The sequence below is a fragment of the Sylvia atricapilla genome, chromosome 27 (assembly GCF_009819655.1).
Source record: "Sylvia atricapilla isolate bSylAtr1 chromosome 27, bSylAtr1.pri, whole genome shotgun sequence".
NCBI lineage: Eukaryota > Metazoa > Chordata > Aves > Passeriformes > Sylviidae > Sylvia > Sylvia atricapilla.
Genome location: NC_089166.1, coordinates 4,218,959 through 4,359,258, shown reverse-complemented (window position 1 = coordinate 4,359,258; position 140,300 = coordinate 4,218,959). Strand labels below are relative to the sequence as shown.

Below are 140,300 nucleotides of genomic sequence, written 5' to 3'. Positions count from 1 at the left end.
TAAGTTTTATCGGCAGTGCTGAAGTTACTGAGCTGGAAGCTGAATCTCATCACATGCCTTGGAGTCTTGAAACTTTCATAAAAATAGAGCTTAACTCCCAGTGCCACCTGCAGAGGTGAGCTCAGACTGCAGCAATTGGCTCAGGAAGGCCCCTCCTCAATTCCTAAAAGTTCTTTTTCTGCCAGCATTAAGCATCCCTGAATACCAGAGATGATCAATTAATATCAAGCTGTCAGTGTTGTTTGTTGGTCATTGAATCCATTCTTTTTCTAAGGAATATAAAGTGGATAAGGGGTGTAATGCTGTCATTGTCCCCCTCTGGATATGAGGAGTATGGGATAAATCCATGTCCTGGGATGCTCCTGTGACCCTTGAAGTGATGAGAGGAGGGGAGATCTGGTCTGAGCCACAGCCCGTGGGATCTGGAGCTCTCCAGGGTTTTCTGGTTTGGAAAATCCTCCCAGTCCAAGGCTGGAACTGGATCTTGTCTGTGTGTTCTGGCTCTCATGGCTGAGCTGAGCCCCTGAGGAGCTGAGGAGCCAGGAGGAGGCAGAGCAGGGCCTGAGTTGGGAGAGGGGCAGCCCTGGTGTCACCGCCAGTGTCCCTGAGGGACACAGGGCCAGCCCTGCCCTGCTCGTGGCCTGACGTGGCCTCTGGAGCTGCTGGCAGCCCCGTGTCACCCCGGCCATCCCTGTTCCCCTGGCACACAGCACGGCTGGGACTTGGGGGGCTGCTCCAAATTCCTCAGGAGCTCGGAAAAGCAGTGCAGAGAAACACCAGGAAGAAGGAAGGAGAGAAGCAGGAGGGAGAGAAGATGAAAGCTGGCACTTCTCTCTTGAGGCAAGGCAAGAAATAAACCTGAGTCCTCCTCCTTCCCTACCCCCTTTTTTTACAAATTACCATATTTGTTTTCTTTCTTGGCCTAGGAAATGGGTTTGTGCCCAAAATGGATCATGTGCTCCTTCCTTTCTGGCTGACAGCTCCTGAAGGGAGCATGGAGCTTTTCCTTTCTGCTCCAGCACGTCCATCATTGATGCCTGGCTGAAACTCAAGCCCAGGCTCAGGCAGGGCTCCTTCACTGTCCCAGGAATTTCATGGAGCTGCTTCAGGCACTTCAGAACACAGCTGGGAAAAATGCAGTGGTAACTTTAGTGGAGAGACCTGGATTTACGAGAACTGGATTTATCCAGGTCCTGAAAACACCAGATTGGGGATTATTTCTAAAAGGGGATGGTGCTGCTTGCTCTTCTCAGGTGTCAGAGAAAGAGTTGTGGCAAAAAGGATGTGGAGCTGCTGGAGTGACTCCAGAGGAAGCCATGGAGCTGCTTCAAGGGCTGGAGCCCCTCTGGAGCCAGGCTGGGAGTGCTGGGGGTATTCACCTGGAGAAGAGAATATCCAGGGTGAGCTACGAGCCCTTCCAGGGCCTAAAGGGGCTCCAGGAGAGCGGGAGAGGGGCTGGGGCAAGGGCTGGAGGGACAGGACACAGGGAATGGCTTCCCAGTGCCAGAGGGCAGGGCTGGATGGGAGATTGGGCAGGAATTGTTCCCTGGCAGGGTGGGCAGGGCTGGCACAGGGTGCCCAGAGCAGCTGTGGCTGCCCCTGGATCCCTGGCAGTGCCCAAGGCCAGGTTGGATGGGGCTTGGAGCAGCCTGGGACAGTGGAAGGTGTCCCTGCCCATGGCAGGGGTGGCATTGGGTGACTGAAGGTCCCTTCTCCCTTCCCACCTAAACCATTCTAGGAGTCTGTCAAAGTGTCTCTGAACCATCTGGGGAAGTCTGGGGCTCTGCCAGTGACCGAGTGTCCCAGGCCAGCCCTGAGGGTGACAGAGTTTGTTCCTTGTGTTTAAATTCTCTGCCGAAGCCCTGCCTCACCTGTAGCAGTGGCTCTTCAGGTCTGATGCTGGAGGACAAGGAGAGCTTCAGGAAATCAGGATAGAATGGGAAAAGCAACAAGATCATGGAGAGAAACTACTCTGAAGGGAGGAGCTGCTGGAGCTCAGGCAGCTCCTGAGATGCCTCTTTGATGTCCTGACCACAAATTCAGCCACTTAAATTTCAGAGCCTCCATTTCCTTTCTTGACTGGATGTAAATGTGAGCTCTTGCTTTGGGATGCTGAGGCCAAGGTTCCCAGAGCCAGGAGTGGGGAAGAACCCAGCCTCATGAGTTCCAGACCATGACGTGTCCTCCATGGACTATTCCAAGAGAAAGAGTCCTGGACACTGCCAAATCCCCCTGCCCTGGCACTGTCTCTGCCAGCGCTGGTCCTGCTGGCTCCATCCGAATTCCCTGGCAGCAAACTCAGAACTCTGGGACTAAAAATAGCAGAGCCTTGGAGCCTCTTCCCAGAGAAGGCAGAGAACAAAACAAACACGGGCATGGAATGAGTGAAGGGCTGAGCATTCCCCAAAGTCTCCATTTCCCATGTTCTGAAATAGAGACAACATTTCTGAGCCTGATCCCAAATCTGATGTATGCAGAGACATTTGTTCAGTGCTTGCAGTTAACACCTTCCAATCAATATAAGGAAATACAGCTGGGGTTTTATTGTGCTCAGGGTTTGTATTTGGAGAAGAATTGGAATTTTCTATTCCTTGCCTCAGAAAGTGTAAGAGAGTGACTCTTGAATGGAGCACGGCAGGGGCAGGTGAAGGATGAGACAAAGGCAGGAACCATCATTGGCAAAAGTTTTATTGAACATCCTGGGGTTTATCTTTTTTTCCTGCTCTTCCCCCACCCCCATCTCCCAGTTTGTCTCCACAGAGAGTTAAACCCATAATAGGGAAAATACAGGTTGGGAATTGAGAATTATTGCAAGAAAGAAAAAGGGGAAAATCCCTGAGTTTGGCTGAAAAAGGTCTGCATGAGGTGGTCCCATTCCTCCAAGTTCTGATTCTGTGAATATTCCCTGATTCCGCTCAGGGAATGGACAGGAAACCAACCCAGAAATAAAATAAAATACAAGAATGGGAATATAAAAATAAATCCACAGAATCCCAGCCTGGTCCGGGTCAGAACAGACCTTAAAGATCACCCCGTTCCAACCCTGGAGCCAGGGCTGGGAACAATCCTGGCAGCTCTGGCTTAGCCTTGGAGTGAAGCCTTGGTTTAACAGTGCCATCAGCAGCAGTGCTGTCAATTCCTGCTGCAAATCCCTCCAAAGGAACCTCTGGGCTCAGGGGGTTGCCTGACAAATTCCATACCTGTCCATTGATTCCCTGTAGTTCCAGCAGCTCAGCCATGAGCTCCTGCCTCTGGAGTTCTCCAAAGCCCAGCTGCTGAACCTGAGCTGCAGCTGCCCCTGGGCTGGAGTTCCTGGCCCGGGGAATGGTGCTGGAGGGAGCCCAAGTGGGAGCTTGGGCAGAGCAGGGTCTGCTTCTCTCATCAAGTGGCAGCAGAGCCTCCCCAGGGCGCTGTCGAGGCTGACAGGGCCTCATTTTTCAAACTCTCCCTAAAAAAGCCCTGGAAATAAAACTGGACTTTGTTGCTAACTCATCAAAAAGCTGAGCCTGGTTCTGCTGACTTTGGGATCAGCTCTCCAAGAGCTGAGGTTTGTGTTCAGACTGCTAAAATCGGTTCTTCAGCTCAGTTTTAAGCTGGAATTCAAGTTGTGCTAAGAGAAGGGGACTGGCTGACTCCAGCCTGAGCTCAGCCTTACCCCAGTCCATTCATCATCCAGGCAGGGAGACTTCAGTGCCAGGGAGTCCTGGAATGAGAATGGGATCCAGGCTATTTCATATGCAGTTCTTGTTTGCCAAAAATTGCTTTTCCATGCCCAGAATATTTGTAGGAAAGATAAGGAAAGGTCATCACAGCCCCAGTGTCCCTTCCTTGGCCTGAGCCTGGTTCCCATCGGAGGCAGACAGTGCTGGGAATGGCCCAGCCAGGATCAGGGGATTTGGGATCCATCCCTGGCGACTGAGAACACAGCAAAGCAACAATGTTTGCACAGCCCATTGTACTTCCTTATTAGTGGAAATGTAACAAGTGGGGGGAAAATCCATAGATTTCAGAGCCGGGTCTTTCCAGGCAGAGAGAAGCAGCAATTCCAACCTTTGAATTTATAATGTCAGGATGAATCAGATGCCTGAGCCTGGCTGCTCCCTTTGTCTGGCCGTTTCAATGTCTGCCCATTGGACAGGGCCTGACTTTGGGAAGGCAGAAGAAAGGGACTGGGAAGGGCTCTTTGATCCCCAAAGTCTCGGAGCAGTGGGAGCTGCTCAGCTCCTCCTGGCAAGGGATCCCAGCTTTGCTTTTGATTTTCCTTTTCCCCTCAGTGAAGAGAAACCTTTTCCAGGTGCCCTGTGCTGGGCTGATGTTCAGGGCCAGGCTGGGGGGACACTGACCTTGTCCCCAGAGCAGCAGCAGGTCCCTCCCTGCAGCCCAAGCCAGGGTCCTGCATTTCCACTCCTGCAGGGCTCCTGTCCTGGCACAGCCTGACCCAGGAGCTGCCTGGAGCCTTTGCTGTGTGTGGGGCCTGCAGGCAGCTTGGTCAGACCTCCTGCTCCAGCCCATCCTTTGGTTTAGGAGCCAGGAAGGATCCCAGGGATTATCCTGGAGCGTTCCTGTTGGGGCAATCGGAGCTCTCCCTCTCTGCTGTTCGCAGCCTCGTAGCCATAGAAACTGCGGGAATTTATAGGCACCACACGGTGCCTTTGGCTGAGGCTGCCGTGGAACAGCAGAGCCAGGGCCCCAAACGTGCCCGTCCTCACAGGCTGGCACAGGCCTGTCCCCTGGGCTCTGCTGGGCATCACAGGAGTCAGGCTTGGGGACAGCAGCAGCTCCTGCGGGAATTCAGCTGGCTGGATTTGGAGGTCTTTGGAGGGGGAGATGGGGTCTGCTCCCAGCTGGAGCTGAGGGGGCACCGTGGTGACATCCAAAACCCAGCACAATTGTCACAATGCAGCAATCTCTGATGGACGGGCACCATCACTGCTGGGACAGGAACATCTGCTCCTCACCACGTGGCCCTAGGAGAGACAGGATGGGGTTTGGAGCATCCTGCTCCAGTGGAAAATGTCCCTTCCCATGGCAGGGGGTGCTGCAGGGTGGGCTTTGGGGTCTTTTTCCACCCAAACTATCCTGGGATTCTGTGATTCCATGGAAGTCTACTCAATTTGGGGCCCTCAGTCCATTTGTACAGCACCCCACTCCAAAGGTCTGGTTCCAGATATCTCCACATGCAAATGGGCTCTCTGTGATCCAGCTGGAATCTTCCTTCTGGAGAAGGAACAGGGATTTGGAACCAATCTATAGCATAAGACTCTAAATTTAAACTTGTCTGTGAAGTGAGTGCAGTTCAAAGCCAGGACAGACCAAAGAACCCCAAGTGAACCTGAAACTTTGGAAATAGAAAATAAGCTTTGGATTTTCCCATGTTTTTCCAGGAAGGCATCAGCTCCTCCTGTGTTCTTCAGTCTCCATAAAAAAAAACCCTGAAGTCAAAACCCAAATAACTCTGAACAAAAAGACAAAACTGCACAGTGAGAGAAGGGTGGGAGGGAACATTTCACCAGCAGCTCTGCTCAAAACAAAGAGGGTTTTCAGCTCCTTGATCACAGGGAGGATGTGAATAAAGGAATTAAAGCTGTGGATATTTTCTGTGATCACACAACTCCAGGAGAGCTGATGAAGTTCTTGGGAGATGCAGAAAGCAGCTGAGAAATGTCAAAGCAATGAAGGCATTTCAGGAGTGGCTGTTCCAAGGAAGTGACAACAAAGGCTTAGTCCAGAAACACCGACTCTGTGCTGAGCTGGATCAAGAGTGACAAGGAAAGGGGAAATTAAAAGATAATAATGAGTCACCTGTTTTTTCCAGTGGCTGGGAATCGATTGGACATCGTTGGAATCACAGTGCAGGAGCCAAACCTGAGTTCACAGGAATCCCTTCAGAGGGACCTCAAAGCCCAGCCAGTGCCACTTCTGCCATGGCAGAGACACTATCCCAGGGAGCTCCAAGTGCCATCCAGCCTGGCCTGGGACACTGCCAGGAACGTGCCCTCAGAGTCACAAGAAAAAGAGAGTTTGAGTGCACGCTTTGGGCACTTCCTGAGCTGCTCTGGAGAAGGGGATGATCCCTTTTTATTTATCATTGGTTTATTCCTTGAATTAAAACTAAACAATCCTTAAAAAAGTGGTAACATGCCATCTCCAGCTGGTTTTCCTGGGAATTTTCTGCCCTGAGCCACTGCTGTCCCTCCATCCCCCCACACCATTTCCACCCTCAGGCACAAATCCCCTCACCCTACAGCAGACAATTACCTCGGAAAAGGTGACCTTGAAAGGGACTTCTTTTCTGGATAAGGAGTTTCTCCCCATCCTCCAATTCCAAAGCAGTCCTGACATGGAGCTGGGATGGAGAGAGATCCATACATTAACTTATCCAAGATCAGAGGCTGTTGGAATCACTGCATGGCGGGGTTTAAGTCTTTTCCAAGGGAATTGCTTTTCCCTTTCAGACCCAGCTCTGTCCCATTGCACTCTCTGGTTTTTGGGATCAGCTCTCTGTGTTCGGTGATTTGCTTCCTGCACAGGGAGAAGAGGTGGGGATTAAACTTTGTTTGGGGATAACAAAGCAGGCTGGAGAGCAGGGCTGGGGGCTGGAGAGCTCAGCCACCAGAGGCCACTTTTGCATCTCAGGGCTGAATTACGGATTTTGACTCCTGAATTTCAGTCTGGGCTCTGGAGAGGGCAGCAGCTTAGACAGGAATGCATTTTCCAGCAGCTCAGTGCTTCCAAGAGAGGCTGGAAACAGCCAAGGCTGTCTGGCACTCACAGCTCCCATGGATGTCTGGGACACAAAGATTTGTCCCAAAGTATCTGCTCAGAGTGTGGCCAGCTCTGCTCCTCCATGGAATGACATGGGCAGCAGGCTCAGAGGTGATGCTGCCCCTTTGCCCTCTCTGGATCCCACCTGGGCTCCTGCATCCAGCTCAGGAGGGACATGGAGCTGTGGGAGAGAGTCCACAGGAGGCTCCAGGATGATCAGAGGATGGAGCAGCTCTGCTGGGGGGAAGGCTGGGAAAGATGGGATTGTTCACCTGGAGAGGAGGATCCAAGGGAGAGCTCAGAGCCCTTCCAGGGCCCAAAGGGGCTCCAGGAGAGCTGGAGAGGGACTGAGGATGGGATGGAGGGACAGGACACAGGGAATGGCTTCCCACTGCCAGAGGGCAGGGCTGGATGGGATATTGGGCAGGAATTGTTCCCTGGCAGGGTGGGCAGGGCTGGCACAGGGTGCCCAGAGCAGCTGTGGCTGCCCCTGGATCCCTGGCAGTGCCCAAGGCCAGGTTGGACATTGGGGCTTGGAGCAGCCTGGGACAGTGGAAGGTGTCCCTGCCCATGGCACAGGGGTGGCACTGGGTGGGCTTTGAGGTCCCTCCCCAGCCAAATCATTCCCTGATTCCATGACAGGATCTCTGTTGTTCTTTCCAAGCTTCTCTGCTCAGACCCAGCCACAGAAGCTTTTCCAAGCTATTAAAAAAATCAAGGTCAGTCCCTTCCAGGCCATGCTGATGTCAGGATCTGCAGGTTCCCAGTCCTTGGGGATCTCTTTTCCTTCACTCACTATTCGGCTGTGGCTGAATCCAGATGTTCAGCAATCTCCAAATTTCTCAGCTCATTAACTAACATCAAATCTGACCTGGCAATTTCTGCTGCAACCTCATTTCTCTGCCCCAAGATCAGGGACAGGCATTTGAAAATCATCAAGTTTCTTCTTGCAGTGCTTGAGTGTGAATTATTATCATCATCATCATCATCATCATCATCAGTGCTGTGCTGAGGGATGAATCCCCTCCCGAGGCTGTGGAGCAGATTATGGAGCATCCCCATATGGGAGCACAAAGGAGAGTGGGCAGGAGGGATTATTTTAGCAAAAAATAAGAAGATGGTAATTGTACTGCTTGGTGGGTTTGCTTCTGCCCCAAAACATCCAGGGACAGGGCAGGGATTGGGACTGAGATTTTTCACTGAAGACTGAATTTAGGGAAGCAGGACATGGGAACAGACAAGGATCTGCTGAATAAATTGTGAGCACATAGCAAAAATGTGAAGTTTGTGGTGTTCTGCTAGATAGGGAAAGGCTCTAGGAAGCCTGACTCAGGCAGGCCTGGCCTAGTGTTGGCAAGTCAGGGGCAGGGTCAAGGATTAAGGACATCCCTGGATATCTCATCCCCATAACAGATATCCCTGGATGTCACATCCTAATAAAGGACATCCCCACTGGTTCATCACAATAGGCATTAAAATAACAAAATCTTGGTTGGGAGGGGTGTCAGTGGTCTTTGCTCATGCAGGTTGCTCTGTCCTGAGGGATGCCCATCCCAATCCATCCTGCACAACTCCAGGGATGCTGTTGATGCTGTTGCTGCCCCATTCCCAGGCAATTTATTCCAGTATTTCACCGGCCCCATCACAAAACAGTTTTCCCCAATGTCCAACCAAACCCTCTTTTGTTATGAATTAATCCAGCTGCTCCTGGTTTAATCCAAAAGCTCATTTATAAGGATAGGCCACAGGAAAAGGCAATTCCCAGGAGCAGGAGCTCTCTGCGCAGCACCTTCTCCTCCCACCGTGAACAAAAGAGGGATTGAATCCCAAGGCATTCCTGGAGCAGCTGTGATGAGGAACTGGGTAACACCTTCCTTTTGTTGCTTTTGCTGGTGGGAATAACTCAGAGCAGGGGAAGGAGAAGGTTTGGCAGCTCCAGGAGGATCCAGGTGCACACTGAGGTGACTTGGAGACCGCCACAATAAGCAGCAGATTTTTTGGCTCAGAAATGAGGAAACGTCCCTTTTTTCTATCAAGGAAAATCACAGAAATTGCCCTCAAGCAGGTCCTGCCTTCAGGCATGAAAAGAGAGGGATTGTTTTCCCCTCCTGCACCTTTCTTGGGCGTCTGAACAGCTGAAATCCCAAATCTGTGACTGAGCTATTTTCCCTTCCTTCATGTTTCTCATTTGCTTGCCAAACTTCAAGATACAAAGGGAAATCCAGGAATATAAAATGCTCCAAAATCGCACAAAACACCCAGCAAATGGATAAACACAAATGAGCTCTCCCTTCCAGCAGGACTGGGATCTCCATTAGCTCCTCAATGCCAGGGGCCATTCCCATTATTCCCATTCCCAGCAAACAGCACATCCATTCCCTGCTCCATTGTATTTTATGTGTTTTCTCCCAAGCTCACTAATTCAGTTTGGTGCTTGTGAAAAAAGGGAATCAGAGATTTGCCTGAGGTGAATCAGGGTAAAGGACTGATTTACAAAAAGCGTTCCCCTCTGAAATCCTGAGCTGGGTTTTATGGAACCCAGAGAGTAATTCCTGCAAACAGATGACATTCCAATCATGGAAGTAACCTGGAATTCAGATATCCCATCTATTCTAGAGGAATTGTAAAGCATCTCAGAGCAGCCTGAGTTACAGCCCAGCCACCTCCACCAGTGCATCCCACATCCAGCTCATTCCTGTTATTTCTTCCACATAAATAGATCCAGAAGAGGAATTAATATGTCCCAGGGACTGGTGACAGCTCTGGCTCCGGTTGAGGAGAGCAGGGAAAGGAATGGTGGGGGGGAGGGGTGTCTGTGGAAGAGGAAACAAAGCAAAGGAGGCCTGAGGGAGCTGGGATCCTTTGGGAGGGGATTTAGGCATGGAATGGGCTCTGTGGGGAGCCATCCCCAATCCCTGATCCCTCAAGGGATGAGGTGCCAGCTCCTGTGAACACCCAGCCCCAAAGCCATGGCACTGCTGCTGGCTTTGAGGTGCAGGATTTCCCCTCCTTCAAACGCCAAACTCCCCCAGGCTGCCAGGCAGCAGTGAGGTGCAGCCCTGGTGTGAGCGGGAGGTGACCCCTGGGCAGCTGCAGCCTGGCCGAGCCATCCCGGCTCCCGCAGAGGTTTGGGAGGGGAGGACGCCCTGCCCTGCCCTGCCCTGCCCCTGCCCTGCCCTGCCCTGCCCTGCCCCTGCCCTGCCCCTGCCCTGCCCTGCCCTGCCCTGCCCTGCCCTGCCCATCCCATCCCTGCCCATCCCATCCCTGCCCAGCCCTGCCCTGCCCCTGCCCTGCCCTGCCCTGCCCTGCCCTGCCCTGCCCCTGCCCTGCCCTGCCCCTTCCCCTGCCCTGCCCTGCCCTGCCCCTGCCCTGCCCTGCCCTGCCCTGCCCTGCCCCTTCCCCTGCCCTGCCCTGCCCCTTCCCCTGCCCTGCCCCTGCCCTGCCCTGCCCTGCCCTGCCCCTTTCCCTGCCCTGCCCTGCCCTGCCCCTGCCCTGCCCATCCCTGCCCATCCCTGCCCTGCCCTGCCCTGCCCTGCCCTGCCCTGCCCTGCCCTGCCCATCCCATCCCTGCCCTGCCCATCCCTGCCCATCCCTGCCCATCCCTGCCCATCCCTGCCCATCCCTGCCCTGCCCTGCCCCTTCCCCTGCCCTGCCCTGCCCCTTCCCCTGCCCTGCCCATCCCTGCCCCTGCCCTGCCCTGCCCTTCCCCTGCCCTGCCCATCCCATCCCTGCCCATCCCTGCCCTGCCCTGCCCTGCCCCTGCCCTGCCCTGCCCCTTCCCCTGCCCTGCCCTGCCCTGCCCCTGCCCTGCCCTGCCCTGCCCTGCCCTGCCCCTTCCCCTGCCCTGCCCTGCCCCTTCCCCTGCCCTGCCCCTGCCCTGCCCTGCCCTGCCCTGCCCCTTCCCTGCCCTGCCCTGCCCTGCCCCTGCCCTGCCCATCCCTGCCCATCCCTGCCCTGCCCTGCCCTGCCCTGCCCTGCCCTGCCCTGCCCTGCCCTGCCCATCCCATCCCTGCCCTGCCCATCCCTGCCCATCCCTGCCCATCCCTGCCCATCCCTGCCCATCCCTGCCCATCCCTGCCCATCCCTGCCCTGCCCTGCCCCTTCCCCTGCCCTGCCCTGCCCCTTCCCCTGCCCTGCCCATCCCTGCCCCTGCCCTGCCCTGCCCCTTCCCCTGCCCTGCCCATCCCATCCCTGCCCATCCCTGCCCTGCCCTGCCCTGCCCCTGCCCTGCCCTGCCCTGCCCTGCCCTGCCCCTTCCCCTGCCCTGCCCTGCCCCTTCCCCTGCCCTGCCCCTGCCCTGCCCTGCCCTGCCCTGCCCCTTTCCCTGCCCTGCCCTGCCCTGCCCTGCCCTGCCCATCCCTGCCCATCCCTGCCCTGCCCTGCCCTGCCCTGCCCTGCCCTGCCCTGCCCTGCCCTGCCCATCCCATCCCTGCCCTGCCCATCCCTGCCCATCCCTGCCCATCCCTGCCCATCCCTGCCCATCCCTGCCCATCCCTGCCCATCCCTGCCCTGCCCTGCCCCTTCCCCTGCCCTGCCCTGCCCCTTCCCCTGCCCTGCCCATCCCTGCCCCTGCCCTGCCCTGCCCCTTCCCCTGCCCTGCCCATCCCATCCCTGCCCATCCCTGCCCTGCCCTGCCCTGCCCATCCCTGCCCTGCCCTGCCCTGCCCTGCCCTGCCCATCCCTGCCCTGCCCATCCCTGCCCTGCCCATCCCTGCCCAGCCCTGCCCCGCTCCCCGGCAGAGGCTGGCATTGCTCTGTGGCCGCAGCCGGAGGTTCTGATCCCATCCCGATCCCAGCAGCAGCAGGACAAGTTTGCGCTGTCCTCATTGTCCTCTGCACGCCCAGGCCGCAGTGTCACTGGAATCCTGGAGCGAGTCTGGCTGGGCAGGGATGTGGAGAGCCGGGATGGACCCCTGGAGCCCCTCTGGAAGGTGGGAGTGAGCACCCAGAGGTGTCCAGGCTGCTCTTTTCCACAGAGATCCATGAAATTCAGTGTAAACATCCCCCACGGCTCCAGGTTATCTCCCCAAAGTTCTCCTCCAAGCCGTGCCCACACCTCCCCCAGAGCTTATGGAACAGAGCAGAGGCACAAAAGGAAAGGCAAAACACAATTCCTGTCCTTTGGGAGCCTCAGCCTTTTGGAATTCATTTCCCTTCCGCATCAGAATGAACAGAGAAGTTCAGAAATCCTTCCCCAAGCGGAAATTTCATTTTGGAAATGTCAGAACCCTCGCCTGGAAACAGAGATCAGTTCTCCAACACTGAAGCAGGAGGATTTGAAAAAGCAAATGTAATCTGTAAATATAAAAATACCCCTAAAACATAGATTCTATTCCATATTATTGAAATTCCTATTACACTTCACTGTGTTCCATTAAAACAACGGCACAAACTCTGAGCTAAATCCAACAAAAGCTGGAATTTAAGTGCCCCATTTGAAGCATAGATTATTTCCACTTCCAAGGGTTACTCTTCCCTCATTAGAGTTTCCCATTTTGGACAAAGGACTTTTTTTCCCCCCCAAATCCAGTTCCATTACAGGTTGTAGCAATAGCTCCAATTCCTCTCAGTGCTCCTGGCAAGACCCCCTCAGGAACATTCCCCCAGGGTGGGAGAGTGGCTGATTTGGGCTGGGGGGGATGAAGGAAATGAGGAGAGGAGCAGAGAGGTTTCAGTGTCTCCTAAATCCAGTAATTCCCTTTTAGACTTCCTGGCTGGAAATCCTCCATGGACCACACACCTTTCTGGAGGAGCCTTCCCCAAATCCAGGAGCCCTGGGATTGTTGTTTAAAGGGGGCACCAAACCACCATAAAGGGACAAATTAAAGGGACAAACTCTGCCTGGAAAGGCCCCAGGCTGAGGGTTCTGAGCTGCTGGATGAGGAATTGGCTCAGGTTGGACAGGGCTTGGAGCACTCTGGGATAGTGGGAGGTGTCCCTGCCCATGGCACTGGGAGGGCTTTAGGGTCCCTTCCAATCCAAACCATTCTGTGATTCCATGCAAGGCATTCCTGGGGCTGAGTGCCCGCAGAAACTCCAGTTGGGTGGGATAATCCACCAGGATGCCCTCCAGGATTTCATCCGAGCCCAGCCAGGCCTGTGAAAGCTCAGCCAGGATTAAACCCCCACTGCCAATCCATGCGGGGAGTCTGTGAGGGAAACTGAGCCTGAGCTCCCCGATTCAGCTGCCAGATCCCACAGGATCCGAGTTCCCCTGCTCTGGGGAGTTTGGGGACAGTCTGGCTGAGGGAAGGGAGAATCACTCACCTGTAAATCCCAAAATGGTGTTTCAGATCCTCGCTCAGTCTCGCTGCTGCTCCAGCCCTGAGAGGCATTTACATCTTTTCCAAACCAGTGTTTGAGCTGTGTTTATGTGGAAAACACAGAAACAATTGAAATATAAGGGTCTGAGTGTTCCTGAGCTCATTTCTGCTGGCTGGGGCCGATGTCTGTGTGTGTTCAGGCCATTAAATCAGCCCTGGGCTCCCATGTTTGCCTTCCTCCTCCAGCACCGTTCCTTTATGGCAGCCCCAGGCTCTGGGTGGGAGATTAGATTTACAGTGATGCCTCAATACAATTTCACGTTACTGCTGCCTGTGCTGCAGAATTCCATCCCCACACGGAACAACTCCATGCCAGGGAGCGCTGACAGTGCTCAGGAGTGTCACAAAGCAGCCCCAGCTCCCCAAGGCTGCACTGCAGCTCCATGGACCAAAGGCGCCCAGCAGAACCTGGGGTTGGAGCAGGAATTTGGGCAAGGGGGAAACAGGGAAGGGCTCAGAACTCCTTTAATCCACATTTAGCCTTTCTTTAATGGAAATGAAAGCTGTGGCCACCAGGATTTTTTAAGGGAATTTTCTTTTTGTTGTTTTTGTCAGCACCAAAAAATTCCAGCTGGTGACTCCAATAAGAGGCAGAGCTGAAGCCCTGCTTGGCTCAAAATTTGTTTCAATAAAAATGTTGCCACAGTCCAGGCATTTAAGATTTTAAAATAAGATTCTCTGAATCAGGGGCTCGCTGGTCAAAAACGTGAATTTATTTGGATTAAGAAAAAGAAATTAAGAAGCTGAAACCAAAGCCAAGTGCAGCTTTGGATTGATCCCTGCTCAGATCCCTCCCTGGCACTGCAGGAGCAGGAATTGTGTGGAGTTTGTTGAATTCACACCAGTTTTGCCCCAGGTTCCTATGGCAGAGCTGTCCCTGGGACAGAGCTCGGCTTCTCCTTGGGCTCAGTGCCAGCTCTGCCCTTTCCCAGGCCCTGCAGGATGGATTAGGAGAGGCTCAGGAGCCTCAGGAATGGGGCCAGGCAAACACGGATTATTGTGGCCCCCTGCGACCTGAGGAGGTTTTAGGGACATCCCACCCTCCAGACAGCTCGAGATCACTCCCTGATCCCTGTTCCCTGTCTCTCCTCATTCTCAGCTCATCACTCACCAGGCAGCTCCTCCAGCACCCCCTGGGAATACAAAAGCACTGAAGGAAATCCGTTTATCCCTAATGATGCTCACGCACTTTGGGGCTGGATCCACAGGATTTAAGTAGCACAGGAATTTTGGGGAGGAGGAGGTGGACACTTCCCGGGGCTCCTCCAGGAGGGGCTGGTTCTGGCTCTGGTGACTCCACAAGGTACAGGTGACCTGAAGGAAAAGTCCTGCCTAGTCCAAATCGAGCTTGGGAATGACCAGAGAGTATCAGAGAATTATTCAGGACTGGTGGGAGGGGGGAGCCTCAAGGGGAATCTGGAGAAGGCAGAGAGGGCCCAGGTTTCCTTTCCAGATGCTGCAAAATCCCTGCAGCTGCAAGTGCAGCTTAAACCAGGCCAGTTAAGGAATCTATCCCAAAATCTTTAATTGGGAAGGCATCAGGAAGAGCTGCTGGAGCAGTAATCCCTTCTCTGCCCCCAGTCTGGCACAGGAGGAGGGCACTGCCACACTCCTGGGGTGCTCCAAGAGCAGGAAGTGCTGCCTGGTATTTGTCCATCCCCCCCAGAGCTGATCATTAGTGGCTGCCTGCCCCCATTCCTTTTCTCTTCCTGGATGTCCTCAGCATCCAGAATGAAGCAGGATCTGAAGCATCCACTGAATCCACCTCCTTTTCTGTGTTCCCAGAGCCTTCAGGCACTGATCTGCTCTGGTGACCAGGAACAGCACCTGAGGGAATCCTTTCTAATCCCCAAAACTGTGTCAGGGAGTTTCTTTCTGGCTGATTTCAGTATCACTTTTCTGCGGAGTTTTTCCTACAGCTCTCACAGGGGATGTGTCCAACATTTCACAACCATAAGGAAATTCTCTATAATGAGGTGACATCCTTGTCCTTGTGAGCAGGGAGAGGACAAGGGAACAGCTGGAGCTGTGCCATGGGACAGGGAAAGGTCCTTCCCCCAGAGGGTGCTGGGCACTGCCCAGGCTCCCCAGGGAATGGTCCCAGCCCGAGGCTGCCAGAGCTGCAGGAGCCTTTGGACAGCACTGCCAGACAACTCTGTGCACTATTCCTACAGACACTCTGTGCCTTATTCCCAAAACCCAAACCAGGGATGCCCAGGGTGGGGTTGTTGGAGTGTCTCTGCAGGGCCAGGGGTGCACAGGGTGGTCCTTGGGGTCCCTCCCAGCTCAGGATATTCTCTGATTCTCCAGCAGCCTTTCAGTGCCACTCACAGCCTTTCCCACCCCCATCCTCAGGGAATGGTTTCTTGGGAGCAGCTGCAAAGCCGGGGGAGTTTTTACTCAGGGATAAATTTAAAAAGATGCTGCTGGTTTCAGTCCAATTTGGATGAAAATCAACAAGCAAAAGGGAAAAAAAGGGAGGAATTTCTTACAAATTCACTTTTTGGCCACCTCCGGCTCCTCAGGGATGGGATGAGTTTGGGGATGTTGCTTTTCAATTTCTGCTGGAGCACAATTCTTAAAGGCAAGATAAATGTGCATGGAAAGGACCTGAAATATTTGCTCTTCTGTGTGTGGTTTGTGCCCTCAGGACCCTGCTTGGATGGGTTCTCAGTAATCCCTGAGGCTGCTGGGTTTTCCTGAGCAGAGCCAAGGTGTGTCCCTGTCCCTTCCCTGGGGCACAAGGGCCAAGGTGAGAGCTGTGGGGGGACTCTGGCAGTATCCAGAGCCTGGATGGGAAGAGCCCTGAGGCCATGGAGAGCCCAGGTTGGTGCTGTTTCTCCCCAGGGAAACACTTTACTGTCCCCAGGGAAGCACTTGGCTGTCCCCCAGGGCCCTGAGGGTGGGGTAGTCACCCCTAAGACACAACTGGGCTGGTTTGGAAGCTCCAAGCCATAGGATGAGCTGTTTCCCAGGAGCTGGGAGGGGCAGGGAGCATGGAGAGCCCTGTGCTGGGCAGCAGGAGGGGTCTGATCGCTGTGTGTTCATCGGGACACAGAGAGGGAATCTGATGGATGACAGAGCAGTGAATTAGTTCAAGCTCTGTTGAGAACAGGGAGGGAAAGGAGAGAGGGGATCGATTCCTGCCAAAGGAATAAAATCCAGGGGCAGGAAGATCTCATTTCCTGGTTGCTCAGGGTGTTCAGGATGCACCTGAGGTTGATCCAGAGGCTCCCTGTTTGAGCTGAATGGCCAGAGGCATCTGGGAAAAATGGGAGTTTCTATAGGAAAACAAGGATGGAGAGTAGTGATGAGCTGAGTGTGAGATCAGGCTGTGGTCTGGGAGGGATTCAGGTGGAGCCAGTGGAGTCAGACCCCAGCGATGTGGAGAGGCTGAGGGTTGTGGGATGCTTTCCTGGGACATGGGAAGATTCAGGGAGCAGGTTCTTCACTTGGAGCTGCCTTAAGCCCCAAGTTTCCATCAAAGAAGTTTTTCCCTCAGTATCCAGATGAAAATGAACAACAGAAAGGAAAATGAATATTTGGTTTAGGGAGCCTTAAACTCCCCAAGAAATTCATCAACATCAATAAAAGCTTCTTGGAGCAGGTGGAAATTTTATTTACACTCCATTTTCCAGCAGAAGAAAAGGATTATGAACATTCCCCGGGAGGTTTGGTCCTTAGGGACAGGGGGGATGCTGAAAACAAGGATTCACCTCCATGCTTTGTACAGTGCCTGTGCAGGTGACAGCCACAGCTGAGGCCAAGGTCACTCCCCACATCCCCACAGTGTTTAACTCCCTGCCCAGGCACGGGAGCAAGAAATGGAGAGGACACAGGAACTGAGGGAGGTCATTCCCATGGCCAAGCTCTGCAAATCTGCTTTGCCACAGCTTTTGATCCCAACCCTGCAATCTCTCTTTATCTCTTTAGGTTAAAAATGAATTCCTTTCTCCCCATCTCCGAAAACAAAACCTGCCAGATAAAAGTGAACCAATCAGGCCATTATTTCCCCATCCATTCGGAACAGAAAGGACATTTATAATGTAGGAAGCAGGGGAGAATTGTCTGCCACTGCTCAACAATATCTCCTCCATTTCAAACATGACTTTATTGTTTCTTTTCTTGTTGTTTCTTTCTTTTTTTCCCCCTAATGCAAGAGAATCCTGCAGGCAGCAGTCTCATCCTGCCCAGGGCAGCTCCATCCCGAGCTGTGAGTCAGAGAGCATGGGGCAAAAATAGCCTTGATGATGTAATTAATGAGTATTTTCAGGAGCAGGGACAAAGGGCTGCGGATGAAGTCACTGGGCCTGATGGCACTTCCTGGCTCCTGCTTTGCCTAATGCAGGGTTTGGGTTTAATTCAGTGTTTTGTGCTGGTGGAGATTCAGAATCTCTGCTGTTCTTTCCTCCCCAAACTTGGGCTGCTGAGCTGCAGGGAGAGAACTCTGAGCAGGGACTTCTGAAGAGGTCTGAAATATTGAGAGGGCTTTGCAATAGCGAAGGAATGATCCTGGAAGGGAAAGAAAGGATTGGAGCAGAGCTGAGGGAGCTGGAAAGGGGCTCAGCCTGGAGAAAAGGAGGCTCAGGGGGGATCCTGTGGCTCTGCACAACTCCCTGACAGGAGGGGACAGCCGGGGGGGTCGGGCTCTGCTCCCAGGGAACAGGGACAGGAGGAGAGGGAACAGCCTCAGGCTGGGCCAGGGGAGGCTCAGGGTGGATTTGGGGAAAATTTCTTTAGGGAAAGGAGTGTCCAGCCCTGGCACAGCTGCCCAGGGCAGGGGTGGAGTCCCCATCCCTGCAGGGATTTAAAACACTGTGGATGTGGCACTTGGTGGCCCTGACAGTGCTGAGGGATGTTGACTCCATGATCTTAAAGGTCTTTTTCAACCTGAATGATTCCATGACTCCATGGTTTTATCAATGTAATTTTTGGAGTTCTGGTGGCTCAGACAAAGTTCAAGGACTTAGGGCTGAAGCTCAGTCCCAGAAGCCACCTTGTCTGTTACCAAACAGCTCCCAATTAACAGCTGGGGACATTTACCTGAAAATACCCCAAAGAGCCCCTTTTCTGTGCTGGATCCTTGGTGCTCTGTAATAGAAAAGCTCTTCCCTCCTTCCTGAGACAGGTTCAGCCAGAGAAGAAATCCCAGTCAGCCCCAGGCAGCTGTGGGAAGTTTCTCTGGGAACAAATGTCCGGCCTGCTCCAAGTGACCCTGGGAAGCTGCTATGGGGGACTTTGCTGAGGGAGGCAAAAATTCCCATTTAGGGATGACAGTGGAGCTTTTTCATCCATTCCAAAGCCTCCTCCAGGGGGAAATTTTCTGGTGCCAATCCCTACAAAGAGTTCTGCATTTGCTCCAGGTGGGGCAAAGTACTTTTCATGTCTAAAAGGAGCCAGTTTGATCCTCTCACTGCCTCACTCAGCATTTTGGAGGATTCTCTGGAAGACTTTTCAGCGCTGGCTGTAAAACGCCCCCGGGCTGAAGAGGCTCCTGTGTCCTGTTCCTCAAACCAGAAGCCAGATCAGCAACAGAAGTCTGATGGGCACAGGAGAAGCTTGTACTGCACAATTCTGGTATTTGGAGCAGCTTTTAGGGAACCTCTTGAGTTTCAGGTGGTTTCTTCCCTCAGGAAATCCCAACCAGCCCCTGCCCTGGCCCCTGGCTTGCTACCTCAGTTCTTCCTCCTCTGCAGTTAACTTTCTATCCCAAGTTAACTGAGTTTCCATAATGTCTCGGATTTTTTTCCAAATTAAAATGATCCTATAAGACTTGTTCACCTGGAAGGCGCTGATGTGAAATCTCAGCTCAACTTCGAGTTTAAGACAGCCTTTTGTGGGAGCAGTGAACTCAGAGCAGCTGAGCAGAACCCAGGAAGGCAGCAGAGCCTCCCTCAGCTACAGCTGAGCCCAAAGGCACAGAGAGGGGGAAGGTTGCACTGATTTCAGAGAATCATGGAATGGTTTGGGTTGGAAATGACCTCAAAGCCCACCCAGTGCCACCCCTGCCACGGGCAGGAACACCTCCCACTGTCCCAGGCTGCTCCAAGCCACAGTGTCCAGCCTGGCCTTGGACACTGCCAGGGATGCAGGGGCAGCCACAGCTGCTCTGGGCACCCTGTGCCAGGGCCTGCCCACCCTGCCAGGGAACAATTCCTGCCCAATGTCCCAGCCAGCCCTGCCCTCGGGCAGTTTGAAGCCATTTCCCGTGTCCTGTCACTCCAGGCTCTTGTAGTCACTCTCCGTGTTTGCTGTTGGCTCCCTCAGGCCCTGCAAGGCCACACTGAAGTCACCCCTGGTCTCTCCAGGCTGAACAACCCCAGCTCTCCCAGCCTTTCCTCCCAGCAGAGCTGCTCCACCCCTGGGATCATCCTGGAGCCTCCTCTGGGCTCTCTGCAGCAGCCCCAGCTCACCTGTGCTGTGCTCTGCAGGTGGGGTGTCACCTGAGTGGGGCACAGGGGACAGTCCCTGTCAGGGCTGTGGCAGAGGCAGCCCGGGGGGTGCAGGGACAATGGAACAAAGCTCTCTTAAGTTTTCCCCCTTGATCCATTGTCCCTCATGGAAAGGCCAGGACAGGCTTTGGACACCCCCTGGGTTTGTCCCCCAGCTGCTCCTCAGCCCTAAGGCCACCAGCCAGGGCTCAGCAGCTCCAGGCAGCAGCACACCCATCCCTTCTCCAGGATCTGCCTGCCCCAGCTCCTGCTGCTTTCCCAGCTCCTGTCCTCCCTCAGCCAGGTGGGAAGGAAGGGTGAACTCACCCCGCTGTGCTGCCAGAAAAGGTTTCCCACAAAACCAGGGAGCTCCTCAGCCCAGCTCAGACAGATCCTCTGCTTTGGCTTTATATTGAAAGGAGATTTCAATTAATTCCCTCAGCTCCTTTCAAGAGATCTGTAATTGCTGCTGTGGCAACAGCACGGGAGAAGCTGCTTTCCACCCCATGCTTCATTAACTTGCCCCTAAATGGCCAAGTAAACAAAACCAAATTAGTCCTGGCTTGGGCTGAATTCCTTCAAGGAATCTGGAGAGGACATGGAGAAGACTCAGTGCTTGAGACAGAGGCTGCACAATGAGCAGGAAATCCTTCAGGTCAAAAATACTCCTGCACTTACTGAGAATAATCAACAGCTGTTGTCCTGGCATGCCCAGAAAGATTAACAAACGGCAGCTTCATTTGTATGAGGGCATTTTTCTCTCCTTCCTTCTATTAATGATGATTGGGAGTGAATTAAGTGCTGTGGCTGCTCATTTTTCATCCTTTGTGCTCTCAGCTGCCTCTGAGAATAGAACAGCACGGGGAAGATTCCAAATGTGCACACACACAGGAGCTGCTGAGGGCTGGAAAGCCTCAAAATCCTGGGAAAGGGGGAAGCAACAGCATCATCTTCTATCCAGGGTTAAATTCCACGTGGTGGCTTCTGGCCAAGCCCAAAAACTGCTTTTCCAAGTAGTTGGTTGGATGATCACTGCCACAAGCCCTTCATCTGTAGGTGGCTCAAGAGGGAAAGGGAGTGACAAATTCAACACACACTCTCTACTGAACATCAGGTTTGTTTCTCTCCCCTCCAAGGGTCAGAGTCACCTCAGAGTCCCCCACTGCAGCTGTGTCAGGTGATCTCAGCTGCTCAGCGGCCTTTGGAGGTGATGGAATTTTGGAGGTGATGGCAGGAGCCACCTGCTTTGGGCCGAGCTGAATCCCAGCCGACCCTGCTGATTGCCACCGTCACCTCCCAGCAGCCCTGCTCAGGCAGGACCTGGCCCCTGCAAACCCTTCCCAGCCCCATCAGAACCTGCTGCTCCTGTCCTTGACAACTTTTGGAGGACAGAACGGCTGGGAAATTAAATCTCCCAGCTGGGCAGGGTGTGAGGGCAGGGTGAGGGTCTGGGGTGACAGCAGGGGCTCTGGCTGATAACTGTTCTCTCTCTGGCCTTGTTGCCTCCCTCATCCCTTATCCCCAGATGTCCCTGGAATGACAAAATCCTACTGATTCCAGCAGGGCTGGGATCCTGCCCCTGCACTCCATAAAAGCTTCTCTGACAGCTGCTGAGGTTTGTTGGGCAAGGGTTAAAGCTGTGCTTGGCTTTGGGGCCAGGGAATAAAATGTTTACATCTTGGATCATCAGCTCTTCCCTGGCTGAGTGCATGGCAGGGAATTCAAGGGCAATATTGAGCAGAGGACAAAAAGGATTGGAGGGGCTGGATTTGTCTCCTTGTTCATTGAAACTCTCCCAAATCCCAGCTCTCGAGTCCCCCGTGAGCCCCTCCCTGCTCAGGAAAATCAGGCACAGAACCCTGCAGAGCCATTGTGATCCAGATTCCCAGCAAATCTACTCTGGCACTTGGGAATTCTCAGCTGGAACTGACATTTTTTCTTTATTATTGTTTCTGAGACGGGCAGTAAAGGCAATAAAGAAATTATGAGGAAAATGGGGCTGTTCCCAGCATGTTCCAGTTCTCCAGCACTGGGATCCTGCTTCTCCTGCTCCATCTCCTCCAGCCTGAGGCTGTCAAAAACTTTCCTGCTCAGTGCCAGGATTTGAGCCAAGAGAAGAGGTGGGAAAACATCCTCTGGATTTCAGCAGGAAATTCAGCAGGAACTGCCCTGAGCAGGGCATGGTCCTGGACTGGGTTCTGCTGGAGTTAGTAGCAAAAGGCGCTCTGGAAAAAGGTCTCTGTCCCTCCTGCTTGGTTTTCCTGCCAAAAAGGGCTGAAGGGAGCTCAGAATTAGGACTGGGACCACAGGGATGTGATTCCTGAGGATGCCCTGGTGGGTCTCTTCCAGCTCAGGATATTCCGTTTCCATGGGGTACGGCTGGACATGCCCAGGGAACAGCAGGGATCGAGCCCTGACACTTCCCAGCTGTGCTTCTGCGTTTGTTTTAGAGGCTGAATTTCACTGAGCTCCATTTCCACCCCCAGTTCCTGACTCCAAGAGGTCTCAGCCTGGCAGGAGCCACCCTGGGGGTTGGTGTTGGATCATGACCATGCTGAGGCGAGGGAGGGCAGTGAGATTTGGGGAAAATGCTGGTTTTATGAGCCTCATTAAATCCTTCAGAGCCTGGCCAGGGGAGCAGGGGGAGGGGAGAGGCTCGCTCTGCCTGGTCACTGCTTTATCTCCACCGAGCTGCAGATTGCCATCAATTATCCACAAATTCCAGGCTGGAATGGTGATTAAAGCCCTGAATTCCCCCAGCACTGCCACAGGATCAGGGTTTAGTGGCCCGGAGCTGCTCATCACTTCTTGTGTGGTTTGTGGGAAGGTGGGATGGGAGCAGGAGGGGTGGGAGAGGGGCAGGGAGCAAAGGAGGCTTTAAATGCCCTTATTGCTCCCAAACTTTCCAGAGAGAGAAAATACCCAGAGAAATCAGGCAGGAACAGCTTGGAAAGTGCCCCAGTGAAAGGGCTGCAGATGCCTGTGTTTTTCCAAGTTGGAGGGGGAAAAACATCCAACAAAATATCTGTGAGTTTATTTGGTAAGGCTCTGAAAGCCCCTGGTAAAGCTGAGACTGCTGGGATCTAAAATAAATATTTGATTGCTGTTTCATTCTCCCTCTGCAAGAAAAGGTGAAAAATCTTAAGGATGACCTCGTGCACCAGCTGTATTGGAGTATTGACTCAAAGGATTCAGAATAAATAAATCCAGAGTGCTGGGAACAGCTCTTTTTATGGAAAAGAGGCACCTCATTGGGGAAAACACCAAATCCCAGAGCAGAAGAATGTAAAAAAACCACCCCAAACACCCCCCTGGCACAAACAAACAACAAACAGCCCCCAGGTCTTGGAGCTGGAAATCACAAAATAAAGAAAAAAGCAAAACAGGAGGAGATTGTGGCCATCAAACCACAAGTGCCCAGTGCAGGCATTACCCCAAACCTGAGCTGCAGATGAGAACCACTGCTAGGAGCTGCAGGAGTTCCTGGGAGCTCCCAGGCTGCAGTTCCCATTTGTAGCCCTGCCAGAGCCTCTGGGGAAGGGTTCTCATCTGCTTTGGCTGAAAGCAAGATTAAAGGAATCACAACAAAAACATGTCTGAGTGACTCCCAGCTAGGAGAGGAGAGGGAATGGGGATGAGCCCTGGATTGGTGCTCCCAGGGCTCTGCTGGCCAGGAATTTCTGCTTGAGAGGCTCCCAGGATGGGCTGTGCTGCAGAAAATGTGAGAGATTAGACAGAGATGCAGAAATTCTTTTTTTTTTTCATAGGAAAAAAAGAAAAGCAAAACGACATTTTCTGTTTCACTATAAGACAGAAAGGCCATCAGCAGGCCTGGAACGACCAGAATTACCCAAGGAGATTTCCTGGGGTGAGCCCAGGAGAGCCCTGGCTGCAGTCCTGGGCTGGAGGCTCCTCTCCCTCGGGGTTCATTGTTATTCCTGTGTCTGATGAAAAGGGAAAATCTGTCAGCCTTGGGCAAATCCGTGTGTGGGGGAAACCTGCTAAAACACTTAAACTTCAGCCACATATTCCTGATGTTCCTCCTCATTGTAATTTCTGCTGCCAGACGGGGCCCACAGGGGCTCCAGGCCCTGGGGATGCAGCCCCTGGATTGTTCTGCTGAGCTCAGGCATCTCCAGCTCGCTGGGTATTCACTGGAATTTGGGTTTAAATCCTCTGCAGGGGGTTTTAAATCATGAAAGTGGGGATTTATGGAATGGATTGCAAAGGATCTTACAGCCCATCCAGTGCCACCCCTGCCATGGACAGCGACACCTTCCACTGTCCCAGGTGGCTCCAAGCCCCATCCAGCCTGGCCTTGGACACTGCCAGGGATCCAGGGGCAGCCACAGCTGCTCTGGGCACCCTGTGCCAGCCCTGCCCACCCTGCCAGGGAACAATTCTTGCCCAATCTCCCATCCAGCTCTGCCCTCTGGCCGTGGGAAGCCGTTCCCTGTGTCCCTCCACCCCTTGTCCCCAGTCCCTCTCCAGCTCTCCTGGAGCCTCTTTAGGCCCTGGCAGGGGCTATGAGCTCTCCCTTGGATCCTTCTCCTCTCCACATAGACATCCTCAGCATCCCCAGCCCTATTTTTGGGCAGATCCTGAGGAAAAAGCTGCCATGGGCTCCCAGCTGGGTTTCTGGCCCAGGATGGATCGTTTGATGTTGCACTGGAGCCTCTCCTGCAGCATTCCTGCCCCAGGAAGCCTTGGCAGCAGCAGGGCAGGAGGAGGTGAAGCCCTTTAGCATCTCAGGATGTAAAACCAGGCTCTGAGGATTCTTTTTGTTCCAGGTGGAGAAGCTCTGGCTCCTGGGTGAGAGCACAGAGTGGGATTTGTTCTCCTTCCCTGAGCTCCCTTTGCAGGGGGAGCCGGGGGAGCTCGGCTGCAGTAGGATGGAAAGTCCCTAGAGCTGGGAAATGGAGGATCCAGCTGCTGCCCAGGGATTCATGCCCTTGGCAGCCTCAGCACAAATGCCACAACTCCTCGTGCCAGGAGAGAAAGGCTCTGCTGGAAACTCCTTGCAGGAACAGGGATTTCACTCCTGGCCATCCATCCGAGGCTGCAGGGAATGAGTTCCAGCTGGATCAGATCCTGTCCCACACGGCAGAGCCGGGCTGGGGCACCCTGCCAGCCCCAGCAGATCCAGAGCCTTCCCCTGCCCTCCCTTCCCTGCCGTCCCTGCTTCTGCTCCGAGACACAGCCCTGGCTTTGCTCAGGAGAGTGCAGCAAACACGAGGCGCCTTTTCCCATCCCCTGTTTTCTTCCATCTTTTCCTCTTTTGCCTCCAGCAGCCCCTGACTGGAATCTTTGGGCTGGATTTTCAAAGCCTCGTGGAGCTGAAATGGCTTTGAAGGTCAGGGTTGGAAGGTTGGGAAGGAAAATGTTCCCCTCCAAAGGATGCAAAGGCATAAAAGGAGCCCCAAACAGAGCCAGGGGGTGCAAATGTCACTCCCTTCATCTCTGGTGCAGATGAACGGGCTGTGCCCCATTGTGCTTGGGTACAGGGAGGGAAGGAAATCCCTTCTCCAGCCTCTGCCTCCTGCTTTGCATTCCCTCTGCACCCCGGGACACGGCCCTGGGGCAGCTGCCTGCTCCTTTCCTGGAAAATGCTCCTAAAAACTGCTGTGCCTCAGCAGGAGTTTCACTGCAAACCTTCCACAGGCTCTGCAGGTCCACAAAATCCTCAAATCCAGGTCCCAAATTCCATCCCTTGCAGAGCCCTGTACTGTAAACCTGATTATCTGAAGTGCAGAGAAATTTATTTTCAGCTGCATCCTGGGATTTCTTTGTGATTGGAGGCTTGGAGAGAAGAGGGAGAAACATTTCCCCAAAGTTTTGAGCTGATCTATGGACATAATAATCTGATTTTGCAGCTGCAGGACCCAAAGCCCATCTCATTCCCTTTGGGATATGAATTCCTGCCCGCTCTGGGTGCCCCAGAGCCACCTTGGTGCTGTCACTCAGGGTCACATCGCCACCTCCTCCTCCTCTGCAAGCCAGGACCAGCCCCTGGAGCCCCTGGAGCCCCAGCCTCATCCCCTCCCTACCTCCTGGCCCCCCAGCATCCCAGACGTTCCGGCTGCCAAGGCAAGAAGCTCTTTTCCAATATCCTGACACTTCTTCCAAGCCTGTCCTTTTTACCCACCTAAATCCCTCCGTTCCCCTTGGATTTGCACCAGGATGGCTTTGGCCTTGGCTTTGTTGGGACCAGGAAAAACTTCTGTTCCCGCGTGGAGCTGATGCCAAAGCAATCATGGGAGTTGCAGGAATAGCAATAGACTGGGCTTCAAACGCTGCCAGTCCCCCGGTAAAAGCCTCCCTGGACCTCACACTGGGGCTACCAGAGGCAATGAAAGCAGCCAGGCCGCAGGGCAGCCGCTCTGACCTGAGGGGCTCGGGCCGGGCTGGGCCGGGCCTGGGCAGCATTTATCCTTCCCCGGGAGATCTGCCACTAAACCAGACCCTCAGCCCATGTCTGCCCGACCCCAGCTGCTTTTCCAGGGAGTCTGTGTGCATGGAGAGCCCTGCGTGAGTTCTGGGAGGGCCCAGGGCCCCGTGGCTGCCGCAGGGAGAGAGAGGAGGGGGAGAGGAGGAGAAGCCGCCCTGTTCATCCCCAGGAGAGGACCCAGAGCCAGGGAGACACCCTGTTCATCCCCAGGAGAGGACCCAGAGCCAGGGAGACACCCTGTTCATCCCCAGGAGAGGACCCAGAGCCAGGGAGACACCCTGTTCATCCCCAGGAGAGGACCCAGAGCCAGGGAGACACCCTGTTCATCCCCAGGAGAGGACCCAGAGCCAGGGAGACACCCTGTTCATCCCCAGGAGAGGACCCAGAGCCAGGGAGACACCCTGTTCATCCCCAGGAGAGGACCCAGAGCCAGGGAGACACCCTGTTCATCCCCAGGAGAGGACACAGAGCCAGGGAGACACCCTGTTCATCCCCAGGAGAGGACACAGAGCCAGGGAAGCGCCGCGGAGAGCACCGCTCCCTCTGGAGCTCTCTGTGCTGCCCAAAGCCCCGGAGTTCCATCCCAGGGTCACCAGCACCGCACTGACCTGGGACCTGAGGGATATTTATCATTCCTCCATCTCCAAACCCACCCAGATACACAGCCATCGGTGTTACCCCTTTCCTTGTGCTGTGGGAAGGATGATGAGTGTCTTTAGGGCAGAGCCAGCAGGGAACAGGGGGGATCTGTGACTTCTTCCAGCCCTGGGAGCCCCCAGATCCCCCCAGACCCCTGTGTGGGGCTGTGAGCTGAGCAGGGCCCCCAGAGCCTGTTGGCACCTGCAACTCCAGCACCAAGGAGAGGTGGAAATCCGTGATTTATTCCAGGTGACCAGGGAGAGGTGAAAATTCATTATTTATTCCAGAAGACCTCTCTTTCCACAGGAATCTTCCCTGCTCCCTGCAGCCCCCTGGGTGTCTCTTCAGAGCCAGTGCTGGTGTCACCTGAAGGATTCTTGCAGGGAACGCTGACCTTTGACTTTTCTCTCTTGTTTTTCCTTTGTCTGTTACCCATTGAGACATTTTTGGTGTCCATGGGCTAGAATCAAACTTTCCTTGAGGGTTTTTGGCCCTGACTGATCACACAGGGGAGGCTCCAAAACCTGACATGCTGTGAATTCCTGGATGGACCTGGAGGAGATGGGAGTTGGGAAGCCTGGGTGGCAGGAACAGCTCTGAGAGAGGCTAGAGATGGGATGAGGCTAAATCCAAGGACACCAATTCCTTCCCTGACAAGGAAGAAGCTGCTGTGACCTGGCAGGAGGTGCTTGTGAATGTTTAGGGTTAGATGAAATGGCCTTAGGTTGCCATTTCCAGGGGAGGTTTAGGTTGGATGTTGTGAAAATGCCTTCATGGGGTAGTGGCAGAATGGCCAAAATGCAGATTTTCAGCACCAGTGTGACAGCAACAGCTCAGCCTTGGTTAGGTCTGAGCTTCAGGGAGGGGCTGAATTCCTGATGGGAATGTGGAGCCAGGAGATTCTGGCTCTGCTCCCAGGGAACAGGGACAGAACAAGAGGGAACGACTTCAGGCTGGGCCAGGCGAGGCTCAGGGTGGACAGCAGCAGGAATTTCCCCATGGAAAGGGGGCTCAGGCCTTGGAACTGCCCAGTGAGGTTTGGAGTGCCCATCCCTGGAGGTGTCCGAGGAAGGCCTGGATGTGGCACTCAGAGCCCTGGGCTGGGGACAAGGTGGGGATCAGACACAGGCTGATGATCCTGGAGGGATTTTCCAGCCTCAGGGATCCCTGGATTCTGTGAATGTGTGCAGTGCCTGGGGGAGTTGTGTGGACAGAGGAAACAAACATTTCCACCATTTTTATAGGATTTTTTTGAGTTTTCCCAGAAAAATCCTGCTCCCGTCAGACCCAAAGTTGGAGGTCCAGCTCTCCAAACCCAGCACCAGGATAAAATCCTTGTCCACCTTCTCCCCTGCCAGCTCCAGTGGGTCAGGAGCTCTACCCCAGGAGCTCTTCCACAATCCTTTCCTCCAAAAGCTCTGAAATTGCTGAAGGCTTCAAACCCAGATTCCCACTCAGTTTAATAGACTCCTAAGTAAATTTGCTCAGGCCCACCCTCCTGGAAAGCAAATTTGCCCAGCCCTGAGCAGGTGTGAGCAGAGCTGCCAGCCCAGCTGCATCCATCATCTCCTAGCAGAATCCTCAAACACCACTCTCATGTGGGGAAAAGGGGGAAAAAGGGAATTTATTTAACCTTTATATCTTCTCTTTATTGCAGCAAATGCGTTTTATGTCCCAGAGATGAAATATGGAGCACAAGGCCCATTCCGTGCTTGGAGTTACATCCGTGAGGAAGCCAGCCCCAGTTTTGTTTAGTAAATCATTGCTGATGGCTTCGGAGAGGATCCATAAATCTTTCCTGAATTGCTCCTTTCAGATCCTCAGCTTTTGCAGGAACCTTCATCTGCATATTCAGACCTTGGTTAGCTCAACAGGGGAGAAAATTCCCAAAATTCCATTCTTTGGGAGGCTATTCTGGGGTGACCAGGCCAGGGGTGACTCTGGCTTTTCAGTATCCACAAAAGGGCACCAGCTTTGAGCCTCAGTGGAATATTCAGGAAATATTCCCTAACTTTGAGTTAAACCCAGGGTTTTGAGGGAATTCTCTTCACTTGCACAGCAGCAATCAAACGGAGTTGTGAGAAAAGCTGGAGGTGGAAAAGCTGGAGGCAGCAAAATTCCCTTAGGCTGGGTTTGGAGTGATTTGGAGGGAATTCACAAAGATCTCCTGATCCACTGGGACGTGTTTGAGGTGACCCTGGGGACAGTCAGGCTGGACAGGGCTGGGAGCACCCTGAGACAGTGGAAAGTGGCACTGGATGGGCTTTAAGGTCCCTTCAGCCCAAACCATTCCATGATTCCATATTTTACATTAACATTTCCCATCAGAGACTGTTTGAGGTCTCTGTGGATTAATCCCAGAGTTAGAGTCTCCCGTTCTTGGAGACATCAGATGGGAAAGGGATCAGGCAGGAACAGGGAGATGGGGTTGGTTTAAATCCGGTGACCACTGACACAGCTTTTCATGGGACTGAGGGGACAAAAACTTGCCCAGTTTTAATCGAAATGAGATTGGCTTGGATGGAAAAGTTTATTTCCATAAGTCTGCAAAACGAAAAAGTTCTATTTGGAAGCCATGGGCTCCTTACTTTGATTTCTTCTCAGGGAAAGTGACACCAGTTATCCCAAAGATTGGAAAAAAGTTTTGGCATTCAGTTCCTGAGGATTTGGGATCTGGTTTTGGAGGAACTTGAATCTCAGAGCTGGTCTCAGGAAGAAAAAGGTCTGGGAAGGAGGGGCAGATCAGGAGGCAGTGACTTGAACCACTGGGAGTTGGATCATGGCAGAAATGATCCAGTGGGATTCTCATGACATCTGATCCAAGGGAGAGAGGGAACAGCCCCGATTCCTGACCTCTGTCCCATTGCTGATTCCTCAGCTCCCCCTCATTCCTCAGTTTTGTCCTATTCCTGATTCCCAGAGCTCTGTCCTGTTCTTGATTCCCAGAGCTCTGTCCAAGTCCTGATTCCCAGAGCTCTGTCCCGTTCCTGAATTCCAGAGCTCTGTCCCGTTCCTGAATTCCAGAGCTCTGTCCCGTTCCCGAGCTCTGTCTCATTCCTGATTTACAGGGCTCTGCCCTATTCCCACTACCAGACTCTACCCCAGCCCTCAGCTCATAGTTTTGCCTTTGGAGATGAGCAAAGGCCTCTGGACAGAGCTCAGCCTCTGGACAGGGCTCAGCCTCTGGACAGGGCTCAGCCTCTGGACAGGGCTCAGCCTCCGGACAGGGCTCAGCCTTTGGACAGGGCTCAGCCTCTGGACAGAACTCAGCCTCCGGACAGGGCTCAGCCTTTGGACAGGGCTCAGCCTCCGGACAGGGCTCAGCCTCTGGACAGGGCTCAGCCTTTGGACAGGGCTCAGCCTCCGGACAGGGCTCAGCCTCTGGACAGGGCTCAGCCTCTGGACAGGGCTCAGCCTTTGGACAGGGCTCAGCCTTTGGACAGGGCTCAGCCTTTGGACAGGGCTCAGCCTCCGGACAGGGCTCAGCCTCTGGACAGGGCTCAGCCTTTGGACAGGGCTCAGCCTTTGGACAGGGCTCAGCCTCTGGACAGGGCTCAGCCTCTGGACAGGGCTCAGCCTCGGGACAGAACTCAGCCTTTGGACAGGGCTCAGCCTTTGGACAGAGCTCAGCCTCCGGACAGGGCTCAGCCTCCGGACAGGGCTCAGCCTCCTGACAGGGCTCACCCTCCAGCTCTTCCCGCAGTGCCAAAGAGAAGGAGGGACCAGAGCAAGTCCTGGAGCTCCTCCTGCTGCCCCACCCCAGGAAAAGGAAACACCAGGCAGAGGCGTCACTGAGGGATTGATGGAAGTGGCTCTTGGGGTGAGGTCCGGGCATGAGGAAAAGTAGGAGAAAGAGCCTAGGGCTGTGTTTCCTCAGCTGGAATTACAACAGGATCCTCTGCCTTGGGAGAAGGGGAAACAAGGAGAGGGCAGGAAGAACCAATTTTTTGGTTCACTGCCTCTTCTGGATGGGAAAGAAAAATCAAAAGTCATTTCAGGCTGAATGAAGAGCTGCATTTCCCTGGAATGAAACAATTCTTGTGAGTGGCATGGGGAGATTTTGTGTTCCCAAATAAATAAAACAGGGGGAGATTGTGAATTAATTTTTTCCACACATCTTGAAGTTAAAGAGGGATTAGAAGTCAGTGGGAATGACCAAGAGGCCTCCAGGACTGTGGGAATTCCTTCCAGGGGGTTCCTGAGCCCAGGTCCAAGTGCCCAAGCCCATGATGGTGAGGAAGCTGCCCTGGGAGCAGGGAATGATGGACTTCAAATCTTCAGGTGCTGTAAAAATGAGGATACAGCACAAATATTTCCCAGCAGGACAAACCAGAGCCTCTCACAAACACCTGGGACAGGTCACAGACCCAGCACTGAGCCCTCAAAGACACAACCACAACTGGAATTCATTTAATGGCATTAAATTTGGGGGATTCATTGGGATGGAGTGGATTTGGGGAATATCACTGTAGTTTCCAGTTCCTCCCCGGGCTCATTTTTCCATCGGTGTTTCAGGCTGATCTGAGCTGCTCAGGGCTCACCTGAGGAGTGGGATCCGTGAGCACTTCCAGCATTTCTGCCTCGTCTAAGGCCCCAGCTCTGCCCTGCACTGGGGAGAGGAAATGGTTATTGGAAACGTTTACTGGAAACGGTTATTTAATATGTTTATTAAAAATGCTGTGCCAAATTTAGGGAATTTTTAGTGAATCTGTCCCAGTGAAACAAAGCCGGACCTGGGAAGATGAACACACATTTCATGGTCATTGCTTAGGATTTTCAACTTTTGAACTTCTGACAGGCTTGAGGATTGTTGGGGTTTAGAGATTCCTGCTTGTCTGTGGTGATGACACATAATAAATTATTTGGCTTAATGAGGGTGGGAGGAAATGGCAGCGTTGGATGTTTCTGTTGGGTTTGGATTTGTCTTAACGGGAATTTTGTAGAAATCCACTCGGGATGGGTCAGGATGTGCTCGGGCACCCTTTGGGAATCTCAGCACTGGGGTGAGGCTGGCATTGCTCATCAAGGCAAATTCCAGCTTTGTGGGAACAGCCTTAATCAGGACATGTTGAGAACACCCTCAGGAAGGACTAAATCCATGGAAAACCAAAGATCCACTGTGAGGAATTCATTTCCCATGGATAAATCCCTCTCTTTGTGCCTTTCCTCCTGCCTGGGGGCCCAGATCCCCTTGTTGCCTGGTCCAGGCAGGTCCAGGGAGAGCCAAGCCCAGGCCAAGGGGATGGAATGTCCTCCCCAGGAACTACCCTCCAAAGCTTCAGTCCAGCATCTCTGGAGATCATCCCAGAGACCCTGAGCTCTGTTTGTCAGGGAATTTTACACTTCCAAGGGCATTGGAGTTCAGTAATGGCAGCAGTTATTTGGATTCTGGTCCCTGTGACCAACCCTGTGACGTTGGGGTTTTTCTGGATGACTGAGCCTTTCCAGGCTCTGGAGAAAGCAACACTTCCACTGCAGGATGCTTCCCCCTCTCCCAGCAGCCTGAATGGATTGTTTGCCAGAGGGAGGGATTGGTTACCTGCCGAGTTTCCCAGAAAGTAGGCCAGGATTTGTGTTTTCTCCAACGGCTGCAGGTGCAAGGAAAGCAGCCATTGTTTATTTCTGTCCCTGTGACTTCTCTGTGGAGCTTTTCCAGCCTCTTTTCCATGTGCAGATGGACAAGGCCTCCAGTTAATCCCTAACTGAGCCATTGACACCAGGAATGGGGCCATTAAATAAGAATTAAGGATGTGCTCTCTACCTTTGGGGGAGTTTGGGATAGATTCCCTCATTTCTAATCTCCTTCCCTGCAATGTTCTCTCCAAAATCCTTCTCCCTGCATCTCAATTGAGCTTTGGATGACTCATAAAATTAATCCTTTCTGAGCAGCAAATCCCTTCCCTTCCAAGCCAGCATGTGAGGAGCTGTTCACACATTCCTGCCTCAGTCCTGGGTGTAACTGGAGCAGGAATCTGTGTCCTAGAGGAGCCTTGGGGACAGATCTCATTCCCTGGGCACCTTGAGCTGCTAGGCAGGGCTTTGATTCCTTATTTGAGTTTGCTTTGTTGGGGTAAGAAGTCAGGAATGGGGTCACTGTCATGAGGGACATCACTGCAAGTCCTTGAGGTGACATTTCCCATGGTCCAGAAGGATGTGGAGCTGTTAGGATGAGTCCAGACGAGGCCACGGAGCAGCTCCAAGGGCTGGAGCCCCTCTGGAGCCAGGCTGGGAGAGCTCAGGGTGTTCACCTGGAGAGGAGAAGCTCCAGGGAAAGCTCAGAGTCCTTCCAGGGCCTGAAGGGGCTCCAGGAGAGCTGGAGAGGGACTGGGGACAGAGGGACAGGACGCAGGGAATGGCTTCCCACTGCCAGAGGGCAGGGCTGGATGGGATATTGGGCAGGAATTGTTCCCTGGGAGGGTGGGCAGGGCTGGCACAGGGTGCCCAGAGCAGCTGTGGCTGCCCCTGGATCCCTGGCAGTGTCCAAGGCCGGGTTGGACACTGGGGCTTGGAGCAGCCTGGGACAGTGGAAGGTGTCCCTGCCCATGGCAGGGGTGGCACTGGGTGGGCTTTAAGGTCCTTTCCAACCCAAACCATTTCATGACTCCATGATCATTTTTCCAGATAGATTTAAGACAGACCAGAGGGAAGATGCTCTCTGGCTGTGAATTTACATTTGTGGTGGAAAAATTGGTCGTAAAAATTAACTGAAATGGAGAAAAGCAGGAACCTCTTTGTGGACATTTCCCTTTCAAAATAACAGTTCCCTGGGAAAAACAAAAATTCTTCATCCAAAAAAAACCTCCCTTGAACAGACTCTTTAAATGTATCCTGGATGTGAGATTAAAACATGAGAAAGGGAAATTTCTGCAGCTAAAAATCCCCAGTTTTGGAAGCTGGAAAGCTCTTGGGAGGGTCTTGATCCCTCCCCTGGTGTAGAGGAAGAGAGGGTGACACTGCAGGATGGGGGATTAGTCCCAAATGCAGATTAAGAAAAGAAAAGTTGATTTAATTATTCCTCTTCTGTGCACCTCAGTGACAGTTCCATCTGAAACCTTCAGAAATAACTCCTGGAATGCTGTTCTAAGCCCCAGGAATCTCTCTGAAGCCTTTTCCAAGGAAGCTGTTCTGGCATCTTCCCAGGCATCCACAGCTTCCCTGGGCTGGAGCAGCCCTGGCATGAAAGAGTCTCCCCAACCTTGTGCAAGGAGCATAAGAGAAGAAATGAATTCTCATTAAAAGAAATCTCCTTTTTGCAGTGCTAATTAGGCACATCCGTGGAGCATTCCCAGACATTTGGGATGGGCTGGGAATGATCCTTGTCCTGTGCTGGGCATGTTCTGTTTGCTGTAAATCCCTTCAGCACTTCCAGAGGAGCCTTTTCAAGTGCTGTGGGAGCAAAGGCTTTTCCAACATCCCTCATTCCAGGGGACACTGTGAACAGAGGGAATCTGGGGTTGGATACATCCACAGCCACTGATTTCATTAGGATTTCATCAGGATTTCTTTGGTAAAATTCTGGAGACAAGGAACATCCTGGGTTTACTTTTTACATTTGTTTCCTTCCTTTGTTTTGTTGTCTTCCATCCTTCTATAAAACAATTCTTTGGTTTATTGGGAATGTCCGTTCCAGGGAGTCCCTGGGGACTGACCACCTTTGGTACCAGAATTGTTCCGTTTCCTTCAGAATTCTCTCTGATCCCAGTCAGAGAGATCAGAATGAGGCTCCTCCTGCTGTGTGAGAGATTCCTGGGAGTCTCAAATGACTCTGGAGAGGAGCAGCTGCCTCTGGAGCAATTCCTGCCCGGAGGATGCGTGTCCTGAGCCAAGGTCACCAATATCCAAGTCCTTCCCTAACAAACCCAGGTTTCCCAAACTTTCCCATCCTGATCTGCCCCACCACTGCCCCTTCCTGGACCTGAGGAGGAGGTTTCCAAGGTTTCCCAATCCCTGATGGTGTCCCTTAGGGCTCACGATGGGGGGTTCAGCCACAGGATTGCTCCAGCCGCAGGAACCTTTCCTTGCTGGGATGCTGTGGAACAAGAGTCACTCCCGAGGACCGGAAACATTTCTGCCGTTGATTCTTGAACTGGCTGGGAAAACTTTCTAATTAGCACCTCATTCATTAGTGACCGACTTCCTTCAAATGCAATAGAAGCAAAGGCTGGGCTAGCTGGGGGTGTTCAGCTGGAAAATATCCAGGGAGAGCTCAGAGCCCTTTCCAGGGCCTAAAGGAGCTCCAGGAGAGCTGGAGAAGGACTGGGGACAAGGGATGGAGGGACAGGACACAGGGAATGGCTTCCCACTGTCCAGGGCAGGGCTGGCTGGGATATTGGGCAGGAATTGTTCCCTGGGAGGGTGGGCAGGGCTGGCACAGGGTGCCCAGAGCAGCTGTGGCTGCCCCTGGATCCCTGGCAGTGCCCAAGGCCAGGTTGGACATTGGGGCTTGGAGCAGCCTGGGACAGTGGGAGGTGTCTCTTGGCACAGGGGTGGGCACTGGGTGAGCTTTAAGGTCCTTCCTACCCAAACCATTCCAGGATTCTCTGAACCTATCTCTTTTCTCCGGTGGGATTTTATACCTCTGGATTTGGTCATACCCCAAAGGTTTTAGGTTTGTTAGAAAACACACAAAGGTGTTTGTGGCTGAGGAACTTCCCAGGATAAATCTGTTATTCCTATGATTAAATGAAGAAATCTGAGCTGAAGGTCCCTCCCAGATCCTGTTCCTCTTAAACTGTTATGTTGCCTCTTCTCTCACAAAATCAGATCAACTCCTGTTTCCTGATGCTCCTGGAAAGGGCTGGAGCCCCAGGAAGGGCTGAGGGAGCTGGGAAAGGGGCTCAGCCTGGAGAAGAGGAGGCTCAGGGGGGACCCTGTGGCTCTGCACAACTCCCTGCCAGGAGGGGACAGCCGGGGGGGTCGGGCTCTGCTCCCAGGGAACAGGGACAGGAGGAGAGGGAACGGCCTCAGGCTGGGCCCGGGGAGGTTTGGATTGGAGATTAGGGAAAATTTGCTCCTGGAAAGGCTGGTCAGGGCAGTGTGGAGTCTCCGTCCCTGCAGGGATTTAAAGCCCTGTGGATGTGGCACTTGGGGTGTGTGGCCTTGGCAGTGCTGGGAAATGTTGAACTCAGTGATCCTGGAGCTCTTTTCCATCCTGAACAATTCCAAGGTTCTGGAACTCACACTCAGTTCAGGTAACCAGGATGCAGCAGCCAAAGTCTCAAGTCTGCAATTTCTTCTCAACCCAAAATAGTCAAACATATGCAGGGAGAAAGAGCTCCAAATAAACAAACCCACAATCTGCTCCTACAAAAATATCTTGGAATGTGCACAACAGACTGGAATCCCTCAGGGCCTTCCCAGCACTGCTCAGGGTTCCAGTGGTGACAGCTCCGAGCTGGGACAGATTTGCAGCCCTAAAAAACCTGGAGCTGTAGTAATTACTGACTCTGTGCTTGAAGTGGGAATATCTTTGCATGGAATTCTATTTTCCATTATTTCCAAATGACAGCAGACACAGTGACAGCTCCAGCTGTTAATTTTGGGAAGACAGGAGATTTTAAAGATGGTTGCAGAAGCAGGGATGCAGGGATGGGGGAAAGTGACTTCACCTCTATGTAAAACCAAACCAAGCCAAACCATACTAAAATAAACCAAACTGAACCAAGCCAAACCAAACCAAACCAAACCAAACCAAACCAAACCAAACCAAAGCACTCCCTGCTCTTTAACTTCCAATGACATCCAGCCAGAGCAGCAAAATCTTTGGAATTAACCTCCACGGTGTTCCCTGGAAATGCTGTTTGCAGGATCAGAGAGGCTCCACCTTTCAACTCTGAAAACCACAGGGAGTGTTTGAGTCACTGAAACAAAGCCAGAGAAATGGAGCCTGGGTCTCCAGGGCCACATCCAGGAAGGACCAAATTCCAACAGGAAATTACCAGTGAGTGTGAAAAGTGTATGCAGTGTGAAGGGGAGCTGGTCCTGGGATCCATCTATAATGCAATAATCTGGGAAAGGAGTGACACCAAGACCAGGGAGGATTGCTGCCAGTGAGCTGTGCTTCCCAAAATTGATTTTTCCCAGGAAACTGCAACTCAATTGCTTGAGTTTTCCGAGGCCAGGAATGTGGTCCTAGAGATTGTTGCCCTGGCCTGGATGATTCAGGCAACTCCGTCTCCATCAGGAAATGCTGATTTAACAAATGCACAACTTTTGATTTTTCAGTAAGTTGGGTTTGCTAAATGATATCTTTATGTCCTGCACATGGTTTAGAGAGGAAGTCTCCGAGCAGGAATGCGCTCTTGGGCTGGGGTTTTTGCTGGGAATGCCACAGTTCCTGGGACTCCTGGGCATGGAATCCCACTCTGGATTCCAGGCTTGGTAACAACAGCACCAACCTCAAAATGTTCATTTTCCCCCTGAGCTCCATCCCCAGATTCTTCCTGCCACCCTCAGGATTTGATTTCCAGGTTTTTAGCAAAAGAGAAGAGCTACATTCAAATAATGCATTAATGGTGTTTCCACACCCATTTTTTATTTTGCAAGATGAAGCTGCTGTCAGGGTACAGAGTGAGGGAATATGAAGAAATCACTTTTCTCTGGCAGGAACTAGATTCCTTTTCCTCTCCTCTGGCTGCCCAGAGCAGTGAGAAGAGGCTTTGGGAATTACCAGGCTCAGAATATGCCTGGAGTCTCAGGAGGAGCAAAGTCAGGTGGGGAACATCACTAATCCCCCCTGGAAATTACAACCACTTCAGGCTGCCTTTTACTCCTGGAAATTTTTGCCAGATGTGAGGAGGTGGAAGGGAATTCAGGGCTGAGTTTCCAACAGTTTTCCTCAGGCTTTGGGGGTCAGGACAGTCCCGGGGCCCTCAGGATCCTGCAGAGCCTTTAGATGAACCTATTCCAGTCTTCAAAAAGGACATCAGCAGCAACATAAACCATAAAATTAGGGAATCATTGAATGGCTTAGGTTGAAAGGCATCTTAAAAATCCAGTGCCACCACCTGCCATGGGCAGGGACACCTTCCACTCTCCCAGGTTGCTCCAAGCACTGTCCAACCTGGCCTTGGACACTTCCAGGGGCAGCCACGGCTTCTCTGGGAATTCCATCCCAGCTCCTCACCACCCTTGAAGGCAGGAATTCCTTCCCAGTATCCCATGTAACCCTACTTCCTTTAAATCCTGAACCTTGCAGGGTTCCTGGAACAGTTCCTGAGGCTGGGCATGGACTGTCCCAAATCAACCCTCACATGGAAAAATTAACTAACAAATCCAGCTCTTCCTGCATCCCAATCCCTTCCTGATGTTTTCCAAAGCAGCAAGGAGAAATCAGAGGTTCAGGGAAGGAACGTCCCCCATCATCCCCAGTCCCAGTGACACAAATTCCAGCAGAGAAGGAGCAGACCTGAAGCCAGGAGAAAGGTCATTTTTCAGAGGAATCCTGGTTGGGATGTTGGGAAGTCAGAGCTGGGAAGGAGGACAGAGGGGGTTTGCTGGGCAGCCCAGGGACAGATGGAGCCAAGGCAGGAGGAGGAAGTGTGGAGGAAGGCAAGCTCCAAGGGGGAGGGGTTGAGCAGAGACAAGCAGGGACATTGTTTGCAGCCTTTTGAGCTGGCCAGAAGCTGCAAGACCCCCGCTGCAATTCTCAGATCTCACCGTTTCTCGGCTCAGTGGGTTTGCTTCCCATTTCCCGGGATGCAGGGACGTGCCAGCCTAGCCAATCCAGGGAATTGTCAGGAAAACCTACTCCACATTTAGCAGATCCTTTATTTACTGAAGAAAACAATGTTTTCTGACAGCAATTCCTGTTTTGTAGAAACTGGGCTGAGTTTTTGGATGGCTGGAAATGAAGCTTTTTGGGAAAAAGTCTCCAAACTGCCAAAGCTTCCCATTTCCCACTTCTGGAGGAAAGGATGATTTTGTCAACTACCAAGTCTCTTTTAGGAAAGAGTTTTTTGGAAGGGAAATGAGAATGCCAGCATTTCATCCTGACAGAGCCAGGCTGGGCCTGGACCAGGGTTTACTGCTCCCAGAACTGGATTTCAGGATAAATGTCCTTTGCTGATTCAAGCTGTCTCAGGGACAGCTGCACCTGGATTCCAGGCTCTTCCCAGAATCCCAGACTGGTTTGGGGGGAAGGGACCTCGAAGGCCACCCAGTCCTACCCAGGACAGCTCCCACAGTCCCAGGGTGCCCCCAGCCTGGCCTCAGGTTGTGCTGGTCCACCCAGAGATCCTGGCTCAGCCATGGATCTATCCCGGGATTTTGCAGCTTGAATTCCCAGCAAGGCTCCTCCTGCAGGGGACAGCTCAGGACAGAGCTGGAGAGAACCCTGGGCTGTCCTGGGGATCCATCCCAGAGGAGCCCACCTGGAGCTGCCCCAGGATCACTGAACTCAGGGAATGCTCAATCCATGGCTTACAGGGATCACCCTGGGCTGTCACGTCTGATCTGAGCACTCCAGAAATCAAATGGAGAGGAAAGAACCCTGAGCCCCCAGAGCCATTTCAGGCAGTGTTTGATCCCTGAACTCGGAGTTACAGCTTGATTGGAGCAGGGATTAATTACAGGATTATCTTCCCTGGCTTTTCCCTGCACTTCCTCATTAACATTTACAGCAGGTCCATGACCAGGCTCCAACTGCTGGAAAAATACCTGTGGTTATTAAAACGGAGCCGAATTGTGCTGGAGCCTCTCATGTGAGTTCACAGCTGCTGCTGAAGCTGAGAAAGGATCCTCCTCCTGCAGCAGATTTGCTGGGAGCAGGCACAAAATGGGAATTTTGCCAATTCCAAGCCCACAACAACTTCTTACGAGATTTCAGTCATGGTTGCAGTTCTGAGCAACCCCAGGTGGCTCATCCCCAGCTGCTCTGGGGCCATCAGGGACCTGCAAAGCTGAGACCAAACCAGGTTTAAATCACAGAGCTCAAATTCTTCCCAGGTTCAGGGGGACAGAGCACTGGATACTGGATAAGTCACTGGATACTGAACAAACTGTTGGATACTGGACAGACCACTGCATACAGCTGACAGCTGACTGCAAAATTATCTCAGTTATGATGGTGATGAAAGCGTTTTCCTCCTTGATGTGCTTAGTAAAAATGTGTTACCATTGTCCACACACAGAGAGATTTTGTCCCTAAAACTTTGTCCTGAATTCCTTGTCCTGGGCTCTGTAAGAGCCTGTTTCCAGAGGGGCTGTGAGTGCTGGGATTGGTCCTGAGCATAAAACCCTGGAATCGTGGAATGGTTTGGGTTGGATGAGCCTTAAAGATGAGCCAGTGCCACCCCTGCCACGGGCAGGGACATCTCCCAGTCTCCCAATTTCCCAGGAACCATCCAAGGCTCTGTAATGTAGAAAAGTCTGAATTTTCCCTCAGATTCTGTGCTTATTCCTGGATTCCATTCCCAAAGGCTGTTGTGTGTGTGAGGGGCAGCACCTCAGACATTCCCTGTCTTTCCTGCACAATTCCATGTTTTATTCTCTCACCTGGAGCTGCTTCCCTTCAGCTGCAGCAAAGGCTGTGCAGGCTTGAATGGGAAAACCTGGCACTAAATCCAGGAAAACACAGGGCTTTCCCAAGAAAACTGCTGCAAGAAATGTCACTTCTGGATTTGGGGCGGAATAGCCAAACTTGGAACGCTGCAAGTGGGCAGAATTCATTCAAAAAAGTGCTGAGGGATGAAGTGTGAGCAGTGTGGGATCCCACTGGTGTCCCCCGATTGCTGCTTTTCCTCTGGAATAGCAATCCCTCCCACCCAGGAATCCAGGAGTCAGTTTCCCCAAGGTGCTAGGAAAAGCTGGGATGGAGCCAGGCAGTCCCAAGGAGCTGTGAGTGATGGCTCTGTGCTTTGAGGGTCTAAAGGCTCTCTGCAGGATGCATTTGTTGTTCTTCAGAGCCATAAAGTCCTTCCTGAATGAAGATGGATTTGATCCGGAGAGTTCTTCCCACAAAGCAAACAAAACACAGAATTTCAGCTGAAATTCAAAGGTTGGAGATTTGTCTCGAGCTTTACTAAGTCAAAAACACCTCCCCTGGGATGTCAGTGCCAAGCTCTGTCTGAAAAGGATAAAGGAGAGGTTTGATCCTTTGTAATCCGTGCTAGGGAGGAGGAATCCCCTTTTGGGACAGAGGGAGAGGCAGAAGCCACAAAAGGCTCTTGCAGCGCTGGGTTTGGATCCCTGGTGCCAAAATCCCGGCAAAGGGCTGAGCAGTTTGACCCCAGCTGCAGAACAATCCCTCCCTTCCAACCCTGTGGGAAAGAGGCAGGAGGAGGCCCAGCATCCAAATCCAAAGGCAAACACAACCCCTGAGGGGAAAAAAGGAACTTCCCAGAGTTTGGGCAGGAATGGATCCCTGAAGTGTTTGCTCACCTTGGAGTTCCTGAGCAGCTTTTCCCTTTTCCTCGTCACTGGTTCTGCTCAGACAGGGGAGAGGAAACTTCATTAGGCTGGGCTGGAAAATCTAATTAAGAGTTCTCTGAGCACTTGGAACGGTGATTTTTGATCCAAATGTTTCTGTTAAAGATCGTGGAATGGTTTGGCTTGGAAGGGACCTTAAAGCTCCTTCAGTGCCAGCCCAGGGACACCTCCCCCTGTCCCAGGCTGCTCCAAGCCCCAGTGTCCAGCCCGGCCCTGGGCACTGCCGGGGGTCCGGGGGCAGCCCCGGGGATGGGGCAGGGTCTCACCCTCCGGCAGGGAGCAGCCCCAGGGCTCGGAGCCGTGCTCCGGTCCCGGCGAGTCCTGGGCAGCTCTGAGCCTGTTCCCGGTGCCAGCTGAGCCGCACGGGGATGTGCGGGATCGGAGCCGCCGGAGCAGAACCAAAGGCTCCGGTGGGGAAAGTGAAAGAGCCACTCGTGAGTGAAGCACCGTTAATTACCGCATGCAAATGACCCCGCCCGGGCTCCTCAGCGCCCGCCTCATTTGGAAGCAGCTCAGGAAGTAAAAATGAACTCTCAGCTTCTCCTCGTGCAATTAGGGCTGTGTGAGAGACTCATTAATCAGCGCAATTAGCGGGGCTGCTGCGGCCCAGGAATCAAAGGGATTTGGGAGGGGTGGTGACTTCGCTGCTCGAGAGCGTTGGATGAGAGATCTCCAAAGCTTTGCTGGGGTCTCCCGTCCCGGGCTCCTCTGGAATGCCACAGGGAGAAGCTTTGGCCCATCTGCATCCTCTGAATCGCTCTCTCCCCTCTGAATCGCTGCTCCCTCTGATCCCCGCCGTCCGGCCCCGCGGGAAGGTCCCACGGAGCGCTGGGGACCCGGGGCTGCTGTGCGATGGGCCAGCGTGGGAATGTCCCTCCTTGGGAACGCGCGGCCGTCAGGGCTCGGGGTTTGGGATTAAATCCACCAGGGGATCTTTGTCAAGCCTTCAACAGCAGCAGCCCGCCTTACCGGGGCATCAGAAATTAAGGGAATGAGTGGAAAATCAGCACAAGGTCTACAAAACGCACCTCATAAGTGTAGGGAATGAGTGGGAAGATCAGGACGATGTCTTCAAAACCTTTTCTCCCCCAAAACCTAAGTTACAGAGGTCACAGAGATCACAAGGATCAGGGGGTTATCTCCACTTTTACAGCACTGTTGGAGGAAATCTCCCAATCCAGCTCCTTCAGGAGTCCTTTGGTGACGCTGAAGCAGCACAAAATCTCAGTATTGCTCTCTCAGGCCTTTCCTGCAGCAGGAGAAGGTTTCCCATGACTTTGTCCTGCTTTGTCCACAAATAACTCGGGCCTGGCGCCCTGCCCGGGGCAGGGGTCACCTGCTGTGCTCACAGGTCGGGCAGGCTCCGCACCACCGCCCCAGGAGTGAGCGGTGAAGGGGATTTGGGAACAGCAGAGAAAAGCCCCTTGCAGAGCTTCACCTGAGCGAAATATTTCACCAAACCTTATTGTCTCAATTCTTTTGGTCTCAAAAAAAAAATGAGAGATTTAACAGCACCAAATTCTTCCTGTATGAATTCCTGCTTTGCACATGCAAACAAAATATCAGGAAAAACATGTAACAAATAAAACACTCTTTGGATAGAGAATGCCTCAAGCTGTGGTTACACTGCGATTATAGAAAACACTTGGCATGAAAATGGGATATTTCATAGTAGGACAAATAAAATGCTCCCTTTAACCCAAAGTGGGGGAGTTGCACTTTCTGACTTGAAAAAAAAAATAATCAAAGATTTGAATTTCAAGTTGACCTGAAACAATTTTTTGTTTGCTTGCTTGTTTGAAATTGTCAGTGAGGCAAAAAAAAAATTAATTATTTCCAGAGTTCTACCTGGGCTGTGCCTGCCCAGAGGATGGGATAAACAACCTGCCTGGCTGAACCCTGCCAGGAAACAGGAATGGTGCTCCAGGTGGGAATCTAGGGAGGGGTACAAGCTGGAGCTGTTCAGGATAAGCCTCATCTGGAAGTCATCATCCCCTGCTTCAAAGAATCAGGGAATATCCTGAGCTGGAACAGACCCTCAGGGATCACCCAGTCCCACCCCTGGCCCTGCACAGACCCCCAACAGCCCCACCCTGGGCATCCCTGTCCAAACCCTCCTGCAGCTCTGGCAGCCTCGGGCTGGGACCATTCCCTGGGGAGCCTGGGCAGTGCCCAGCACCCTCTGGGGGAAGAACCTTTCCCAATATCCATCCCACATCCATCCCATATCCCTCCCCATCCCCACTGTCTGCAGGCTCTGCCCAAGGCCCCGATGTGTTCAGACTGGACTGGCCAATCCTTTCCCCTCAGCCCAAGGCCATCCCCTGGGACAGTCTCTGTCCCACTCTCCTGTTCCCTGCAGCTGCAGCAGGGCCAGCAGGAGCTGGAATTCCCTGTCGCGGTTTTTCCATGGCCCCTCGGAACTCTGAAAGGATTGAAATCCTTCTGTTCCCTCTCCAAATGTCACAATGGCAGCTCACACATGTGGGGTGCCATGACCTGCCTGCCCCTGGCTCTGCAGGGAAAGCGGCCGGGATGAAAAGGTCAGCCCAGGGCTGGAAGTGCTGAGTGCAGCCCACACGGCCACAGCTGGGGCTGGGGGCAGGCAGAATTTATTCCTGGAATCCTGGAGCTGCTCAATGGGATGGGTTTAGGATTCATTCCCAGAGTCCCAGAGCCGACAGCAGGGAGTGGAATGGGATTCCAAAACATGGAGCTGCAGAGGAGGGGGCACAGTGGGAAGGACAGGACCCTTCTCCTCGGGATAGCCCTGGGCTACCTCTGAACAGCCTTGGGAAACCTTGGGGACACACCTGGGCAATCTCGGGGATACCTGAAGACACCTCTGAGATATCTCTGGGATGCCCTGGAAAACCCCTGACATCCCCCTGGGAGACTTCAGGCTGTGGAGCCACATGGGCAGGGACAGGGCTGGGATTTCAGCCTCCCTCCGAGCTCCCCCTGCCTGGGGGTCTCCCAGTGCCGCAGGAGTTGTGCAGAGAGGGGAGCAGGTCCTGCTGTGCTGCAGGAATTGCAGGAAAGCTGAGTCAGCTTTGGTCATCTCTAGGACAAGGAGCTGCAAGGAGCAGAGAAGCAGCAAAGGAGGCATCCCCAAACACTTCTGTTCTTCCATCTCTGGAATTCTGTCAGTGCTGTCCATCCCTGCCTGCTGGGGCTGTGCTGGGAGAGGACCTCCTGCTTCTCTCTCTTCTTCTGTCCTGAGCTCCTGACCCTCAGCATTGGGCAGGGGTGACCTCAAAGCTTCTTCGAGGCTCAGAAATGAAAAGGAATCGGAGGTTTGCTCATATTTATTCCCACCTAAGGGTGGTTCTGTAATGTTTGGCCACTGCCCAGGGCAGAGGGAGCTGATTTCTGGTGTTCTCAGTGAGATGATCCCAGAATCCCAGATGAGGCTGAGCTGGAAGGGCCCCAGAAGGCTCCTGAAGCCCATGCAGGGATCTGGTGTTTGGCTCCACCACACCTGGATGGTTTGCAGATATTTGGGGGGTGGGGGAATCATCCCTAACTGAGCATTCCTCACCTCCTCATTAAACAATTTTCCCGTTCCCTGCTCCTCCCAAACGCCCAGCTCTGGGTGAGCTCCAGTTTTCCCTGGAGATGCTTTGCCCTTTACAAATGGCAGCTTCACTCCTGCTCTTCAAAACCAACCTCATTTCTGCTTTCCAAAGACCCTTTTTCCTCTATTGCCCCCCTCCCTTTCCCTTCCCCACTGTGGGGACACCCAACCTGTCCCTGATCCCTGGAAACTCGGGGACCAGGAGTTCTGTCCTGCTGAGGCCAACCCGGAATTCCCCACCGTCACCCCTTGGCAGGAGTAACCAGAAAGGAATCCTGTCCCTTGGGAGAGAGGTGTGGGATGGAGACATCTCACAGTGCCATTCCATGTTTCCCTCCACACGACAGGAGCAGTGGGATCCAGCGTTTGGGATGGATCCCTATGGGATCCAGCAGCATTTTCCAGGCATTTCCCTGGCTGTGGAGAGGTCCATGGTGTCTGAGCGTCTCCATGGGGCACTCAGAGCCATGTATTGGACTTGAACTTCCAGGTCTTTTCCCACCTAAGTGATCCAAAGCTTCTCTGTCTCAGGACAATGTTGGTGTCCAAATACACCCTGAAAATTCCCATTCCTGCCCCGTTGGAGGCCATTCCGTTCTTTCCAGGAGTTCAGCTCTCCCTGAAGGAGCTGCTGGTGCAACTCCTGCCTGATGCTGGGACAAACAACTTCTCCCAAGAGGAACAGCCTCTCCTGATGGGATTCCACAGCCCCCCTTCCCAGACGGAATGGGGTCAGGGCCCTGGAGCATGGGGAGAGTTCAGCTGCCCCTCAGCAGCCTCCAGAAATTCCATTTCCTGCCAAGGCCCTGAGCTAAACCCTTCCTGTAAACGCTCTGTGTTTATTGATGGATAAAGCATGGATGAGGGATGAGGGAGCCGAGAGTGCACCTGGGGGGATCCCTGGAGAACGAACTGCCCCCTGCTGCACTCCCTTCACTCCCAGGGCTGAGGGAAGGGATAAAGGGAGCCCAGGAAAGATTTGGGCTGCAGTGATTAAGTGATGCCTTTTCATTTCAGCCCTCAGGGAGTGAAGGATAATAGACAGAAATTCCCAAGGAAATACTCCTTTTCCCTCTTTTTCTCGATTTGAGCTTGAAAGGTTTGACTTCAGTCATCAGAGGAGCAGGGGAGTACCAGCAGCTCATCCTGGGCTTCCAGCAGCAAACTGAAGCTGATCCCTTCCCTGCCAGAGTCAGAGTTTGCTCGGCCTGCACCCCAATCACCAGGAGCCAAAAACTCCCTGGTTTTTTTCCACCACTGACTTTATTTCCCACCTTTTTTCCAGGGCTTTGTCCAGCTCCTGTCCCTGGAGCTTTGTCCTGGGTGGGAATTTCCCCAAAAATTCACACATTTTTCCAGGGCTTTAATATGACAGTAAAAAAATGTGAAGGACAAAGGACAAGGGAGAATGGCTTTGAGCTGAAGGAGGGAAGGCTTGGTTGGGATATTGGGCAGGAATTGTTCCCTGGCAGGGTGGGCAGGGCTGGCACAGGGTGCCCAGAGCAGCTGTGGCTGCCCCTGGATCCCTGGCAGTGTCCAAGGCCACACTTGGCCAGGGCTTGGAGCCACCTGGGACAGTGGAAGGTGTTCCTGCCCATGGCAGGGGTGGCACTGGGTCATCCTTGAGGTCCTTCCAACCCAACCCTTTCTGGGATTCTGAAGAAATTAAAAATCTCAGGGTCAACAAATTGGCTCCTCCTCTGACCAATTCCACCCCTGATTCCAGGCTGGAAATGCTCCAGGATGAGCCATGGAGAACCTGCCTGCGGGGAAAAGGCAGTGGAGCAGTTTTTGGGATTTTCAAACTCCTTTGTCAGCAGAGCTGGAGAATGGAATTCAACGTGGATCTGTGTCCATACAAAGCAAATCCATTTGATGTGAGGAATCATCTTTTGCAGGAATTTCCTTGCCTGCTTCTCCCCATCCTGGTGCAGGAAACGTTCCTGCTCTGCCTCCCAGGACACCCAGAAACACTCAGAGCCCTGGGGTTGATTTTTATTGCAGGAGACATTTTCTTTGGGGTTGTGGATGCAGGAGAGCAGCTGCTGCAGCCTCCCATGCTGCTTTTATAGGGAAATGCCATTTCTGCAGGGCTCTGTCCCCCTGTGCCCTCCTCCCTGTGTCCATGGCCTATGCATGTGTTCCCTCCACATCAGAGGCACCTCAGAATTTCCATTTATTATTCATTTGTTTGTGTCTCCGGCTCTGATCTTTGCAGGTCCTTTAGTTCTCAGTGTTGGCAGTAAAGGCCATCCAGAGCAATTCCTTCCCTCCTCCTCCTCCTCTCCCTTCCTGGGCTGTCTCGTTCCCTCCCTGCAGGCTCTGCTCCCAGGGCTGCTTTGGGAATTGCATTTTCTTTATGGATCAGAGAGAGATTAGATGGAAAGCAGGAATTCTTCCTGTGAGCCTGGAGGAGATTCCCTTCTCCTGGGTCATTCCTGGGAGGTCTGGCTGCTCTTTGGGCAGGCAGGAGCCCTCACTGGGCTGTGGCATTCCATCCTGGATGTCCAGGGAATATTTCAGACCCAGCCTGGCCTTCAGCCCCTGAAGGTCCTGGAGAGGGCAGGGCAGGGATTTAGGACAGAGAACCCCAAACTGTTGGATTTTAGCGGATAGCGCTGCCCCAGGGGAGCTCCCAGGGAAGCTCAGAATGCCCAGACTGAGGCAATCCTGTCCTGAGAACCTCCAAATGCTTCTTTGCTCTTGGAGCCATGGCTGAAAGAGCAATGCCACGGCTGGGACACAGGCAAGCCACCAAACAGAGCCCACGGGCTGGCAGGAGCACTGACTGCCCTGAAGGTCCAGCGAAGCAAACTCCAGAGGACAAAATTGTCCCAAGAGGGCTGAAGAGGGTCCTTGGCACTGTCCAGACTATGCCAGAGGATTTGGCTCCCTGGGGAATTGCCAGCTACTCACAGGGCATATTTTGGAAAGTCTGTGTGTCCCAGAGGGTGAGAATTGCCCTGGCAGGGACCCAGGCAGCTCAGATTCCTCAAAGGCAGGAGGAGGAAAAGGTGATTCCTGTGCCCTTTGTGCTGCAGCTGGAATTTCAGCCTCAGGAAGGGTTGGGTGAAAGTGAATCCTTGTTTAACTCAGATCACGCTGAGTTCCTGAGCACCCACGAGTTACAAACAGTGACTGCTGTGACCATGCTGTGACCACCCAGGTGTCACCACCCATTTGTGGGGAGTCCTTTGTCCCTTCTCTTGGCCTCAGACTTCATCCCTTCCTCCTGGAGAGCTCCTACAAGGAATATCCCAGAGGCAAACTGGGAATTAAGAGCCACAAAGGCATTTCCCTGCATTCTCCTAGCAGAGCCTCCAGCCTTTCTCCTGCAAACCAGCCTGGCATTCATCCCAGAGATGGAATCCCCTCGAAGGACCTGACAGACACAGAACAAATCAAAGCCATCCTGTTCCCTGCCTGACTGAGAGGAGGAACATTCTCCCAGCTTGTTCTTTCTTGGAGATCTGAATGCACTGAAGGGGTTAAATCTTGGATTTACACATCTGTCTGGGTCACCTCTGCATCCTGGATTTATTTCTGAGGGTTATTTTTAGCCCAGGCTCCCAACCTGGAAGATTCCCATCACAGCCAGGAGCTGTGGAAGGCCCCATTCCAGGGAATGAGGACGACCAGGCTGTCAGCCCTGCTCCCTAATTGGCTTAGTGGGGAGAGGGAATTATTATTTCTGACTTGGGAATTGTAGCCAGAGCCTCTGCCTGAGTCAAAGTCACAGCCAGGGCATGACCCAGGGATGGGCACAGGCACAGGGCTCCAGGGGCTGCCGAAGCCACACAGGGAACAGGAGGGATGAGGAGAGAGGGCTGGGACAGGGCTTGGAGTGGGGGGACTGGGATGGTAAAAACCTGAGCTGGTCCTCAGGAAGAGAAGCTCCAAAACCTTCCTTGAGATGGGGAAAATGAACCCCAAGCCAGCTGCAGGGGAAGGCTCAGAATCCTGGGGTGGGTGAGGCAGGGAGGGACCTGAAAGCTCCAAACATGTGATCCTGAAATCTCCATGTCCCTGAAATCTCCATTGCCTGACCTGTAGTGGTTTCAAGTTCACCTATTTCTGTTTCTCAAAATTAGTGTAGTGGTTTGAATGCTCATTAGAATTATTTACTCCTTTTCTTCTCTGAGATAGGATTAGGAGAGAAGCAAAGCAGGCTCAAAACTTAAAACAGTATAAAGACAGGTTTATTACCAAAACTAGAAGAGAGAAAAAAGTTAATAAGAATCAGAATAAGACTTCCAAAACACTTCTCCTCTCCCCCAACAGATTCTTTTCTTTCTCACAGACAATGTATAGAGACCAAAGTTGGAACTCCAGGTCAGTTTACCACCTATAAAATAGTCTGTCATCAGTTCTTTTAGAGAGAGAAGTCTCTTTTTGTCCACCATGGAACTTCCCCACAAGAAAAAACAATTCTCTTATAGCTCTTAATTCTCACAAAAGCAGCTGCCCAGGAATCTGCATTTGTGAAGTCCCTCCCATATCACACAGCCTCCCACAGCTGCAAATGGCTCATGGGCTCAGGGGGTACCGTGTTAAAGATGAAGTGTCCAAAAGCAAGGGGTTTTCATCTCTAGGAGCAGAGATCTTTTCTCTCTCTAGGGGCAGATCTTCATCTCATCTCTCTCTCTCTCCCTGTCCCCCTGCCCAGCAGTCACCGGGCCTTCCCCCCTTGTTCTTTCCCTCTCTGCCAGTGGAAAAGGGCTCGTGTCCAGCCTGCTGTCCATCAGTCCCCTCAGGTCCCTTTGTGCCTGGCTGCTGTGCAGCCACTCTGTCCCCAGCCTGTGGCACTGCAGGGGTTGTTGTGGCCAAGTGCAGGACCCGGCCCTTGGTCTTGTTAAACCTCCCAGGATGGATTTGGGCCCTGGGTCCTGTGCAGAGCCCTGTGCAGAGCCCTCCTGCCCTCCAGCAGACCCACACTCACACCCAGCCTGGTGCCACCTGGTGAGTTTGCTGAGGTGGGCTCGCCTCACCCAGCTCATCAATGCAGACCCTGAACAGGACAGCCCCAGCAGTGACCCCAGGGACCCCACAGTGACTGGACACTCGGGGTCCAGCCCCAGCCCGTGCCCCTTCCCAGCCCTGGCTGCTGCTGGGGGTGTTCTCCAGCCTTTCTGATTCCTCCAAAGGCAGAGCAGGGTGGATCCCAGCTGGATCTGCTGAGGAAAACTGCGTATCCCTTTTCTGCAGCATTTCCTGGGACAAGGCCACTCCTCAGCAGTACAGATGAGGGGTTTAAAGCTGACCTTTGGGCCCTGTCTGCTCACATCCCATCCCAGCTTCCAGGGTGATGCTGAGGAATCCTTGGCACAGCCAGTGCTCCGAGGAAGGATTGCAGGGAAAAGGACAAAACTCCTTCAGATGATCCAGGGGTGTCGCTCCTGATGGATTTATAACTCTCAGGAAAACACTGGAGGAAACACAATTCCCTCAGGATTTGTTCCCGAGGTGTCTCCACAATCAAACCTCTCCCTGGAACACGATTGGGAGGGAAGAGCTCAGATTCCCAGTGTGCTCCCAAGGCTGATCCTGAGCTCCTCCAGGCGCTGTCCTGCTACTCCTGTGGCCCCCAGGCTGTGGGGACAGGGAGGTCACTTCCAAACAAAGAGGTTTCCTTCCAGCAGACACGAACATGGCTTTGGGATAGGAGGAATTCTAGGGGCACTCCTGATCCTGAGCTCACCCTGAGCAAGGGCCATGGGAGAGCAGCAAAAACCCAAAGTCAGGGGGAAAAAAACAGCCAAAATTCAGGATGGCTTTGGAAAAATCTCATTTATTCCTTTTCCAAAGCTCCATCTTTCCCTCAATCCTTTTGTGTTCCTGCTTAGTCTATAAATAAAACTATATTATTTAACCCTTGGGCACTCCATGGTTTTATATTTAACATTTTATATTTTATTTTATATTTATTAGCACCCAGAGCTGCCTCACTGTTTCTTTGGTACCTTGTCCTTACCTGGCTGTGGGAGCTGTTTTATGTCTGTCCCTGCACATCCAGGACTCAGGACTCTCCCATTCCCAGCTTGGAGCCTCCAGCCTGTGGGAGATGTGGGAACCCAGCTCCTGCAGTGGCTTTTATTGGCATTTGGAAAATCCCAGGTACAGCCCTGAGAGCACAGAGCAGAATTGGTGCCCCTTTTCTGGCACAGATGTTCCAAAGGGAGGTGTGGATTCCCTGGAACAGAAGTTTTGCAGGATGTGATAGATTCCAGCAACATTTTCTGTGAACTCCTCACCAGCCTTCAATCCAAACACACTTAAACACCTGGGGGGGACCAAAGCAGGGCTACAGCCCTGGAAAAATCCAATATTTCATCCAATTCACAGATGACTTTGGAAAAAATCGGGGGAAATTATTTTGAAAGGATTTTGCAGTGGCTGTAAGGTCCTGGTTGGACTCAGGGCAACCAGAGCCCTCCAGATTTTTGCCTGACATTTGGAAAAGGCCAAAACTTCCTCATGAAAGTGTGGCCATTTCCTTTGGGGTGTGGAATTTGGTGTAGGGAGGTCACTGGCCTTCCTGAATTCCCTGGGGTTTGGCCTAGAGCGTGGGGACTCTGCCAATCCCTGTCCTGCCCCAAAAGCCACCAGTGTCCAGCTGGGACAGGGGCACAGGGAGTCACCTCCTCTGGTGACACCTCCAGGAAAGGGCCCTGGCTCAGGGAAGGAGCTGATTTGGATTTTTGGGGAAAAGCCTGGGATTGACACCAGTTTGGTGACATCCTCTCCTGAGAAAAGACTCAGCCAAAGATGAGACACAAAAGGGGCAACGACCGAGCCTGAAACCTTTGGAGCCCTGGCAAACAGGGATTCCAGAAATCCCTTATCCAGGAAAATTGGCAAGAACAACCAACCAAGAATGGAAAAGCTTCTCATGGAGGCTTAGGGAATATTCCCATCCCCAGGCTGCAGATCCATTAAAGGGTGGGGTTTTCTCTCACTGTCACCTCAGGGCCAGCTGCTCTTCCAACATCATCCCAGAAACATGGAATGTGCCAGGTTGGAAGGGACCTTAAGGATCACTCAGTGCCATCCATGGACAGGGACACCTCCCACTATGCCAGGGTGCTCCACCCTGGCCTTGGACACTGCCAGGGGCAGCCACAGCTGCTTTGGGAATTCCACCCCAGCCCCTCCTCACCCTCACAGGCAAAGATTCCTTGCCAATCCCCCATCCAGCCCTGCCCTCTGGCAGTGGGATGCATTCCCTGTGCCCTGTCCCTCCAGCCCCTCCCTAGAGACTTCCCGTGGCTGTTTCTGAGACAGCAGCACCGAGCCACAAAACCGGTGATTAAAAGCAAAACAACCCTGATGTTAAAGGAGTCTGGACTCCCTGGTAATTAATTTAAGATTAATGGGAACAACTGAGTTAAAATTCAGTGACGATAATTAGCAAGCGAATTACAACAAAGGAGAAGGCAACAACTAAAAGTAATTACAGTGTACAGACATTGGATCCTGCACTGCCTGGAAAATCCCCAGGAAAATCCCCCGTGGGCAGTGGGAGAACAGCAGTGCCGGGAGCTGAGGGAGCAGCACAGCCACCAACCACAGCCTGGAGTGCCTCTGGAATCCTGCTGGAATCCTGGAGCTCCGCTGGCACCCTGCTCCTGCTGTTAAACACAAACCCGGGCAGGGCTCCTGTGCAGAGGTAAAGAAAACCAAGAGAACTTCCTGGAAGCTGCCACGTGAATGCTCTGGATACACGAAATAGGAGGTTTGCTTTGGGTCTCCATCCATCCCTTCCACTCCTCCCTTCTCAGGAGCTGTGGTGGAGTTTTGATGGGATTTCACTCTGATTTCAGGAGCCTCTGCTGGGTGGGTGCACACACAGCTGAGGGAAAGAGGATGTGCTGCCTTGGCTCTGCTTTTTTCAGGGTTGGTTCTCAGGCCTTGGGTGTTTGTTAGAGGGAGAAGACCCCACCAGTTCTTGTTGAGATCAGGAATTCCTGTTGATGTCCTAAGGAGTTTCTGCTTTCTAATCCCCAAAACTGTGTCAAGGAGTTTCTCTCTGGCTGATTTCAGTATCACTTTTCTCCAGAGTTTTTCCTACAGCTCTCACAGGGGATGTGCCCCAACATTTCACGACCATAAGGAAATTCCCTATAATGAGGTGACATCCTTGTCCTTGTGAGCAGGGAGAGGACAAGGGAACAGCTGGAGCTGTGCCATGGGACAGGGAAAGGTTCTTCCCCCAGAGGGTGCTGGGCACTGCCCAGGCTCCCCAGGGAATGGTCCCAGCCCGAGGCTGCCAGAGCTGCAGGAGCCTTTGGACAGCGCTGCCAGGGATGCCCAGGGTGGGGCTGTTGGGGGTCTGTGCAGGGCCAGGGGTGGGACTGGATGATCTCTGTGGGGCCCTTCCAGCCCAGGATATTCTCTGACACTGTGTAGTGGATAATGGGAGATGAGAAAATCATGGAATCGTGGAGTGGTTTGAGTAAGAAAGGACCTTAAAGCCCATCCAGTGCCACCCCTGCCATGGGCACGGACACCTTCCACTGCCCCAGGGTGCTCCAAGTCCTGTCCAGCCTGGCTTCAGGCACTGCCAGGGATCCAGGGACAGCTGCAGCTTCTCTGAGAAGCTGTTCCAAAGTTGCCAAAAGATGCCCTTGAGTTTGGGAAAAGGATTTGGGATCAATGCCCATGGATCAGGACAGTGCTGAGTGCCTGGGAAGGGAGGAACTGCCTGGGAAGGGCCTGGCAGGGACAGTTCCAGTGGGTCCTGTGGGATCTGGGGTGTCAGGAGCTGATTCCTCCTCTCTGGGGGTGATCCCTGAGCTCCATCTCAGGGGTGCCTGTTCCTGCTGTGACCTCTCAGGATCAGTTCCAAGGGGTGGGACCAGGAGTGGCTCACGGAGAGCTGGGATGAGCCTCCCACACCCAGCCCCAGCCCGCTGAGCTGTCTTCCTGAAAAGTCACTGTCATTTCCCAACCCCACCTGGGACTGTCAGCAAATCCCAGCCCACAGCCCCGCACTGCTGGAGCAGGATTTGGGATAGCTTCTTGCTGGATTTTAGCTTGGCAGACCCAGCCCAGGGGTTTTGTGTGGCCACATTTACCCAATAATGTCAGATTTTGGTCAATCCAGACAGAATTAAACTCACTTCACCCCACCCCAGAGCCCTCATCCCATCCCTGAGCTCTCCTCCTGGGGCAGGGTGGGATGAGATGCTGGACCCGGGGAAGCCCAGGAGTGTCTGGTCCCACCTCCAGGAGTTCCTGCCCTCACCTTCACATCACCACCCATTTCTGCTCCTCAGCCAAAACTCTGATGGAGGAATCTCCCAAACCTCCCCCGAGCTGCCCCACCCCAAAGGCCCCAGGCCCTGCAGGCCATTGGAAAAACCCTCCTGGAACACAGAATTTCCACAAAGTGAGATTTGGCAATGAAATTCCAATCCCTGCCAACTGAGGATGTTTGGATACAGCTTTTCCACTAAAAATGTCATTTATCCAACTGAAGTGGCTCGTAGGGAACGGCTGGAGCTGACAGCTCCCCCTCCCCAGCAGCTGCTGCAGGGACAGCAGAGACAACTCTGGAGCTCACAGGTGGTTCAGTGCCTCATTCTCCATTTCCAGAGCAGAAAGTTCCATCTGAAAGATGGAATTTTATCAGTTTTATTTCATCTAAATGAACTCAGTGACTGCTCAGGAAGGAAAAAAAGGTGAAATTTCCAAATGGAAACTAAACACAGCAATATTATCAAAATGTGTGGTTGGGGTTGGTGAGAGCTGAGCTCAGCTGCCTCTTGAGCAGGGTTTTGGGCTCAGTTTTATTTAAAATAGCTCAACTTGGATAAACTTCAGCAAATATCAGCAGCCTGGGGATGTCACATGTCAAAAATCAGGTGAAAGAATTCCCCTCTGGCCCAGAGCTCCCCTGGCCCTCCGTGTCCCAGGGCACCTTCCCACACTCAGATCTCCAAATCCTTGCTTTGGCACAGGCTCCAGCCCAGGTGACTGATGTTTATTAATAAAATTGATTTATTAATCATTACAGGGTTTAATTCTGTTTCAAGGACTGACCCTCAGGAGTTTGCTGCTCTCAGACCCTCCCAGGTGCCGATGCTGAGTCCCTCCCCTAACTCGTCCAGAGAAACGCCAGGAGGCAGCTGAAGTATTAAAGGCGTTTAAGGCTCCAAAGCCAGCCCTGAGTTATTGTTACTTTCTCCTCACAGTTTGCAGTGAATTGCTCAGGAACTCCTCAGGGAAGCCCTGAGTTTGTGGTGGCTGTTCTTGGCCATTCCTCCCACTCCCATTCCCATCCCTGCATCCCCGGGTGCTGCCCCTGGTGATCCTGGTGCCACTCCAGGAGAGCCCAGCCTCCCTCTTTGCTTGGGTTTGGGAACAAAGTTCCTGCTCTCTGTAAATAATTTCCTCCTAATTCTGCTCGGCCGGGCTGGGCCTGCCTGTGCGGCCCCAGGGATAAAGTAAATCCTGCTTTTAATAAGGCCCAGAAATGCTGAATTCAGGCACTGGGCACTGAATCAGACCGATGTCCCTGGGGTGGCTGGGGCTGCAGAGGTTGTGCTGTCACTGCCTTCCCTCAGGGATGTTTTCATGGTGCCCCCACGTCCTGGCTGGAGCCTCTCTGCTCTTTGCCCTGGAGTCCAGCACATCCTGGGCTGACGGGGGCTGCAAAGACCCTGAGCTACCCCAAAATCCCAGCTCATGCTGACAAAAGATGGGTCTGGAGAAGAGCTGCTCTTTGGCAGTCTCCCTGCTCTTCAATTTGACCCAAACTGGTTTTGCTGGGCGAGCCAGGCCAGCTCTGGGCACACCAAGGCTGAGCAGCTTTGTGTTCATGGCCACGGCTGCTGCTCCTGCCAGAGCACCTCTACCAGAGCCAAGGAAACTCAATCCCTGCCAGGTACTGCCAGTGCTACCCCAGGGACAGGGAACAGCTGCAGCTGTGCCACGGGGTTGGGATGGAGCTCAGGGGAAGGTCCTTCCCCCAGAGGGTGCTGGGCACTGCCCAGGCTCCCCAGGGAATGGTCCCAGCCCGAGGCTGCCAGAGCTGCAGGAGTGTTTGGACAGGGATGCCCAGGGTGGGGCTGTTGGGGGATCTGTGCAGGACTGAATGATCCTGGGGGTCCCTTCCAGCTCAGGACACTCCAGGATTCCGTAACTCCCAGCTGGAGCCCACCTGCTCCATGTGCTGAGCTGCACAAAGGTGCACAGGGATGCGCTGCCTGCCTCCCCCAGCTCCTGCTCTCTGCTGGGGTCTGAAGAAGCTGATCTGTCTCGGTTTAGACAGACAGGTTTCTGCCAGGGAAGATTGGACTCTCCCTTGGAATGTAAGCCCCCCCTTCTCCTTTCCAAATCATTATAAATTTGCAATTAAAAGGCTGCCAGGCAAAGATTTTGGGAATAGGTATTGCAGTTCTTTACTAGAGATATAAAAATTACAAATGTTGTAGTACAGAAGAATAAGGAAGAAACAAACAAACAAGAAATCCTAGAAAACCCTGACAGAGTCAGAAATACAGCCTGACACCCTGTTGGTCAGGGTGTTGGAAACAGTCCAAAGTCAGCCCTCCTGGAGTGGCAGATGTGGTCCTGTTGGAAGCTGAGATGGTCCTGTGGAGCCAAGGGTCCAGTGATGGGTCCAGTCTTCCTTTGGGAGTCCCGTGGGAACACTGGATGGTTGGTGACACTTGTGGCTCCTCTTTATCTAGGTGGAAATGATTTGGCCCCTCCTCCCTGGGTAGAGCATCTCACAATGGGATGATGCAATGTGTCAGGTCACTGGTGAGCTTTAATGGCCCATTAACAGAAGATATGGGGGGGGGGGGGGGGGGGGGGGGGGGTTGTAGTGGAAGACTGAGCAGAGATAAGATACAATGCCCCACCCGGTTTTAACAGCTGGCTTGTTATCAGAAAGGGCAGTCAGCCCCTCCCTGGAGTTACAGCAGATAAAGAAAAACACCTCCCCAACTAGGTTTCAACAGATGGAATAAAATAAATATTGGTTTTGGCTACATAACCCAAGACATGATCTCAAAGCTGGAGACATGGGTGGCACCTGAGGGCCCAACGAGCCCAGTCTGGGCTCTGCCTGTCCCGCAGCCCTTTGTGTCACCCCTGCCCAGTTTCCGGTTCCTGGTGACTTCTGGGAACCCAAACCACTCTGGGTTCTGGTTCTTCCAGCCAGGGAGAGGCTGCTCAGCTCCCACCTTCCCTTCTCTTCCCAAGAGGAAAGGATGACAGCTGGGATTGTTCAGCTTGGAGAAGACATCAGGGGTGGCCAAACTGTGGCCTTCCAGGACCTGAAGGCAATCTACAGGAAAGATGGAGAGAGACAACTTCCAAAGGATTGAGGGACAGGACACAGGGAATGGCTTCCCACTGCCAGAGGGCAGGGCTGGATGGGAGGTTGGGCAGGAATTGTTCCCTGGCAGGGTGGGCAGGGCTGGCACAGGGTGCCCAGAGCAGCTGTGGCTGCCCCTGGATCCCTGGCAGTGTCCAAGGCCAGGTTGGACAGACCTTGGAGCAGCCTGGGACAGTGGGAGGTGTCCCTGCCATGGCAGGGGTGGGGTGAGATAGGTTTTAAACATCCCTTTCAACCCAGACCATTCTGGGATTTTGGGGTGAGGAGGAAGGTTAAAAATGCTCATCCCAGGAGCAGGGAAATGCTCTGCGAGTGACCCAGGAACCCAAACCCTCAGCTGCTCCCTGGGCCCTGGGCGCTGCTGGTGGTGCCTCCTAAACCCCACCCAGCTCCCAGCTCACCTCTTAATTGAGTCCTAATTTCACCCATTTCCATGGCTCACCCTGTTCTCCGGGAGCTGCAGCGGCTCCAGGCAGGGAGGGGATCCCAGAGAGCCTTTCCAAGGGGTCCAGTGTCTGCAGCCCCTCCCCAGCGATCCTGGAGCCAAAGCAGCTCCAGTTCTGTGCCAGAGTCACCTGTCCCGTGTGCTGCCCCTCTGCAGGTGCTTGATTAACTCCGTGCACTCAAACATCACTCTAAAAGGATGAAATATTCAGATTTTTGATCTTGCCCCTTTATTTCCCCATGCCAGAGCAGCCCCTGTTCCCTCTGTGTGCTGGGAAATCCAAGTCCAGCCCTGCTCCTCAGCAGGGATGCCCCTGGAAGTGGCCTGAATGCAAATGGAGCAGGCTCAGACACGCTGTGTTTGGGGACACTCAGAGCTCTTGGTTTAAGATGTTTAAACTGCAAAGTATGCGGAGTTAATGATTATTTCTGACCGGGTGTCACACCTGCCTCGAGTGCTGCGGGGCTCAGTCCAAACATGGGCAAACAGCAGCGGCTGGAAGCAAAGGGAATCTTGATCCTTCAAAGCAGCAAAGCTGCCCCTGAAAGTGTCCCAGCTGAGTGATCTGCCGTGTGTGGAGTGGCTCAGGGAGATTCCCGCTCCTGGGAGCTCCCAAGGGCTGATCCAAAATTCAGCCCCCTCCTTCCCCAGAGCTGTTGGCTCTCCTCTGTGGATGGGCTGGAAAAAGCCGCAGTATTCCCCCCAGTGCTCCGGATGGGCAAGGCAAGGTGCAATTAGGAATTGCCCTCCTGGGGAATCAAGAAATCAGCGATGGGGAGCCCAGGCCATGTAGGGCCCTCAGCAATCCCTGCACAGCCAGGGCCAGGCATTCTGAAAATCAGGGAATCACGGAATGGTTTGTGTGGGAAGGGACCTTAAAGCTCATCCCATCCCCTGCCACAGCAGGGACACCTTCCACTGCCCCAGGCTGCTCCACGTCCTGTCCAGCGAGGCCTTGGACACTCCCAGGGATCCAGGGGCAGCCACAGCTGCTCTGGGAATCCCATCCCAGCCTCTCCTCACCCTCCCAGGGAGGAATTCCGTCCCAAATTCTAACAGTTGGAGCCTGTGGCACACAAACACATAGTGGGATCCCTCCCAGGTGTCCCCAAAACCCCTGGGACACAGGCGCCCTTCCCCAGGTAACACAAACCCATTCCAGGCTGGGAGTGGCTTTAAGGCAGGAGCTGCATTCCCAGCATGGGAAGTGATTCCCATCCCGCCCTGCCTGCTCTCCCCACCCTTGGGGATTCCAGACCTAATGGGGAATTCTTCATTTCTGAATCCCATTTGGGTTTCCCTACAAGTCCTGGCAAAGCTTCAGCCCAAAGTGCAGCCAAAATCAGGGATAATTTGAAATTATTTAAGCACTTGCCCTGTGTTTCACTGGGATCATCCCCTCCAGTCTTAGAGCTTTGGTCCCCTGGGAGAGCAGTTCCAGATGGAAAAATCCCCATTTGTGCCCTGCTTGGCTCAGCCCAGCCAGATTCCTTGGGACTTTTGCCTCTGCCAGAGCAGCCAAGGAGCCTCCAACATTCCAGGGATTCTCCCAGCCTTCCAGCCCTGCACAGAGGGAGTTTTCCAGCAATTTCACTTCTCAGTTTTGAAAGGTTCGCCCCTGGAAAATGCCTAAAGCTGAACATTCACTGCCCACCTTTCCCAGCCTGTGCCTGACACTGAATCCAGCAGCTGCATCCACCCCAGCAATGGAGAAATCCCTAATCCAGCCCTCACTGTTTTCCTCCTCAACAGGAATCTGCTCAGACTCTCACCCTGGAGGCCACTGGTATTTGAGAGCACCCAGGAATTCTGATTCCACCCCAACCTAGGAATTCTGATTCCACAACAACCCAACATGTGGGCACAGACTGGGCCTGGATTTACATCCCAGAGTTATTCTGGTGGCTGATTCAGCCCCATTTGGGATGCAGGGAGCTGCTCCTCACCAGAGGAGCTCTGGACTGTGTGCTCAGCTCAGTTCCACCACAGGGCTCCAGGAAGGAGGGAATCAGGTCCAGATCCCAGGGAAAAACTGGAGCTGTGCCATGGAGGTTGGGATGGATCTCAGGGAAAGGTTCTTCCCCCAGAGGGTGCTGGGCACTGCCCAGGCTCCCCAGGGAATGGTCCCAGCCTGAGGCTGCCAGAGCTGCAGGAGCCTTTGGACAGCGCTGCCAGGGGTGCCCAGGGTGGGGTTGTTGGGGGTCTGTGCAGGGCCAGGGGTGGGACTGGGTGATCCTTTGGGGCCCTTCCAGCCCAGGATATTCCAGGATTCCATAATCCCCAGCAGGACCCCAGCTGCTCCATGTGTTGAATGTGAGCCTGCCAGAGGAGCTGCATGGAACCAGACTGAGCCTCTGCCCTCTCCACTCTTCTCCCTCTGATAAAACCCATCCCTAGGGAGGAAGGCAGGAATAAGGTCAGGAAATAAATGCTGTTCCCAAAAACTGTGTAATCCCGAGCAGCCTCTGGGCCGTGCCCAAGCCAAAGGTCCCTCTTTGCTTCACCACCCCCAGCTGATTTATCACTTCTGCTTTCCAACCCTCCCTGCTCTTCCCTTGCCCATTTCTGGGTGCACCTCACCACAACCAGTGCTATACTGGTTTGTACTGGGCAGAGAGGATGATCCCAGCACTGGGAATACTGGTGTCCAAACCAACATTTTGCTGAGCAAGGAGCAATAGCAGGAAATCCTGGGAAATTTTCCTGGAGAGGCGAAAGGGAGGATGAACTGAGCAGGACAGGCTGCATCTCACTGAGGCCTTTCAGGGCTTCAGGGGCTTTTTAAAACAAAACAAAACAAAACAAAACCAAAAAAAAAAAAAAAAAAAAAAAAAAAAAAAAAAAAAAAAACCACCACGGAAAAGTGACTTTTCTCTGGGCAGAGAGGGAAAGAACAAGGGGAGGGAGTGGGTTGAGACTGAAAGAGGAGAGATTTAGGTTTGGTATTGGGAAGGAATTCCTCCCTGTGAGGGTGGGAAAGGACTGGGATGGAATTCCTAGAGAAGCTGTAGCTGCCCCTGGATCCCTGGGAGTGCCCAAGGCCAGGTTGGACATTGGAGCTTGGAGCAGCCTGGGACAGTGGGAGATGTCCTTGCCCATGGCAGGGGTGGCACTGGATCCTTAAAGCCCCTTCCCACCCAAACCAGGCTGGGATTCCATGATTTATAGCCCTCAGGAGCTGCAAGGTCCCAAGGAATTTGTGATACCCTAGCACTGATTTCCAGCCCCAAAGCTGCACAAGCCCTGGTGGAGAACAATTCCAGCTGCCCCAGGAAAAGCTTTCAATGCCACCTTCTCCTCACTTGGCTCCAAGATAAATACTTGGAAGTCTTCCTTCCATTTCCAAGGTCAGCATCAGCTGTTCCCAGTATCCCCCAGAAGCACCACTTCTGCATCTGGAAAAGCAGAGGGAAATAAATCAGAATTCCTGATTATCTGTCCTGCAGTTATTCCAGGAACAGCTCCCTGGGGAGTGGGTGCACAGTGTGTCAAAGTGAAAAGGAACTCCATTGTCATGGGAAACACCCCCAGGGAGGAAGGGATTGAGGGAATTTTAGTGTCCATGTGGAAATGTCTCATCCCAGTCCCTTCCCATCCATCCCAGAGCTGTGGCAGACACATGGTGTCCCCATTCCAATGGATAAATGGGAGAGCAGCAGATGCTGCACGGATATTTGGGAGTAGCCATAAGGAAAACAAATGATCCTGCTTTTTGTGGGAGGATTGAGGGGGAGTTCTGGAGGGTGATCCATGACCTGGCAGATTCCCAGCTCTGATTCCTGCTTATCTGGAGCCTCTGACTCCCATCAACTGCTGGCACCAGGGAACTGATGGTGGCAAAGGGAAGAGGGAAGATGGGAACGTGTTCATTCCCAGATTTTACAGCTGGTACCTGGTACAGGAGTAAATCCTCCCTTCATTCCCAGATTTTACAACTGGGCATGGGAACAATTCCTTTCTTGGTGGATCTGGTTTGCAAAATTAAAGACTAAATTTAAAAAGAGAAAGAGGTTGCTAAAAACATCAAATTCCTGCAGGAGGGAACTGTCCAAAAGCAGGGAGCAGGGATCAGGAAGGGTTTGATGGGAGCATTTCCAGTCAAGCTTTCCCAATTCCCCAAGGAACTTTTATACCTCCAGGGAAATTGTTTTAAAATATCAGCTCCAGAGAGGAAATAACCTTGGGAAGAGAAAAGTCTTGGAGAAAATAGTGGAGAATCATCCAGCCCATTACCCACGGCTCGGGGAAGCTTTGTGTGCTCATCCAGCCACATCCAAGGGCTGGAAAAGGGGGAGAGAGGAATTCTGAGTATAAGTGTATCCAGTATTTTGGGGGGAAATACCAAGAGGAAGCAAGAAAGAGCAGGAAATGTCATCATTGTGCATTCTGTACATGGAGAAAACCCCTTTTCCTTGGAGGAGGGAAGAGAATGGATTCAAACATTCCCAGGAACACTCAAGATATTCCTTCAGGGAATGTCTCTTCAGGAAAACAAATCCTGACAAGATCTTTGTGCCAAGGCAGAGCCAGTCCAAACATCCCTCCTGGAAGAAGGAACCTTTTCCTGCTGCAGTTTCGTTCCTCTGGGGTTTTTCCATCCATGAGCTCCCTTCCTTTTGCCTTCCCATGGGATTACATTAAAGAAAAAAAGCATGGATTTGAATAATAAAAAAAAAATCTTGTCAGCTCTCACAGGAGCCAAAGGCTGGAGAATACAGGAAAGCATTAAAGGAAGGGGTAAAAAAGGGTGGATTTTGATGGGATATTGGGAAGGAATTCCTGGCTGGGAGGGTGGGCAGGCCCTGGCACAGGGTGCCCAGAGCAGCTGTGGCTGCCCCTGGATCCCTGGAAGTGCCCAAGGCCACGCTGGCCAGGGCTTGGAGCAGCCTGGGACAGTGGGAGGTGTCCCTGCCCACTGCAGGGGTGGCACTGGGTGGGCTTTAATGTCCCTTCCAACCCAAACCATCCCACGATTCTGTGAAAAAGGTCCCAAAGGCTGGAACGGGAGAGGAAACAGCTCCCAGGGGCTGGATCCTGGCAGGAGAGAGGCCAGGAATGGCCTGAGCCAGGTCCTGGATGTTGTCCCAGCCTGGGCCTGGAATCCTGCTGCTGTATCCAGGGAAACTGAGGCACTCTGAGAGCTCATTCCCCATCTGTTCCCAGTGACCTTTCCCTGTGTCCCAACGTCAGATCCAACAGACTGAGCAGAGCCCTGTGAGCCCAGGGGGCTTGGGGGTGATCCTGAGCCCCCCCAGGCTGGATGGGAATGGGAATCTCCTGCTGCTCCTCCAGGTACTGTACCAGGTTCACTGAGGCTGGAAAACGTCACTGAGTCCAACCTTGGACCTAATCCCACCATTCCCACTAAAAACTCATCCCTGCTTTTAACCTTGGCCCCCAACTCTGGATCCAGGGGATGGGAGCCAGGAATCCCCAAAGCTCCTCAGGAACTGCAGGGGGCCTTTGCCAGAGGCACCTGGAGCGGTCACAGGTCCTGGAATCACACAGGCTGGACAAGCCCTCACCAGGTGCAATCCTGATCCGTGCGAGTCCTGAGTAACAAGGAATGTACAGGGAATTTTGGCCAGATACAAGCCCAGACAACTCCCTGGCTGTGCCAGCTCAGCCCCTGTCTCCTCCCTGCACAGCTCCAGTGCCATTCCAGGGCTATTGAGAGCCAAATCCTGCATCTCATCCCTCAAAAACCAGCCTGAAATTGCCCTGAAATCCAAGAAAATCCCAAATTTCCTCCGCTGGCAGCAGGAGCAGAACCCAGCCTGAGACATTCCAAGTTTCCTGGTGTTGTTTGTGGGTTTTTATAAAAATCAATGTCATTTACAATTATATAACTGCGAAAAAGCAGCTGAAAAACTTCAGGATGGAGCTTCTATTTTATCCAACCTTTTCTCCATTAATCTTCCCACACAACTGCTGTCACCATTAGGCTGCCAAAGGAAAATTCTTTGGATCCTTTCAGTTTGGCAGCTCCGCAGGTGGCACTTACCTGACTCTGCTTCCAGCCTATCCCGCTTCCCTGGATCCCTATGGATACCCCCTGTGCCTAAAGTGACAGGAATATCAGTGGGGTAGGCCTTCACCTGTGGCCTCCAATCCTGCAAATCCACAGGAAGCAGGTAAAAAGTCCCAAATTCTCCTGCAGCAGCCACTGGTGTGTGGAGAGTTTGCAGCCACCTGGGATTTCCACGCTGGGAATTGTCTGAATGAGCCCATTCCGGAATTGCTGGAATCACTGGCAACATTCCCACAGAATCTGCAAGGAACTGGAGCAGCTTTGGGGCTGTCAGATTTGATCCTCTGAAGGGATTTGTGACAGGAATTGAAGCTTTTTTTGATGGAGAGGGGGAGGTTTTGCTGTGTGCAGAAAGGGGCTGGTTCCCTCAGGAAGGAGCACTGAATTCTCCCACATTTCTGCAAAGTCTGGGAGTCTCCCAAGCCTTCACAGGGAGCAGGGTCAAGTGAGAGCTGTTTGTGCTTCCAGCCTCATCCCTCAGGGGCTCCAGGGATTTTTACAATAATTGCATTAATTGACTTCCTCCAAGGTGACCCCTGTGCTTGGCCAGAGCCTCCAGAGTGGGAGCAGGGATGAGCCAGGATGGGAATGTGGCACAGGGACCTTCCTGAACTATGGGGGCGCCTCCTGTCCCCAAAGTCCCCAGCTCTGGGTGACCTTCCTGCCGTCACCTCTGGAATCATCTCCATCCCTGGCAGTGTCCCAGGCCAGGCTGGGTGGGCTTGGGACACCCTGGGATGGTGGGAGGTGTCCCCAGGCCTGGAACAGGATGGGCTTTAAGGTCCCTCCCAGCCCAAACCATTCCAGGATTCCGTGATTCCCCACATGGGGCCAATTATTCCAACCCCTAAATGGGAATTTTTGCAGCAGCAAATTTCCCTGGAATTCCTGTGCCACAAATCCCAGGAACAAATGGATTTGGGAATGGGGAGGTTTCAGTGGCAGCTCTGGGGCTCACCCTTCCCTTTTATCCTTTGGGATCTGAAACCTCATTTTCCCACTTCCCTCCTGCTGCCATAAAAGCCAGGTATGTGGCAGCCTCTTGGATTTGTAACAGCCACAGGTTTGAGGGGAAAGGGCTTCTTCCCTTTTCCCCACCTGGCTGCCAGGAGAGCCTTCAAGTTCCTTGGAATGACAAGGAATAAACTTTGACTTAAGGAATAGCTCCCTGAACTTGGTTTGGAAGCCAAACTCCCTCTGAGAGAGAGAATTTTCCATCCTCTCCAGTGTCCAGTGGGGCGGTTTTCCTCTGGATTTGCCAGGTGCAGTGAATTTAATGGCAGGGAAAAGAGTTCAGGAAGGGGGGAATTAGCAGGGACTTGTCTCTCTAGGCACAGGGAGGGACACAAAATATTCAGCAGGACTCTGAAAAGCTCAGGAACTGGGCACCAAGCACCTCACCTGGCTGTGTCCCCTCACTGTCACATGGGATGGAGGGACAGGACACAGGGAATGGATTCTCACTGCCAGAGGACAGGAATGGATGGGATAGTGGGAAGGAATTCCTGGCTGGGAGGGTGGGGAGAAGCTGGGATGGAATTCCCAGAGCAGCTGTGGCTGCCCCCGCATCCCTTGCAGTGTCCAAGGCCAGGTTGGACACTGGGGCTTGGAGCAGCCTGGGACAGTGGAAGGTGACCCTGCCACGGCAGGGGTGGCACTCGGTGGCATTTAAGATCCCTTCCAACCCAAACCATTCCATGACTTTTTTAACCCCTGGACAGAGTTTTGGAGACCCCCAGGGATGGGGGAGGCTCCTGGACAGTCCTGGGGCCACCAAAATCCACCATGAGCATTGGAGCAGGAGCCGGGCTGGGCCCAATTCCAGGGAATTGGCAGGTCCAGGATACTCCATTCCTGATGGCAGCAAAAGAATTTGATAGGAGGAGACCACGAGAAATTTGCTGTTTAATTTGCTCCAAAGAATTCCTGTTGAAATCCATTCTTCCCAAATCCTGAGGTGTTTTTCATTTGTTTCATTTCCTCCCCTCATTTCTTCGGCAGCGAAATGGAAAACAGGGGGAAAAAAGCAGATAATTGGGAGGATGCCAGCTGTGAGTTTAAAATAGATCCAAATCCTTCCTCTTCCCTACCTGCAGAAGGAAAAGAAGGAGATATTTGAATATCTATCTCTATAAACACATTTATTTATGGATTAGCCTTTTATTCCTTAAGGAAGGCCAGGAATAATGGCCATAATGGCTCTGCCAGGAAATGCCAATTAGAGCAGACCCCGCTAATTAAAGGCCATGTAACAGCCCCTGTCGCGTGTGGCAGGGAACAGGGCCTTAAATCCACAGCTGATTCCCAGATTAAGCCAATGGACCAGCCACATGTCCCCGCCAAAAACCGGGCTGAAGGAGGATTAACTCCTTTGGGATGTGCAGGGCTGGGGGACCCTCATGGGCCGGGTCTGCAGCCAAGATCTGGCTCCTGAAACCTTCCCAATCTTCCTTCTGTGCAAGCCTGGAAAACCCCACTTTATTTGCCTTCCCACGCTGTGATTCCAGTGTAATTCCCAAAGGAGCAGCAACATCTCAGCTCACTTGGGCATTTGTTTGATCTCTCCCAGGTTTTTTCCTTTAAACACACACAAGGCCCTGGAAATGAGATATACAAAATTTCTCTATTTATTTTTTCTCAGAGCAGTGTTGTGAAATCCAAACGTTTTTGCTCCTTTGGTGCTGCTGGGGTGAAGCAGCAAATCCAGAAATCCTGGCATTATTTATGTGCTTCAAATATTTTGGTATGGATGGAGTATTTCACCTCACTGCATTCAAAACAAACACTTCCAAAACAAACAGCCCCAAACCACTGCAGCCCCAAAAATTCCCTCAGTTCCTTGGGAGAATTTTCCAGCTGGAAGCCCAAGCATATTTTATTTTATTTGCATAGAAAATAAAACAGACCCAAGGAAAACAAGGACAAGCCCCCTTTGGATGTTTCTGGGGGTTCCCCAAAGCTCTGGGGTAGCTCTGGGTGGGGTTGTCACATTCTCTGGGATCTGAGACAGCAGGGCTGCAATTCGGGCCAAGTGGTGGCTTCCATGGAAACCCAAATTTCCAAGGGTTCTGTGGCTTTCTGGTTGCACTGTGGCTTCAGCAGGAATTGTTTCTACGGAGCTTGGGCAGAGCAGGGAATTTTTCTGGAAGGTTTGGGGGTTACAGAGCACTTTAAGGCTCATTTTGCCCTGACACCCTGGGCTGTGGGGCCACATCTCACCCCAGAGCCTGTGGGGTCACACCTTTCCCCAGGGGATTTGGGGTCACACCTGTCCCCAGGGGATTTGGGGTCACACCTGTTCCCAGCAGCTCTTTGTGTGCCAAAGCCCAGCTCAGCCCAGGCAGGGCTCTGCAGGATGGGCACATCCAGCTGTGCCCAGTGGTGCCAGGCTCTGCTTCTGCCCCTGAAGATGTTTCTGTGCTGGAAAAGGGATCCCATTCCCAGCCCCAGGCAGTGAGCCCACTGCCTGGGGCACTGACAGTGGCCTTTCAGTGCCTGCCCCTTGTTCTCCTTGTCTTGAGCTCCTGAGAGCAAAAAATCTCCCCCTTTGTATTCCAGGAGCTCTGAGAGCACAAAATCCAGTGTAGGAAGATTGATCAGGGAATCCTGGAATGGTTGGGGTTGGGAGGAACCTTAAAGCCTATCCAGGTGCAACCCCTGGGACACCTCCCACTGTCCCAGGCTGCACCAAGCCCTGTCCAGCCCGGCCTTGGGCACTGCCAGGGATCCAGGGGAAGCCACAGCTGCTCTGGAAATTTTATTCCAGGGCCTCTCCTCCCAGTTTCACCCCATGATGGAATTGTTTCCCAAAATCCAATCCTCATCCTGCCCCATTTGATCCCATCCCTCTAATTCCTCTCCCTGCTTTTGGTCCCTAAAAGCTCAGCAGAGCAGATGATGTCCCAGAGCTGTTCCATGTCTGGGGCCAATCCCAGTGGATAAAACCAGGGATAAATCTGCTGCCCACTCACCCAGCAGCAATCGCTTGGGGGAGCAATGGAACCAATCCCATCAATCCCCTGGGATGCTCCAGTGGACACTGGTGAGGAGTGTGGCCAGGGAAGGGGGGTTCCAGTCACCCTGGGAGTCTGGAGAGAGGAGTTTGGAGTTGGATCCTCCCTCTTTTTGCTCCATTCCAGGATAAATACTAATACTAACACTACCCAGCAGAACCAAGTTTTATCATTTCCTTTCTAGGGGGTTTCAAGCTTTTCTTTAATATTTTTTTTTCTTCACCTGAGTCGATGTTTGAGGTGAAAATGAAGTTTCAAAAAAGGCCAAAGCTTTTGGTTGGAACAACTTCTGAATAGTTGTCTTCTTGTCCCCTTTCAGGGGTACATAGGGGATGTTTTGGGGAGGGAATGGTGCTAATTCACTGAACTTGTCAATTATTCCAAACTATGGAATCCCAAATCCATTCCCCTCCAGAAGGAGGAAACTCACCCAGCCCAATTTTCAAGTGACTTGTTGGTTAATTAGCAATATTTATTGATCAGCTCTATTATTTCTTATTGGACTTAATTAGGTTCAATTAGCTTTTAAGCTGCTCTGGCTGCCTGAGGAATTACCAAGGCTCAGAGGCAGGGAATGAGCTGCTTTCCCAAATGACTGAAAACACGGAGAGAATTTCCAAAGGCCGGGGAGATGTCCCACCAGGTGATACCTCGGAATTTCATTGTCAGGTTTGGTTTGGCTTTGGAATGTTTTCGTGGGGAACTTTTTGGATTCCAGCTCCCGTTGGCCTTGGCCATCCCACTGCCCTTTGCCATCAGTTGTTGCTAGCTAATTAAGAAAAGTTGCTTCCCTCTAATAAATCAAGGAGATTTGAGTGGATCATTTGGAATGGATTTTAAGGAAAAAGCCACTTCCCATGCAAACCTGCTGCTCCTTCCTTCACAAACCCCTTTTGCCAGGCTGCCCCTGTCCACTCCCCCCCTCCCCCCCCCAAAAAAAATAAAAACAAAACAAAAAAAAAACCCAGTGAAAAACCTTCTGGAGAAGACAAAGCGCTGAAGGCGAGGCCACAGCGCAGGGCTGGGCTGGGCTTTCCCCACCAGGGAACCCGGGCCGGCTGTGCCACAGGGCTGGGATGCGCTTGGAGAGACGGGAATTCGGGAGGATGTTTGTGCTCGGGCACCTTTTATTTCCTTGGGTTTGTGGCGATAAATCATGGCTAAAGCAGCCCCAGCCCGCCCGGTGGGGAAGCACTTGGGATGTTGATTATCCTGAGAGGGAGCCAAGGGGAAAAACTCCCACTGCTTTCAACAGGCGGCAGGGAAAACCAAGCTGGGATCCGCCGGGAAAAGGGCAGGAGAGGCTCCCTGCATCCCGCTGGAATGGATACGGGACCTGATGGCCTCTTCCCACTCGGTTAGGAAAGGTCACGGCCGGTGCTGGGGTGGGTGGGAAGGATTTGCTGCTTACGAGCAGTGCTAAAAAATAGGAAAATACTCCCGAGCACGGACACGAGCTCTGGAAAAACCACCCGAGTTATCTGAGGGCGCCGAGCTGAGCCCACGCAATGTTTGTGCTGCTGCCACCGCCCCCGGCGTGCAGGGTACGAGCTCAGCCTCTCAATCCCATTTCCCCCCGTGTTTCCAGGACAAGGAGCGGCATTTTGGGCCGGCTGCCCCCCAAACTGGGGCTGCTGCACGTTCGCAGCTTTGCCACAATAAAAAAGCAACTCTCCGGGAGAGGCTGGAGAGAACCAGGCTGTAACGACTCCATCTATTGGGTAAAAATGTACGGTTCCAAAGGCACAGGGAAAAATTAATTCCGAGGGAAAAAATATATCAGAGGGGATTCGGAGCAGTTACCGGCACTTACAGCTTAATTGGACACAATTAGAGGAATGTTTCTCGGTACTGTTTGAAAGCAAAATGAAGGTAACGGCAGCCGCTTCCAGAGCTCCGAGCTCAGCAATCCCGAGGAGATACCAATCCACATTCCCGTCGCACAGGGTGCTAAGGGAAAAGGGCTTTTTCGGTGCTCGATGCAGGGCAGGAGGAGCCCCTGACCCCAAAGGGCTCCGCAGGCTCGGGGTGAGGGGCAGCGAGGGGCGGGGGCGATGCTTCCCTGGACGCGTTTCTCCCTTTCCCACTCGCTCCATGGCAGCGGAGGCGCGGAGAGCCCCAAACCCCCTCCTAAAGCCGTCCCCCCATCCCCAGAAAACAGCCGCACGGAGCTCGCTGCAAGCCTCGCCTGCCTTTCCCCAGGCTTTGCTTGATATTATGTTCTCCCCCGGGGCTGCTGAAAAGCAGAAAAACAAACTCCTGCCGGAGGAGGGAGGAGGCAGCGGGGGGGCCGGGGCCGGCGGCAGCCGGGGGATAACGGGGGGGCGGAGGAGGAGGAGAAGGAGGAGGAGGAGGAGCGGGGGGCTACTCCGGGGAGGCAGCGGCGCGATCGGCGCCGAGCATCGCTCCCTCCGCCTCCCGAGCGTCGAGCGGCCGGGACTGGCACCTCGGGAAGCTTCGCCCCGCTCTTCCTCCTCCTCCTCCTCCTCCTGCTGCTGCCGCCGCCGCCGCCCGCTGCCCGCGGCCGGGGCGCGACCGGCGGAGCGCCGGGCGATGGCAGCGCGGGGCGGGCGCGGCGCGGGGCGGGCGGGCGCGGGCCGGGGGTAGCGCGGGGCTCCCGCAGCGCTCTCCCCGCCGGGCTCCCGGGGCCCGCGGGGTCGGAGCCCGGGCGGGTGGCGGCGGGGCTCGGTCGGTGTCGGTGTCGGGCGGGGCGCGGTAGCGCGGGATGTGAGCGGCGCGGCCGGGCGGGGACAGGGGCAGCAAAAGGGACAGGGGCGGGCGGTGCGAGCGGCGCCGGTGGCCCCGGTGGCCCCGGGCCCGGCATGCCGCGCTGCCGGAACTGCCGCCCGCCGCGCAGCTCGGGGCCGCGGGCCGCCCGCGGGCGCTGCCCCCGCCGCTCGGGGCCGCAGCCGGCGGGGGGCCCGGGGATGGCGCGGCGCTGCTCGCCCTGAGCCCGGCCCGGAGGAGGACGAGCGGCGGCGGCGGGAGGAGGAGGAGGAGGAGGAGGGGAGCGCCCATGGCGCGGGGGCGCCGGGCGCCGGCGCTGCGCACTCGGCTGCACGGGCTGCGCCTCATGTGCTCGGAGCGGGCGGCGCCGGCGCGCCGGGCGCTCTGGGTGCTCGCCTTCTGCACGGCGCTGGGGCTGCTGCTGGCCTGGTCCTCCGACCGCCTGCTGCACTGGCTCGCCTTCCCCTCGCACACCCGCGTGCGCACCGAGTGGAGCCGCCAGCTGCCCTTCCCCGCCGTCACGCTGTGCAACAACAACCCGCTGCGCTTCCCTCGCCTCTCCAAGGGCGACCTGTACTACGCGGGGCACTGGCTGGGGCTGCTGCTGCCCAACCGCACCGCGCGGCCGCTGCTCACCGAGCTCCTGCGCGCCGACGAGGCGCGGCTGCGCTGGTTCGCCAAACTGGCCGATTTCCGCCTCTTTCTGCCGCCCCGCCACTACGAGGGCATCAGCGCCGACTTCATGGACCGCCTGGGCCACCAGCTGGAGGACATGCTGCTGTCCTGCAAGTACCGCGGCGAGCTCTGCGGCCCGCACAACTTCTCCGCGGTGAGTGCGCCCCGGGAGCCCCGGCTGCTCTCGGCTCCGGTGCGGGGCCCCGCGGGTCCTGTCGGCTCTGGCCCGTGTTCCCGGTTCGAGTCGGGCCAAGAGACCCCCCGCTCGTGTCGGTTCTGGTCCTGTGCGCAGCTCCTCTCGGTCTGAGGGGTCCCCGGGGTCGCGTTGGTCCCGGTCCCCGTCCCCCGTTCGTGTCGGTCCAAGGGCACCCCGGGCTGATGTCTGTTTAGGGGACTCCTGGTTCGTGTCGGTCCCGCTCCCCGCTCTGGTCCCGGCCCCGCCGCCGCTCGCTGCGCGTTTGCCCGCGGTGCCCGGAGCGCTCCGGGGTCGCGGCGGTCCCGGAGGGTCCCGCATTCTCCCCGGCTCTCTGCCCACCGAGCGCTTTCCCTCTCGCTGGTTTTTCCGCCGGCCCGGAGTGATGCCCTCTGGTCCGGGGGTGCCTCTGTGGCGGGGGAGGGGCTGGCTGCTGCCTTGGGTTTTAATCAGAAATAATTAAATTAATGTTGCACCATCCCGGCCGCTGCCATCCCGCGTTCCGTGCTGCTCCCAGCGTGGTCGCAGCCGGATTTTCGCTGTCCAAGCCGAGGTGCCCCAGGTGTGCCGTGGCTGCAGCGCGGCCCCGGCCCGGCCGTGCCCATCCCGCCGGGCTTGGCTGTGTCCATCCCCGCGCTCTGTCCGGGCTCCTTCGGCTCCTTCCTGAGCAATCCCGGGAGGCCCCAGAGCTGCTCCTTTGGGGCCCTGCGGGCTGTGCACCCTGGGGTGCTTTGGGCTGCGGAGCTTCGCTGATCAGAGCTGATCTAAAAGGTGTTTGAGCTCTGATGAACCAGACCGGTTTGGGATCAACCCCAAAACTCAGGGCAGGGCTTTACAAACCGCTGGGAGTGGGACCTGCTTGGGAAAATCCCGGTGGCACTGTTGGGGGCTCTGATGTGTTGAGAGGAGACTTGGGTGACAGCTGGAACCGGACCCACGTGAAGGACCCGGCGGCGCTTCCCTGGGAGCAGCGGGATATTGATGGTGCTGGAATCTTCTGCTCCTCTGATGTCCGCAGATAGCGCCAGGGGACTGTGACTGAACGTCCTGCAGAGAGCGGGGCTGGGGTCTGTGGGGACAATCAGACTCGGAGTGGGAGCTGCATGCGCCGAGAGGAGCTGAATTCCCGGCTCTGCCTGGGATGCAGCCTGGAAACCAGACGGAATTGTCCCTTTGGACTTGTCACATCAGGCGCTAAACTGTGCAGGGGAGGAGGCAGGCACTCCCTGCGGGATGGAGCTGCCCAGGCAGCAGCTGCTGCTGCAAACGGGAGCAGGAGTGGCACAGCTGGAGGGAAAATGATAAATCACAGGGGGTATTGAGGCAGGTCCTTTCCAGCAGGACGCTCTGGTGCCGTGGCATGAGGAAATTCGGGAATGGCAGCCGGAGCAGGCAGTGGGCGGTGGGGATAAACTGGCTCCCCCTCGCAGATGCCAGGGTCGGATCTGATGGTGTTTGGCTGGTGCCAGGAGGGGCTGACTGCAGCTTTTACCGAGCCCCGGCCTCCTCCGAGGTGCGGCAAACCCGGCCGAGGTTCCCGTTGTCCCGGCAAAGATGAGCCCTGGAGCGCTGCTGTGCCTGAGGCTGCTCTGGGAGTGCTGCACGAGTTACTCCGCTGTGGAACAGGGCATTCCCGGCCCTGCAGCTGCTGCTGGAGCCAGCACCGTGGCCTGAGGAGCGGGGTGTCCTCCAGCCATCCTGCAAAGGTCCCAGAAGCTGCTTCCCGAGGCTGGGAGAGAGGGGATCGGGGCGCTGTGATCCCCAGGATTCACCTTGGGATCGCACAGCGCTCAGGGGATTGCTCAGCTCAGGAAATAGGGACAGTATCCTTCCCATCCCACAGGGTCTGTGGTTGCAGAGTGGAGGGAGAGGGGAATCTTGTGCCAGGAACCAGCTGGATCTGCTTTCCCTGCCCCGAGCTCTGCCTGCAGGTAGGGGGTTGGTGCCACCTCCCTGTGTCCCTGCACGTCCCTGCTGTCTGTGTGAAGGAGCAGGGGAGTGACCTCTGCGTTGTCCTTGAGGGGAGGCTGAGGAGCTTCTCCACCTGAGCAGCCCTGGTGAAGAGAGGAGTTCCCTGGGGAGCTGCTGGGAACAACTTCCCTGGCTCTGGAGTGTCCAGAGAGCTCAGGACAGGGGCTCTGCCCTCCCTGGATGTGTCTTTGGGATGGAGGTGCCACACTCAGGGTTGGGGTTTCCTGTGGGGCTGAGCCTCGGGCAGCCCCTGGGGTCTGGGCTACCTGGAGCCTCTGCTTCTCCTCCTGAACTGGGAGGGAGAACCCCAAGGAGAGGCAGGAAAATTGAGCTGGGCACAGATACGACACAGGATGTGTGAAAAGATAAATGCAAACGGAATAAATGGGGGTGTAAAGAGAATTGTGCAGCTTTTAGACCTGCTCAGGTGCTCCAAGAGCATCTTCTGTGCCAGAAGATCAGGGGGAGGTGGGGCTTTCCTGGGTAAAACCCCTGAAAGCCCAAAGCAGAGGTGACTTGGAGCAAACAAGTCCTGACTGAGATGTGGAGCAGAGAAAAAGGGGTGGGGGATGGAGCTATTCTCCTGTGAGTCCTTCCAGCTCTGTCCTGGAGCTCCTCCAAGAGATTCCCACTCCTTCCAGCCCATATCCCACAGGAGATTCCCACTCCTTCCAGCCCTTCCAGACTGTGGGGACACAGTGGGGTTGGGTTTCGTGGGTGACAGGGAAAAGAAGAAGGACACTGGAGAAGGAGCCCAGCAATCCCAACAGTGTGGGAAGTGTTGCTTTTATTCCTCATTAATAAATGGAAATGTGGGATTGCACTGAGCTGTGGGGTTCGGGGATGCAGGGCTGGGATGATCCTACTGGATTTATTCCATTCAGGGGGGCTCAGGTCTGGATTATTTCCTGGCCTGCTCCAGGAGGGGTTTCTGTCCCTGTCGATCATTTCCAGAAGGATGAGGATTTGTTAATGGATCAGACAGAGTCTCCTGCCTTCAGTCAGTGTATGGGCAGCTCAGTGTGTTGTGGCTTTACTTATTTTAGGCTGGACCTAAAGCTGGGCTGTTGGGATGGTTATCCAAGAATCCTGGAATGGTTTGGGTTGGGAGGGACCTTAAAGGCCTGGACACCTTCCACTACCCCAGGGTGCTGCAAGCCCCGTCCAGCCTGGCCTTGGACACTTCAGGGTGGGGGGGGCAAAACCATCCATAAATGCTTGAAGCAGGGTAAATCCAACCTTTCCAAACACTTATGTGCTGATTCCAAGAGAAGGAGCCATCCAGCAGCTCCTGTTCTTCAAAACTTCTCCCAAATTCCAAATGCAAGTGCCAGACTGGGCATTTCAGTGAGTAAATCTGCTTTCCCTGGAATGGCCCCGTCTGGGAGGAACTGAAGCTCAGGATTAAGTGGATGTTGCTCTGCTCTGCATTCCCTGGACTTGGGGTTGATTTATTCCTCTGAGCTCTTTGCCTCTGGAATATTTATCTTGATTGCCCTGTCCTGTGCTCATTGATTTCTTCCTTCCTATGATTTTTCATCCTGAGAAATTCATGAGTGGATCCAACATCCTGGGTCTGTTCATGGGCTGGGGTTTAGGGTTAATGATCTCCAGATTTAATAACTCCCCAAATCAAATTGTCACCTGTGGCTCTGCTTGGGGAGCTGAGGGAGCAGCTGGTTGTGCTCAGTTATTTTTTGCTAAACCATTGAATTTCTCCCCACAGCAGGGACTTACGGGGTGGCAGCTGCATAGACACCTCAGTGCTGCTTTTTAAAAATATTCCTGAGTTTCTGCCTGAAGATCTGATTAAATGTCCCTCAGGTAGGGGCTGTAAGTGTGCTGTTTCCTCAGCAGAGGATCTCCTGTCCAGGGTGAAGCTCAGCCTTATCCCAATAAATGAATAGCTTTCAGCCTTGCATTTGGTGTGAGGGCAGCCAGGAATTCTGTGTCACCAGCTTGGAAAGTGCAAAGTTTGGAACAGCTGTGAGCACCTTAATTACCACCACCACCACAATAAATTGCCGAGGAATTTCAGGATGTGGGGTTGTTTATTTGGGGATTTTCCTCACTCACCCACAAACTGTTTTACCCAATTCCATTTTCCACCTTTATTCTCTCATGTTTTTATTTTAATTCTTTATTTTTGGCTTCACTTCCAAACAAAGCTGTGGCTTGGGGGTGGTGTTGCCTTTGGAAGGGGTGTGGGTGGTATTTAATGGTGCTGATGTGGAGCTGGAGCCTTCAATGTGCTCCCAAATTGTCCCAGTGCCCCTTTGGGGAACTGCCTGGAGCTGGTTGGATTCAGGCTGGGGTCGCTGTGGAGCCAACCCACATTCTCCCACCCTGAGGGAACCCTGCTGATTTTGGGTTCCTGGTGGCAGAATCCAAGGAGGAACCAGGGCTGGGCTGTGCCAAATGTTGCCCCAAGCAATGCTGGTGTGAGGGATGGGCTGAACAGTTTGGGGTGATTTTCTGTGGGTTTGGGGTCAGCTGGGCCCCTGCGCTGAGGGTGGAGATTTCTGATCTATAGAATTGGGTGTTGAGGTGATTTGGACTTTGCTTGGGTTGGGGAATGAAAACAGAGATGAGTTTGGCACTGAACTGGTGGGTCCTGAGCGGGCACAAGAGGGGCCAGAAGCTGTGGGAGAAGAAGGGCTAAGCCCAGGGATTGCAGAGCTGCCCTTCCCTGCTGGAGCTGCTTGGCTCCAGAGAGCTGCAGGGATCCCAAAGGAATCCATGGAGCAAGGAAAGCTGAGCAGCAGCAGGGGCTGGGCTTCTGGGTGCTTCTCTTCACCCAGTGCCACCCCTGCCATGGCAAGGACACCTCCTGCTGTCCTGGGCTGCTCCCAGCCCCATCCAACACTGAACATCCCAGGGATCCAGGGGCAGCCACAGCTGCTCTGGGCACCCTGTGCCAGCCCTGCCCACCCTGCCAGGGAACAATTCCTGCCCAATATCCCATCCAGCCCTGCCCTCTGGCAGTGGGAAGCCATTCCCTGTGTCCTGTCCCTCCATCCCTTGTCCTCAGTCTCTCTCCAGCTCTCCTGGAAGGGCTCTGAGCTCTCCTTGGAGCCTTCTCCTCTCCAGATGAACATCCCCACTCTCCCAGCCTGGCTCCAGCCCTGGAGCAGCTCCATGGCCTCCTCTGGACCTGCTCCAGCAGCTCCACATCCTTGGAAGACTGAGTGACTTCCTGGGAGGCTCTCTCCAGGTTTGGCCAGGAATGTCCCCACAGCAGGAGGAGAACCTGGCCTTGCTGGAGCAGGACAGATGTGCTGAGGATGTGGGGCTGTGCGGAGAGTCAGGACTGCAAATCCCACAGAATTTGGGAAGAACGGGGCTGGGCTGGGCTCCTTTGTATCCCAGGTGAGGGCTGGATCCAGATGTTGGAATTCTGCACCTCTGGTGGTTTTACTAAGGTCTTGTCAAGATTCTGGCTGAGAACTCTCCTGGACTCACAGACTGTCCTGGGTCAGAAGGGATCCACAGGGATCCATGAATCCAGCTCCTCACTTCACCTTGAATGTGGGAACTTTGATTTCTGGCAGGACAGGAAAAACATCACATCCATGGGGAATGGATTCAGCTGAGTTTGGCCACTTCCTGCAGGAGCTGCTCCCAGTTCTGGCCTGGACCAGGGACCAAACCCCTTCCCCTGAGCAGGGATTTTTGTGGGGAGAGGCATCGGAGTGTTTGGGACTTGAGGGATGGGAGTGTTTGGGAGAGGAGGGATGGGTGTTTTTTGGAAGAGGAGCATCCAACTGCAGGAAGAGGAGGGATTTTTAGCAGGACTTTCCTGTGGGTTTTTCCCTTCCTGCTGTTTTTTCCCTTTTCCATTTATTCCATGCATCCAGAAATCCATCCAGAGAGAGGATTCCAGGTGCTAAAGGTGCAATCATCACCACGGGTTTGTTTGAGTTGTGGAATAGATTCCCAATAATTGCTGCCCACCCTGAGCAGAATTAATGTAATTAAAGACAGAGTTACAGTCCCCGCCCACTCAGGGTTGCTGCCAGGGCTTAATTAATGTTTGCAAATTGTTCCAGCATCTGCCTGTGGCCACCTCCCAAGAGTGCACAAGAATGGGAATTCCTGGAATGGGGGTGCCGTGGGACACTGGTGTGGGGAGGGGAAGGAAATCCAGGGATGCAGGGTGGAATTCAGTGCCCCTGGGTTTGCTCCCCTGGGAGCCTGAGGCTGCCAGGTTTGCCCTTCCCTCTGCTCCCGTTCAGGGTAATTCCATTTATCCTGAAGTCCCTGGAGCTTGTTCCCACTGGGAGCATTGATGGGGCCATAAGCAATCCAGGCTGGCTCCAGAATCAGTCACTTTTCCCACTGGGATGGTTGAAATTGGAGCTTTTCTCCTTTTGGCCATGTTTTTCCCATCCTGTCATTTATCCTGAATTCCCTGGGCCATTGGAGTCTGTTCCCAGTGGGAGCCACCGTTCCCTTGGTGCCAGGAGAGCCTTGCAGCATCGCAGGCTGCCTCTGGAATCCATCACTTTGCCCAGCAGGGTGGATAAGACTGGAACTGGGATGAGCTTTTTCCTTGTGTGTTCACATTTCCCATCCCGGCTGCAGATGTTCCGTGAGCTGGGATGGAGAGGAACTGCTGGATTATTCTCTGGAGCTGCAGCTCTCCATCCTGGGGGATGGACAGGGATTCCTTGGGATTATTAATCCCTGGAAAAGGCTCGGCCTGCCTGGGGAGCTGCTGCTTGTCCACACATTCTGCACCTGGATGGCACCTAAGGGCTGATTTCCCATTCCTTGTCCGTGCAGGATGCCAGCTGGGACTGGCCTGGATGCAGGGGTGCAGGGATGCCCTTTGGGGTGTGGGATGTCCTTTGGGGTGCAGGGATGCCCTTTGGGATGGGAGTCCCTTCTGTGCTGTTGTAGGAACTCCTGTGGGGCCAGGAACTGGTTAGGAAAACCCTGCCTAAATCCCAGACTTTAAAAATGAAACCTCAGCTCCCAAGATGGGAATTGTCCCCCCAGACCTGCCCAGCCCAGCCCAGGTGTGCTCAGGGCTTCCCGCAGGGCTGGTTGGTATTGGAATTCCCATTTTTCATGCATTCCTGCTCCATGTCCCCTGCCTGGCCCTTTTCAGCAGTTCCACCTTTCCCTGATCCCCTTTTCGCTGTCCCTCTCTCTGGGATGTCACCCTTCCCTCCTGATGTGCTTTGGAATGGGGGCTCTGCACTTCTGCCCTGCTGAAACCAGGGAATGCCATCACTCCAACCCTGGGGTAACACAGCTCATTCACTTCCCTCTCCAGAGCTTCTGGGAGTTCTCATTCTTTTTTTTTTTTTTTTTTTTTTTTTTTTTTTTTTTTTTTTTTTTTTTTTCCCTTTTTCCCCTTGTAATTTTAAGCAGTGGAAGCAGGATTTTTTTTTTTTTTTTCATGGATTGCTCCACTCCTCTCTTCCCAATTCTGTCATTTCTTCCCGGAATAAAACAAATTCTAGGCAAACTTCATCCCCAAACCCCTGGAGGTTGAAATTTTTTCAATAATAAAGTTGGAATATCAATTAGGAACTGGAGCTGTTCCCAATCCTAAGAGCACACTGCTGCCATCCCAGTTTTCCTCTACTTTATTAAATCAGGAGGAATGGCCCATTATAATCCAATTAACTGTGATTCCCAGGCAGGAATTCCTGGCTACAGGGTGGATAAAATGATTCTAAAAGGCTCGGGATTGGATGGTTTGGGATTTTTTCCTTTCTCCCTTTAAAAACTCTTCAGCAGCTGGAACCATGAGGGGAATTGGCTCCTGGTTTTGTAATAAATTTATGGAATGATCCAAAGTGGCTCTTTGTGGCCATGAAGATCCTGCTGGGCTCCCAGCACATGTTCCTGACAGGAATAATCCCATCTTCCTGCTGGAATTCACAGCTCAGTGCTCCCAACACTCGGGTGGAAGGGAGGGACAGAAGGACCCGCAACTTGTCAGTGAAATTCTGTTCCTGCAGCTCCAAACAAACCTGGCACAGCTTGGAGGTACCTGGGGGGTTTACAGGCAGGTGGGAAGATGGGATCATGGAGTGGTTTGAGTTGGAAAGGACCTTAAAGGACCCTAAAGCCCACCCAGTGCCACCCCTGCCATGGCAGGGACACCTGCCCCTGTCCCAGGGAGCTCCAGGCCCATCCAGCCTGGCCTGGGACACTGCTGGGGATCCAGGGGCAGCCACGGCTGTGCCAGGATCTCCCCACCCTCACAGGAAACAATTCCATCTCTCTCAGACCTTCTTGCTTAGCCAAGGTTTTTAGCAATTCCCAAAAACCTCCAAATGTGGAAAATGGGCTGTGCAGCAGGAAAACGGCCTGGCAGGTTCCCTGGAATACACCAACATAACATTCCCACGGGGGGATAGGACTTTATAAGAAACATTCTGGATTGCAATGGATTCTCTGAGGGGGAAGATGATCTTCATCCCATACCTGGGATAAGGGATGTGAAGGTTGGGACCAGCTCCCTGTCCTGGAACAGCTGCTCCCAGCATTCCAGTTCAGCTTTCCAGCTCGTTCCCTGCTCCAGGAGCATCTCTGGCTCTCCAAACTGAGCTGAATGCTGGAATTTCTTCCTTCAGGGACAGTTGGAGCAGAAGGCACTGCCCTGCCCGAGTCATTCTCTGGGAAACAATCCTGAAAATCCTGACTGAAGGTGGGAGATCCCAGTGCTGTTCCCACAATCCCAGCTCCCCGCACTATCCCAAACACTGGGATATCAAAGCCATCAGTCCCTGGGGTCCTGGTGATGCCTTCATCCACATCTTCCCCCTCTGGAAGCCTCCTCCAGGTCCTGGGTGATTTGTGGCTCCCAGGGCTCCAGCTGGATCCTCCTGCTGGTGTTTTATCAACACTCAGCACCAAATTCCAGTGAGGATCCAGCCAGGGATCCTGCCAAGCTCCCTTTTCCCCTGGGAAGTCCACTCTCCTTTTACCCTGACAGACTTTCTCCCCTTTTCTTTATCCCTGCCTTGAACAAAACTTTCATTGCACTCAGCCCTTCCCTCCCCTCGGGGTTCTCCCAGGGGTTGGAGTCATCCACAGTCCCTGCCTGCTCCCTGGGCGCTCTGGGCCGGATTTGGGGACACAGGTGTCCCTGTGGTGGTGTCCCCAGTGCCCGGGGAAGCTGTGGTTGCAGGAGCTGTGTCAGGGTCGTGCTCTCCGCTCCCTGCTCTCTCCTGAAACTCAAATCCAGTTCCCAGGCAGTGAAAGTGGGACCTTCCTGACGTGTTGCTGTTCTCCTGACCCTGCAGGACAGAGGTTTCCCTCGGCCCTGTGCCACAGGAGCGAGCACAGGGCTGGGCCCGTGGGTGCTGCTGCCTGAGATGGGTTTTCCCTTGGCTGGGATTCCCTGCTGCTCCCAGCTCCAGGTGTGCCCCTTGGAATTGTTGTAGGTCCCTTCCACCTGAAATTCCTTTTCCCAGAATCTCCTCTGCCTTGGGTTTTTCCAAGCACTGGACACTTCCCATCCCTTTCCTGCTCATCACCATTTGGCTTTGCCTTTTTTTGTGCTAAATTCATTGTGTTAAAGTAATTCAGTGGCACCAAGGCCCTTGGATAGGGGAGCCATTGGGGGGCAGGTGGGAATAAATCAGGGAGATTCCTGAATTCCTCAGTGTCCTGTGACAGCTGCTTGGACAGGATCCATCTCAGCTCCTGGCCTTTCCCTGTCTTGGGGGGTTTCTGGCTGTGGGACGAGCAGGGGATTTGGAACTCTCATCTTTCTGTACTCACATCAATATTCCTGCTTTTCCAAGGACCTGTCCCTCATGGAGTCAGTGTTCAGCTGTCACTTGGCAGAGGAGGGAATTTCTGCTCACAAGAATTTGATCCCCCCAAATGAAACCATCGTTAGCAGTCAGTTTGTGGTAGGAAATTCCAGGTCCCTTTCCCTGCCCCATCTCCCCTTCCCAAGGCTGGGGGGGTTTTATTTGGAATGACTTCTGGATTTGGGATCTGTCACATCCTGTGAAGGATAATCCAGTGTGGGAATGAGATGCCTCGACATCAGTGGCAGCTTTTTGGGCTTTCCACAGGCTGGGACTTGGTGTGGGATCAGCTCCCTGTGAAATTACCTGCACATCTCAGGAGAGGGGGATGTGACACCAGGGGTTCAGCAGCCCCAAATAATAGGAATTAGCTGAAGTCTGATAAAAAACATAAATCTAAGATGGTTTAAGGTTTTTTTAACTGTGTTTTGCCTCTGGCCTGGGTACTGCTTCAGATGAAATTTCCAAGCTTTCCTTGATGGTTTTAAGGATTAGGGATTTAGATTAAAAGGAGATCAGAGATTTTTACACATCCTTAGTGCTGGCTTTAAACATCCAGCACTCGAGGGATCCCAGAGCCCAGAGTGGGCTGAAATTCCAGGATAATCTTGTGATGGCCCCACCTCAAATCCTGGTTCAGTTTTGGGCTCTTCTAAAGAAGGACCTGGAGGGGCTGGAGCATGTCCAAGGCAGGGAATGGAGCCCCAGGAGAGACTGAGGGAGCTGGAAAGGGGCTCAGCCTGGAGAAAAGGAGGCTCAGGGGGGATCCTGTGGCTCTGCACAACTCCCTGACAGGAGGGGACAGCCCCAGGTCGGGCTCTGCTCCCAGGGCACAGGGACAGGAGGAGAGGGAACGGCCTCAGGCTGGGCCAGGGCAGGCTCAGGGTGGACATGAGCAGGAATTTCCCCAGGGAAAGGGGGCTCAGCCCTTGGAACTGCCCAGGGCAGGTTTGGAGTGCCCATCCCTGGAGGTGTCCGAGGAAGGACTAGAGGTGGCACTCAGTGCTCTGGGCTGGGGACAAGGTGGGGATCAGGCACAGCCTGGGCTCAGTGACCTTGGAGGAATTTTCTGACCTCAGAAATCCTGGGATTCTGCCTTGAGAAATGGGAAGGGAAGCTGTGTGGGTTTGAGGAGCTTGGACACTGCCAGGGATCCAGGGGCAGCCACAGCTGCTCTGGGCACCCTGTGCCAGCCCTGCCCACCCTGCCAGGGAACAATTCCTGCCCAATATCCCATCCAGCCCTGCCCTCTGGCAGTGGGAAGCCATTCCCTGTGTCCTGTCCCTCCAGACCTTGTCCCCAGTCCCTCTCCAGCTCTCCTGGAGCCCCTTTGGGCCCTGGAAGGGCTCTGAGCTCTCCCTGGAGCTTCTCCTCTCCAAGTGAACAATCCCAGCTCTCCCAGCCTGGCACCAGCCCCTCTGATCCTCTGTTCCTTCCACTTTCCATGGAAAATCCCACCGTTTGTTTTGCTTCCTCTCCACTTTTTGAAGAGGCTTTGCTCTTTTGGCCTCCATTCCTTCCCTGCCTTAGGAAAGGGGAGCTCCAGTGGGGATCAAGGGGACACCAACTTGTCAGTGTTGACCCTGGGAGCCCTCCCTGTGTCCACTCAGGTGATTGATGGGACAGGGGATTTTGGGGATTTCAAAGCCTGATTGGGATGGCAGTGCCGTGGTTGGGTCCTCACCTCTCATTTTGCCATCTGAAGGATCGGGTGTGCTGTCCCCTCCCCGCGGGATGGACTCACACAGGGAGTTTGGGCTCATCAGGGAACAAGGGCTGAGCCAGAGGGCCTGAGTGCCTCCAGCTCTGGTTTCCCAGCAACTAAACAGGAGCAGGGAAAATCCAGAGGAAGTCCTTGATGTCTGGCAGCCTGTGTGCTTCACAAGTCCTTGGGAGCCATCAGTGCTCATTAGTGATGGTGACACTTGATTCCCATCCTCCTTTCTCTGGGCTGGGAGAGGCAATTCCCTTCTGATGGAGACTCCTGGCTCCTGAATCCCAATAGAGCAGGGATCCAGCCCTCGTGGGGCAAACTGGGGTTATACCCAGGCCTCTTTGCTGACTCCTGTTTCCTCACGTGTTAAATCTAAAAAGCAGCAGAGGAATGATGGGGGGGCAAAGCTGCTGCTGCTCCTGGGTGAGGCTGTGCTGCTGCTCCTGGAGAGTCTGGGATGAGCTGTGGGGTGGTTTGTGCTCTGCCTCTGGAGTAAATTGGAATTTCCTCTGGGTGTCCTTGCTGTAGGAATTGGTACAGATTTAGTGCTTTCAGGTGGTTTTTTCAGCGTTGCAGCAGCAGTGTGGAAAGCCATGAAGGAGGGCCTTGGGCTGTCCCTGCTCTTCAGGGTTTGAGGTGCTGGGGGCTGCAGGACCTGGCTCAAAGCAGAGCAAACCCAGCTCAAACCTCACAGGAACAAATCCTATCAAAGCCAGCCCTGGAGAGAGGATCCAGAAACTTGGAAAACCAAATTGCTCAGGGTGTGATGGAGCAGGAGAAGGGTTTTTGTGGAGTTCAGTGCTGGCTCAGCAGAGCATGGCAGTCTCTTGGGGTGGAGCAGGGGAAGGGATCCCACAAAGGCCCCAGCCCTGGCTTGGGGTGACCAGGTGGGGTTTGCTGATGGGATTTTTGTTATCACTGCCTGAATTTGATGTTGGACCTTGGAATGGAGGAGCCTTCCCTTGGGCTCCTCCTGTGTGCGAGCCTGGCTCGCAGTCCCACTGCCCAGGACTGGGGGACAGCAGGGACAGAGAGGGTGGGAAACTCCAAGGGCTTTCCCAAGGGTGGATGGACCATTCTGGGTGCTTGAGTGGGGTTTGGATGGGGTTGGGTAACATTTGGGTGGGGTTGGGTAGGGTTCCTTGGATGGTTTCTGTCCCCTGTCCCTCCCTGGCTCTGGCAGGGGGACTTTGGGGAAGGCTGGACCCCGTGCCTGTGACAGAGGAAAACAATGAGCAGGGAATTTGCAAACAGAAATCAAACCACAGAACCAGTAAGGCTGCAGAAGATTTCCAAGGTAGAGTCCAGCCTTCATCCAGATCCCAGATTTAATGGGATGGCTTTGCTGGGATAACAGGGCTCCAAAGCAGCAGTGTGCCCAGTGAATCCCAGTTCCACATCGGGTGACCTTGCCCACATGTGGTTTTCCTCCTCCTGCTCTTCCTTTTCCCTCCTTGTTGGGCTCAGCTCCTGAATCTCCATCTCCCTGTGAGCACAACTGGGAAACAGCTGAAAACCCAGCAAGTCCTGGTGGATTTGGAGGAGGGAATATCCAATCTGTGGGTGAAAAGGGCTTTTTTTTTTTATTGCTGGAGGTATTTTTACTCCAGTTAAATGGGATTAGTGCTGGAGGTTTGAGGCCAGCTGTTCCCTCTGCAGACAGGCAGGAAAACATTCCAGCATTCCACTCCTGCTGCTTTCATCTTGTAATGAGCTTGTCAACAATTAGCAGCTCTTGGAACGGCCATGGAGTGACAACACCACAAGCTCGGTGCCCAAAACCTGTGTTTATTTTAATGGGAATTGGGTGGAAAAGGTGGAAAAGGGGGAAAAGGGGGAAAAATGTGGGTGGTTCCGGGGTTGATGGGCAGAAAGCACCTGTGCTCTGCTCGGTGGCATTTCCTGGGTGTTCTGTGGCTGAGTTTGGGTTTATAATACACCAGTATCCTTTGGGGATTAATGGGGGTATCATTTAGGGATTTACAGGGATACATTTGGGGATTTTAGAAGTTCTGAACGTTTCTCACCTGGAATTTTCCTTTCTCATAGGCAGGAGGGGAGTTCACTGAGGATCTTAGGTCTGCAAAGTCTTTTTCCAATTCACACCTAAGGAAACATGGACGACACAGCCGGTCCTGGGAGAATGGGATGTGCAGGGAATGTCTGCAGGGCTGGCAGAGCTGGGGGTGTTTTTTGGGCAGAAAGGAGGGGGTTTGCTTGTCCTGGTTGTTGGTTCAGAACCTGGATTTTTCCCGCATCTATCTAGGTGGAAATAAATCTGGGATAGATTTGAACCCCCTGAACAGATGTGGGGAAAGGCTGATCTGGAATCTTGGAGTTTGTGCTGATCTTGAACCCTGGAGAAGACTTGCAGTGCATTTTTGTTGTTATTACTTTCAAAGGTATCAGGCAGAGAAGATTCCTGAGCTTTTCCCTGCAGTTTTCCCCAGGAGCCATTCCAGAGCTGTGGCTCTGCCCTGGTTTTTGTAGCTGGATGATTAAAGCTGAGCTGAAGGTCAGGACTTGAACTGGAAAGAGGCTTTGAGGGATTTGTCTCTCCAAGGTTTGGTTGTGGAAGTGTTTGAGCAGATCTGGGAGCTGCTCGTGGTCCTCCCAACCCTTCCCATGGGATTTGCTCTCCTGCCTGAGGCTGGGCAGGGTTGGAATGATATTCTGGAATCGTGGAATTGTTGAGGTTGGAAAAGTCCTCTGAGCCCAGGGAATCCAGCACTTCCAAGGCCACCTCAACCATGTCCCCAGGTGCCACATGCACATGGATTTTAAATCCCTGCTGTGATGGGGACTCCACCCTTGGACAATGCTTTCAGGGCAAATATTTTCCTGGATATCCAACCTAAACTCTGGATGTGGCTGTTTGCCCTGGCCCAGCCTGAGGCCGTTCCCTCTCCTCCTGTCCCTGTTCCCTGGGAGCAGAGCCTGACCCCCCCGGCTGTCCCCTCCTGGCAGGGAGTTGTGCAGAGCCACAGGATCCCCCCTGAGCCTCCTTTTCTCCAGGCTGAGCCCCTTTCCAGCTCCCTCAGCCTCTCCTGGGGCTCCAGCCCATTCCCAGCTCCGTTCCCTTTTCTGGAATGTCCCAAACTGTCCCATTCCTGGGGACACTTCCATCCCATGTGGAGCAGCTCTGTGTGTGCCCTGTCAGGTGCTGGGGACAGAGGGGACATTGCTGCCCCAGATCACACTTGGGGTTGGGCTGAGCTCATCCAGCTTTCTCTCACTTCCCTCAGCACCCTGAGCACAAATCCTGCTGCAGATTCCTCAAGGTTTGAACGCCCAGCTCAGCCAAATCCTGAGGAAATTTGGGATGTGGTTCCAGGCTGAGCTGTTCCCCCCACCAGGAACCTTTCTAAAAAGAGCCCCTTCCCTAAAAAGCCAAAGGAAGATGGAGCTGGAGATGGGATCATGGCTCTTGCCCAGAGTTTCTGTGGTTCCCTGCTCCTTTTGAGTTTCATCCATCTTCTTTTCCCAAACCCATCCAACTGCAATGCCTGGAACGCTCTGAGCCAATTAATCTTTGGAAAGGCAAAAAAATTAAAAATCAGTTGAAAAATTTGTCCTGTGGGGATGTCCTGAGGGAAGAATAAATCCAGAAATAAATGAGGCTGAGTTTTGCCAGCTGCTGGAATTTCTCCTCAATGACCGTGGCCCTTGGATGTGGCCACTGAGGGGACCCTGGGGCCACTGGGGCTCTGCAGATGCCACTCTGGTGTCCAAGTTCTGTGTCATTATCCTTGGATTTGGCAAGGAATAGCTGCTGCTCCTTCCCTGCCTCCCTGGAAGTTAATGAGCATTAAATGGGGCTGGGCTCATGGGTAAGGAGCTCTGCAGAGGGCTCACTCCAGCCCCTGAACCCCCAAGGTTCGCTTGTGTCACCCCCAAAGTCAGGGGTTTGCCCAGGGAGGGGCTTTCCAGGGCTCCTCTGGAGCTGCAGGGGTGGGTGAGGGGGAACATTCTCTGTCTGGGCCGTGCTGGAGGGAAACTGGAATTTTAGCCCCAAATCTGCTCGTCAAGGACAAGCCGAGGCCTGGTGGATTCATTTCCAGTCCCAGAGAGGGTTTTATTCTGGAATGTGTATCCCTACCCCAGGATTTCTCTGGAAGTGAAGCCTCTCAGCAGGAATCCTTCGTTGGCTGCTGCGCCTTCTGCCCCCGGTGACTCCCAGGGACATCCCAGGAAATGCCGTCCCTGGGAAGCTGCTCCACTTCGGGATCGTTGTTTGCTTTTCCATGCCCTCTCCCATTCCCTTCCCATCCCCAGCACTGAATACTGCCGAGGCTTGGGAGGCTGCTCCCAGCTCCACTGCTCCAGTCTTGGGTCTGCTGCGGTCCTGCCTGCTGCTGGGGGACATTGGGATGCTTCCTGCTGGGAATCAGGGGATATGAAAATGATTGGAAGGGACCCTAAAGCCCATCTAAACCCTGAGGTTTGGGGTCTGCAGGAGGGATCCCAAGTTGTGAGGTGTGCAGGAGAAGCTGAGCTGTGGGGTTACAGAACCTGAGCTGTGAGGTTACAGGAGCACCCCGAGCTGTGGGGTTACAGGAACACCCTGAGCTGTGGGGTTACAGGACCTGAGCTGTGGGGTTACAGGAGCACCCTGAGCTGTGGGGTTACAGGACCTGAGCTGTGGGGTTACAGGAGCACCCTGAGCTGTGGGGTTACAGAACCTGAGCTGTGGGGTTACAGGACCTGAGCTGTGGGGTTACAGAACCTGAGCTGTGGGGTTACAGGAGCACCCTGAGCTGTGGGGTTACAGAACCTGAGCTGTGGGGTTACAGGAACACCCTGAGCTGTGGGGTTACAGGAACACCCTGAGCTGTGGGGTTACAGGAGCACCCTGAGCTGTGGGGTTACAGAACCTGAGCTGTGGGGTTACAGGAGCACCCTGAGCTGTGGGGTTACAGAACCTGAGCTGTGGGGTTACAGGAACACCCCGAGCTGTGGGGTTACAGGAGCACCCCGAGCTGTGGGGTTACAGAACCTGAGCTGTGGGGTTACAGGAACACCCCGAGCTGTGGGGTTACAGGAACACCCTGAGCTGTGGGGTTACAGGAACACCCCGAGCTGTGGGGTTACAGGAGCACCCCGAGCTGTGGGGTTACAGAACCTGAGCTGTGGGGTTACAGGAACACCCCGAGCTGTGGGGTTACAGGAACACCCTGAGCTGTGGGGTTACAGGAACACCCTGAGCTGTGGGGTTACAGGAACACCCTGAGCTGTGGGGTTACAGGAGCACCCCGAGCTGTGGGGTTACAGGAACACCCTGAGCTGTGGGGTTGCAGAACCTGAGCTGTGGGGTTACAGGAGCACCCCGAGCTGTGGGGTTACAGGAGCACCCTGAGCTATGGGGTTGCAGAACCTGAGCTGTGGGGTTGCTGGGGCCGCTGCCCCGCTGCCCTGACCCCACAGTGCTGCACTGTCCAGCCAGACCCAACACTGGCCATGTTTAATCCATGGCCCTGCCAGTGCCTGGTGAGAGGAGAAGGGAAGGCAGGCAATCCCTAGTTGCACCACCTGATTCCTGAGCAGGGCCATTATTTCCTCCCCCTGACCTCCTCCAGCCCCAGATCTGCCGTCTAAACCCCATCTAGGCTCTGGGGTTTTTCTCCTGACGTGTTTTTTGGGATGTGTTTGAGCCCCAGATGTGATGGGATTTCTTTTTTGTGCATTCCTGGAGTGGTGGATGTGGTTGGGAGGTTTTGGGGGCTTGCTGAGGGCTCACTTGGGCAGGAGTTGGTTCTGGCTCTTTAACAAATACCTACTTCGTTCTTTTAACACTGAGCAGCCTGTCAAGGCATCAGTGGGGCTGCTGCTTTCCCTGCCCCTGCATTCCTGGCCGTGCCAGGCTGCTCTCCTGGATTTCCAGGGAAGAAGGAGGAAGCCACAGCTCCAGGCTGTGGAAGGGGACAGGGAAGGGACAAAAAAAGCATCACTCTGCTGCCCAGAGTCTCATTTCCTGCTGCCAGGTGCTGTCAGGGCTTGCTGCAGTTTATTAAAATTGCCCAGCCAGGGCTCGTGTGAGTCACACAATTCCCACCTGGAGCAGCTGCTCCATCCCAGCTCTGGTGCCAGCTCTGCCCAAGCCCTGCCAGGCTCAGGGAGCGTCAGGAAGGAGCTCATGGCTCAGCCTTCCCAGCAGGATCATTGGAGCTTTGTTCCCTCCCTGTCAGAGTGAGAAAAATCCCACCCGGGGGTGCCCTGGATCTCTGAACTCTTCCAGGGCTGGGGCAGCCACGGTTTCTCTGGGAAAGCTGTGCTAACCCCTCCCCAGCCTCAAGAATTTTTAATCCAAATTCTTACTGAGTTTCCCAAAAAAATAAAAAGCCCAACCCACTCCTTTCATCTTGGGTCGCCATGTCCTTGTATTTTTGTCCAAACCATCAGAAAAAAAGGTGTGGAATTGAAGAAAGTTCTTCTTTGGAGCCTTGAATTTCAGATGAGGGATTGTTGGGATGCTGCTGCCTTGGCTGTGCAGCTGGACAAGAGGCTCTGTAGGGAAACCCTGGAATCAGGAGGATGAGGAAGGGTTTCCTGTTTTCCCTCCATGTCCCCATTGCTGATGTGTATTTCCAGGCGGGATGGCTCTGCCAGGGATTGCACAGGAACAGAGATGGACCAGGGATCCAACAAACTCAGCTCCAGGGTGGGAGAAGGAGGAGTTTCCCCTTCTGGGGGATCAGGGATGTGTTATGGTGGGAGCAGAGATCACCTTGAAGGTTCCTCCCTGTGCCACTCCTCGAGGGGAGGAGTAAAAAAAAGGAAAATCCATGAAAAATCCCTGATTCAGTGCTGTTCTCAGCTGCAGTGCTGGGGACAGCTCTGGAATGAGGATCTTGGGGATCTCTCTGTTCTGTAGGATCAAGGGTTCTTGTGGAATAAGGAGAAATCCTTTTTACCAGCCAGAGCTCCTCTGATGTATCCCCTGGTTTTTCTCTCCAGCTGCCCAGGGTAGCAGCAGTTCCCAGGGGAAAATTCCCTCACCCCAGGCTTTCCCAGCATCTCCTGCCCCTAGGGGACCTCTCCTGCCATGTTTTGGTGGAGCTTTGATTCTCCCCTCCTCTCCCAGATCCACTTTTCTTGACTTCCTCATGAAAAAGTCTGTCACCTTTGTTTCCTCCCTCGCCTATGTCAGGTGCTTTTCCATCATCCTGGAGATCCCTGACTCCGACACTGGGAATATTCCCACTGCCCATGCTGAGCCTGGGGCTTAATCAGCTCGGGATGAAGCTCCCCCTCCATCCTAAAGTCCGGATTTAATCCCACCTTTGTGGATTTAATCCCACCTTTGTCCTCCCCGTGGCTGAGGGATGCTCCCAGGATCCAGCCCTGGGCCTAGAATTAACTCTTTTGGAGCTGAGTTTCACTGGGATCAGTGTGCCTGGAATTACCTGTGTGTGTGCCCTAATTCTGTACAGAGCACAAAGAAAAATCCATGGAAACTTCACTCGGAAAACTCTGTAGTGCCTGGGCTGGATTAAACATTCCACATGATCCCTGGTTTTTCAGCCAGCTGTAGAGGCAGTAAAGCATCCAGGAGTGCTTTCCCTGCCCTTCTCCCAGGTGGAGCAGCTCTTGGAGAGGCTGGGAGTGCTGACATGGAATATTCTCCTCCTGCCCTCATGGATTCCCAGCTCCTGGTTCAGGGCCTGCATTTCCCGGTGGTTTCCCTGGTGTTAAACTGGGATTAAACACAGGGATGGCTCCACACCGACCTGGGTGAAGGAGGAGCCCAGGGACACCCTGGAGCACCCTGATTCCTTGTGGGAATTTTGAAGGGCCTGCTGACAACAACATAATCGTTGTTGTTGTTGTTATTATTATTATTATTATTATTATTATTATTATTCCATTTGCACCTCAGATTCTCTCCCCATCCACAGCCAACTCCATGTTTTATTATGATCCAAATGTTTTCTCTTTCATTCCTGCTGGGAGTGGGAAACATTGTGGGCTTCCCAGGAGCTCCTAGAGCCCATTAAAGGCTGTCTGGAATCTGAGCTTTCTCCTTGTTCCGTGAAAACTCCTTGTTCCAGGCTGAGAGGGAAGGTTCACTCTGAGGTTAATGCACTTTATTCATCACTTGAAATTCCTGGTGTTGTTTCCAGCTGAGGCATCGAGTTCATCCAGGAAGGAGCTCTGGGAGAAACAAGGGAGCAGCTCCTGAAAGCTCCCTTGGACCAGGAGGGGGGTGCACTTTTTTGGAAAAAATTGGGCAGAAAAAGTGGAATTTTCCCTGAAGATCCTGGCTGTTCATCCTGGAATGGGATGAGGTTCCTTGGGGGAGTTCAGTGTCTGTGCTGAGCCCATCCTGCAGTGTCCTTAACTCCCCCATTCCAGGGGATGTTGTGAGCTCTGCCACTTCTTATTTTCCTGTTATTCTCAGCTCAGTTTTGGCTTTTGGGATGCTGGAGCTTTTCCTTGTTGTTCCTTTGGCATTATCCAGCCCTGTCCTGAGCCATGATCCCACTTTCTTTCCCACCCTGCAGCAGGACCTTGCAGCAGCCATAAGTCCTGAGTCTTTCCATCCCATCCAACCTTTTCCTTCAGGGAGGTCAGGGGTGGATTTATCCCCTGCAAACCCTCCCTGGCTGGGGGGGGTGTCACTGCCTGCAGTCCAGTCCAGGGTGGGATGCAGGGAATGAGCAGCATCCCGAAGACTCCTGGTGTTTGGGAACAAAACTCTGGGCAGTGCTGAAGGCTGGGCTATTTTTAGCATCCGTTGAGAAGGGATTTGGGATTAGAGCTTTTGTCCACTGGCAGATGGGGATGGGAAGGAGCTGGGCAATCCTGGGATCCACTGGTCTGGTGGGGACAAAGGGGCATCCCCAAGGTCCCGGAGGAGTCTGCGGCAGAGGATGGAGATGGATAGGAATTCTGGGGCTTTTGAGCTCCTGTTGGGTATTTCAGGGGGACACAGAGGGGGGTTTTGTCAGTGGGATCCAATTCCTCAGAGGAGATTTGGGGACACTCATCCAGCTCTGATCTCTGCTCCCTGTGAGTGAGGTCAGGACCCAGGGAGCTGGGGCTGTGTCAGGCGCTTTGGGATGGGGATCAGGGAAAGGTTCTCCCAAAGCGTGGACTGGAACAATTTCTCAGGGAACAGTCACATTCCTGAGGCTGCCAGAGCTCCAGGAGTGTTTGGACAGCGCTGCCAGGGATGTTCAGGGTGGGATTGTTGGGGTGTCTGTGCAGGGCCAGGGGTGGGAATGGGTGATCCCTGTGGGTCCTTCCCAGCTCAGGATATTTTGGGATTCTGCTCTTTCCAGGGACTGAAATTCTCCTCTTGGCCATTGCCCCAGGGGGAGCTGCCCACAGAGGTAACGTAAAAACAAGCAAAACTGGAGGGGATGAAGGGAATTTTGTGTCCTTGCAGCATCTGTGTGACCTGGCAGCATTAATTGAGATTAATTGTTCTGGATGATTAACCCTTATCACTCCAGGAGATTTATAAAGCACCTGGAAACCTTCTCCAGGGGGATTTTTCATGTTTGCCTTCCTTCTAGTCCTTGTTTTGGATAAAACAGTTGGGGTTTGTGGCCACCAAACCCAGGAAGAACCACAGAGAACTCCCAGGCCAGAGGGGAAGGGAACAGAGCTGATTCTTGACCATAAGAAAATGAACTTTTTGATCCCATGGGTGCAGATTCCCTGGATTTATCTGGGGATTAGGAAAAGTCTTCTTAAACCTGCAAGTCCTCGACCCCAAATCGGCTTTCCCTGGGATGAGCAGGATCAGGGAGAGTGAGATCAGGGAGCCATTAATGCCCAGGAGCTCCTGGGATCTTCAGGGCTCAGAAATGTTCTGCACCGATGGGAATGTGAAAGGGACAGAGAGGAGGAGCCAAGGGAGGGGGCGGTGGCAGGGAGGTTCCAATGGCACCACCACAGGCCCTGGAAGGGCTCTGAGCTCTCCCTGGAGCTTCTCTTGTCCAGGTGAACATTCCAGCTGTCCCAGAGCCCACCTGTTCTGGTGAACGTGACCTGGCTCCAGAGGGACTCCAGCCCCTGGATCAGCTCCACGTGGACTCTCTCCACCCTCTTGGTTTTCAGGGGTGTCAGGATAACCAACCTGGAATTCCATGTGTTTGGATCTCTTGGGAAGTTTTTGTCTTGGATAAAGAGTCCAGGGCTAAAAAATATTGTCCCTTTGGACTTCCCTGGTGTCTCCCCACCCTCCTAGCCAGGAATTCCTCCCCAATATTCCAGGTATCCCTGCGCTCTGGCAGTGGGAAGCTGTAACAGCGTGTCCTTTGGAGTGCAGCTACAGCCTTTCTAAATCCCAGTCAGGCTTTCTGTAAAGAAACTGCTTGAGGAGTGTTCAGGCAGCAATTCCAGCTCACACAACCACACACCTTACCAGGCTGGCCCGGCAGAGAGGCAGAAGGCTCCCAGCCCCAGATGAATTCCCAGCAGGCGTTTATTGCAGTGTGCTGAAGGTGAATCCGGAGCCAAAGAGGGTGAACATGGGCTGTTTCTTAGTTATATAGGGTCTGAGGTTTGTAGGTGGTGCAAGGGGCAGGACAGGGGGCAAGTGACCACAGAGAAGAGTGGAACAGGAGGCCAAGGATGTGTCCTGGCCCTGCATGCCTCACCCCAGGGCAGACACTGCATCCACAGTGTCCTCCCCCCTCCATCCTTTGGCTGCTCGGAGCCATCCCAGGAATGTCCCTTCAGGGCAGGGAGTTGCAGCAGCCAGAGCTGTTCCTGATGCCTTGGAAAGGCTGACCTGGAACAGAGACTGAACAGAGCTAGAGAATAAAGTAGATGTTTATTGGAAGGCCTTAAAGGACACACTTTGGGCAGGACAAGAGCCTGGCCAGGGCTACACCCAAAGTGGACCCAAAATAGTCACAAAATGGACAAACGGTCACAAGGCCTCACACTTTTAAAAGCTTTGGTCCATTTGCTTATTGGGGTTTAATTGTCCAATTTCAGCTTTGGGTTGTGAAGTCCCATCCTTCTTGTTTTCCTGCCTCGGTCCACCATTTTGGCCTGAAATGGACACCTGTACTTGTTATCCTTGGTCTTCAGCAGGAAAAGGATTTGTTTTGTCTCCCTGCATTGTGCAGAGCTGAGTGACACTGAATGTGAGCTCAGAACCACATCTCTGGGCAGCACAGAATCTGAAAAATGTGAAAGCTTAAACTTCAGGCATCATTCCCACAGAATTCCCAGCACTCCAGCCTGGCCCATTCCTGGCATGGAGCATCCCCTGGCCAGACTCCCTGTGGGTGAGTTGGAGCACAGGACAGCAGCTGGGAGAGGTGCCCTGGGAACCCAGCAGAGATCCACACCATGGAATCTTGTAAGGGCTTCTGCACTCCCAGGGGAGTGTCTGGAAGTTGTGGAATGCCAAGGAGAGGAGCAGGGACATCCCTGCCATGTTCACACCTCCCACACAGTGGGAGTTCCTCACAGATGGGAGGGAGCTGAATCCTGCCAGGAATGAGGCCAAGGAATTCAGAATTCCACACTCAATCTGTGTGACCACTGCCTCCCAGGCCAGGGTGCCCTCCAAGGATCTGCTCACAGTTCCAACCCTGGGACCGTCCAGGCTGGACAGGGCTTGGAGCAGCCTGGGGTTATGGGAGGTGACCCTGCCCATGGAAGGGGTGGAATGGGATGGGTTTTAAGGTCCCTCCAACCCAAACCCTTCCATGATTCCCTGGTTCTTTGCAGCCTCTCCAGAGTTCCCTCTCCCAAATGCTGGAGGTCACAGGAAAATCAGAAAGAATTCCCTGTGCTTGAGCATCTCCCACTAAAGTGTCTGGAAGGGAACTTTTATGATGGGAATATCTTTTCTATGATGGGAATACCTTTTCTATGGTGGGAATATCTTTTCTATGATGGGAATACCTTTTTCAATGGACTGCAGAAAGAATTGAAGAACCTGAAAGGTGGATCCCAGAGTTCTGGCTTGGTTTTTCAAACAAATCCCTTGAAAAGGGCATGGAACCATCACTGACCACATAGTGATGGTCACTCAGAGTGACCCTGGTGGCCAGGCTGGCCCTGGGCTGGCTGGGAACAAGGTGAGTTTTCGCTCATTCCCAAATATTTCCCTCCAGGCAGGAGCTGTGGCACTCAGGGGTGTGAGCAGGGAAATGTCTCCAGGCTTTGGGCTGCACTGGCTGCAGGGAAGGGATGTTTGCAGTGGATGATTTCAGTGGATGTAGATCTTTTCAGTGGATGTGGCTGTTTCTGGTGGATGTTTTCAGTAGATGTGGCTGGCTTTAGTCCATGCTTCCAGTGGCTCTTTCCAGGGGATTTTTAGTGCTTTTGTTTCTGCCTGAGGATGAGGGAGCTGCTTTTCCTCCATGGAAAGCAGCAGCTGGACTTGTCCCAGTTTGAATATTTGGAGCTGTTTGTCCTTCCAACAGGGCTGACACGTCCTCCTGTGTTGGGAAAGATGGGGCAGGAAGGGCTTATGGATATGACTGTCTGGTAAGAAATACTGGAGATATAAAATCTGTGAGTGAAATAGAAATGAAGGGCAGCTTTGAGATGGAGGCAAGGCAGGCAGGAGGATGGTCATTAACTGGAGATAGGCTGAAGGACAGAAAATGAAAGGACCCAAGAATGCAGCCCCTCTCCACCCTGCCAAGGCATCAAGGAAAAAGTAGATAAGAGTAATCTTTAGAGTTTAGAATATAGGATGATATGGTAATTTAGTAGTTCTCATAGGTTGCATGCAAAGTTTGTAGGTTTTGTATCTTGCACCAGCTGGTCACTGTAAATTAGAATATTCAACACAAAAGGAGATATCATGTGTTGGAACAAGGTCCTTGCTCTCTTCCCTCTTCACCCCTTCTCTTGCCCGCTCTCTCCCTCTGCTGCTTCCACCTCCCTCTCTCCTCCTGCCCTGACCCCGGCACTCTCCTTACCTCCCTCACCTCATCCCCCCCCTCTCTCTCCCTCTCTCTTTGGGGCTTCCCTTCAGCCGAGGCTGGTGGCTGAAAGCAGCCCTCTTTACCCACGGCCCTTGCAATAAAACCACGTGTTTCTAGAATACCTCAGGTCTGCAGAGTTCCTTGTCCCTGCTGTCCACAGATGTCACTACACTCCTGCACCTGTGGAAGGGCTGGGAATTCCAGGGAATGGCCTGAAAACTCCAGCCATGGAAATGATTTTCTGGCAGGGAGCAAACTGCTGGAGCCTCCCACAGGATCCCAGTGTCCAGAGGCTGTGGAGGGGCTGGAATCTGTGGCTGAGGAGCCAGGACAGCCCAGCTCCAGAGCATTTCCCAATCCCTTTGGATTTGGAATGCTGCTGGGTGGGTTTAGGACACATTGGGCAAAGATCAACCCTATTTTCTGAAGAATTCCTGTGGTGCAGGATATCCCTGCACAGATAAAGGTTTTGGGATTGACACAGACATTCCAGCTCCAGGGATTTTATCCCCCCTTTTATCCTCAGGTTCCGTGGCCCTGCAGGAGCCTCTCCATGGAGTTCTACTGAGGGGATCCAGGGGCTGCTCTGGGACGCTCAGGAGGAGTTTTGGGACATTGGAATGTTGGAATGTTGTCAGTCCCAGAGACTGGCACAGAGTTCAGCCGAGGCAACGGACAGGAGTTAATTAAGGGAATCAGTGGGGATGGATCAGGAGCACAGATTGTAATTAGGCTCCAAATGAACCCCGGCCTGGGAGCTGTGCCTGGCACCTGTCCCAAGGCTCTGGGGCAAGGATGAGCCTCAGTGGCCTTGGAGCAGAGCTGGAACCCCCTCACCCTCCCTGGCTCCTCTTCCTGCTCCATCTGCTGCTTCCCAAGGGCCTTCTCCAGGTGCTTGTGGCCTCCTATGGCCCCGGCCAGCCCCAAGTGGGGACATCAGCCTGAGGTGTCTCAGGCCAGAGACCTCAGGCCACCTCTTTGCACATTCCAGGTGACCTCAGCTTTGTGCTGGGGCTTGGATTTTTATGGATTTTTGTAGATTTTTAAAATTGACTTTAATGGATTTTTATGGAATTTTAATTGATTTAAAATTGATTTTATGGATTGTTATAAGTTGATAAACTTTTGGTTAAAATGATCCCACTCTTCTCCCAAAATCTTCCCAAATCCCAGAAAAGCAGAGGATGTCCTCTGTGGTGGTCCCTGATGTTGTCACCCGGCTGTAGGTTGAACTCAATGACCTTGAGGGCTTTTCCAACCTCAATAATGCCATGTTCTGCCAAAAAGAGCCTTGGGAACTGGGGTTCATTTGTGGTCCCATGGGAGATGGGAATACCCAGGTGTTGTTCCCAACAACCCATAAATTTCAGCGAGCTCCAACTCCTGTTCTGCATCCCTTTGTTGTGCATGGAGGGAACCAAGGATTGATGGAATCGAGAGGGCAGCACTTCCCTTGGTTTATGGACCAATGTAATTCCCAGAAATTTGGAGCTTCTCCATTGGAGTTGATCCATCTGGTTCTGGAATTTTGGAGCTGTATTTCCTGTTAAACACTCGCTCAACAGAGATGAACTGGAGCTGGAGGGGGATTTTTATGGATTTATGGCAGCTCTGAGGAGTCCTCCCCATTCCCACAAGTCCTGGCACCAATGGGCCATTCCAGGGAGAGGCTGACGGCACAAATCTGGAGAGAATGGGAATATCCCATAGGGAATTAAACAGGGAGCCAAGTGCTCCTCTGCTGGTGCTGCCAGTGTGTAACTGGAGTTGTTAATGGGAATTGTGAGCCACTGGGAATTTTTGATGCTATCCCATAAAACAAACAGATTGGAGAGAGTTGGGCATGTCCAGTGGCAAAAAGCCGGATTGGAAGGGACGGATGGATGTGTTGGGAGTGTTGGATGTATTGGGAATGTTGTGTGTTCAGAGCAGATGTGGCAGCACCAGATTATTGGATTTGGGCTCCTTGTTTGGGAAAAACATTCCCATTAATGCTAGGAACAGGATTAATCTGCCTCAGGGTGTGCCTGGGACCAGGATCAGTTGGGTCTGGGAGGCAGCAGCCTGCTAGGGAAGCGGGAAGGCTCAGGCAAACCTGGACCTGCTGCAGGGAAATCTCTGCTGCCTTCCCTGGCAGCGCTGCCTGACAAATCCCAGCGGGAATCTCAGCCTTGGAAAACCCTCTCCTTGTAAACACGGCCCTGACAACTTCCCTGGCTGTGCTTCCCGCAGCTCCCTCCCCATCCCTCTGCTCCGCAGGGAGCTCGGAGCCGCCGGCGGCGGGGAGGGATGAGCTTTTCCATGTCTGACATCGGCTCCGCCACGTTCCTGACAGCACAAACAAACAGGGATTTAACCAGAATCCAGGGCTGCCCTTGGACAGGGAGCTGATGCCAAAGCTCATCCTCTCCAGGCGTTTCCCCTCCTGGATTTTGTTCATTTTTGGAAGAGCTTTGTGTTATGGTCAGGTGAGGGTGACCCAGATCCCCTTTAGAATCGATGGCTCTGGGATTTTTGCATTCTCCCAGTGTTTTTGTAGGACTGGAATGTGGATAATGCATGAGGAGGATGCCCTAAAGGCTAGGATTGCATCCCCCTCTGCTGGGATTGGCATTTGATTCCTTCCCTCTGGCCTTTGTCGGGAAAGGACATTAAATCCTTTCTGCCCATTCTAAGAGTTCCCTCCTTTCCAAGACCAAGTTCCCCTCTTTCAATTCCCCAGGAAAGGGATTCCTTTGGGGATCCCTCAGACCCCCGTGGGCATCCACTGGGATGTCCTCCCACTGCTTCCTGCCTGGGAGGACAAAGGCACCATTGGGATGGAGTGTGGGATGGAGCCTGGGATGGAGCTTTGGATGATTCCTGGGATGGAGCCCAGGATGGAGCCTGGGATGGAGCCTGGGATGGAGCCTGGGATGCAGCTTGGGATGGTTTTTGGGATGGAGCCCAGGATGGAATCAGTCCTCTATCCAAGTGCCATCAGGACAGGGCTCGGTGCCACCCTCGGCTCAGTGGGAGAGCTGGGGGGGCTGGGAATGGATATCTGTGGCAAAAGCCTGGGAATAAAGTCTCTTCTCCGCCTAAACAGGATCTTTTCCCCAAATTCTCATGGATGTTTTTGCCCAAACCCATCCCAGTTTTTCAGCTCCATGTTCCACTTCTCCTGGATCCATCTTGAAAATCACATTGTTTTCCTTTTTCCCACTCTCCATGAATCCATTGGATATGACTTGCTTGGAAATGTCTTTCTGAGCCTTTATGTCCCACATTTGTGGAGAAATGACTGCACAGGATTCCAGTTCCCTTTTTTTCCATGGTTTTACCTCCATCTGACACCTCCTTCCTGCCTCAGCAGCACGCGCTCGCCTGCATCTCCGTCTGCATTGATAAATCATTCCCAGACTTCCAATGAGTTCCTTTTCCTGTCATTTTTCTCTGGATTTAAGGGATAATTTCTCAGCAGAAAGATTTTTTTCTGTGAATCGTTGTAGAAACTGGAATGCCTCATTTTTGATAACTCCAGGCAGGCCTCTAGAATATTAGTCCTGGGCCTGATGGATTCACAGGATTTGTTTATCCAGGGGTTTCTTGGAGCTTTTGGTAGTGGTGGTGTCTGGTTTTTTGCCTAGAATCTGTTTGGAATGCCCCTGGTCTGAGTTTTAATTTCCCAAAATAAACACTTTCCTTGGGCTTCCCTTGGCTAAGGAGGGGCTCAGGAAGTCATTCCAAGGCAGTTCATGGGTTGCACTCCATCATCTTAAAGGCTTTCCCCAGCTGAAACGATTCCATCAAATCCCATTCCACAGATTTAGAATTATTTCCCTTTATGCCCAAGCAGGGATTTTCCAAGGAGCTGTCAAAGGCCCCGTGCTCCATCAGAGGGAACAAATTGGAATTTTTATGGACTATTCTCAGGGAACGTGTCTGGAGTTTTGTTTCTGGCCCTTTTTATTGGGAGTTTAAGCATTTCCAAGAGCTAGGAGGGTTTTTTCCCCATCAACCACACAAACTGAGCTTAAATCATCCTGCTTTGCCTGGGTTTGCTGCCTGCAGTGAATCCCAGCCCTTTCTAACAGCTCCAGGTTTTATCCTGATGATCTGATAATGCTCCGAGTCCTTTCCTGTTGTCAGGAGGCCTGAAAACAAGAGGAGACTCTAGAAAACCAATGTTGTATTTTCCCAAATAATCACTCCCAACAAGGGCGGAGAGGGAGAGGAACATCCTCAGGAGGGCCTGAGGGAACAGGAGAGAGGCAGGACACAAGGAATGACTTCCAGAGGGCAGGGGTAGACTGGGATTCCAGGAGGGGCTGGAATGGAACTCCCAGGGGCTCTGTGGCTGCCCCTGGATCCCTGCAAGTGTCCAAGGCCAGGTCGGAGCACTCTGGGGAGGAGAGTGGAAGATGTCCCTGCCCATGGCACTGGATGATCCTTAAGGTCCATATCCAAACCATTCCATGGCTGCATTGATCCTGTAACACCACAATCCCATTTAATGGGAGTTGGGATGAATGTACATGGATTTTTTAACTTGGAAATATCTTTAAATCCCATTAGGAACAATTTTTTGTATTTTCTTTGGGAACGACAGGAATCCTTGTGGCTGAGAGGTCCCGTGGTTGTCCTTCCCCTGTCCCCATCAGGTCTCTTTCCCTGGGATTGTGATTCCAGCCCTGCTGTTTCTGTCAGGTTCCATCTTTTCCTTGGATAAACACATCCTAACAGGAGCTTTTACAGGGCATTTTTATAACCATATAAAACCCCAAACTGCCTGGATTTGCCTGCAGACTGGAGCACAGCAGCTCCAAAATCCTCAGTTCCTGGGCTGTTGTTCCCATTCCAGGCTTGTTGTTTCCCCCTGATTTTCTCCAGTGCAGTTTTTTCTCCTTGCTGGATTTTAAACTCCCCTCATTAGGAATTTTTGATTTCTGCCTTCAGAGCCTATGTGGAAAAACCCATCCATGGGGCTGCTTCCAGGGGCTCAGCTTCTCTTTCCAGCCTGAGCTGTTTAATCGGTCAGGCAAGTATTAAAATGGGGTTTTTTATTTGGATACCAAATGCTTTTTAAAGGATGTATTGTTTTTCCCCTCACAAATGCCTTCTATTTGAATTCAAATATTATTTCCTTTCTCTCCTATCCCACCTGCTTCCCTGGCACTGGGATTAGTCAGGATATGTCAATATTTGAGGGAATAAATCGCTGCTGGCTCCAGCTTCTGTTTGGGTTTCTGACTCATCTTGGGGTCAAATGAGCTCAGCAAATGTGGGAGAGATTCCGGAGGGACTGGAGCTGCTCTGCACTGGCTCCAAGTGCTCATTGCTGGGGTTTACTGGTTTTTACTGGTTTCCAGACTGGGCTTTCTGGAGTCTTTATCCCAGGAAGCAGTTCTGGATGTCCCCGGGCTGTCAGTGCAGGGCAGAGGACGGATTGGTTGGGGTTAAATCTGGGGTTTCTGGAAGTTTGCCCATTCGAGCAGGAGGGTTGAGTCTGAGCTGAGCCTAGGCCATGAGTGTCACTACCAGCAAAGATGTGACATCTTTGCTGCCCACCAGAAGTGTTGGGTTCCCACTGGGAAACCTCTGTTACTCCACTAGGAAACTTGTGTTACTCCACTGGGAAATCTGTGTTATCCCAGTGGGAAATCTGTGTTATCCCAGTAGGAAACCTGTGTTAACTTGGAAACACATGTCCACCTCGCTGGGAACTTGTGTTCCCCTCTTGGAAACCTGTGTTCCTCACATGTCCATCTCGTGTCCCTCCCTCTTGGAAATCCATGTCTACTCCACTTGGAAATGTGTCTGTCCCACCTGGAATCCTGTGTCCATCTCACATGGAAACCCATGTTTGCTCTGGTTGGGAACGCTGTGTGCCCCACTGGAAAAATCGTGTTTCCTCCCTTGGAAACCCTGCGTCCATCCCACTGGGAAACGCATGTTCTCTCACTGGAAAACCCATCCCCTCCCTCTTGGAGCCTCATGTCCACTTTGTTGGGCACTGCTGTCCCCCCTGCTTTGCAGCGTTGGGGGTGCCTAAAAGTTCCACCTGGGCTTTGCCAGGAATTTCTATAAAGAATGCTTCCAAAACAAGACTGAAGAAGAGCAAAATGATGGAGGAAATCTTCCCTCATTTCCCTGAGTGTTTTTAACTCTTCCTATTTTCCAAGCAGTGGCAGAGGGAGGATTTAAGAGGATAATGGATTTTTCATGCCAGGAGAGCATTCTCATGGCATGGGCTGAGACTCCACCTCAAACCAGGGAATAGTGTGAATTTTCAGCAGGAGCTTAAGGATTGTGTGTCTGTCAGAGCTTGGACTGACTGGAATGACTCCAGGAGCTTTCAAGCTTTCCCTCCAAACAGCTTTTCTTTCCTCTCTTCCCTCTTTTATTTTCCATAAGGAGAGCAAAATGATTAAACAAATTATTAAAGCTGGGTGGATTTCTGTGGATATTTCTGAGAATATTTCTGAGGATATTTATGTGGATATTTCCCCCTGACCTGCAGCTTGTGGCTGTTTCCCATCCCTCTGCTGGCTGGGAACGGGCATTCATTCTGTGGGAAATATTCCCTAATTCCTCTCTTTTTTCCCCACAGGTGTTTACAAAATATGGGAAATGCTATATGTTTAACTCAGGAGAGGAGGGGCGGCCTCTCCTCACCACGGTGAAGGGGGGGACAGGGAATGGCCTGGAAATCATGCTGGACATCCAGCAGGATGAGTATCTGCCCATCTGGGGAGAAACAGGTAAGAGCTTCCTCTTCCTCAGGTGATTTCCTTGGAAAAAACATCCAGTCCCATCCTATCCCATCTCATCCTTCCCAGACAATGCCTAAACCAGCTCTGGGAGCAAGAGCCTGCTCAGTCCAGGATGTGCCACTTTTCCTCCCGGGGTTTGTGGTAGCCCCTTGGGACCAGCATTTTGGGGAGTGCTGGGCTTGGGTGTCCCAGCCCCACAGTTTGGGATGCCAGGCAGGAATGGCACTGCCTGTCCTGGGAAAGGGTGGTCTCTGTGGGTGACAGGAGTGTGGGGATTCCAGCACGTCCCTCTCCCCTGGAAAGGCATTTTTGAGAGGCTGTGTTCAAGGTGGACTCCAGCTGCTCTCTGGGTTTTTCTTTTCCTTGGAATTTGGGGATATTTGCTGCCCTGAGAGTTGTGTTTGCTCGGTTGGTGCTGTCTGGGTGCACCAAGGACTGGGTTCCTTGGCTTTGCAGCATGTGGGATGGATGGAAGCTGTCTAGGAATGAACCCAGCTGGGCTGAGCATCTCCAGAGGAGCTGGAACCCTTTGGTCCTAGAGCAGGAGGTGCTGACCAGGAGAGCTGGGCTGTGGGATGTCCCCCAGGTCCCATGGATTGGGATGCAGCTCCTGGAGTGGATGTGGAGTTGCTGGGAACACTGGTGCCACATCCTTTAATGAATCTGCTACAAAAAGGATGGTCAGGAGGGTAGGGGACAGGGTGGGAACAGTGCCACCAGGGCCACCTGGTCACAGCTGCCCTTGGCAGTGCCCAGCAGTGGTGGCTGCAGCTCTCCTGAACCCATGGTGACATTTGAAACAAACCATTAAAAAAAAAAAATAATGCTGGAAAACTTGCCAGGAGCTGTGTTTGAGTGGCATAGCCCTGCAGGGATACTCATTCAGGATGAGCTGTGGTTATTTAGAGGATCAGGAAAGGGAAAGGAGGAACTCTCACTCCAGCTTGGTGTCACCATGGCCACCCCCTCCAGCACCTCTTGAACTCCTGCTTGGAGCAGAGAAGGGATTTGGCTCCATTTGTTCCCAATGCCCTTTTCTTTATGTGTTTGACTCTTCCAAACACATCAATCATTCCAAACTGCACAGGCTTTTACGGGAGCTTTGCTCCCAGATTTCAGCTCCTGCTCCAAATCAGCCTGGTCTGGCCCAGGTGAGGGGGAGGACACAGAGATTTGGGATAATCATTCCTCTCTGGGGGAATTGGTTTGAGGTCTTGTCCTTTTAAAGGTAAAACAGGCTCATGATGGGTGGGAACGTGAGGAGCAACCTCCACTTCAGGGCTTCATTTCTCACAGGAGGACAGAGCTACCCTGGGGGACGTGTGGGGACAGGAAACCACCCCAAGGATGGCTTGGGGACATCCTAGAGCTGGTGAACTCCTGGAGCTTTTTGTTCAACCCCACTGGGGTCTCACATTGAGGAATCCCAGGTTTGGGCTGGAAGAGACATTAAAGCCCACCCAGTGCCACCCCTGCCATGGGCAGGGACACCTCCCACTGTCCCAGGCTGCTCCAAGCCCCAATGTCCAACCCGGCCTTGGACACTGCCAGGGATCCAGGGGCAGCCACAGCTTCTCTGGGCACCCTGTGCCAGCCCTGCCCACCCTGCCAGGGAACAATTCCTGCCCAATCTCCCATCCAGCCCTGCCCTCTGGCAGTGGGAAGCCATTCCCTGTGTCCCTCCATCCCTTGTCCCCTGTCCCTCTCCAGCTCTCCTGGAGCCCCTTTGGGCCCTGGAAGGGCTCTGAGCGCTCCCTGGAGTTTCTCTAAGTGAACAATCCCAGCTCTCCCAGCCTTTTCTTACAGGACAGGGCCCCTGTGAGTTTCTCCAAGGATTCCCAGCCGTGGTGTCCCACCATACCCACTTTGCTGCCTTTTTGGTGCTGCTCGATGGGGAACCTGTAGGAGAAACTGTCTAAGAATGTGCTGGGAATATGCTGAGCTTTTCCATCCCTGTGTTTTTGGGAAAGGTGGATCCGTCTCAGGGGGGTGAATCGGCCTCACATTGCATTTTGCACTGGAGGTGAAAAAAAAATTAGGAAAAATAAATAAGGATAAAAACTGGGAGGGAAAAAGCTGAAGGAGGAGGTTTCCACATGGTGGTCCTTCCACATCCATTGGCATCTGCCCCTCCAGGGGGGAGGTGGGATTGCAGCTGCTGCTCTTCCAACAGCTCCCAAGCCCTGAGTGTGCCAAAGGCACTGGAAACCTGTCCTGGCTGTGAGCCTTGGACCTCAGGGAGAAAAAACAACCTCAAGTGTTCATTTTTGTCAAAAATCTTGGGGCTTTTGGTGTCTTCAGAGTTCAGAGCTGACTTTGTGGGAGGATCCTGTGAAGTTCAACATTCCCTGCTGCCGTCCTGCCCCTCACCACCCCATCACTGCTCATCCTACCCAGACTGAGCTGAAACTTAGAGACAGCTCAAGAGGCTCAAGGAGCAAGCCTCATGTCCCTGGAACTGGTTTAGAGTTGGATTCTCATGTCCCAGGATGTGAGTTGATACTGGGGTCTCCTGTTTCTGGACCTGGGTTATGTTGGATTCTCCTGGGATTTCTGGGAATTCGAGGGCGAAGGGTGAGCCTGAGCTGAGCCCAGATTGATTTTGGATTCTCATGTCTTTGGACCTGGGCTGACATTCTGGGCTTGGATTGCACTGGGAGTTACTGAGGTCTCTTTAAACCTGGAATTTTACAGGATTCAAGAAAAAAATTGAACAGGGCTTTGATCTGGTGAAGCAATGAAGGAGAAGCTCCTGGGCTCATCCCAAGGAGCCTTGGCCGTGTTCTCACAGGCCCAGGTGGACCTGCTTCCCTCAGAGCTGGCGGAACATCGATCGTGGCCTTCCAGCAGGAGCCTTCTCCTCTCCCGTGGCCCCCTGGCCCTGGGGGCTCCGGACACGGCCCCGATCCCGGGGGGAGCTCCAGGGGCCCCGGGACACGGCCCCGATCCCGAGGGGAGCTCCAGGGGCTCGGGACACGGCCCCGATCCCGGGGGGAGCTCCAGGGGCTCGGGACACGGCCCCGATCCCGGGGGGAGCTCCAGGCTCCGGACACGGCCCCGATCCCGGGGGGAGCTCCAGGCTCCGGGACACGGCCCCGATCCCGGGGGGAGCTCCAGGGGCTCCGGGACACGGCCCCGATCCCGGGGGGAGCTCCAGGGCCCCGGGACACGGCCCCGATCCCGGGGGGAGCTCCAGGGGCTCCGGACACGGCCCCGATCCCGGGGGGAGCTCCAGGCTCCGGGACACGGCCCCGATCCCGGGGGGAGCTCCAGGCTCCGGGACACGGCCCCGATCCCGGGGGGAGCTCCAGGGGCCCCGGGACACGGCCCCGATCCCGGGGGGAGCTCCAGGCTCCGGGACACGGCCCCGATCCCGGGGGGAGCTCCAGGCTCCGGGACACGGCCCCGATCCCGGGGGGAGCTCCAGGGCCCCGGGACACGGCCCCGATCCCGGGGGAGGCCGGGGACTGACAGCGGCTGTTGCCACGGTGACGCCTCCCTGGCTGTGCCGAGGGTTTATTTGCAGTGGATTATTTCCAAATCTTTGCCTACCGATTCCCGTGGCTCAGAATTCAGTCCCCTGGGCCGTGCCAGGCCGGCCCGGGCCGCGCTCTCCGGGGGAAGCCTTGCCGAGGAGCTGCAGGGAATTCCAGCCCTGGAGGTGTCCCAGAGACACAGGGACATCCGTGGGATGGAAGGAGTTGGGTTTTTCCTTCCACTGAGTTCTGTCGGCAGTGTCCCCGCAGGAGGGAGATGAGGATCCCGGGGTGCCCGAGGCGCGGTGGGAGCTGTCCCTGCCCCGGGCGCCGCGGGAGGAGCCTCCGCGTCCCTTCCAATGCCCGAAACCCGGGATTCTGCAGCAGGAGGCAGGAATAGGAGCAGTTTCCCGGCTGTGTCGAGGCTGCTGGGAAAGCAGGAGGTTAAATTCCTGCAGCAAACAACCATCGGGATTCCCATTGTCTTTTTTTGTTTGTTTCGCTTTTGTTTTGTTTTTTTGTTTTTTGTTTTTAATTCTGGCCGTTCAAGTGCCCAAAGCAGACCCAGAGAATGCTCCCAATGTGCTGAGTGCACCAGGATGGGCTGAGGATTCCTTAGAGCAGCTCCCAGTCAAGCCTCAGCTTCCAGCTCATTCTGGACACCAGAGGGATTGAGGGACAAAACACCGGAATGTTTTCCCATGACTTCCCTGTCTGCCTGCTGAAGAAACTCCTTATAGCAAATTCCAGGCTCCTGCTCTCTCTCAGCTCCCAAACCTGCTTCTGATGGCTAAAAAGTCCCCTCTTTTTGGCTCAGAAATCCAAAAGTGGCTATAAATGCACATGTGTATTAAATCCAAACAGTCTTTGGATTTTAAGGAAAATATCCCTCCCAGCAATTCCACAATTCATCCCACACCACCAATCCCCGGGGCAATCCAAGCCTGGAGCAGCTCCTGTAAATCCCTGGGCACATGGGAACAGCTGCTTCTGCTCCATCACAACAGAGCCAAAACTGCTTTTTGAGCCCTTCCTTGGCTCTCCCCAGCTCCAGGAGAATTCCAGAGGCCCTGGAGAGCAAGTCCCCAAAAAAATCCAGGAGTTTGTAGAGTTTGCGACGACCTCAAAGACCCAAACCCTGAGTAACCTTAGAGCTGCTGCTCCTCCCAGGGGTTTGGTGCTGCTCAATCAAATGTTAATTGATTATAACTCAGGGAGTTCTGGATAATTCAGGGAATCCTGGCTAACTCAGGAAAAGGGCCAGGACACTGCATATTTTAGGTGACACCAAGCAGCCCCTAAAGGTCACCCTGCCTTGGTGGGCTGATCCAAGAGCAGATTTTTTTATTCCATAAAAACCAACAACTTCTCCTGGCCTGAGCTCCTCTGGGTTCCTGCCTCAGGCCCCTTTTTCTTTCTGGGTCCCATTTGTTCCCATTTTCAGAAGGATGAACAACCCTGAGCTCCTGGGTTTGGGGGGATTTTCCCAGTTATTGCTGCCTGGGAATGCCCAGCCTCTCCAGGGAACAGGATTGTCGCTGGGGCTCCTGGGGGTGGCTTTTCCCAGCTGATTTTTAACCAAAAACTACTTCTCTGGGAATTCCATCCCAGCCCCTCCCCACCCTCCCAACCAGGAATTCCTCCCCAATATCCCATCCAGCCCTGCCCTCTGGCAGTGGGAAGCCATTCCCTGTGCTCTGTCCCTCCATCCCTTGTCCCCAGTCTCTTTCCAGCTCTCCTGGAGCCCCTTTAAGTCCTGGAAGTTTCCCTGGAATTTCTCTTCTCTGGAATTGTCCCAGAATTTTGTTCAACTGAAGGCTGTGAGCACAAATCAAACGCAGGAAAACCCTTCCAGGGCTTCAAAAGCCCTGGATGCTTCAAAAGCCTCTCTTAAAAAAGAAAATTTTAAAGAAGCCCCAAATTCAAGGAAATGTTCGTTGAAGGCAAACCCGAAGGAATCCAGACCCTCTGGCTTTGGAAATCTGGAAAGCTGAGATAAGGCCCTAAAAACCAACAGATGAAGCATTATAATGAAATCTGCATTTTCAGCTTTTGTGGGAGCTTTGTTGCTGTCAAATGCCCATAGCTGAAATAGGAGTCCTCAAAGTAGCAGGAATATTTGGGAATACAATGGGAAACATGGGAAAAACCCTGGAATTTGGGGTGGTACCACCAAGGTGACAGTTTGGGGCTGTTCCCTGTTCCAGGAGCTCTAAAGGTGTTTGCAAACATTGAATTTTTATTCCTGCTTCTCCCAAGCATTGGGGGCAAGGTCTCAGACCCTCAGGTGAGGTCTGAGGATGCTCTGGTTTCCCTTGGGAATCATCGAGGTCATTCCTTGATCCCGACCCTTTCTCCTCCTCTTTTTTCCTTCCTGGAGGAGCTCGGAGCATTTAAACCAATCCCAGGAAGACCACAGGAGATTTCAGGGCTGAAAAAAAGCTTTGGAGATAAAAGTCTCTTCCAAAGGCTAATTAAATTTAATTGGATTAATCCCTTTGGCTCAGGGATCATCTTTTGCTCCCATTTTGTTCAGTTGGTGCTTGAGACCTCCCAGGTGCTTCCCGAGGGCAATTCCTGAATTCCTGGTGCTGAGGAGGGATTTCCCTCCTGGGAGTTTTCCACTCCTGGGAATGGTTTTTCCTGCTGGAGAGACTCTGGAAGGGTTTTAATTGTGCTGAGCAACAGCAGGACCTGGCAGCATTGCTTGGGGCAGCTCTAGAGGAACACAATAATCTGATCTGGAATATGAAATTATCTGTTCTGGAGGAGCAAATAATCTGTTCTGAAAAAGAAAAAAATCTGCTCTGAAAGGACAAGGACTCTGCTTTGGAATATTAAATAATCACCTCAGGAGGAGCCAAGAATCTGCTCTGGAGGAACAAAAAATCTGCTCTGGAGGAATAAATAATCTGTTCTGGAATATTAAACAATCTGCTCTGGAGGGACTAAGAGTCTGTTCTGGAGGAACAAATCATTTGCCCTGGAGGAACAAAGAATCTGTTCTGGAATATTAAACAATCTGCTCTGGAGGAATAAATAGACATCTCAGAAAGAGCAAAGAATCTGCTCTGAAGGACAAACAAACTGCTCTGGAGGAATAAAACATTTTCTCTGAAGCAATAAATAATCTGCTCTGGGTTATTAAATAATCTGCGCTGGAGGAGCAAAGAATTGCTCTGGAGGAACAAAAAAATCTGGTCTGGAGGAAAAAATAATCTGGTCTGGAATACGAAATAATATGATCTGGAGGAATAAATAATTTGCTTTGAAGGAATAAAAAATCATCTTTGGAGGAGCATATGAACAGCTCTGAAGGAATAAAGAATCTGCTCTGGAAGGACAAATAACCAGCTCTGGAATATGAAACAATCTGCTCTGAGGGAACCACTGAGCTGCTCCCAAGGGATCTGGCTGGGCTCCCCTGGAGCAGGCAGAGTTGGGAAGGAGTCAATTGGCTTAGAGGGGATGGAGGGGAGGAAATGAATCCGAGGGTGTGGAGGGACCCAGCTGGGGACAAAGAGGGACAGTCCAAGAGAGGCAGGGAGAGGAAGATGGATCTGGGGGTGGGAAAGGCACCCAAATCCACGGATTCAGCCTTTCTCCTCCTATTGTCCCGTCAGGGAAGCTCATCCTCCCTGTGCTTTAGGGACAGTTGGGGACAGTCACTCAGAGAGGCTGTGGTGGGTGGCCTTGGTGGACTCCCCAGGGCTGTGGGCACAGCTGCCCTGGCACCCTGGGGTCAGTGACAGGAGCCGCAGGTGACCTGTGCTGCACCTGGGCCCCTTCCCTGTGCCCTCCAGGCCACGTTACCAATCCTTCTGTTCTGCCCCAGGATGTGCCACGTCCTGGCTGGGACAGGCTGGGGACAGTCCTGAGATGGGACAAGGCTGGGGACAGTCCTGAGATGGGACAAGGCTGGAGACAGTCCTGAGATGGGGCTGGGGACAGTCCTGAGCTGAGACAGGCTGCGGACAGTCCTGAGCTCAGGCTGGGGACAATCTTGAGCTGGGAAAGGGCTGGGGACAGTCCTGAGCTGAGACAGGCTGGGAACAGTCCTGAGCTCAGGCTGGGGACAATCCTGAGCTCAGGCTGGGGACAATCCTGAGCTGGGACAGGCTGGGGACAGTCCTGAGCTGGGACAGGCTGGGGACAGTCCTGAGCCAGGGCAGCCGTGTGGCAGCAGCCCCTGAGCTGGGGTGGAGCAGTGTCACCAAGTCCTGGGCACAGATGGGGTTGGCTGGGCTGGGTTTGAAGTTCTGCCACCTCCAGGGAAACCCTTGGGGAAGGGCTGTGCCTGTGTGGAGCCGTTGGAATATTTGTGTTGTGGTTTTGCTTTTCCACGGCTGCTATTCCTGGAGAAGAGCCGTCTGCAGGGTTTGGCCGAGTGACAGGGGATCCCACACGAGGAGCTGCTTGGATATTTTGGAGTGGGAGCAGTGGGAATGGAAGGGGTTTGTGGATGGAAAAGTCTCTTTTCTGTCCGTAGAAGCTCAGGGTAAGGGAAGAAGAATGGAGATGTCTGGAGGGGGGATGGGAGAGAGGAATTTGATGTCAACCATCCCAAAATGTGCCAGGCAGCGGAGGCAGAGTTCCTGGTCTTCGTGAGGAAAGATGGCTTGGAATCCAGGGTTATGGAATTGTTCAGGTGGGAAAAGCCCTCTGCTATGAGTCCACCATCCCGCAGTACTGCCAAGGCCACCACTGGCTCCTGTCCACAAGTGCCACATCCACATGGATTTAAATCCCTGCAGGAACAGGGACTCCACCACTCCACCACTGGACAGGCCTTTCCATGAAGGAATTTTCCCAATATGCAGCCTGAGGCTCCCCTGGCACAGCCAGTGGCTGTTTCCTCTTGCATGGAATTCGTGCCTGGAGAAAAAGGACTCTGAGCCAGCTCTGCTCCTCTTTGGGATCTGCTCACCTTGGATCCGCCCAGGGGACCTTCAGCTCTCTTGGAATTGTCACTTCGAGGGAAGGATCCCACTTCCCCCCATTCTGCCCACATCCAACATTTCCCCAAACCCAAAGTCTTGATCCAGTCCCAGTCTGGTCCCAGTGGGGAGCAGACGATCCCCCAGTTTGCTCGTTCAGCCCCCAGAGTGTTCCCCTGAGGGCTTCTCTCCATCATTTTTCCAACCTTTTCCTCCAAGTCCTGCAGGTCATGGAGACTCTCTGTAATTCCAGGCTGGAGCAGCTCACAACGTACATCCCAAGGATCAGAGCTGATTCTGAGAGGAAAATGTCAAAGCCCCTCTATCTGCACGCTGTCCCCTCAGCTGGGGCTGGCACCTGGCTGGAGTGTCCCCAGATGAAGGAGTTGGGGTCAGTATCCCAGGATAACCTGTTCTAGTCTGGATCCTTTGTTTTCCCCACTGTTTTTCCTGCTGATGGAAATGTTCTGCTCCCGTCTGGTGTTTGCCTGGGAATATTTATAGAGAGGATCTGGAGCTTTCCCCTTGCCAGACACAACCCAAGCTGTGCTGGACTCCTCTCAAGTCCCGCCTTTCCCGCTCCTCTTCCCATCCCAGCCACTCCTGGGATGCTCCTTTCCCTGTCCCCATCCACCCTGTGACCAGAGCTGGGGGTGGCATCTCCACTGCCAGGGCTCCTGGTGTCCCATCCCATGGGATGTTGGCACCTGGGAAAGTGGATTTGGGTGAGGAGTGGGATGAAATCCAGACTGGAGCCAGCCCACCCTCCATAACTCCTTAGAAAGGGATTTTCCATCTAAGAAAGTCAAGGGCTGGGGTGGATGGATCATCACCATGGTGACCGTTGTGATTGATGGTCAGCTCTGAGGTGGCCAGAAGATGAGGAATTCCCTTGTTTGTCTCTCCTGGAAAATCCATCCGGATTCAGCTCTGCCTCATTCTTATCCCATTACTGGATTTCACCTCCTGCTGTTTTGTCCCCATTCCTTGAAAACCCTCCAGTGCCAGCCCCACCATCCCCTTCCCAAATTCCCATCAGGCTGGCACTGATGGATATTTTGGTCTATTTTCCCTCTCCCCAGCCCAGTTCCAGCAGACTGAGCTGCCTGGAGTTCTCCCAGGTTGGTTAGGAAATCCTGCCCCTCCTTCTGCCTCCCAGAGCTGGGAAGGCTCTGCAGGTGGCACCGAAACTCACTGCAAATGTTTTTATATTTCTGTTTATTTATACATAAAATCCTCCACTGGGGGGGGGGGGGTGATAGGAGGTGACAAGGCTGGGGGGGACACCTGGGGACACTGGGGGACAAAGGGAGGGAGGTGCTGCAATGCTTTGGGACACAGAGAGGGGAAATCCTTTCCTGGAGAGGAGAAGCTCCAGGGAGAGCTCAGAGCCCTTCCAGGGCCCAAAGGGGCTCCAGGAGAGCTGGAGAGGGACTGGGGACAAGGGATGGAGGGACAGGACACAGGGAATGGCTTCCCAGTGCCAGAGGGCAGGGCTGGATGGGATATTGGGCAGGAATTGTTCCCTGGCAGGGTGGGCAGGGCTGGCACAGGGTGCCCAGAGCAGCTGTGGCTGCCCCTGGATCCCTGGCAGTGTCCAAGGCCAGGTTGGATGAGGCTTGGAGCAGCCTGGGACAGTGGGAGGTGTCCCTGCCCATGGCAGGGGTGGGAACAGATGGGTTTAAGGTCCCTTCCCACCCAAACCATTCCATGATTCTGTGATGTCCCTTGAATCTGTACCAAAAAGTGGCTGGACCCTTGGACAACCCAGGCCCATCCCTCCCTCCCTCCATCCATCCCTCTCTCCATCCATCCATCCATCCATATATCCATCCATCCATCCATCCATCCATCCATCCATCCATCCATCCATCCCTCCATCCATCCCAAAGGGGCAGCAGCACTGCCAGGACCTCTCCTCATCCTTGGGCATTCTGCTTCTCTCTGGCTCCTCCATCAGCCAGAATCAGCAGCAGCTTTTCCCTGTTTAATTTTTCAGGATGTTCCAGGGGAAGCAGCGAAGCTCCTGGAGGGGGAGGGATGAGCAGGGTCTGGTTCTGTGCCTTTCAGAGCTGTTTTCCCTTATTTTGATTTATTTGGGATCATCCCAGTCCCTGGGGGCAGCAGATGAACAAGGCTGGCAGATGGGTGACACATCCGTCCCTTCCCTCCCTCTCTCCAGGGAATCTCTGCTCCTTCCCCACTCTCTGTTCCTGCCAGCAGCTCCCAGGGATGCCAGAGGAACTGGGATGTCTACAGAGATTTGGGCTCTGCTCCCTCCTGCCCCTTCACTGCCACCCCTCATTCCCAAGGGATGCTGAGATGGAAAGGGCATTTTTATTCCTTCCCCTGCACGGAGAAATTGTGGAAGCAGCATCTCAGGATCATTTCTGCCTGTCCTGGGATGGTCCCACCAGTAGAGAAGGATATGGGACACTTGTTCCCTCATTTTAATGATTAAAAATTTTGGTTAACAGGGAGGAGCAGGGAGCTGGAATATTGAACTCCTGCTCATCCAACAAAACCTTTCCCAGCCCTGGGCTGGAATCCTCTTGCTTTCTCCTGCTCCTGGATTATGTAAGGAACTTTTTAATAATATCCATGGAGCTCTGGATCTTCTGGCTCTTGTCCCTCCCGTGGTCACCTTCAATGCCACACGTGATTCCTAAGGGATGCTGAGGTGGGAAGAGGATTTTTATTCCTTCCCCAGCAAGGAGAAAATGTGGAAGCGGCATCCCAGGAGCATCCCTGCCTGCCCTGGGATGACCCTCAGGAGAGCAGCTTCCCAGACATTTGTTCCCTCTCTTTAATGATTAAAATTTAAGCTTAATAGGACATGAGCAAGGAGCTGGAATATTGAATTCCTGGATCCTGCTCATCCAGCAAAACATTTCCCAGCCCTGGGCTGGAATCCTGGTGCTTTCTCCTGCTCCTGGATTATGTAAGGAGCTTTTTAATAATATCCATGGAGCCATCTGGCCCCAGATTTGGGATGCAAATGCAATATGTTCCCTAAAAATAGCACAGCGGCTCCATGGGGTTGTACAACACCTCCTGCTCCTCAGGAAGGGAGGGAGCTGGGAAAGGAGGGAGCAGGGAAAAACCTCCTCTCCAGGCTGGGGAGGAGCTCTGGAGTCCCAGCTCCTGCCCCTTCCCTCTCTGTGACCCAGGGATGGGGTGGAAGGTACCCAAATAAATGAAAGTGTGAGATAAACCAGGAATTTCTGTAGGGAGGCTTTGGGTCCCAGCCCAGGGTGTAAGCTGGTGTTTGTCCTGGATATTTATCCCAGTTGGTGCTATAGGAATTCCAGAACCATGAAATGCTTTGGGTTGGGAGGGACTTTAAAGTCCATCCATTGGGCAGGGACACCTCCCCCTATCCCAGGTTCTCCAAGCCCCATCCAGCCTGGCCTGGGACACTTCCAGGCTGGAATTCCAGAGGTGCTAGAGGGAAGCATTGGCTCCATGTCCTCATCCCTTGGGATCAGACTGCAGAGACCCCTTTGCTTCTTTCCCAGCCTTTGCTCCATCCCAAATTCCCTCTGAGACTCCCTCTTTAGCTGGTGAAGCTGTTTTCTCTCTCCCATTCCTGCCATCCCCTTCTCCCTGAAGCAAATGGAAATGGCATTTTTCATTTGCAGAGGTGTCATTCTTTGGCGACAACTGGGCTGACTCCAAAGCTCCCTGGGCAGCCCATTCCAGGGCCTGACCACCCTTTCCATGAGAGAAATTTCCCTAAATCCAACCTGAGCCTTCTCTGATACAGCCTGAGGCCATTTCCTCTCATCCTTTCCCTTTTTCCTAGAAGAAATCCCCAACCCGCCCCCGCTGCCTCATCCTGTCAGGGAGTTTGGAGTCAGAAGGTCCTCCCTGAGCCTCCTTTTCTCCAGGATACATTTATTCCCTTGAATACAGCCGGGCTGAGCTCACCCAGACCCTGCACAGCCCCCAGGACATCATTCCTGCTGCATCCCAGTGGGAACTGCCCCTTTTCCCAGGTGGATGTGGCAGACATCTCCCTTTTATCCAGGAGGAAATTCCTTGTCCCTGATTGCTCCTGGAGCTCAGCCCAGAGCACAAACACCCCCAGGACAAATCTGGAGCAAGTGGTTTTCCCTGGAAAAGCTTTGTGGGCTCATCTGGGATCAACCCTCTGATTCCAGCTTCCCCTCCCCATTCCCAGGCAGCTTCCAGGGAACTCAAACCCCAATTCCATGGAAATCAGAGCACGCTTGGGGCAGCCAAACTGGTGAAACTGGTGCCTTCACATCTCCACGTTTTCCCAGGGTGGGATTGCAGCTCCTCTCCCTTGGAGCCACGTTTCCATGGCAATTGTGTTTTTTGTTTTAATTTATAATTCTTTGTCTGGGAAAAATGTGAGTGTTGGGAGTTTGGTCAAAATTCCTGCCTGGAAATGAAGGGGTTGGAGGGACAGGAGACTCCGTGGGAGCACAGGGAACATCCAGGGATCCCCTGCTCAGCAGGGACTGGGGGTGACCTGAGGACACAAATCCAAGTCCCATGTGCTTCCTGGAATAATGAGGGATGTGGGAGGATCTCGGGGATCTCAGAGTTGGTGGGAACTGGGAGCACACGCAGAGCAGCTCAGGCTGCTGGGAATTCCTGTCCTTCCCAGGGGTCCCACAGGAGGTGGGGCAGTTCCTGGGAAGTAGGAGATCCCTGGAAGGTTAGGAATCTCTGGGAAGGTTGGGGATCCCTGGGGAGGTGGGGGAGCCCTGGCTCATCATTTCCATGGTGATACCAAGCAAAGAATGCTGGAAAACCTCGGGATGAACTCAGCATCCCAGAGCATTCCCAGGGCACATCTGGCCCCTGCTCCAGGTCTTTCCTTCCTGAGGAATACTGGGAATCCTGGTCCCAAAGTGCCCTCCAGGGGTGCACATCTGGGCTTCCTGCCAGATGTGGCTCCTGGGGCTGCCCCGGGGCCGTGTTGCCCCCTGGGCCCCCTGGGGGTGGGAAAAGCCCTTGGAGACACTTCCAGCTCAAGGAATTCCTTGGGATGTTGTTCCCATTTTACAGAAGGGAGACTGAGGCCAAGGACAGTGAAAATCCAGGAGAATCCAAACCTTTCCCAGCTCTGTTCTCTCTGCCCAGAGCAAGAGAAGATTTACAGGAATTAACTGATGAGTTCCCAGATGGAGCCATGTGGGAGCTGCTTTGGCTTTCTCCAAGCAGGAATATCCTCACTGGAGCTGGCTGGGGATAACAGTTCCAGAGCTCAGGATAAAAATTCCAGAGCTGGGGAGAACAGTTCCAGAGAATAACAACTCCAGAGCTGCAGGATAACAATTCTAGGACTCAGGATAAAAATTCCAGAGCTGGGGATAACAATTCCAGGAGATAACAATTCCAGAGGATAACAGTTCCAGGACTGGTGATAACAATTCCAGAGGAAAGTAATTGCAGAGCTGTGGGATAACAGTTCCAGAAGTGAGGAGTAACTGTTTCAGAACTGGAGATAACAATTCCTCCAGGAACACCTCCCAGCTCTGGCTGTATCCTCATTTCCCAATAAATCAGTGCCAGGATCAGCTCCAGCTGTTCATCCCTGGGGCAATTGGATGTGTTTGGACAGGAGCAGGAGGGGCGAGAGGGAAGCTCCTGGCTTTTGGCAGCTCTTGGGATTTTAATTCCTGAATTTTCAGGGATGAGCTTGGTCCCAGGTGAGCTTTGCTGGAGCTCCCTGCAGAGTTTTCCAGGGATGCTTTTCCCAGAAAAGTCATGGAAAGGCAACAGCAGGAGGAAGCTGAGCTTCCCTCTGCAGCCAGCTGGGAGCAGGTGCTGAATTAATCCTGGATTTAATTCAAGCTCCTTTAATCCTGCAGGGAAAAGAGCAGCTCGGGATTTGTTGGGAGACACTGCCCTGGGTGCAGGAATGGGTTTAATGTGTGGGAAAATGCAGTTCTCAAGGAATTTTGAATTATTCCCAACCTGGTATGTGTTAAAACCTGAATTTCCAGGCTCTGAGAGTGGGGCTGGAGATGAAGGAAGTGGTTGGGCTTCCCCACATGCCAAAATGAGGTTTAAAACTGGGACGTGCCAAATGTCAAGGAATTGGGATTGATTTTGAATTTATCTGACCCAACCCAAAGATTTCAGGGTTATTTTTCCCCACACTGATGGGTGATTCCGAAAAATGGGCTCAGGATTCATTGGGAGATTCTGCTGGGTGCAGGAATAGATTTACTGTATGAAAAAATGCAGTTTCCAAGGATTTTTTTTTTATTATTCCCAACCTGGAATGGGCTATAAACTGAATTTTCAAGCCCTGGGAGTGGGGCTGGGACACAGGAAGTATTTCCAACATCCCAAATAAGCTTAAAAACTGGGAGGTGCAACCCAAATCCCAAAGGATTGGGATTGATTTTAGTTTCTCTGAGCAAATCCAAGGATTCCAGGATTATTTTTCCCATGGTGATGGGTGTTTATAAAAAATGGGAAGGGAAGAGCAGTGGCTCAGCCCCAGAGCTCCAGGAGAAACTCCCAGAAAAAGCCATTCCAAATTACGCTAGAATTGGAAAAAAAAAATGTCAAATTGGGGAAAAAAATGTATAAATGTCAAGAGTTCCTAAAATTGGAAATATGAATAAAATTATGGCTGGGATTTTTCCCTGGGACATTTAGAGCCCTCTCCAGTTCCAGGGGTCGCTGTGGAGCCCTTTGGGAATTGCTGTGTCCAGTGAAAATTCTTTCAGAAATGAAGGATCCAAAGCCCAGATTTTTGGTGCTGCTGGGCCCTCCCTTTTCCCACAATTCCGGGAAATATTTAATCCCCACTAAAGCTCCTGAATCCCAGCATGGGTGAGGAATATCCAGGATGCAGCTAATGAGTTCTGATTCAGGCACTTCCATCCAAGCTGGGCTTTTAACTTCCCTCTCCTAGCAGCAAACAGGAATTTTGGAAGGAATAGGGGGTTTTTTTAGGAGAAGGGGCAATTTTTCCAAGCCAATTCCATGTTTTTGGTTTCATCTTTGTGCAGGAAAAACAAGAAAAGCTGCCTGGGGTTGGCAGCCCCTCTAAAAACATCCTTCCTTTTGTTTTCCTGGTTATCATCACTGGTGGAATTCCACAGTTGTGGGGTTTAATCCCAAGGTCTTTTCCATGGTGTGGCCTTTCCCTCCCTTTCCATGGGCACCACTGCCATCATTCGAGGATTTCCCATTTAAAATTCCAAATCCTGCTGGTTTTAAGATTCATCTGGATACCTGCAGGCTGGACCTTGGTATGGATGGACAGGGATTTACCCATGGATAGACCTGGGCATGGGAAATCCATAGAATTAGAGCTGGGGCAGATGCAGAAATGGGCAGAGGAGTTTTGGATGGAAAATATTTCTGGAAAATTCCTGTTGCCCAACAAATTAAACTAAATAGGATTTTTTTCATCTGAGGTGTCAGGGAGTTACTGAGGGAAGCAGATGGAATCTCCTCCAGAGTGCTGGAAGGGGATCAACACCCAGCAGAGCCGTGGGGGTGGCTGGGATTGGCAGGAGCAGGAATAACAGGATGGGGATTGCTGCTGGAGGGGTTGGGGGAGTTTGGGAAGGGTTTGAGCCTGGCCTGGTCTGGGATTTGGGCAGCTGGGGCAGATCCTGGGATGCTGTGATGCTGTGGAGATGGGATGGGATTGGGATGTTCTCCATCACCAAAGGCATTTAGGAAAAGCTGGCAGGAGTTTGTTCCCAAAATCTGTGGGAATGTGTGGCTTGGGGCTGGGGTTTTGCCAGGACTCTGGCCTGGGGTCTCCAGAATTCCAGACTCCTGGATTATCTCTTGGCTATGGCTTTGCTGAGCTGAGAGGTGACACTTTGGAGGGGCTGGAAGGGAGGGGATCTGAGCACTGGGATGCTCCCATTTATCCTGGCAAATCCCAGCCTAAACCCATCCCCACCTGGGGGATCTCACTTTGTTTGCCCTGGCAGCTCCTGGGTCAGCAGGGCCTGTTCAGGTGGGATTTTGGGCAGGAATTGTTCCCTGTGAGGGTGGGCAGGCCCTGGTGAGGAGGTTCCCAGAGCAGCTGTGGCTGCTCCTGGATTCCTGGAAGTGTCCAAGGCCAGGTTGGACGCGGCTTGGAGCAGCCTGGGGCAGTGGAAGCTGTCCCTGCCATGGCAGGGGTGGCACGGGAGGCTTTAGGATCCCTCCCCACTCAAACCATTCCATGATTCTGTGATCCTGTGAGGAAAGTCCTCTTGGAAGAAAGCAGAGTTAAATCCTGAATTCCTGAGATCCACAGACCCTCATCCAGTTTCCTCACATTGTCTCTTTGTGCCCTGCCCGTGTCCTCCCAACCCTGTTTGGGAATGGTTGGGATTCCCTGCTCCCGAGACTCTCCCAGAGCTGTTAGAAATTGAAATGCACAATGATTTAGTAGGAAAATCCTACAGAATAGTGGGAAGCTGAGGAGTGATTCATCCTCCAACAGAAACTCCTTGGATGTGGAGGTGGCACTGCTGGCCACCAGCGTAGATCCAGATCCAGGAATATTCCAGGTTTAGGCCAAATTTGGCTTCGTTAACAGCTTCCTCTGTCAATCTTTAGTCCTAGCTGGAATCTGGGGTTTGCTGGGACGTGAGAGCAGCAGGAATCCCCGGGTGTGCGGGGACAGGACCCCACGGGGCTGAGCTGATCTCATCAGTTCTGCTTCCAAAGCCGCTTTGTGACTTTTGTCCACTTGCTTTAGTGGAAAAGAGGGACTGAGCTCAAGTTACTCCACATGGATTTGGGATGTGGAAACCTCCCATCACCCCAAGCTCTGAGGTGTCCAAGCCCAAAAGGCTTTTCCAGGTTGGAGCAGCTGCCAAACCCAAAATTCCTTGAAATTTAGGACATTTTTTATGTCGTTTCATGACCAGCATTCCTAAGTGGCCTTGGGCTGTATCAAGGATGAGACAGAAGAGGGGCATCCATGAATCCATGATTCAGCATTGGAGCCCTGCTAGAGAGTGCGAACGGCGTGGGTTGGGGAAGGAGGAATTGGTTTGTTTTAGTGATGTGGGAATATCGCCAAAGTGTCCTGGAACCAAATTCCAGCTGGAAAGGGGAGGTCCCCTCCTGGTTTCTCTTTCTTGAAGGTTCAGAGCAGGCTGGAGCAGCTGTTCCGGGGAGGAGGAGCTGGGATCAGGAGCCAGGGATGCTCCTGGTGCAGATGGCAGGTGATTTGGGATAAGCCTAGAGGAGGTCTGCTCCCAGCAAATCCTGCTGCTGGATTTCCTCCCTCAATCACCAGGGATCCAGTCCTCCAGGTGGGAACATTCCAGCTGCTCTTGAGCTCCTTAACCTCCCCCTTCTCTTCCAGAGGAGACGACGTTCGAGGCCGGAGTCAAAGTGCAGATCCACAGCCAGTCTGAGCCTCCCTTCGTCCAGGAGCTGGGATTTGGGGTGGCCCCTGGATTCCAGACTTTTGTGGCCACCCAGGAGCAAAGGGTAAGTCCCAAATTCCCATTCCACCCCAGGATCCCTCCCGGGCTTTCTGGGAGAAGTTCCTTCTCCGTGATTGATGCCCCTTGAGATGCGGCTTCATCTTTAACAGGATTTTGATGTCTTGCTTCAAATTTCTTGGGATGAGGTCAGCTTTTCCAGATCATGTTCCATGTGTTCCCACAGTCTTGCATTCCCCCAGTTATTTAAAGTCCCACAGTAATTTCATCTCCAGGAGGGATTTCATCCCTGGTGACTTCCCTGCTTTGCTCTTCCATGGTTGGGCTTGAGCCATGGCAGTTCTGAGTGTTGGGTCCTGTCCAGCCCTCTGGGGTTTTCCCAGAGAAAATACACTCCAAGGATATAAAAAGAGGCAGGTGGATGGAGTTTCCTGATGGAGAGCAGTGGGAATCTTTCAGGTGGGAATCTTCCAGGTGCCACCCATATTTGGGATACCTGGGAATCAAATACCATCAATGACACATCCACATGGATGGGTGGATGGAGGGATGGACAGAGAGGGATGGATGGATAGAGGGATGGATGGACAGGGATGGATGGGCAGGGATGGAGGGACAGGGATGGATGGAGGGATGGATGGGCAGGGATGGAGGGACAGGGATGGAGGGACAGGGATAGAGGGATGGATGGACAGGGATGGATGGAGGGATGGATGGGCAGGGATGGAGGGACAGGGATAGATGGACAGGGATGGGAGGGGCTAGAAAGGGCTGGACATCATATGGTGCCTGATGTTAAGATTTTAGGAACAGCTCCTCAAGTCAGACCCACCTGGCAGCTCCAGCAATGATTGAAAAGATTTGTCTTCCTTAAAAATCCCATCCTGGATAAGATTTGGGAGCAGGGCTGGGAGCTGGAGCCTGCAAAGAAGATCTCAAGGACTTCGGGTTAAATTGGTGTAAATTCCAGGGCTTTGCTGCAGCTGCTGGAATCCTTCCCCACCCCATTGCCAGCACTGCCTTTTCCAGTGTTTCCATTGAAAAACGAGAATTCCAACCAGGAGAATATCATCCAGATGAGAGGGAGGGGATAACATCCCTCCCCAAATCCTCCCTTCCCCATGAGAGATGTACAGGGTAGAAGAACAGATATTGGGACTCTCAGCTGCAGGCTGTCCCTTTATCCAGGGGTTTGGCCAGAGTTTTGCTTCTGGGAAAGGGAGAGGCTCATTCCTGGTTTAAAATCATGTGAGGGCTCTAAAGCCTTTCCCCAGGAGAGATGGAAGGATCTCCAGCATTCAGTTCCCACCCCAATCACTCTTCCCAGAAAATAATTTTTAACCTAATTACAGCCATTAATAACTTCCTTTAATTAATTATCCCTGAGGGCCTTCTGGGCTTCCCCGACCTTCCCAATGTGCAGCTTTTATCCCAATCCCTGATTTAGTCTGGGTTTTTCCGACTAAATCTCTCTGCCTGTGCTGCCTTTAATAACCAGAGCCAAAGATGGAACAGCTCCAGGAAAATCCCCCAGGAACTGAGCCCAGGCAGTTATTTGGGTCCTGAACCCAGAGTTTCGCACCCTGGGCCATAAAAGAAATGATCCTGCAGCCAAAAAAACACAGGAATAAAGATAAAATGGAGCTGGTCTCCCATCTCCCAGCTCCAAGCAGCCTCAGGGAGTTAAAAGCTCTTTTTCCAGGGATAAAAAGTCCAGTGGGGGAGATCTGCAATGGTGGGAGCTGTGGATCCTCTGTGGGACAGGATTTGGGGTGTGGGGGGTTTCATTTCTGGCTCTGGAATGGTTCCCTGTGGCCCTGCTCAAATCCCTCCCTTCTTTCCCCATTCCACTCTGGAAATCAGAGCATTCCCTGGGCTTTGCTCCCTGATTTTTCTGCCTTCCTAGGGCTGCAGCTGCTCAGCACCTGTGAGGATTCACATCTTGGGACCGGGGGATAAATCTTTGCTTTCCACCCAGAGCTTCCCAAAATGCCCCTGTTCAGAGCCAACTCTGGCTCCAGGGTTGGGATCTCGTTAAATCTCCCTTCACAACGAGCTTTCAGGCTGGAAAAATGGGAATTAAATCAGCTTTGCTCCTCCTCCTGCAGTGGCTGAGCCCTGTGGTTCCTGCAAGGAGACACCTCTGGGATGCATTTCCCACTTTGGGAGTTAATGCAGGAGCGACCTCGGGAGCATCCTGGGAGGGACCTGGCAGTGTCAGGGTTGGAAATGCTGAGTCAGCAACAAGAACTCCAGAGAAAGCAATTCCAGCTGGAGGTTTCTCCATAAAATGTGGTGGATGGGTTAAAGAGGCCAAGCTGCTTCTGGACATGTGGCTAAGGGAGACATTTCCTGGTCAAAAAAAAGTGGGACTGTTCATCCTGGAGGAGACACCGGGGTGACCAAACTGGGACCTTCCAGGACCTGAAGGGGCTGCAGGAAAAATGAAGAGGGAATATTTCCAAGGGATGGAGGGACAGGACACAGGGAATGGCTGCCCACTGCCAGAGGGCAGGGCTGGATGGGAGATTGGGCAGGAATTGTTCCCTGGCAGGGTGGGCAGGGCTGGCACAGGGTGCCCAGAGCAGCTGTGGCTGCCCCTGGATCCCTGGCAGTGCCCAAGGCCAGGCTGGACACTGGGGCTTGGAGCAGCCTGGGACAGTGGGAGGTGTCCCTGCCCAGGCACTGGGTAGGTTCGAGGTCTTTCCAACCCAAACCATTCCAGGATTCCATGAAATCTCAGACTGGAGCAATCCCTGAAGTTCAGGGGAGCCAGGGCTGAGCTATCTAAGGGAAGCAGGAGCCAGCACACAATGGATGATTGGAATGAAAACAGGAGGGTTGGGATGGAAAATCCTCCCTGGATTCACCCCACACCTCAGTGCAGAGGGAAAGGAGCTGGAGTTGTTCCCATGGATATGGGAGCCTGGAGCTGCTGCCTCAGGCCATTTCCCATGGGATGAACCCCCCCAGTCCCATCCCTGCTGTGGTTCCTGTGCCTCCCACAGGGATGCTCCAGGATCTCCAGGAGCATTTCCATGGCAATTCCTGAGTGGATGAATGAGGTTTGTGTGCTAATGAATGGGAGCTGGGCAGGAGCTGGCACAGGGAAGGATCCATCACCTCCAGAGGGATCACAAGGGAGGCCAGGATCCCCTGGAAGTGGGAATTGCCCTTCAGCTCCCAGCACCCCCAGCTTTTAATGGATCCCCTTCCAATTTCTCTTCTCCTGGCACTTTTGGGTGAGTCTGGTGTTGGAATCTCTCCCTCCAGGCCTTGGGAAGCTGCACTATCCCTGCACTGTCCCTGCAGTATTCCCCTTTTCCCTGACCATGGCACCAAGGCTTGGACAGACACACTAAAATCCAGATTTCTAAGGGCCGATCCCATGGAGAAAGAGAAACTCCTCCTTCCTTCCCCTTTTCCAGGCTGGTTTTTGCAGCATCCCAGCATCACCCAAACCTCTTCCATCAGGAATGGGATCAGACCTCCCAGCAGAGCTGCACAGGACCTTCAGGGAAGATGGAAAGCACCTGGAAAAGGGCAATTCCTGCCAAGGTGGCCTTAAAATTTCCAGAGGCTTCAGTGACGCCTGGGGTTCCGAGCTGGAACGATGTTGTTTGATGGGGCTCTGGAGACTCATTCCCCTCCAAAGGTTTTATGGGATAGAGAGCAGAACTACAGAACTGCAGTTCCAGGGTGGGATTACAGAGGCAGGAAAATGGTATTCAGGGCTGGCAGTGATGTCTTGGAAACCCTGATTCCCAGTCAGGGTGAAAGCACTGGGATTTGGGAATTAGGAGGAATTAAAGAATATGTCCCATGTTTCAGGTGTCGTTTTACAAGGGCTGGAGTGCCAGAACACAGGGAATGTGTGTTCCTTGCCAATATCCCATCCATCCCTGCCCTGTCCCTGTCCCTCCCCCTGCCAGAGGGCAGGGATAGATGGGATATTGGGCAGGAATTGTCCCCTGTGAGGGTGGGCAGGGCTGGCACAGGGTGCCCAGAGCAGCTGTGGCTGCCCCTGGATCCCTGGGAGTGTCCAAGGCCAGGTTGGACAGGGCTTGGAGCAGCCTGGGACAGTGGGAGGTGTCCCTGTGGTTGGAATTGGATGAGCTTTAATGTCCCTCCCAACCCAAACCATTCTGTAATTCATGGATTGACATTTCCTAACCCTGGCTCTGAGCACTTTTCCCACCCATGGTCTGACCCCTCCTGGAAAAAGGTTCACCCCGATACCTTTGTTCACCTTAATCCCACAAACTCTCCCAGTGGATTCCCTGCAATTTATCCTTAAATTTTAAATTAATTCAACAAGGAGATCCCATAAAACCAATCCCACAGAACCTTCATGGCACAGGAGCAGTTGGAAGCAGGAGAGGGAAGAAAACTTTGAATTTGTAGGGCAGGAGAGGGGTTTTGGAAAACAGGGTTGGGAGGGAATTGGGGATGGATGCAAAGGAAAATGGGTTTGGAGGGAAGGGATGGAGACAAGGCAGAGCCTGGAAGAGGCAGGGATGGGGAAGGGAGGTCAAGAAGAGCCATCAGATCCAAGGATGAGGGAATGGTTTGGGTTTCCTGCTCCCCCTGTACCCTGTGGAAAAGAGGATTTTATAAAAAGGTGGGAAAGTGAGGACAGGAAAACTTCAGAGTCTAATTCCCCCCACCCCCTAAACTGGGCACCTCTGGCAGAGTTTGGGAATTGAGTCTAACAAATCCAGCCAGAATTTTCTGGGAGAATGAGTAGGAATGGTCTGGCTCTCTCTGGATGTCCTAGGGAATGAGGAGGAGGAGAGGCAGAGTCTCTTGGAGCAGGGCAGTGAGGAATCCCCATCCCTGAGGGATTTCATCCATGTGGATGTGACATTTGGGGACATGGGACACTGGTGGCCTAGAAGGAACAGCTGGACTCGATCTCAGAGGGCTTTTCCAACCTTTATAATTCCACAATTCCATGTTATTGGGAACTTAAGGCTGATTTTGCACCTGAGCCTCAGGCCCAGCTCATCCATGGGGAGCAGGAGTGGAAGCAAACCTGGATGAGCCCAGAGGGACTGCCCTGGACTTTTTATGGATCTCCAGGAGGTTTCAGTGCTGCTGTTCCTGTTAGATTTTCAAAGAAGGATCCTGGAGCTCCAAAATCCCATTTTTCCCTTGACACTCCATAACACCCCCTAGCTCTGCTCCAGGGGAGCTCCCAAGGGCTGGAAGGGTTAAATTCATCCCTTGAAACCAATTCCTCAGGAAGGGAGCAAATGGAAAGGAACAGCCAGGATGGGAAAGGAGCTGGAGATGCAAACAGACAATTCCAGCACCATTAACTGGGAACAATTCCAGGACCATTAACTGAGAGCTGGAATCAGCCAGCCATGGCTGCTCTGGGTTTTTAGCATTTCACAAGGGCTGGAGCTGCTTGGGATGGAAATTCCATGAAGTTGCTGCTGTTGCAGGTCTCATTAGGATGGGAAGGTCCCAGTCCTGGTTTCATTGGGAACCCAGCCCGGGTGGGGGTGTTCAGGGAGGGGTTGGATCCTTCCTTGGGATCGCTGGAGTTTGGTGGCATCAGGCACATGAGGGGGTCTGGGCAGGAATCGGTGCTGGATCCATCCCAGAGCCAGAGGGAAATGGGGCAAGGTTCTTCCCCCAGAGGGTGCTGGGCACTGCCCAGGCTCCCCAGGGAATGGTCCCAGCCCGAGGCTGCCAGAGCTGCAGGAGGGTTTGGACAGGGATGCCCAGGGTGGGGCTGTTGGGGGTCTGTGCAGGGCCAGGGGCTGGATTCAGTCCTTGTGGGATCCCTCCCAGCTCAGGATATTCCAGGATTTTATGAAACTGCCCTGACTTCTCGTGGGATCATCTCCACCACATTTCCCTGTTTGAGAAAATGAAACAGGCAGGAAAACCAGAGATAGCACTTCCAATTAATTGAAGGAGTGACCTCTGTGGCTGCAGGCAGATGCTGGCAGCTCCCGGGAGGCTCCATGCCAGGAGCAGTGTGGAAAGGCAGGAATGTGGCCAGGGAAAGGCTGTGGCAGGAGCTGATCCTCCCCTGCCCCTTGGATCTCTTCCCTCCAGGTTTTCCAAGCTCATCCCCTCTTCTGGCACTTGGGACAAGGGTGATCCATCCAGCTTCCAAAGAATCACATCCATTTTTTCCTTCCCTTTTTAGCACCTGCCAGCTGGGAACTGATCCTGGTAATCCTGGGGAAACCTGGGATCAGGAGGGTTGGAAAAGCATTTAATTCATTAATTAATTATTAATGAGTGCAAAAGGGCCAGACTGGGAGTTTGTCACCCTCAATTAGAGGCTGGAGCTGGATTTCTCTAGGCAGGAGCAGGAGGAGGAGCCTTTGGGAAGCTGCCAGGGAGCACAATTTCTGCGGGATCTGAGGGCAGGGATGTTCCTGCTGCCTTTTCCCTGCTTTTCCTGCTGCTTCACTGTGGTTCGTTCCCACTTTGGAGGCAGCAGGGGAGGATGGAGGGAGCAGCTCCACATCCCGGGGCTGATCCAGCCCCAGATCCGCCCCAGTAACCCAGAATTGGGATAATCTGGAGGAAAGGAAAGGGATTCCCTCAGGAATCCCTCAGGAGGAGGAGGATCTGGAGGTGCTGCAGGGAGAGGGATCAAACCCGATTAAGCATCTCCCGTTAATTGTTTCCATGGCTGAGGGCTGGGATTGCTCCATCCATCCTGCTGCTGTTCCTGGCTCCTTGGGGGGCCTCTCCCAGCATTCCAGCAGCTCCATGGCACAGAGAGCAGGAATCCCGCTCTGAAATGAGCTCAGCACCTCCAAGGGATCAAGGCTTTAGATGGAAAGGCTTTTCCAGAGGTGGCAGCCCTGATTTGGCTGGGAAGGGATTCATCGGAGCACTAGGAATGGATTCCCTCTGGATGTAACCCCAGGGATTCCTGCGCCAGGCTGGGAGCAGCCGCTGGGAGAAAACTCCACAAATTTCCAGGGAATGTGCAGATTTTCGTGTTTGGGGAAGTTTGGTGGAGCTTTTCCAGTTTGTAAAGTGGAGTCTGCCAGCAGAAATTGCTGATCCTTCCACAGCTGCTGCCACTGCTGAGAAGTTCGTTGTCACATGGGAGTGTCACCTCCAGGATGTTCAGTGTCACCTGGGAGTGCTGCTCCCGGGGCACTGGGAGAGCTCCTTAGGGACAGCTTGTCCCAGTGAGTTATCCCAGGAGTCAGGGAGCTCCTGGGAGGGGGGAATGCCCTGAGGGGCTGCAGTGGCTGCTCCACAACAGGAGGAGCTCCTGTGCCAGGGGAGATGTCCTGCCCTGTCCCTGTCCCTCTCTCTGGCCCTGGCCCTGGCCCCATCCCTGCCCCCCACATGACATATTTGTCCCTGTCCCCAGCTGTTGTCCTTGTCCCACACCTGATGTTCTTGTCCCTGTCCCACCTGACACCCCCGTCCCTGTCTCCAGCTGATGTCTCTGTCCCTGTCCCCAGCTGATGTCCCTGTCCCCAGCTGACATGCTGTCCCTGTCCCCAGCTGTCCCTGTCCCCAGCTGTCCCTGTCCCCAGCTTATGTCCCTGTCCCCAGCTGACACCCTGTCCCCAGCTGATGTCCCTGTCCCCAGCTGTCCCTGTCCCCAGCTGTCCCTGTCCCCAGCTGACACCCTGTCCCTGTCCCCAGCTGATGTCCCTGTCCCCAGCTGTCCCTGTCCCCAGCTGTCCCTGTCCCCAGCTGACACGCTGTCCCTGTCCCCAGCTGTCCCTGTCCCCAGCTGATGTCCCTGTCCCCAGCTGACACGCTGTCCCTGTCCCCAGCTGTCCCTGTCCCCAGCTGACACCCTGTCCCTGTCCCCAGCTGTCCCTGTCCCCAGCTGACACGCTGTCCCTGTCCCCAGCTGATGTCCCTGTCCCCAGCTGACACGCTGTCCCTGTCCCCAGCTGTCCCTGTCCCCAGCTGTCCCTGTCCCCAGCTGACACGCTGTCCCTGTCCCCAGCTGTCCCTGTCCCCAGCTGATGTCCCTGTCCCCAGCTGATGTCCCTGTCCCCAGCTGTCCCTGTCCCCAGCTGTCCCTGTCCCCAGCTGACACGCTGTCCCTGTCCCCAGCTGATGTCCCTGTCCCCAGCTGTCCCTGTCCCCAGCTGTCCCTGTCCCCAGCTGACACGCTGTCCCTGTCCCCAGCTGACACGCTGTCCCTGTCCCCAGCTGTCCCTGTCCCCAGCTGACACGCTGTCCCTGTCCCCAGCTGACGTACCTGCCCCCGCCGTGGGGCGAGTGCCGCTCCCCGGAGCTGGGCCTGGCCTTTTTCCCGGTGTACAGCGTCACGGCGTGCAGGATCGACTGCGAGACACGCTACATCGTGGAGAACTGCAACTGCAGGATGGTGCACATGCCAGGTCAGGGACAGGGACCCCGGGGGACACTGGGGACAGCGGGGAAGGGCTGGGGGTGGCTGAGGGGCGAAGGTGCCCGTGCCTTTGGGAAAGGCTGGGTCTGAGGCAGCAGCGCTCTGGAGCCAGCAGGGCCATCCCTGTCCTGGGGGTCAGGGACAGCAGAGGGGGACAGAGGGATCGTCCAGCCCTGCTCTGGAGACAGCTGGGGACAGAGTTCTGGGGCGGTTTTGGGCACCACAAAATAAAAAAAACATCCAAGAACTCAAGAGGGTCCAAAGGGGGATATGAGGATGGGGAAGGGTCTGGAGGGGCCACACAGGGAGCAGCTGAGGGCACTTGGCCTGTTCAGCCGGGGCAGAGGAGGCTGAGGGAAGACCTCAGTGAGCTCAGTGTCCTCAGGAGGGGCACAAAAGGAGCAGCTTCAATCTCTGTTCCCTGTGACAGGGATAAAACCCAGGGAATGGCCTGAGGTTGTGTCACAGGGAGTTGGGATGGAGCTCAGGGAAAGGTTCTTCCCCCAGAGGGTGCTGGGCACTGCCCAGGCTCCCAGGGAATGGTCCCAGCCCGAGGCTGCCAGAGCTGCAGGAGCCTTTGGACAGCGCTGCCAGGGATGCCCAGGGTGGGGCTGTTGGGGGTCTGTGCAGGGCCAGGGGTGGGACTGGGATGATCCTGTGGGGCCCTTCCAGCCCAGGATCCTCCTGATTCCCTGTGAAATAGGGGCAAGCATGGAAGAGAGACCTGGGTCTGATTAAGGCTGGAAAAGACCTCTGGGATCATCAAATCCCATCTGTTATAGCTCCAGTGTCACCCTGGGGGCTGTTCCCAGCAGCTCCTGCAGGAAAAGGCCCCTGTGGCAGGCAGAGGTGGGGACAGCCAGGGTCCCCTGACTGCGGGGAGGTCCCTGGGTCCCCATGGAGAGCCCGGTGTCCCCCCTGATGGCTTTGTCCTGTCCCTGCAGGGGATGCTCCCTTCTGCACCCCGGAGCAGTACAAGGAATGCGCAGAGCCCGCACTCAGTGAGTACCAGGGGGATCCCTGGATCCAGGGGAGTTCTGGCTGCCTGCATCCTCCTGGCTGGCAGCAACGGGGGCATCTGCAGCCTGGAGAGGGGTTGGGATTAGCCCCAGGTTGCTGGGAAGTGCTGGATGTACCCTGGGAAGAAGTTTCTCCTGGTTCTCCATGGGCCAAAGGGCTCCATGAGCACAGAAACCTTTGGGATCAGGGGAACCCCAGGAGCCCCTCTGGGGGTGGGTTTGGGATGGAGGGGCCCATTCCAAGTCTGGATTTAGGAGACTCAGCCATGAGTTCTCCAAGCTGTTGCTGATGACAGAGTGTGGCCTCCAGCAAGAAGCCTCTCCAAGGTGGTGAGAACTGGGATGAACTGTGAGAAAAATGTCCAGGAGTGGCCCCTTGGTCCCTTTCTGGGAGGGGTAATCTCTGCTCCTGCACTGCTCCGTGTCCCTGCTCTGTGAGCTCCATGCCTGCCCCCCCCGCAGGTCTCCTGGCAGAGAAGGACAGCAATTACTGCATCTGCAGGACCCCCTGTAACCTCACCAGGTACAACAAGGAGCTCTCCATGGTCAAGATCCCCAGTAAGACCTCGGCCAAGTACCTGGAGAAGAAGTTCAACAAGTCAGAAAAATACATCTCGTGAGTCGGGAGGACCTGAATTCCTTTGGATTTTGGGAGGGAAATGTCTGCAAAATGCCCAGTCCTGGCCAATCCATCCCCAGCACGGGGATTTCCTCCAGGGAAGAGCAGACAGAAGTCCTGGAAGGGACGAGGTTGATTTCTTCTCAGTAGAACAACCTGAGTTCCTTCTCGAGGATTATCCTTGTGGGAATCCTCCAGTCTCACCAAAAAAAGTGCAAAATTTCCCAGTTTTGCTCATCCTGTTGCAAATTTGTATCTCTGGACTGAGGTTCTCAGGCCATGGAGCGCTCTCAGCCCGGGGCATGTGATTGCCATGTGTGGGAAGCGAGAGTTGTTCCAGGTGCTTTGGATTCTGTTTCATAGAATCACGGAATGGTTTGGGTTGGAAGGACCTTAAACCCATCCAGCTCCACCCCTGCCATGGCAGAGACATCTTCCACTGTCCCAGGCTGCTCCAAGCCCCAGTGTCCAGCCTGGCCTTGGGCACTTCCATGGATGCAGGGGCAGCCACAGCTGCTCTGGGCACCCTGTGCCAGGGCCTCTCCACCCTCACAATCAGGAATTACCATCCAAGAAAAGAGTTCCCAGCAAAGTGAGATCCAAGATCCTGAGGAATTCTGGGGAAACCTTTCCCAGCTGCTGCAAAGGCTCCCAGAGCCCTCAGGGTGCCCTGAGTTCTTGCTCTGCACCAGCTCCAGGTTCTGTGGGTTCTGAGGACCCGAGAGAGGAACAATCCAAAGAGGAATAAAGCCCCAAAATCCACTTTTTCTTTTCTCACAAAGGATTGAGCCACCAGTGACTCCTGGGCTGACGTTTTTCCCATTTCCACAGAGAGAATATTCTCGTGCTGGACATTTTTTTTGAAGCACTCAATTACGAGACCATTGAGCAGAAGAAAGCCTATGAAGTGGCAGCCTTACTTGGTAAGGGGGGACTGGGACCAGTCTCTGGTCTGGGAGCAACAGAGGGATGTTGGGAGGGTGTCCACAGCCTTGAAACCCCCAGCAAGGCCCCATCTCTACTTTCCTCAGCCCACCACGGCATCCCAGGAATGTCCCCATGGATACTCCATGTGTTCCTGGAAGGTTCTGGAGCTGCTCCATCCCTCCCTGCTCCCTCTTTTTGGAGATTTTGGGGCTGGATGGGGACTGGGTGCCCTCTGTGGTGCAGGGTGTGGAGGGCATCCCAAAAGCATCTCCCCATCACCTCTTCCTGCTCCAAATCCATGTGTTCCAGCCAGGCTTGAGCTCTTGGCCTTCAGCTGCTTCATGGAGGAGGAGACCCCATGGCAGGTTCTGCTCCATCCCTGCCTGCTCCCAGCATCCCAGTTTGGGGGGATTCTGCTCCCCATAGTGCTCCCTGGACAGTGTTGGGGGGAGGACATCTCAAAACCATCTCCCATCGCCTCTTCCCTGCTCCAAATCCATTTTCCAATTTCCAGTTTCCAATCGCCTCTTCCAATTTCCAACTGGGCCTGAGTTCTTGGCCTTCGGATGCCTCATGAAGGAGCTGGAGGAGACCCGTGAAAGGTTCTTCTCCATCCCTGCCTGCTCCCACTTTGGGGAGATCTTGGGGCTGGATGGCCACTGGGTGGTCTCTGTGTTGATCCCTGGGCACTATGTGGAGGCCATCCCAAAATCACATCTCCATCACCTCTTCCCTGCTCCAAATCCATCCTTTCCAGCAGGAGGTGAAGGAGACCCAATGGAAGGTTCTGGAGCTGCTCCATCCCTGCCTGCTTGCAGCTCCCCATTTTTGGAGATTTGGGGTTGAGTGGGTGCTGGGTGTTCTCTTTGGTGTAGGGTCTGGGGGACATCCCAAAACCATCTCCCCATCACTTCTTCCCTGCTCCAAATCCACCTTTTCCAGCCAGGCCTGGGCCCTTGGCCTTTGGATGCCTCATGGCAGAGCTGCAGGAGACCCTGAGCTGCTCAGCTCCAAATCAGCTCCAGCTTTGGAGTCCCAGCTGCAGCTTTGGGGTTGGCCCCGTTGGGTTTGGGGTGGGGGTGAGCGCTCCCCGAGCCTTGCAGCCTCCCTGAGCCACCCCAAATCCCGGGATCCCTCTGGAATACTGGGAGTGCTCAGCACTTTGGGAAGCTGGAGCTGAGTCACCCCTGGGGCACAGACGTGTCCTCATGTCACCCCACATGGGTGGCCCCGCCAAATGGCCCCCCAGGAGCCTGTCTGCACCTCCTGGAGCTTTTCCAGGAATTCCAGGGAGGAAGAGGAGGCTGTTGGAGCCTCTCTGACCCACATTTGCACCTCACAGCACCCTCATTCTCAAGGCTCTGGAGCTTCAGGAAGAGCCTCATCTCAGAATCTTTTTCCCAGGCTCAAAGCCTCCTCCAGGTGATTCCCCATGGTGTGAATTCAGAACACCCCTGGGATCATTCTGGGTTCTCACTTTGCTCCCAAACTTTTTCCCTCTTTCTTCTCTCTGTGTCTCATGGACACCCCTGGGAAAGGCCACTTCCCCCCCTCACCCATGGGTGCCTTTGCTCAGGGCTGTTCTCCAGCAAAATCCATGGGATTTGCCTTCCCTGAGCACCACCAGTTACCTTCCCAGCACATTCCTGGGAATCTCCTCTCCTCAGGTTCCTCCTCCACCCCAGGACACTCAAGCAGAAGCCAGGAGATGCTTCCCAAAAAACCCAGGGCACCTCCCTCCCCACTTTTTGCCAGGTTGGGTTTTTCCTTGGCTCCAGGGACATTCATTCTTCCCAGCATCTTCCCCAGACTGGGAATTGGGATTCCTGGGATGCAGCCTGGAGTGCTCCAGGCTCCATTAGCAGGAAAACCATTTTGGGGCCAGGGCCCATTCCTGGGATGCTGCTGACGCCGTTGGAGATGCTGCTGCTCCAGGGGGAATTTTTCCCAGATTTGAGGATGGCAGCTCCCAGGGTAGGGCCCAGCAGAGCCCAGGAGCCCTCACGGTGCTGTCCCCTGCAGGTGACATTGGTGGCCAGATGGGGCTGTTCATCGGGGCCAGCATCCTCACCATCCTCGAGCTCTTCGATTACCTGTACGAGGTAAGACCTTGCCAGCCCTCAGCCCACATTTCCCATCCTGGAGCCCCTCAGCCCACATTTCCCATCCTGGAGCCCCTCAGCCTGGGATTTCCCATCCTGGAGCCCCTCAGTCCACATTTCCCATCCTGGAGCCCCTCAGCCCAGGATTTCCCATCCTGGAGCCCCTCAGCCCAGGATTTCCCATCCTGGAGCCCCTCAGCCCGGGATTTCCCATCCTGGAGCCCCTCAGCCCACATTTCCCATCCTGGAGCCCTCAGCCCTGGATTTTCTGTTCCCTGAGGATCCCAGAGCCCACAGAAAATCTGCCTCATCCAGCTCTGCCACAGCCTCATCTCAGGTTGGGAACAGGGAGTTTCATTTCCGTGGGATGTGAGAGTTGTCCATGGCTGTTGATTTATTGTGTCCCAGTCCAGGCTGGGGACATGTCCCATTCTGGGGAAGGGAATCCCACAATCTCAGCTCTCAACTCACTTCAAATCCTCTCATTTTCATTTTTTTTTGGGGATGCTGACTTTATATTTTTGTATTTTCAGACAATTCCCCCCACCCCAATCCCTCCTGGGCAGCTCCAGCATTGGGGCCATTAACCAAGAATAAAAAATATGGAAAAATTCCAGGCCTAAAGCTCAGAGAGCAACAAAAGCTGAGCCTGAATTTAGAGCTCAGCCTAGATACCCAAATATTTCATTAAATTTGCCTTTTCCTGGATTTCTTGGGGATTTTTCCTAAGTAGGCCTAAAGAAACCTCACAAATTTGGGATTTTCATCTCTGTTCTCCTTCTTTCTCTGACATTTGCTGATAAAATTTGTTGAATGTAGGGGGTTTGCTGCACTTTTTGTTTTTTCTTCTTATTTGAGCTTAAAATTCATTTTGTCCTCTCAGAGAAGCTCCCTGAGGATGCCCCAGCAGGGGAATCTTCACATTCCCAGATATTTAACCCCCACCAACCAGGAAAAAAGGAATAAAATACCTTGAAATTTAAAAAAAATCCACAGATTTTCCCCTCTGGTCAGCGTTTCACAAAGTGGGGAGTCAGCACCTCAAAAATTTGAGTTTCCAGCCAAAGTACTTAGAGATTCTGGGAATTGACAGCAACCAGATGCATTTTTTTTCATGGACTGGTCAAATCCAGGGGAAATATTGACCATAAAGAGGCTTTTTTGTGATCTTCTGCTGAGCTCCATCCTCGTGATCCCAAATTCCCACCACACTTCCCTGCACCAGCCAGGATCCACATTCTTTAGAACTGACCTAATTTTTTTGGATTTCAGGATTTCAGCTTTCACCTTGTTGGTTTTATTTCTCTTTTCTCCCAGTTTTCCAGTAAAACACTTCCCATGTTTTATGGGATTTCCCTGGAAGCCAAATCCTGCAGCAGCAGGAAAATTAGGAAGGGGTGGGAAGGGAAATGGAGCTCAGAGAGCTGGGAGCTTTCCCTGAACTCCAAAAGGGTCCCCAAAATGGAAATTTTGTGGGTTTTATTCCTTGTAAGAGAATCCTGGAATAGTTTGGATGGAAGGGACCTTAAGGATCCCACTCCCTGCCACGGGCAGGGACACCTTCCACTGTCCCAGGCTGCTCCAAGCCCCTTCCAGCCTGGCCTTGGGCACTGCCAGAGATCCAGGGGCAGCCACAGCTGCTCTGGGCACCCTGTGCCAGCCCTGCCCACCCTGCCAGGGAACAATTCCTGCCCAATATCCCATCCAGCCCTGCCCTCTGGCAGTGGGAGCCATTCCCTGTGTCCTGTCCCTCCAGACCTTGCCCTCTCCAGCTCTCCTGGAGCCCCTTTGGGCCCTGGAAGGGCTCTGAGCTCTCCCTGGAGCTTCTCCTCTCCAGGTGAGCACCCTCAGCTCCCTCAGCCTTGCCATGGCCCAGCCCTTGGAGCATCCTCCTTCTCCCAACCCTTTGGAATGCACTCCCAAACCCAGCACATCCCAGTGCAGCCTCTTCCCTCCTTAACCCTGACTCCCTCTTCTTGCAGCTGATCAAGGAAAAATTATTAGACCTTCTTGGAAAAGAGGAAGAGGACGGGAGCCATGATGAGAACGTGGTAAGGAGAGGAAGGAAAATTTCCTGGGGATGCTGGAGCTCTTCCCACATATGCCAGGACCCAGTTATTAAAATTATAATTAGAGATGCCTCTGCCCCAGTTAAGGTGCAAACAGGACCAGATGCCAGTGACAATACTCCGAGGGGTTTATTGGATGGTAAATATGAGAGAGAGAGAGAAAAGAGAGAAAAAGCAAGGGAAAGAAATGGAAGATAGGTGGAGGGACTAGAAAAGAGAGTGACAGAGACAGAAAAAAGGAAATAATCACCATCTGTGGATCCCAGCAGTGCTCACTGATCCCCTCCAGCTGGTCTTGGTGGTGAAGGTCCCCCAGAAGTACAGAATGGGTTATTGCAGCTGAGGCTGGGCAGGAAAGCCCAGGCAGGGTGGAGTTTGTCTCTTACATCCACTCCAGGTTTGGTGTAGGGCTGCAGGAATGGCCCTGGGCAGTGCTTTGGGGGGTCTCTGATGGATTAGGACCCCTACTCAGCTGCTTCTCACCTGAAGATCCTGTGGATGTGGCCTCCCAGGACTGGGGGTTCCGCAGCTGAGCCAGTTTCTCTAAGGGAGGATGGGTATTCACCATCTCAGACCAGAGGGACACCCAAAACCTCCTCCCTCCCTCATTTTGGGGGACTAAACCTGGCTCCTGTGGGCCCTAGTGTCCCCCACTCCAAACCCAGCTAGGGAAGAGTCCCTGCTGTGTTTGGCTTTCTTGTGGATGCATTCCTCTCCCTCAGCCATGTTTGTTTTTTCCTAGGCCTGAGATGATTAAAAAATGGATTTTCCCTTTATCTAATTTGGTGGTTTAACTTACAGTCAAAAGTCCCAGTCAGGCATCTTCAGGGAGGCTTCTTTGGCTTCTTTATCCAGTTTTTGTTATAATGAGCAAAACTTTCTATCAGTGTTTGAGGGATGAACTATTTCAGTCTCTGACAACCCCAAACCCAGCCAGGGAAGAGTCTCTGCTGCATTTCTTGTGGATTCATTCCTCTCCCTCAGCCTTGCTGGTCTGAGGTGATTGAAGGATGGGTTTTCCTTTATCCATGTTTGATTTCCAGCCCGAAGCTCTCAAAAGAGGTTTCTGTGGTTGTGGCTCCTTTACCCAGTTCTTGTTACAATGAGCAAAACTATATCAGGAATAAAATACTTTGAAATCTAAAAAAAATTCACAGATTTTCCCCTCTGCTCAGAGTTTCACAAAGGGAGGGTCAGCACCTCAAAAATTTGAGTTTCCAGCCAAAATACTTAATGATCCTGGGAATGACAGCAACGAGATACTTTTTTTTTTTCATGGATCGGTCAGATTTGGGGGAAATATTGACCATAAAGAGGCTTTATGTTTGAGGCATGAACTATTTCAGTCCCTGGCAATGTGGGAGGGCCAGGGAGCATCCAGCAGCTGTGGGACAACTCATTCCCTGGTTTTCCATCGGCAGAGCACCTGTGATCCAGTGCCAAACCACTCGGAGAGCCTGAGCCACACTGTGACCGTGCCCCTGCAGGCCCCGCTGGGGACACTGGAGGAAATCGCCTGCTGACCCCTCCCCACCACAGTGCCCATCCCGAGGAAGGAAAACTGCACAGGGAAAACAGGGACCCAGCTCAGGTTTGCACCGGGGGAGAAAAAAAAAAAAAAAAAAAAAAAAAAAAGATGGGAAAAAATACTGGGAAAAAATACTAAAAAAAAAAAAAAAAAAAAGATGGAAAAATTATTTTAAAAAATCTATGAAAAATAAAAAAAAAAAAAGAAGAAAAACTTGCTATGCATTAAAAGAATATAAAAATAATATAAAAATATAAATTCTAAATATACTCTGCCCAAAGTGAGAGGCGCCTTGGACCTGACTCCTGTTGTCCTTTCCTCCTTGGGGGGTTTGGCTCCAACCTGGGAAGCAGCTCCCAGGCTGGGAGAGCTGGGAATGTTCACCTGGAAAAGGGAGGCTCAGAGAAGAGTGACCTCAGAGCCCTTTCCAGAGCCTAAAGGGGCTCCAGGAGAGCTGGAGAGGGACTTGGCACACGGGATGGAGGGACAGGACACTTTTTGGGATTGTCCAAGCCTGAGCAGCAGCAGCTGCAGCAAATCCCAAATGTCCTGAGCACTGCAGGCCAGGGCTTCTCCTGGCCCCAGGATTCCTCAGCTGCCTCTCTCAGCTCTGTTCCTCTTTGCAGTCCCTGGGTTTCAGTGCCAGAAGGAGCATCCCAGAATTCTCCATTCCCACCGCCGTAGGCTGAGAGTTTTAGGATAAAAGAGATCCCAAAGGCGCCGCTCTCGGATTCTTCTCCCGGTCGCGTCCTCCGGGGGAGGTTGGGCTGAGTCCCGAGCCCAGCCCAAGGTGAGCATCCCTGGAGAGGAGCCACAAGGGCTCCCCATGGATCATCCCAGTCCTGCTCCTCTGCCTGCAGTGCCTGCAGAGTCTGGGAGCAGTGGGTGGGGTTGGGTTCATTCAATTCTTTTTTGATTTTTGGGGGGAGTTTCTGGAATTTCCTTCTTCTCCCATTCATGGATTCTGTGCTTTCTCCTCGTTCTCCTGACTGATATTAAAGCTGGTCTTGTGGAAATGGCCAGGCTGTGTCATTCCTCCTCATCCCCAGTGGGAGGGCAGATGCCAGGAAAAGCCTCCCCAGGGCTCTTCCTCATCCCTTATTCCTCCTTTTCCTCTCCCACCATGTCCTCACACGGCTCTGGATGGGGTGGGAGTGGTGCCATGGCTGTGCTCAGCTGTCTTTTCTGGGATGGGGATCTCCAGGATGCGCTGGGATCTCTGGGATGTTGTGGAATGTGGAATCTCTTTGCTGACAGAAGTGTTGGAAACCTCTCCATGAGGTTTTGAGGTTGTTCAGCCTGGAGAGGAGAAGCTTTGGGGTGACATCAGTGAGGCCTTCCAGTGCCTGAAGGGAGTCTGGAAAAAAACATGGAGAGGGACTGGGGCAAGGGATGGAGGGACAGGACACAGGGAATGGCCTCCCACTGCCAGAGGGCAGGGCTGGATGGGATACTGGGCAGGAATTGTTCCCTGGCAGGGTGGGCAGGGCTGGCACAGGGTGCCCAGAGCAGCTGTGGCTGCCCCTGGATCCCTGGAAGTGTCCAAGGCCAGGCTGGATGGGGCTTGGAGCAGCCTGGGACAGTGGGAGGTGTCCCTGCCCATGGCTAGGGTGGGAATTCAATGATCTTTATGCTACTTCCAACCCAATCTGGTCCAGGATTCTGGGATTACAACTTTTCCTTTACTGATCCACTTTAGCCTACTCATAAGTATAAGAAGAAAATCCATTTCCATCCAAGTGCATCCCAAAATGTGTCAGCAGTGGCTTCATCCTTGGATCCAGGCACTGAGGGGCTGCTCTGCCACTTCTCCAGCATTGGGAGAGACCTGGGAAATTTAAGCAACCCCCAGGGACAAATGAGGGTTTGAGTGGCCTGGAAAAGGGCCTTGAGCCCTGACGGAGAGGGATGGGAGGAGATTTAATTTCCAATTCCAAACGCATCAGGAGACAGGGTTCCTTTTCCAGAAAAAAATAGAGATGATAAAGATCAGGAAAACGTGTGAGAATTATTTTGGGATTCAGGAGAAAAAACAACAGAAGTTGTTAGCCCCAGCTCTGCTGACTGCCCCAGGAGTTTACAGGGAAAAGGGAAGCTCCATTATTTGCAGTAATTAATCCCATGCCAGCTTGGAGCACATTCCAAGGAAAAGAGAAAGGAATGGAAAAGGAACTGGGAGATCCATCCCACTCCTGTTTAGTGTTGGATGGATCTGCAGGGATGGAGCAGGGATGGAACAGGGATTGGAGCAGAGATGGAGCAGGGATGGAACAGAGATTGGAGCAGGGATTGCAGCAGGAATGGGAGCAGGGATGGGAGCCAACCATCAGCTCCCAAAATCCCCAAAATCCTGATGGAAAAAATTGAAAAAAGAATCCCTGTTTCATCCCAGGAGATGAAAATGGCATGGGCAAGGCAGGAAAATCCAGAGTGGGATTGACCAGGGGGTTTGATTGAGCTGGAGCTCAGGAAATTCAACCTCAACCACAAATCCATCAAATGAAGATGGAATTGCCATCCCAAGGGATAATCCCCCTTTGGAGCTCCACAGGACATGAAGCACCAGTTCATCCGTGCTGGGCAGCAGGGCCCAGGGCCGGGACAATGAGGAAAATCCCATGGGAATGCTTCAGGAGGAAAAGCGGGAGCAGAACCTGCTCTGAGAAGGAATTTCTGAAGTGTAGCTGCATCTTTGGGGAATGGAAGAGCTCAGCTTGGCATGGAGAGGGCTGGAGCCCAGGCCAGAGCACATTCCCAGGATATTGTGGCCCAGCCACCACCTCCGTGAGCAGCTCCCACAGCTGTGTTCCACAAGGACCAGGAAAACACCCAGGAAATGGCTCTTGGAGTCGCCTCCTCTTGTTCAAGGTCACCCAAGCACCTCTCCCAATTCCTCCTTCATTCCCAGCATTCAGAAGGCTCCTCCATCCCACAGGATACTCCAAGGACCAGCACTTCATCATTCCCAGGAATCACCAACTGTGAAGGACATTCCATGGTCCATTTTCCCTGCTCCTCCCTCTGAGCCTGCGGCAAGGACAGCAGCAATTAGAGGCAATTAATGGGAATTTTTAGCAAGAAAATTGTCCTTGTTTTGTGTTAGTTTGGGTGGGAAGAGCCCAATCCCAACCCCAATCCTAATCCCATCCCAATGGGAATTTTTGTGGTGATTCCTCTCCCACCCCTTGGTGGTTTCTGAAGGTTTTGTTGCCTTCTCCACTCCAAGAGCTCAATGATGATCCATTAGCTCATGAAATTTCTGGGAGCCTCATTCGCTGTTTCCTTGGCTGTGTCTGAGCACATCCATATTAATGTGCTTTGTGTCTTACTCCAGTTTTAAGCTCTCAGAAGCTTTTCCCTCCCCTCCTCCCTGTGTTTCCCAGCATCTCCATTGTTATTCCAGGCAGGAATATCCCTCAGCCTCCTTAAAGGAATCATCTTCACGCTCTGCAGGGTTCCTGCTCTTCCTGAGCTGGGGAGCAGCCCTGGAGCACACCCAGAGCCATGGATCAGGACAATCCAGGGTTTCATGCATGAAAACTGTGGAGCAGGGCTGGAACAGGGAAATCAGGCTCATCCCAGCTGCATTCCTGGAAGGATCAGAACGTTGGAACCCTCAGTAACACCCCTGGGATTTCCTTGGAGCTCTGGGGTGAAGGTGGGGTGGGGCACCACTCCCAGGTCATCGATTTGC

General features: G+C 53.3%; 1 protein-coding gene across 1 annotated transcript; it reads left to right on the top strand.

Moving 5' to 3' along the window:
• Positions 1–70,092: 70,092 nt before the first annotated feature.
• Positions 70,093–137,626, top strand: LOC136372347 (acid-sensing ion channel 2-like). Its single transcript, XM_066336946.1, has 11 exons — positions 70,093–71,001; positions 102,004–102,154; positions 119,896–120,023; positions 128,181–128,331; positions 129,287–129,343; positions 129,824–129,977; positions 130,812–130,903; positions 132,930–133,009; positions 134,992–135,060; positions 136,500–136,669; positions 137,233–137,626. The coding sequence occupies exons 1-10, from the start codon at positions 70,462–70,464 to the stop codon at positions 136,599–136,601; spliced, it is 1,524 nt and encodes a 507-aa protein (XP_066193043.1). The 5' UTR covers positions 70,093–70,461; the 3' UTR covers positions 136,602–136,669; positions 137,233–137,626.
• The last annotated feature ends 2,674 nt before the right edge of the window (positions 137,627–140,300 follow it).

What these genes read in the sequence shown, in the direction of transcription:
- LOC136372347 (XM_066336946.1), top strand. Translation starts at nt 70,462, where the DNA reads ATGGCGCGGGGGCGCCGGGCGCCGGCGCTGCGCACTCGGCTGCACGGG. An exon ending in CAGGATGGTGCACATGCCAG is followed by an intron (nt 128,332 to 129,286) that starts GTCAGGGACAGG and finishes CTGTCCCTGCAG; the next exon opens with GGGATGCTCCCTTCTGCACC. An exon ending in TGAAGTGGCAGCCTTACTTG is followed by an intron (nt 130,904 to 132,929) that starts GTAAGGGGGGAC and finishes TGTCCCCTGCAG; the next exon opens with GTGACATTGGTGGCCAGATG.